This window comes from Sinohyriopsis cumingii, chromosome 7 (assembly GCF_028554795.1).
Source record: "Sinohyriopsis cumingii isolate HCF-2022 chromosome 7, ASM2855479v2, whole genome shotgun sequence".
In the NCBI taxonomy this organism is placed as follows: domain Eukaryota; kingdom Metazoa; phylum Mollusca; class Bivalvia; order Unionida; family Unionidae; genus Sinohyriopsis; species Sinohyriopsis cumingii.
Window position 1 is genome coordinate 78,594,021 of NC_142967.1, and position 144,179 is coordinate 78,738,199.

Sequence of the window (144,179 nt, forward strand, 5' to 3'; positions counted from 1 at the left end):
TTTGATCGAACATAAACATCATTTTATCGATCGTCCACCTCAACGCATCGTGTGGTGTTACAAAGAGTGGCAATCGGCGTACAGCCTCTTGCGAGAAAGTCAAGGCGTTTCCATCGTGTTTGTGGAAGGCATTCCTAAAGAAGACGACGGCATCGTCTCTGACTCCCGTCAAACCCATTTGGTCATTTTCGACGACATGTTAGGAGAAGACGAAGAATAAATTAAACTGTGGTTAACGCGCAAAGGACATCACCGTAATGCCAGTGTCGTTTACATCACCCAAAATTTGTTTCAACAAAGTAAAGCCCATCGCAGCATCAGTCTCAATGCGCATTACGTGGTCTTGTTTAAAAGCCCTCGAGATAAATCGCAAGTGCAAGTCTTAGCCAAACAGTTAGGAAACGCTTTTTTGATCGAAACAAAGTCGCTTTGACCCAACTGGCCGATCCCCGCATCGACACTCAAACCAAAAAACAAATCATTTTGAAACCTGGAGGGAGCGGTACTCTAGGAGGGGTCATCATTCGCTCTCTCTTAAGATGGGATCCTAATGCCTCCAAACTTCTCCCCAAGAAAAAAGTCCAACGAAGCCCCAAGAAGAAGAAAAAGACCAGGTCCCCAAGGAGAACTTCTCCAGTGGCGGGACCCTCCTCTTACCAGACACCACCCCGGAAAAAGAAAAGAAGCCCCCAGAAAAAGAAACAGAGAAAAAGTCCCCAGAAAAAGAAAAGCCCACAGAAGAAAACTAGTTGCAAGAGAGGCACTTCGGCCAGGAACGCAACCTTACACTCGCAAACCACGACCTGCCACGGCGGTGACCGCGTCTCCGGCAGCCTCACGTTCATCCACTTCTCCGTTGATGACACCAAGAACTGAAGAGTACTTGGAGACGTTGATCACACCAAGAACTTCTCCGTTGATGACCCCAAGAACTTCCCCAGTAGCAGGACCCTCCAATTTAGTGGCAGTGGCTGCTGCTCACAAAGTACCTGCCCCCAAAATCAAAGTTCAAGAGAGATCGGGCATGTTACAAAGTTTACTGGATTTGTCCAAGCAAGAACTGGCTCGATTTAGTCCGTTGCCTACCCCTGCACGACGTGTCATGCCTGTCCTGAAGTTGATACGACGTAAAGACAATCAGTAGCGACGCGTTCCAGTATAAAAAAGGCCTGTGACCAAGTCGGGGGTTTCAGTGTTTTTGGTGCTGAAGACTCAAAGATGTCACCCTCCAGAAAACATCCCTCTTCTAAACAACCCCAAGGAAAGAAAAGGAAAGGACTGCCTCCTCGTTTAGTCAAACATGGGGACATGTTATCTGTCCTGTCCAAAGCTTCTCCACCTCTACGAAAAAAAACTCATTCAATCAGCCTCCAAAGAGGTCATCGATGCCGTGTGCGAATGCTGTTTGAACGTCTTGAAAGGCACGATCCCTTTGTCCAAACACCAGAAACAATGCTTAGGCAAACATCGTCACGTTCTTCGCCAAATGGTTCAAAAGAAAATTCCCATTCGTTAAAAGAAGAAGATGTTGGTCCAACGTGGAGGCATTTTACCCCTCTTGTTAGGTCCATTGCTGAAAGGAGTCTTGGGAACCATGTTGGGAGGACTGGTGGGAGCAAGATAAAAAGGCCCTCTGAAGTCCCAAGATCTCAGAATCGACCCCTGACAACCCCATGGAAGGACGGAAACTAGCTTTAGTGCCTTACAAACGATGGATGGAATACCATCGTTGGCAAGAACAACGCACCCCGCATTTACCTCCCAATCCCCATTTGAGCGAGATATTCCAGTTACAACACGAATTGCAGTCCTTGATGGATCGCCAAGATTTGTCCGAACCAGAAAAATCGCAAAAGTACGGTCAACTCTTGCAACGACTACAACTCTTTCACCGGAAAGCTTTAGACGAAACAGCTCTACCCACTCTGAAAGATTTTAAGACCTTGATGAAAAGTCCAGCACCATCATCACTACCACCACCACCACTACTACCATCCCCAGGGGTCACCAGAGATGCTACCCCACGAAGACCTGAGGAAGAAGAGATGCGAGAAGTGTTTCAAACACCGTCAGCAGCTCCCATGCCAAGTAAGATTGCAACATCCTTGTTGACCCCGTCCCCCACACCCCAACGAGAAGAAATGAAAGCTTGGGTTAAAAAGATGATGTCCACTCCTCCTTCGACAGAAGTGAAAAAGAAAGAAGGGAAACCAGAAGTGAAAAAAGAAAAGAAGACCAAAGCCATTCCATTGTCACCTCCACCACCACTACCTTCGACTTCTACTCCCGTAGCCCATCGGATACGTAAATCCGTTTCTAAACCACCCTTGCGTCCCACCCAAAGTAGCATCACCGAAGAGTGGGTGACTTATTAACACACCAAAAAAAATGGAGAAGGTGTTAGCCAGCATTTACTACAATCCCTCCCATCCTGCAGGTTACGCAGGAGTTCAAAAATTGTATCGTGCTGCCAAAACTCGACTGAAAAGTCTCCGTTTACCTCAAGTGCAACAATGGTTACAAGAACAAGCTACCTACACTTTACACAAACCCATTCGACGCAAGTTTTCCAGCAGTCGCACCCGAGTGGAAGGCATCGATTATCAATGGCAAGCCGATTTAGCCGATGTCTCTCATTTGACCAGCTACATTCGTGGCTACAAATATTTGTTTTGTGTCATCGACGTCTTTTCCAAATTTGCCTGGGTCGTACCCTTGACTTCCAAATCGAGCGGCGAGTTAGTGCGAGCCCTGCAACGGGTTTTGAAACAAAGCGGTCGTCACCCTCTTCGATGGCAAACGGACAAAGGTACCGAATTTCTGAACCAAGCGTTCCAAAAAGAATTAAAGAAACGTGACATTCATTTTTTTTTCCCACCGAGAATCCCGAAACCAAAGTCAGCATCGTGGAACGTTTTCTACGCACTTTGAAAGAACGCATGTGGAAATAATTTACGCATCACCACACTCTGAAGTACATCGACATCTTACCGCACCTGGTGCAAGCGTACAACCAAGCTTACCATCGAAGCATCGGACGTGCCCCGCAGGAAGTGACTCCCGAGAACGAAGTGCTGGTGTTTGAGCGCCTGTTTGGTACGTCCCCGACGAGGGCTGTCCCCAAGAAAAGTGGAGTGTTGACCGTAGGAGACTGGGTACGCATTGGCAAAACCAAACGCACTTTCGACAAAGGTTACTTACCTAACTGGACGACCGAATTGTTTCGTGTCACTGGACGAGTGCATGGCCGTCATCCTGCCGTCTATAAATTGGAAGACATGAACGGAGAAGTGCTCAAAGGAACGTTTTATTTGCCCGAGTTACAACGTGTCACCAAAAAAGAAGACGACGTGTACGACATCGAAAGCATTCTCGAACGCAGAACCCGTAAAGTGGGCAAACGACGTGTCAAAGAAGTCAAAGTACGTTGGAAAGGATATCCACCCAGTTTTGATTCTTGGATCGACGCTTCGCAAGTCATCGACTATAAAAAGAAGTGACCATCATGCCCTTTCACACAGACGCAGCTACTACTGCTACCACTCCTTCACCCAGTTCTTCTCTGCAAGATTTACAAAAACAACCCTTGTGGGTGTGGTGTGGAGAACGTGTGCCTAAAACGCAAATCGTCTTTTTCTGCCAAATCTTCGTGGTGTAATGTGTCATTTAGGCAGCCATTGCCAATTTGAGTTTGCAACAAGGAGACAAACAATTGTGGACCATTTTATTGAGCAGTTGCATCGGTTACCTGCTTCCCAATCCCTCCCTGAAATTCTCTTCGAACGGGAACCTTGTGTCCAGTGCCGGTGTCAGTCACCACTCCAACAACAACAACAACCCTATTTTGGGCGGAGACACACCTCTGACGTCCAGTAACCCCTCGGACAGCCACAGAACTCTGGAATTATGAGTCACCAAAGCCAATTTTACTTAACCTTACCCAGTGACAGTTCCATGGAGGTGTTTCCCAACAACACGTTGTGCTGTTACACGGCCAAATTACCTCAGGCCATCCCATTAGATCACGAAGCCCATTGGGAAGTGGCTTTAGTAGAAATCATTCACCCGACCCAAGTCCTCAATGTCCTTCCCAATCAAAACTTTTTTGATGTGGAAGTTCATGACGAGCAAATACAACAGTACTTGGATACCCATGGCAAATATGACAAGAAAACCCATGGCACAAAAAATCAGAAGTACACCACCTATCACTTGTCCATTCCCCCAGGCTATTATTTTAGTGGTCAACATTTGGTGAGCGCCATAACCTCCAGGTTTAATGTCGTGTTTCTGAAAGCTTTGGAAAGTGTCAAAAAAAGTGTCACCATGGAATACCACAAAGCAGCTCGTCGCTTCTTGATGAAATTTTCTGACAGTAAAATCATGGGTTTCATATTTTGTCCTGAATTGTTTGACATGTTGGGCGGAGACATGGACATGAGAATGGCCATGATGAAGAAAAACGAATTGCCAGTCATTTCCGACAACGATTCTTTTAGCAAGTTTTTTCGTACCCCGGTAGAACGGAACCGAGGACTGAATTTGATGTTTGTGTACTCCAATGTGGTGGAGTACAACGTAGTGGGACACACCTCTGTGCCGTTACTGCGTGTCATTCCTTTCAAAGTGGATTCTGCCACGACCGCTGACGAGGAAGGTGGAAACACGTACCACGTCCACCGTGAATATGTACATCCTCACTATTTGCCGGGCAGCAAGTCGTATTTGGACACGGTCAACATTGCTATAAAAGGAGATCTGGGACAAAATATTCCATTCACCAAAGGAAAAGTCACGGTGAAACTCCATTTTCGAAAACGGTTCTCTCACGACTCGTAAGTCATGTATCCAGTGTACCGAGGGGTTGCTCGACAGCGAGGACACGGTTTAGGAGATATGTTAAAATCGGCCTTTCGTTCGGTGGCCCCGGTGTTGAAACCGATGGTGACACGCTTATTGCACGCCTTGAAAGATGCGGCACTAACGCAAGGCAAAGAATTTCTCCAAAATGTCATCATCGACAAACAAAACCCCAAAGAAGCTTTCTTGAGGGCAGGCAAAAATGTCTTGTTGCAAAGGGGTAAAGACCTTTTGGGCCGACGAGACACACCTACAGATGCCCTGTACGCTACTGAGTCAGGCATTCAGCAAGGACAAGGCAGAAAGAGACGACGAAGAAAACACCCTTTGACCAGACTTCACACGTCTAAAGCTAGAAAGGCAAAGAAAAGAAGAATCGTCCGAGACTTAGTTGTTTTCGATTATTGAGAAAGAGAAAAAAACGATGCACCGAGAGTCTTGCGCTTGTTCCAAGTCGGAACTGGATCTGTTTGCCATGCCCCCCACCATGATGACGATGCAAGAATCCCAATTGGTGGAATTTCACCCCGTCTCCTCTTTGACGGATTCCGCTCCCATCGAGTTTGAAATCAAAGGTCAGCCCGAAGATTACATCGATCTGAATAGCAGTTACCTGTACTTGAAAGTGAAAGTGATCGAACCACCCAACGCTAACATAGACGCTGATGAAGCAGTAGCTCCCGTCAATAATTTCATGCATTCCTTGTTTAGCGAAGTGGACTTGTACTTGAATAACAAACTGGTCAGCAGCAGCATGGATACTTACCCTTATCGGGCCTACCTGGAAAATCTCTTGACGTACGGAAAAGAAGCCAAGAACACTCATCTGGATGCTTGCGTGGTATGGAAACCTGACAAAGCGACTAAGTTTGGCACCATTGCAATTGCTGAGAATGATTCAAATTCAACGGGATTTGTAGAACGAAGAACGAAAATTGCACAAAGTCGTAGTTTAGAACTGATGGATCGCTTGCATCTAGACATGTGGTTACAAGAAAAATATTTGTTGAACGGGGTGGATATCAGCCTGAGACTGAATCGTAGCAGTGCCTCTTTCCATTTAATGGCTGCTGCTGATGCCACTTACAAAACTATCATTCAAGAATCCAGACTCTACGTGCGTCGTGTGGAAGTGTTACCTAAAGTGGGAAACGACGTCAGTCAGACGTTGAGCAGAACGACCGCCAAGTATCCGATACGAAGAGTGGAAGTGAAAACGTTCACCATTCCTGCTGGACAGCGATCCATGATCGAAGATCATCTGTTCCAAGGACAGTTACCCAAACGTTTAATCCTTGGTATCGTGAAGAATTCAGCCTTCAACGGAGCCTACCATGAAAATCCGTATGAGTTTCAACATTACAATGTGTCCAAGATTGGAGTCAGTCGCGATGGCAAGACCTTGTGTACCCGACCCTTTGAGCCTAACTTTGGTGCCGCGAAGAATTATTTGAAGTCGTACTTGTCCCTGTACGAAGCTACCGGACAGTTAGGAACCAACACCAGTCATGGCATTACGTACGACGATTACGCAGGAGGCTATGCTTTGTGGGCTTTCGATTTCACTCCAGACCAAGGCAGCGACGAGGGACATTTCCACCCTATAAAATCCGGCCAGATGCCGCGAAGAATTATTTGAGGTCGTACTTGTCCCTGTACGAAGCTACCGGACAGTTAGGAACCAACACCAGTCACGGCATTACGTACGAAGATTACGCAGGAGGCTATGCTTTGTGGGCTTTCGATTTCACCCCAGACCAAGGCAGCGACGAGGGATATTTCTACGCTATAAAATCCGGCCAGATGCGTGTGGAAATTCAGTTTGCGAGTGCACTACCCCCCAGAGAACACAGTGAACGTCCTCCTGTATGCAGAATTTGACAATACCATAGAAATCAACAGTTTGAGAGAAGTCATTCTAGATTATTAGAAGCTATCTAAGACTGTTATCCCTCTTTACCTAGTGGAGAAACTTTGAAGATGGAATGTGAGGAGACTTTGGAAGAAGAAGAATCCCAAGACAAAGACGAAGAAGTTATCATGACGAAGTCAAGATGGCCAGAACAAGAAGCCCATTTAGTCTCCTGTTTTACCAAACACTTGGTCGAAAAAATGACGGAATTGATCAAGAAAGATTGTTGTGGATGTCACAACGATCATCCCAGTCAAATTCAACACCATAAATGCCTGATGCTGAATCAAGAAGAAAAATTGAACGAGTTTCTGGACGAAGCTTGGAGTCTCATCTCGGACGAAGTCGTGTTGCATCAGTGGTATAAAGACTTGCGTGAACATTCTTGTCCACCATTAACCAATCAAGAGATCGAAAAGATCGAAGCTCTTCTGAATCAGAGTGGGGAGACGAAGCTAAACGCCTTTTACTTGTCAGACATTTTCAAGCAAAAAGTCAGGATAGAACTGATCACTTATCATTACCTGTGAAGAAGAAGAAGAAGAAGAAAAAAATACACAAATCAATGGATACCTGGGAACTTTATTACCTTTTGAACCACAGCTCGTACACGGCTTCTTGGAATCCTGTCGTCTGTGCTAAAGATGAACTCCCTCATCGCAAACCTCAAGACCATCTAGCTTATGTGATCAACACGGACGACAGTCATCTTCCAGGAACCCACTGGGTAGCCGTCTACTTTCCTCAAGAAGGATGTGTGGAACATTTCGATTCGTATGGATTGCCTCCTTTGGAAACGATATCATTGACTTTATGAGAAGAAATGCTCAGACCACCCGATTCAATAATGTGAAATCACAAGGCACAGATTCCTTGGTGTGTGGACAATATTGTGTGTATTTTCTGCATCATCGCAGCCTGTGTTATTCCTTAGAACATTTAGTGACTCATTTTGATCCTCGTTCTTCTTCTAGAAATGATGTGAAAGTAGATCAATGGTTTTGTGACCATTATGCTTATCTTTTGTCTCAAGCTAGGAAACGTAGTGTCCATCAATGGCCTAATGACTTCCAACAGTGGAAATCACAATTTCATTCACAACGTTGTCAGCCTTGTCCAAAATAATGTGTTAGTTGGAAAAAAAATGTTTGTGTTTTGAAAACAATGTTTGAAGTTATATTGTTAAAAATGTTAGAGTTGTTTGTTAGTGTTAAGTGATTTTTTAATAAAAAATGTTGTGTTTTGAAAAAAATGCCTTTATGGTTTGTTTGGCTATAGGAATCTTGATTCATGCTCTTTGACTTCTTACTATTCCTCTCATGACACTCATTGAACGTTGCGGCTCGAAAACCGTAGAGGGATGTTTTCCTTCACGTCCGCGCTTTGACTTTAAAAGCCGGGGTAGCCTCCGGTCTAACCTTTCATTGTCGACTCATCCTCCTACGAAGATGTGCTCCAAACTAGCTAAGCTAAACGAAGCCTACGTGAATTTGCATAGGGTCAGACACAGTCTGATACCGAAGCCAGAAGAGATAGAGAATGTGAGAATCTTAAAAGTCACTGAAGACCTGATAGAAGAGCTCTTCAGAGAAGAAGTGAACAGGGAGGAAGAAGAATGGACAGAGAAGTACAGACTTCAGAAACAGCAGAGAGAGCAGCAACAGCAGCAGCAACCCAAACCTGACAGAGGCTTTGTCGATTGTCGTATCGACACCAAAGAGTTCTTCTTCTCTTTCCGAAGAAGCAGACCTATCGTCAGAAAGTCTATCGTCAGAGGACATCGCATTCTTAGAAACTAAAAGATTGCCATAGCAAACAAAAAAAAACAAAACAGCCCTTTTCAGGGCTACCCATACCTCTAGAAAAGAAATAGTAATCCATTTGCCAATGTGTGAAAGTAGAGTAGTGTGAATATAAACACTGACTCTTTTGTGGTGTGAGTGTATGTGTTTGTGTATATGATTGTGTGTTTGTAAGTGCTCACGTACGTTTGTGTGGATAGTAGATTATGATCATGTTTTTTTTGCTGTTTGACGTGTGGGGAGAGTAGATTTGGGTTTGATTGGAATGTTTTGCGTATGTGACTAGTATATTATTGGTTTAATGAAAAGTTTTAAATTAGTAATGGGTAGTATAAAAAAGTGAGTGAGTGTTTCTTTTAGGTCCGCGTTGTTTGGTCATGATCTAGGTAATATCAATTTTGTTTTAGGGGATGTTTTCCTTCACGTCCGCGCTTTTAGTATAAATTAAAAATCGCTCGGCAGTCTAGATACCCTTGTTGATTGATCAACACCAGCATGAACACCAGACTAGCAAAACTTCTAGAACTCCAGATGCACCTGGAATATGCCAGGCGCATACTAAATGAACTGGCCGCGGAGGCCCTCGTCGAAGAGGGAAGGATGAAAGAGGAGGAAAGAAGAAAAAAAGAAGAGGAGGAAAAGGAGAGAGAAAATTTCAGAATCCCAGAGACAGAAGATTGGGGTTCTGAAGCCACTTATCCCGCCTCTGCTCTCCCCCCAAAAAGAGTGAAAGGAGACTGGGGAAGAAGATGTGTGTGTGGTGCCAGACCTGGAAGGTGTCATCGTTAACCAGGTGCACTGGAGTTTAAAACAAACAGCCCTTTTCAGGGCTACCCAATACTCTAGAAAAGAAATAGTAATAGATTTGCCAATGTGTGTATGTAGAGTAGTGTGAATATAAACACTGACTCGTTTTTTCTTGTGTGTGTGTGTGTGTGTTTGTTTGTAAGCGCTCACGTACGTTTGTGTGGATAGTAGATTTGGGTTTAATTTTAATGCTTTGCGTGTGTGAATAGTAATTAGGGGTTTGTTTATTGATGCTTCACGTATGTGGATAGTAGATCATATGAAATGAGAAAAGTAGGGGATGTTTTCCTTCACGTCCGCGCTTTAACTATAAAACTAACAGTGTTTGCCATTGGAGCCCATTCCACGGAATAAGCAAACAAGAAGATGCCAGCAGCTTCAGCTTTGTATAACAACCTTATGGGAAGTTGGTACTGGATGGTGGATGGATTGAATGTAGCAGAAAGGCTTGAACAGGAATGGAGGCATGCAGTGACAAAAGACTTCGTCTCAAGACAAATAACCAGCCTCCACTTAGCAATCGATATTGTAAAAGAAATGATAGAGGATGAGGAGAAGAGAATCAGAGGTTTCATTAACCCACCGTATGTGAAAGTGGGCAAGTTGAAAGAAGCCATAGTTTATGTGACGAGTGTAAGGTGTTTTTTAGAAGACATTGTAGAATGGACAGATTGGTCTTTTGTGAAGTGGGGCTTAGACAAGCTTAAGAAGCGGAAGAAGTAATGAGGAAAGTGCTGACCGAAGAGGTCAAGAACATCAAAGAAAAGTGGTCAAAGGAAAGAAAAGAAGAAGAAAATAGAAAGAAAAAGGAAGAACTAGAGAAACTAAACGCTAACTGGATGAAAATCCAACAGAAGTTCCGAGCCATGGGTCACCCGGACTGGATACCGGAAACAGAAAAGAAGAAGAAGAAGAAAGGAATGATGGAAAAAATAAGAGGATGGATAAAGAAGTTAAGGAGTTAGAAGAAGAAGAAGAAACCCAAAAGCCCTTTTCAGGGCCACTCCAATTTCTCGAAAAGAGATCTACGTTTAATTGCCAACCCCCTTTTTTTATTTTTTTATTTTTTTTTAAAAAAAAAATCCCATGTTAAATTTCCCTTGACGCTATACAGTCCCACCCTGTTTAACTTCCCTTGACGCTATACAGTCCCATATTCCCATGTTCAATTCCCCTTGACGCTCAACAGTCCCAAAATCTATTTCCCATGTTAATTTCCCTTGACGCTAAACAGTCCCACGATTTTTCTCCATGTTAAATTTCCATTGACGCTAAACAGTCCCAGGGGTGTCTGTAATGCTAATTCCCATTGACGCTGAATCGTCCCCATTCACTACTGACAGTCATGTGCGGTAACTCATAGTGTCACCCACGGACCACCTTCCTGCACAATTTTTTTTTTTTTTTTTTTTTTTTTTTTTTATAGACAGTCATTTTGGTGTCACTCCCTCTGATGGTGTCACCAGACGCGGTCCGCACCCCCGCACCCCCATAGTCACGCCACTGAAGGGCGAACTGGGGTGTTGTGGAAAAAAAAAAGGGGGGGGGGGCAAATTTCTTAACAAACTTTTTGATTAATATCTTGGGGGGGGGGGGCATAATTTCTTGTTACGATATTGTGCACGAAAAACGTTTCTTTAAATTGAATTACATACTGGATGGTCATAAAAATCAGTTCCTTTAATTTAGAAGCAAATTTACTGCTAGTTATGTTGTAAATAAGCAGATTTTGGAATATTTTGCATGCTTTTTGAAACTCTTTTGGGGATTTCATTAATACATAAGAAAGCAAAAACCTTTAAGCTTATTTTTAAAAGAAAGGATTACACCAGTTTACCTTTGTGAAAAGCTAGTCATAAACAGCATTGAACAACGACCATTCTGTTAGTGTCAGTATTAGTTTTCCAATCCAATAAATAGTTCAATCTATCTTCTGGTATCGATCTGCTTTATTTCATATTGTTATCGAACTTCCTTTTTAAATACTCGCACCAATCCCACCCACCCTTCATAAATTAATTTTAATATTATTGGACAGCTAGGTGCATAATGTATTCTAGGCAGCCAGTATCAAACAAGGCCTGTATCATGTTCAATTCGTTTGCGTAATTTATTTTAATGCTGCGACTTGTGAACAAAATGTTTATTTTCTAGTCTATCAATTTTACATGTAGTTATGAGAGGCTCCAAAAATAGCAATTGATTTTAATTGAATTTTTTATTAATATTAAATAATATATTATCACTTAACAGGTACTTGATGCTGTTACTATGGTGATAATAAATGCCAATCAATTCGGTCTTTAAAAATGAGGTCATTGAATCAGTAACGGGTCTCAAAGAGTATCATTAATATTATTGACGGTCTTTTTACTCATAAAATTATACCAATGAGCATATAATGGCTTTATATTTCTTTACTTAAATTTATTTATCATCAATTAGGTTATTATTCCTTTTATTTAAGTTAATATTACTTGAAAGGAAATATATAACCAAGTGTACATCTATTTCGTTTCGTTTATATTTTTGAATGACTCTATCAAATATTTTGACGGTATTGAAAGTGCATCAGTTGTTCTGCTGGAATTGATGTTGTTATTACCCGCAAATGATGTGACACCACACCGCCTTAATGTCAGCGTCCCTACTTAAAGCTGCAAGAACATCTGAGGGTGTGGCAACGACAGTGACATGCCCGACGTGCGATTACACTGTAGTACAGGGAGAGGGAAACAGGCGAACGATTTGCCCGAACTGTGGACACTTCTACAACCCAGAAGCAGCTGAGAGAAGGGAACCAAGAAGACGACCACAGGAAAATGTATTAAATATTTTTTTATTGTATAAGTAGGTCTATATACTAAACCAAATAACCTTTCTGGCTTCAAACACTTGAGATTTTGAGATATCTTGCATAACTATTCATTTGGAAGAATTCAGAATAACTATTGGCCAACTTGCAAATAAAGATTTAGATGTGTTCAGTACAGTAGAGCTTGTTATAAAACAAGTCACAGCTCATGTACGCGGTCTGAGTCACCTTTTGCAGCTTCAGGTGTCATTTTGGAGAATTTGATTAAACATACTTTTAAGTGGCATTAATTCACGTGCCTTTTCCATCCAAATTCCATTGAAGAGTATTGTATAAATTCCTCGAAAAATGCTTAATGGCAAATTCAATGATAATGTACTTCAACTTTTTTATAGTACAAGTCACATGGGTCATGTATGCACATTTACTCATTTTAGAGTAGATAAAAATTGTCCTTTTAAAATTGAACACTAATTTTCTTTAACCAATTTAGTCTATTCAATCCTGATTATTGAAATGCTCTGCACCTTAACTGTCACCAAGAAACTTCCAGACGAAAATTATCACTTTGGATTTGAATGTAAATTAATGAGCTTTCAGTATGAAACTGAATGTAATTAATTACTGTTAGTGTGTACAATTTGCTTTGAAATGGAGTGTCTGTTCAGTTAGTAGAGAGTGAGAAAAATGGTCACTTAATATTCCAAAACCAATGTTTCGTTTGAGAAAGAAGGAACAAATCCACTTGCCTGTGACTGCAGATTAAATCCATGCAACATTTAAAAAAATTCAGAGCTAAGGAATACATCCTTATCTGCAATGCAGATAGGTCAATGGTGCAACCACACAGTATGTATCTAGGCCTAGCCCTGGTTACGTACATGAGGGATCTTTCATAAAATGCCAGATGCCTAATTCTTTCTTTTTTAATATGTATATTTAAATAATTTAAGAGAATGTGTGAATAAAAAGGGGATATGTAGTAAATACAAAGCCACATAAATGTTTTGTTCAGAGACTGGAGAAAGAACTTGTTTAATATTGCACAGGAAAATACATCTCTTGGCATGACAGCCTTGACATTCCTATGCTGTATGAAACTTGTTCTTTCCACCTGTTCAGGACAAAACACATGTAATTTTGTCTGTTTATCAGTTAGCTTTGGTTAATTGACCAGTTATGTGTTGTTTAAATTGTGACATAGACCACTTTTTGACATTGTGCACAACATGATTTTATGAATGAAAATATTTTAAAAAAAGAGATTGGCAATGGATGTGGTATGAATGGGATTTGATAATTTACTTAAAGTGTGTACTGTACTTGTAAGGAAATTGCTAGATTTTCTAAACCATAAGTAGTTATTTATTAAATTATAAGTCACCATGGCTACGTGTGTGTGTGTGTGTGATTTGGATTTTTAATGTAGCTTTCAAAAAATTTCAGTCATATCGCTATGATGTCTGCAGTGTGGCAGTTTAAAGTGATGTCTAGCACTGGGGCATCATGCCACAGACATGTAGCATGATGTCCCACCCAGTCACATTATTCTGACACCAGGCTGATCAGTCCTAACACAAAACTCTTAATGCATGGCTATGTGAATTTCCTGAAAATCTTTTTACATACCAATTATTTCGATGTAACACATAACAGCAGAAAATGGAAACATTCTATTCCAAACGCTGACTTGCAATTAGGGTAATGAAGAAATCTGTCGATTTTGGGGTCTAATAATGGTCAGCTGTCATGATCTTGATAATCTAATGAGAACAGTAAATTTGTTCAAGACTGCTTACCATGGCCATGGCCATGACCATAAATTTGTTTTATTTTATTTCCTGATTGGGGATATTTCAGTATGATATAGTACTTTGTGAATATTGTATCACATTCAGTCTTTAGATTGTTAATGAAATCTTACTGGCTTGTGGGCAAACTTTCGAATTTTCAGTTGCGCCAGCAAATTTTCACATAACATGCATATTGCCTGAAACATTGTAATGAAGCAACAAAAACAAAACAACTTTTAAAGTTATTGTTTTCATTTCATCTCTTCATCATGTAGAAACACATCTCACAAAATACAGTGCCAGAGATGATAAGTTACCTTGTTGCTACTATACTAACAGATTTGATCTTTCCTGATAGGCCAGCTGCATTTGAATATTTACTGACCGAAGTGGAAATCTATTTAACTTGCCCCAGGCAATGGGCATTGATAATGTAAAACACTTGGGCACAACTTTGTGTACCACACTTAGCCTTCGTCATCAATTAATCATACTATATTTCAAACAGTTTAGCAACCAAGGCATTCTCAGGGTGCATTTGATTGTGTGGCTCTAATTGCTGAGTGTTTTCAATCTAATTGAGCTCAAAACATCCAGAACTTGTTTCAGTGGCATGCCATGGTTTCAATTGATCAGTTATAGATAAATAAAAACATTGACTTTTTTACTGCAAGAGAAATATACTGTCAGATTTGGGCCTAGTGTTTGAAATAAAATGGTAGGCTATACATGGTGGTCAGTTTTTCTGGTGGATGAAGAATCCAGGAAAACCCTTATAAGAATCACTCACCCACTAGAAGCAGCTGGCAAGCTTTCTCTCACAACCCTCATTGGCCAAGCCTGAGACTCGAATCCATGCAGACATGTTGTTTTGTCACTAGATTTTCAGTTCAGCTTTACTCAGAAAAGGGAGATCTGTTGTTGGCATCAAAATATATGATTAATCCTGGCTGCATAAAATTTTGTTGTACTTGCTCCATTACTTTTACATGTACTTTCATTTCAGTGTACATGTATAAAGTGTCGAGAATATATATCCTTGTGTTACGTGTTTAGTGTACATAGTGTAGCAGTGACTTTGGCCATTGTGGTGACTGCAGTGGCAACAACAGTTTGTTAAAGTTTTTCATTTGAAATATTTACTAAACCCTTTTAGATTCTCATCATACTTCAATAATCACTTTGAAGCTAGGACAATTAATTCCATGGCATGCTCACTAGCCCATATTACCCTGAGGTCATGGTCACAGTAAGAGAAAATTTGCATTCAGATTTTGGGTCTGGCTTTTTAATTTTCTTAGATTTCCTGAATCATAAACCTCTTGGTGCATTTCCTTTATACTTTGAATGAATCATTATGAAGCCAGCATTTCAGTATTGAAAGGTCTAAAGCCATTTCAACTGTGGCTCAGATAGGAGAAATGGTTTCTGCTCAGTATTTAGAGTTTTTCACCAGTTGTAGTTAAAATCTTTGCTGATGGCTTGCACATGAGGTTACGTAAGAAGCCTTTCACTGTTGGGGTAAATAGGTGAATCATGTCAAGGTCACTGTAACTGAAAGAAGAAAGATGTTTTCTGCACAAATGTTTAGTTTTTAACCATATACCTTGTAGATAACCTACATAACAAAACAAGTGTTTGATTTTCTTGTCTAAAAGGTCACTGATTGAAAAAAGAAATGATTTAACAAAACAGGTGTTTGATTTTCTGGTCAAAGGTCACTGATTGAAAGAAGAAATGATTTTATTACACATCAATTCTAGCTTTAGACCAAGGTTTGTAAAGGGTTTGCACTCACAGTTCTATTGAATTTTTGTTTAATATATCAAAGATCAAGGTCAAGACATTATGGTTTTGCAGAATAAGTTTTCTTTTTCTTAAGTAACTGTACCAAATTTTGGATTTGATGTACTTAATGCCATGAAGTGACTTGTTGATTCTAAAAGTCAAGTTCATGGTAAGTCTATAAGAAAATAACGGTTCCTGTACTTTTATTTCACGTTAAAACTGAATCAGAGGCTGAGGTTGTTTAGGCCCAGTGGTTAATAATCTTCATAGTCAGCCATACACTAGGAAAATTAAACACATGGTGGACATATGACATAATACATGCCCTTCATGGTGCTCTTCTTAACTATTTGGATGTGCATGTGACCCCAACTACATAATTGAGTGGGAAGGCTGGAATTTGACCAATTCTGAAATAAAGCATCATGCATAAACGTGTTTCAGTATTGGACAGATGATTCAGTCAAGTATGTATGAAGGTATAAATTATAGAGAAACCATGAAACAATTGTTTTTGTAACATGCAGTTAACAGCACTGGAAGAAACTTCCTTGAAAACTGGCATAGATTTCTTTGTCAGCTGCTCTTGTATTTAACTTTTCTTTAAAAATTCGGGTAGGTAATCTCAGCCTCTCTTTGGCCTGTTGTTAATGCAGTACTTGTTATTTTTATCATGTTCGTTAAACAACCATATCCAAGATGCAAATAAACTGTAAGGTAGGAGATAGTTTTCTGACATATTGACTTCTGTAACAGTTTTGGAGCATGTTTTGTTTTTAAAGCAAATACTTGTGTTTGCACAGTTTGTCATGTATTGTTAACAGTAAACAGGCAAAACATTGAGAAAACTGGTGTGGACTTGCATTTCCATGAGCAACCTATAATAAAGCCTAAAAAAATCAATATGGGTTGTAGTTCATGCTTCATTGACTTGGGTTAATTTTTACATTTTGGTTACATTTTCAAGTACTTCATGGTAGGGTCATGAAACTTGATTAAGGAATCATGTTTACCATATATATTTGCTTGGAAGTCAAGTCAAACTGCAACCAATGAAGATCCTGATTTGCAGTAACATAATGCACCAGCAGGTCATGGTGCGTGTTGTTCAACTGATTACTCCTTTCAAACTGCACAGACCCAGATCTGCTGGCACATTATGTGATGGCAGATCTAGACCTGTACAGTTTGCAGTTGGATTCAACTTATAAGCAAGTATATACAGTACATGTTTGAAATTCAATTTTCACTTCACATTTCAGGTAGTGAGTGATACTGTAATAAGTACTTTTCCATGGCATATTTCCCATGAACAGACACTTTTAAACTGACAAACTACCTACTGATGAGATTGATAACTCTTCTAATGTGAAATGTCAGCTTTGTGTAATAAAACAACATGACAAGGAAATATTGAACGAGTTTGTTTTTGGTTTTTAACTCGCCAGGTGATAAGTCCAAGTGAGCTTATGGTATGGCCTTTCATCTGCTATGTGTCTACTATCCAACAATATTTGCTTGTTACTATTCTGGCATCCACATTTTTTTTACCAGATTTTAATAAAACTTGTAATGTGTGCTAGCCAATCAAATGCAAGATTAATTCATTAATATGACCAAACCTATCAGAAAAATAATGTTTTTTTTCAGGTCAGATGGTCTCTCATGATATGTGACATCACCATATAATCAATCAATTTGTGCATGGAAAACTCTGTATCTCAAGATACAGAATGGGGGTTAATATCTTGATTGAATCTATTTTATGCATTTTTTCATTTTCCACTATCAAGTCATATTTAGAATCATTTAAAAACTCAATAACTTTTTTGTTAACTGCACAAGCTTCAATGAAACTAATTTGAAAGGCCATGTGCAGGGCCTAAACGTGAACATAAAAGTCAGTATTTTTGATCTTCCATTAAATCAAATCAAATTTGGTGTAATTTAAAAAAAAAAAAAATTCTGTAAACTACACAATTATTTATAAAGTTAATTTTAGTTTTAAAGGTTATAATGAGTCTCAACATGGCAACCAAAACTCCATTGCAGCTTTCAAATACATAGCAGAGTTGCTCCACTTTATGAATTTATTCATCACTCTTTAAATCAAGTCATATTTTGGTACCATTTAAAAATTTAATAAATGTTTGGTGCAAATCACTTAATTAACAAATCTTAATATTCCTTTTAGACATTTTTGAATGGTATAATATATTCATGCATAAAATTGTATGAACACATTCAAAAACACTTTCTTTAAAATCCCAGTTGTATTTCTTTTCAAAGGTGTGAGTGTTCCTTGATTATGTTTTTGACTCGTAGGTGGAAGCATTAATTTATAGGCATATATTTTTCAGTAGACCAAAATTGAAGAAACGAAAATAGGAGCAGAGAAATACTTTACCAAGATGTCTGAAGGTTTGCATGGTATACACTACCTTATGTATGCACTTATAAGTCAAGTGAAACAGAAAACAGCAAACATCCTTTACGGATGTAGCTTAGTGCACATACAGCTCAGGGTCTATCTTGTTTGTTCTTCTGATTACTCCTAACAAACCACATAGACCCAGATCTGATGGCACATTATGTGATGGTAGATCTGGGTCTGTGCGGTTTTGCAGTTGGCCATGGAAGCAAGTATATATGGTAACCAGAATGAAGCCATTTAATCGCACTGATTTAAAACTCAACCTATCTGCACATTAGACTTACAGCTGATGGCTATTCAATTGTTGGCCATTAAAAATGTGCATTCGTACCTTATTTAACTTGCAGTTAATTCATTTAACTTGCAATCAGTTCATTTGTTGTACATCTTTTCACTTGTATTATGACAGTTGTTTATCTTTAAAATAGCACCCAACTCCACAAAAATTTAATTTGTTTTTGTACCTAATCAAGAGTTGATAGTGTTGAGTTATCAGGTCTGGAAATCTGATCTATTTGTAATAATAATTACATCAAATGTGTGTTATTTGAACTGATTGTGTTGCTTAATTGTCTTCATGATTTGGTAAAGTACAAAATTCTCTGATCCAATTAAAACGTTTGAAGCACATCCTCTTTAACAAGTGTTTGATGTATATCCACCGACATAAGATTGTCTGGTCTTTCTCAGATACAGTTGCCAGTTCACATGTTGATTGTTGCTATGCGAAGTTTGTGGGACCCTCGGTGGCTGAGTGGACTTTTTAGGGCACTCACCTCTGTAGATCACTGATCTCACCTATATGTGAGTCCAGGTCTCAGCTTGACAATGTGGGTATGTGAGAAAGCTTGCTAATTTATCACCTGAATTGTCAGGAACGGTTTCAGTCGTTGCCACCACCAAACAACAAAAAAACCCATCATGATAATTGTACCATGAGCATGATCTATCCTTTATAGCTAAGTGGGATGGAACTCAAACATAAAAAGTTATTTTCCATTGTGAAGTATTTAAACTTTTTTTATTTTTTGTGCAGAGTATTAATTTTATATTTATATAGTTCTTTTTCTAAACTCTGACAATCAGTTGCAAAATCTGTTGAGAAATGGTAAGTTATAACAAATTCTCTGTGTGACTCACCAAATTGATGAAGAAAATTACTGCATTTAGTTAAAGACCAGTAAATGTTTGTTTTGCAGAGAAATAATGGAGAAAAAAAACCTGGTGGTAGAATCCAGTCAATAACAAAATTCTTCAGTAGGATAACACCCGGTGGTAGAAATGATACTGAATTAAGTGCCTTACCATCAGACCCAAGTCCTGGCCACTCACAGTCAGATAATTCCAGCAGTAACCACAGTACAGAGTTACCTCCTATTAGGACAGGCAGTTTAACTGTCCAAACCAATCTAAGGGCCACAACTCCATCATATGCCCAAAATCAGCGACCTGTTAGCCAAAATTGTCTTTCAGAATATACTGATAGGACTAATCAGCGAGTTTCTTCTAATTATTCTGTGAGGAGTGATGTTGGACAAGCGAGAAAGGCCAATAGCCCATCAAGAAAGCCATTTGCGGTAAACACGGAAGAAAATCTTACCAATGGAAATAAAGGCAACGTTAAAACATTTATGGTAAACTCAGAAGAAAGTCTTACTAATCGGAACAAAGTCAAAGTTCAGAAACCAATTTTGATAAAATCGGAAGAAAATCGTACCAATGGGAACAAAGTGAAAGTTCAGAAACCATTTGAGGTAAACTCGGACGAAAATCTTACCAATGGGAACAAAGATGAAGTTCAGGATCCTATACAGATAAAAACTTCTGATCAATTGAGGTGAGTTGAATGTACATACATGCAGGACCAGATGGTTATCACTGAATGTATTAGTATTAAGTAGATCTATATTAAAGAATAGTGTAATTTTTATTTAGCTTCATGGAAAAGAATAACAATAGAGAAACTAATTTAAATCCAGACTGTCCCTTTTAATTCCATCTTTCTCTGTAGACTGGTCGCATATTTTAGTCCTAATAAGACAGTTTTAAAGCTACTGTATATACTCATTTATTAGTCGAGTCCAAATGCAAACAACATAGATCCTGATATGCCACTGCATAAAGCACCAGTAAATCAGAGTCTGTATTCTACTGATTACTCCAAACAGTATGCATGATGATGAACTCAGATCTTTTGGCTCATTATGTGATAACAAATCTGGGTCTATGCAGTTTGCAGTTGGACACAGCTTCTAAATGAGTTTATATGGTAAACAAACCTTTTTATAATGGACATCTCCATAACATGGACACAAATTTGGACCCAAGCAGTGATCCATACAGGGAAGATTTACTGTAACAAACAATTCCGAATATACTCACTTATAAGATATGTCCAACTGGAAACTGCACAGATCCAGATTTGCTGTCACATAATGTGCCATTGGATCTGGGTCTGTGTAGTTTGTCAGGAGTAAATAATTGCGCATACAACATAATCTGCTGGTGCATTTTGCAATAATGTTAGATCAGGGTCTGTTGTTTGCAGCTAGACTTGTCTTACAAGCAAGTATATATATTGTAATTTGAGCTCGTGGACACAAGTTCATGTACATTGGGGCATACCAATGTTTGCTCTTCACATTTGATCAAAAGTGTTAAAAGTGAGAATTGTTTTTGCCATAAAATGATTTTTGAAAGACCCACCTCTCCCATTAACATAATTTTTATAGCTGTATTAAAAAACTATCACAGTTGTGTAGATTACTGATGTTTCATGCTGAAAAACCTTGTCCATCTGAAGTGAATACATCCTCCCACAGAGTGGAGGATTGTAATTATTACATAGTCCACTTGTGCACCTTGCATGACTGTGAACAGAAGTTATCTTTATCAACAGTACCACAGTAATAGACTTGTGTGAATTTGTGAGCAGAGAAAAATATCTTCTTGTTGTATAGTGATTTACCAAATTGGGGTCTTCCTTCAACAAATATTATTTCTCAGAGTTACTTTTACAAGCTGACTCCCCCCTCCACTTAAGGTACACTCATATATTAAGGAAGAATTACAACTGTTTACCATTAATTCTTTTGTGTTAAGGAAAATAATGCAGCAGATGTCCTACCCTAACATGGCAGGAATTATGTATTCATTTTTGGTCCAGATACCCAATGAAGTTTTTTCTCATCTTTGTATTTGTTCTTATGACTCATGTCATATTGTTATTGTGTGTGTTTGCAATTGCTTCTTAATAAAGGGTTAACAATTGAACATCTTTCTTTACTGTAGTGAAATGATGGGTAGGTTTCCATTCTTTTCTTTGTGTATATATCACACATACCATATAAACAAGTTGTGACATATTATAACAATACTGTCACTATGCATTGTTTTTTCTTTCTTTCCTGAAATGTTTATTTCAGAAAACATTGTTGGGACAGTCTGTGGGGAAATATGACCACATGATGGGCACTTGGAACATAAACCCAGACTGCCTCACACATTCAAAGTGCATAAAAAGTTTAGTTCTGCATTTTGTAAATTATGCTCAACTGGAACCTGGAATCTAGCAAATGCCTGACACACATACAAAGAAGTTTAGTTCTGCATTTTGTAAATTATGCTCAACTGGAACCTGGAATCTAGCAAATGCCTGACACACATACAAAGGGCAGAGGAAATATAACTTCCCATCCTCTTGAAAATTCCAGTTCTCTCTTAAAGAGCCTTAGGGTCTCACTGCAAGATAATTAGCTCTTCAGGTTGGAGGAACACTCCCTGGTCCCAGGCAGTTATGGGACCAGTCTCTTTGGAGAGAGCTGGGACCCTTCCAGAAGAAGGGACTAGACTTGAAGAGTGCATAGCTTGCCTGTCAAAGAGAAAAAAGCTGAACATATCTCAGGTTCAGATTAGCATACTGCACTCTCCTGCAAGGAAGAAGCACCACATGCATCACATCTTTTACTGTGTGTTGCACCCTCCCATGAGGGAGTAGCTGCACTGTACCCAGCACTTACAGGTAACATGTTATGCCCTCCCGAGTGGGAGGAGCAGCTCTGCACCCTTTATACTGATAAATTGGATGAACAAGGTTCTGACATTTGTCACCTGATTGCAGACCAGTGACCAATCTGGTCAGTGTCTGGAGATCACTCTGTGGACACCAGTACCAGTCACTGGTCAGTTCATTCAGGTGGCCAGTCAATGTCTTGTGACTGGTCACTGACCACTAATCGGTTTATCCAGGTGACTGATCAGATTGTATCAGTGACCAGTCATACTTAGAGATCTTGGGTATAGCATCAACTAAATCATTCAGGAAAGACAAGTGGCTTCATCTTCCCTCCGTATCTTCTAGTTTCGTACAGAACTCAAACTCAGCATGATGGCAGTGGTGCTGATTGCTTCTTTGTCACCTAAGCCTCCGACATAGTGATGCCCAACCACTCTCCTACTGACAGTGTACTAGATGATGATGATGTCCTCTCTATCCTTGTCTACTCCAGTGAGTTTGATGTGGAAGTAGTTTCAATGACACTTCCTATCAGTCCCTCTAGTTCTTCTCAGTTGGATGAGAATTATCTGTTCCTTTGTTCAGGCAGTATTGAAGTTTACCTCCTGTTGCCTATGGACTTGTGCCCAGAACCATCTGGATCAGTTGAACAAATGAATCAACCCATATTATTCAATCAGTTGAACAACCAAATCTACCTGCATTATTCCTTCTGGATCAGTTGAACAAATAAATCAGCCTATATTATTTACTTTGGATCAGCTGAACAAATGAATCAACCCATATCGTTCGCTTTGGATCAGATGAACAAACGAATCAAGTGTATTATTCCCTGTGATGAGTTATGATAGTAACAAAATCGGTCAGGAACAGGGGGTGATTTTGACACCCCAGCAGATGGGAGGGTTCGCTTCCACATCCAAACAGTCATTATCTTTATTAAGTTTATATTCTGTAGGACTTGGAGATGACTCTCTGTGGGAATCCAATCTACAAAATCCCAAAACCATTGAGAGCCCAATGAGTCTATTCAAGAGTGCATCACTATACTCTTGTCCAGCTCTTCTATACATACAGTTGTCAGAAGTGACACTTCGAACAAAGAAAGAAAACTGGAAGAATCAGTTAAAGAATGCCCAGAAGCAAAGTGTTCTGCTTAAATTAAGTGAGAAAACTTTTTCCAAATATGTCAAATTAAAAAAAGTGTTTGACTACCTCCAAGAGTGGTGCAGTAAGGGGGAAATTGCTTGAAGATTAGAAATTAATCTACTCCCGAGATTCACAAATTATTCCGATTTTGTTAGTGCATGGAACACCATCCTCCAAGAATACTGTACCACACATCTATTTACACACAGTACAAAATGTGGTAAAGAACATGTAAGTGAGACTAAAGGGGAATTCCAAGTGAGAATAAAAGAACACCTGGGGGACATCCATAATCATTCCCCAATGTCTAAACTTTTTAATTTACCTGACCACAGCATATATTGTGTTAAATATCAGATAATAGAAATTATTAAATCTGATCCATAGCTCTCCAATAGCACACTTTTTAGGGAAGATAGAGAACTTTATTGGATATACCAATTACATCCCCTACAGCCGGTAGGGATTGACATCTTGGTTAAAATGAGAGTACAGGCATATTTAACTTAATTTCTTATTATTTTCTCTCCCATGTGAACCAGGATGTTTCAGCTCCGTAGTCATTAAGCTGGAATATTCCATCTTCTGAGAAAATCACTGTGCCTCAAAATGCAGCCCCAGCTTTGGACTGCACTACAAATTATGATGTAATTGCCCTGCTATGCAACTGCTACACAGCAAAATGAAGTACCAATGTGTGTACTGAAATGCCAAATTTAAAACATTGCCGATCTTTAGAGATACATGTCAAGATTACACATATTGGTATCAGAATATCTTGAGGTGACTGCGGAAAAATCATAAAATAAAAGAAGTTTGATCTCATCGTAAACTGAAGTGCTCTTCGTCTAATACAACAGCATGGCAGTATTTTGTTTTGCATTACAGAAATTAACTTTATAGAACTAAGTTTCTGTAAAAATAAAATTTCATACGAATTTGCTAGTCGTTTCTTTATTGATGCCCCTCTTTGAATCATATTTCTCTACGTATCCAATACCTGGCTACGAGACAATCGTTTATTTTGGAACCCAGATGCTTCAACAGTAAGTCGTGACAATACTAGTCACATGACCTTAAAAGTAGCTATACCAGCATTGCTGGCGACAAAGGGGTATATAAACCTGACACTGACATAACAAAGAACAAAGTGGTTAATTGAACAAATGAATCAACTTGTGATTATTCCCTCTGATGAATTACAATAGTAATGAAACAGGTTAGGGACAGGGGGTGAATAGGACACCCCAACAGATGGGAGGGTTTGCTTCCAAACAGTCATTATCTTGCCTAAGTTTTATTCTGTTGGAAGTGAAGGCAACCCTCTGCTGGAATCCAGTCTACAAGATCCCAGAACCAGTGAGTCCATATGAGAGTGCATCAGTACTCTTATCCAGCTCTTCCATACAGTTGTCAGGAGAAATGAGACTTTGAACAAAGAAAGAAAGCTGGAAGAACTAGTTACATAATGCCCAGAAGCGAAGCGTTTGCTACTACCTTCATTGCAAATATTGGATGCAGATGACAGTTTTTACTGAAATAGACTATTCTAGAAACCAGAAATTGAGAGCACTGAGGCAGTCAGTTTGCTTGTTTACATCAGTAGCGTCTGTTTGCACTTAAATGGCAATAATTGAACAGTGTTAGGGACCCCTTGATGACATTAAGGTTAGAAATTATAAATCAGTGAATGAAATGATAATATTAAGTTTTGTGCATTTTTTTATATAGATCCTTGATGTTTTCATTGTTGAAATCACTAGGGGGCACAAACAAACAGGAGGGTATGCAAAACTATAGTCATCGTAATTTTGTCTGACTCCCTTTCCTTGGCCTCACTGTCATATGTGGATGTTTATTTCGTGACTGAGCTAGATTTTTGTTAGTAACACTTTGATCATATACTTGATGAAATCTATTAAAGGTTGCAAATGAACACTTCATTTGTGCAGCAAGAACAAATAACCACCTACTGTTACTTGCCACTGAACTGCACTTGTGGTGCAATCACAGGGTTGTCACATGGGGAAAAAGGCTATGGGATTGAGGTCAGTTATTTACTGCAAGAGTCACACCTCTGCTTGGCACTGATAAAGTATTCACATTCAAGGCTCAGTCAAAAGTATTGTCTACTTGAAAATATTCTGCTGCCTTAGGATGTACTGGCAGAAAAATTGTATATACCTATGGCTCATTTCATTACCCAGGTAACATGTGGGTATCTGAGTACTTGGGTACCCATTCACAATTTTAATGACATATTACCTTCTCATCCTTCTACCTCCGCTGTTTAGTTGAACAGAGTGCAAGCATTTTTTTCTTTATGATGCATATACGTTCAGCACAACATGTGGCCCAGGGACACCAACATTTACATGTACTCTCTCTCAAAAGGGGAGTACGCTTTTGATCAGTGTTACACATCTGCCTACCCTCCTAACTGACAAATTTACCTACGCATTGCAATGGGCTGTGCATTACTGCTGATAAAATGCAGTTGGGGTAAGCTAATTTTACCTGTCGCTACTGCCAGATGCTCCTCCTCCTCCCACTACACTCTGATATCCTGACATAATAGTCAGTATAATTTAAAAGATGACTGCTCTGCACATGGGACAATTCTTGACAATTCTCTACTCTGTAGGAGGATGTATTCTTATAAAAAATGGACAGGTTTTTAAGGATGAAAAAAGAGTAAGCTATGCAATAGCTATGGGTAAGTATTTCATAATTAAAATTTAAAATCAGTTATCCCCCCCACTACATTTTATGTCAAGTAACCTGAAAATTGCATTAATGATGCAGTGTTGGTGAGATTATTTCTTGGCTGCTGTGTATGTGGAACATTTGAGCCTATTGTGGGTAATTTTCTGCAGGGTATTATGGGTGTGACTTGTATTGGATTATTGTGGTCATTGCTATGGAGATGAACTACTAATAGTACAACATCTTGCCAGTCTTACCTGAAATGCCTTGCAGAAACTTGCCCAACGTGACATGCACAAATTGATGATTTTATACAGTTTATCTATTGCAAGTTTATCAATTTTCATTTGGTAAAGTATTTTTCAGAAAACGGTGTACTTAAAATCTAGTACAGTAAAATTAAAATTATCCATATCGTCACTGGAGATATGGATTCTAGTCAGATTATTACTATTCTGGATTGGAGCCCTGAGTGGCCGAGTGGTCTAAAGTGCTCTCCATTACGGATCACTGCCATCTCACCTCTGTCTGCATGGGTTCGAGTCTAAGATTCAGCCAATGTGCGTGTGTGAGAAAGCTCACCAGTAGCTTCTCGTGAGTCGGTGTTCTTTCTTGGGTTTTCCCGGGTTCTTCTTCCACCATTATTACTGGCCACCATACATAGCCTATCGTGTGCTGAAAAATGGTGTTAAACCTCACAACAACAACAACTATTCTGGATCACTTCAATTTATTGTGTGTTAGGGTGGTGACAGTCTTCTGGTCCATTTATTCACAAGAATCAGAGGTGGTGTCCATGTAAGTCTTAATCTGACTATACAAAAATGACCAAATAGTAAGCAGTGATTTCAGAAATCTCAGTGCTAGTACGAATGCACGTTCTTGATATTTTTTAATGTTTTAAAATGAAAGAGCAGAAGGTTGAATTGTCCTGATGATGACATGTGTAACAGGACCTCTTGTCATGAAATGGAGTCCATTAATTTACATAATGATTATACAATAACAGGACCTATTGTCACAAAGTGGAGTGCAAACATTAACCTAATGTTGATGCATGTGACAGGATCTGTAGTTACAATATGGAGCACAAAAATTGATATGATGTTACATGTAACAGGACAAGAATTCACCAAATGGAGTACTAAAAATATGACTTGATGATGATACATATAACAGGATCTGTAGTCACAATATGGAGCAAAAAAAATTGATGTTACATATGACAGGACCTATAGTAATGAAATGAGCACAAATATGACCTAATGATACATGTAACAGAACCAGGAGTCACCAAATGTAGTACAAAAATTAAACTGATGATTATTCATGTTAGAAGACCTAATCATAATCTTATGTTATGTGTTTAGGCTCAGATATACAGTAACACAAGAAAGAGTGAAAACAACAAGCTTTGAAAAATATAATAATTTATTTCTCTGGAAAATTCTGTAAAAATGAAAATATGAACTTACGGTTTTAAGAATCAGATCTAAAATTAATCAAAGAATAATCCACAAATAAAATTTTTGAAGTCCTAATAACAAAATCTTCTAATGATTTCAAGTTTGAGTCCCGACAAAGAATCCCAGATGGAAGACAATGATGTATGCTGTAACCTGTAGTGTTGAAGTCTACAGTTCCTTGTAGAAACAAGAATTATCACACCAGTTTTGGAAAGCTGAATAAACTTTTATAAAAGCTGTCCTTATTCAACAATTTCACATGAGCATACACATTTTCCAGGAGAAAAGAATTAATCCTTTTGAATCCAAGTAGTTTGAAATAACTCCAAACAGCACAACATACAACTTCCAGTGTAAGAAAAAGCCCAGCTTCTACTGAGAATATCAATCCAAAACAAAGGTTATATCATATTCTAAAATGCAGAAAGAGGGTCATGTGATCATGTTCCAGAACCTTGTAGAAATTATTTACTTGTTAAAAATCACGTTCACCCAGTGTGGCCTTAATGAAAACCAATCATTTTACTCTAAGAAATAAAAATTGTTTACATCTTAAACACATAGTTCCATCATGACCTCGACAATAACTAATCATTTTAAAATAAAAATATAACTTATTTATGTGGTTGCTACTAATTTTGAATCAAGGTCAGGATCTAGATCAACACCTGGTGTTTATAAAACGAACTGTCAAGGTCAAACTATTTTCTGAAAAAGGTATGATCACTAGTGAATAAATTTACATTACAGTAGCATGTGATGAAAAATATTCTTTTTTACAACTGACAAACAATATACATAACACTTCCCTCATAAAGAAAAAGAAAGATTTATACGATAAAGCTTTCTTTTTACCACAGACTAATTATACATTAGTTTAAAAAGAACTCATAAATTACACACTGTGTACATGAAATAATACATTATTATACACGGGAAAGTGCTTCTGCTATTAAATTATCTTTTCCCTTGATGTGCCTGATGTCAGATTATATTCCTATAACAACAAAATCCTAATCAGAGGAGCTGAACTAAGGTAAACTTCAAAATGATGTAATGCCAGTATCAAAGCCAAACATTCCTTCTTGATTGTTGAATAATTTCTTTGGTGCTTATTTAATTTCTTAGGAAAATAGCACACTGGATGATCAATACCATTTTCATCTTCTTGAATCAAAACTGCGCCAACCCCAACATCACCTGCATCAACAGACAATTTAAATGATTGGCTGAAATTTGAAGCTGTAAGAACTGGCACTCTTTTAACATATTAACCCCTGGAGGTTTTTATCATTTTTGCCTGAAAATCGAGTAGGAAACACATTTTGAAAGCTATTTCTGAATAGATCTGGAATAAAAATCCCCAGTGGTCTTTCAATAACATACTGCATAGTTGTGTTAGAAACATTGTTTTTCATTGGCTATTTGACTCACGCATGAGCAGAAGGGTAAAAGTTGGAGTTCTTTTTTTTAAATTTTTTTGTGCTAAATGGAGCCATTATTTTTACATTGAGACCACTCTTTATTCCAAATGCCCATCTTATCCTACTTTTTGCAAAGGCTCATCTGTCTGTTTGCAGTTCATACCGGTTTGCCTTAAATCTCAGACCAAAAAGTCTAAAATCCGGACACAAAATCAGATTCCGACCAAGGGCAAATTTTTAATAGAAAAAATCAGGTCCAAAAAATGAGTTTTTTTAATCTGTATTTTGTAGTGCAACTAGATATTCCGGATTATTTGGTATCATTGTAGAGCTACGTCTGTCTACCTTTCTATAATACCACCCACTTTAGTGCATCATGCATGACCATGACGCTACAGAGCTCGGCAGTAGGCTACTACCTCCTGCCCCGTTAAGTCGTCGCTTGGGGTTAATGTGTTAAGTATGGCTTTCAACTTGTCAAAAAGCCTCCTGACATTTTTCAATCCAAAAAACTTGTTATTCTTACTCAATAAATTTGTCAGGGGTTCAGCAATTACAGAAAAATTGGAACAAAATCTTTGATAGTATATGGCCATTAAATCAAATATAATTAAATCAAATATAATTAAATCAGTAATACATAACAATAAACTGGGGCACAAAAATGAACCTGATTATGATACTTGTAACAGGACCGGTAGTTAAAAAAATTGCATCATAAAAGTTGAGATGATGATAAATGGAACTAGACATAGAGTCACAAAATGGAGCACAAAACTTGAATTGATAATCATGGAACATGTAACAAGACCAGTAGTTGCCAATTGAAGTGAAGAAATTGAGTATGGCACATGTATCAGGACCTGTTGTCATGAAATGGAGCACAAAAACTGACATAATACATACATGCATAACAGGACCTGTAGTCACAAAAAGAGCACACAAATCAATCTGATGATGATAATGTAACATGACCAGTATTCGTGAAATGGTGCACAAAAATTGAACTCATAAAATTCCAGTTTTGGAAATCATGCTTAATAAATGTGACCTTATACTTAGAATCTTTGAATGTTGTTGAAATTTGGCTTGTATACAGAAATATGACAATATGATTTAACATTTCTTTTAACCTTCGGTAAGTGGTCAACAGTTAAACTTATATAAATCTGCTTTATAATACTGTGGCAACAACAAAGTATATGCTTGGTTGTAAGTTGGGTTCAACTCCAAACAACATAGACCCAGATCTGCTGTCACATCATGTGCCAGCAGATCAGGGTCTGTGATGTTTGTTCTACTGAATACTCCTAACAAACTGCATAGATCAATTTCTGCTAGCATTATGCAATGGCAGATCAGGATTTATACTCTAAAATTGTTTGCTTGCTGAAATTTCTGATTCATGGTAACCTTGTTTCTAGAAATTCTTCTTACATTGACTTACCATAATTTGTTGCTATATCATTTTTAAACTTTGTTTCACAGGCAGGATGTAAGGAAAGCAAGAGAAACTGGTGACTGGAAATGGGTACAAGATTTCTATGCAAAAACTTTCGACTCCTTTGCAGATGTTAATACTACATTTAAGGTAGAGAATTGTGAAGACAATTTTAAGCTCACTGTAGAAGATTAGTTATTAGTTAATATTTTAAAGTACTGTGCATCTAAATTTGCAGAGGGACAAAATGATGCCTAAACCTTAATGTTATTTGACTATAATCTTGAAATAATTTTGTTGTTGAAATTATGAGAATTTCTAGTTTTAGCTGTTGGCTTCAGATTTTTTTATTCCAAAATGATCAAGTTTAATCTGTTTCAAAATGATTAGCCTGCTTTACTGATCCCTATCCTAATCACCTTTGAAAAATCCTAAGCAACTTACGCATGAGGAAAGTTTGTTTAGCCTTTGATGTTTGCACATAATGAACTTAATTTGAGGAAATATAACATCAGAGCATTATTTAGTTATTATTAATGGAAATTGACTAAGCTTTATGTGTGTTGGATACATGACACTCTCATTTACTGTAAAACAAATCATTATGCCATATTATAAATATCCCCTGCAGGTCACTGGGTCTGTTTTAGGATATACCATTTTGTCATATGATAAATATGCCCCTGCAAGCCTAATGGTCTATTTTAGGACACGCCAATGTTCTGTATAATAATTATCCTGCAGCAGGCCCAATGGTCTATTTTAGGACATAACAGTGTTTCATATAATAAATATCACCCTGCAGAGGCCACAGGGTCTGTTTCAGGACATGCCAATATGCTATATGATAAATATAACACATTAGGCCCAATGGCCTATTTTAGGACATGCCAGTGTTTCATATAATAAATATCCCCCCTGCAGGCCTCAGGGTCTATTTTAGGACTTGCCAATATTCCATATGATAATTATCCCACAGCAGGCCCAATGGTCTGTTTTAGGACATGCCAATGTTCCATATAATAATACCCCTCAGGCCTCAGGATCTGTTTTAGGACATGCCAGTCTGCTGTATAATAAATATCCCACAGCAGACCACAATGCCTGTTGTAGGATATGTCACTGTACTATATGCTAAATATCCCACAGCAGGCCTCAGGATCTATTTTAGGATATGCGTTTTCACACAAGAAATCAGCATCTTCATAAGGCCATTATTTATCTCTTCATTAAATCCCTTTTGTGATTAGAAAACTGCGGGAAACAACACCCAAACTTTTCAGCTCAATTATAGAAGTTTGGGTAAGTGGTCTGATTTGCTCTTCTTTATGTTGTAAGAGGTGAAGAGGTAACTTTTTTGTCGTGGCATGCATCTGATGATGATGTTCACTCTGGGAAGGTCTTAGACTTTTCTTAAAGACCTTGGTTTAGGTAACCAATAAAATATGTGTTTCTGGTCAGCACACCATCCCTGTTTCTCCTTGCCAACTGTGGCACCTTTTTCCCCCTGTTAATTTTTTTTTTAAAATTTAATTTTTAAAAAAAAAATCACATTAAATATTTATAATGTTTAAAAAAAAGACCTGCCTACCCTAATTTAAAAATCAGCACAGTAGGTAACATATATTGGTGGTGGGAACCATATATTAAATGGTTGCCATTTATTTGAATGGATTTTACTGTCTTTCTGACTTTATCTTGGTTTTGTATGCTTCTTTTGCAATACCTAAACTTTCTTAGCATTATATAGCAAGGACTGTGTTGGTCTGCCATTCAATTTAAGATAACAAATCCTTCAGACTCTATTTACTTTGTGAGTGATTACGGTAGGTAAAATTTACATGTCGATAAATACCCAACCATGTTCATTTAATTCTTTATTAGAAGTTTTTCCAAATTATGCTAGAAGTTTAAATAGATATTTGGTAAAGAACTTCTAAGTATTGATACAGTGGTTTATATCTGCATCTTTTATTTAATGTAGAGAAACCCAAACAAAGATTACAAAACGATTGAGGATCCAGGGCTCAAATTTGACCTCGTTGATACAGTGTATGATCTCCTTTTAGGACTGGTAAGTGTCTTAATTTTTTATCAATTGAAATTTGTGTTCTAGCTCTGTCTTTTAGTTTCTTTTAAGTGTTATCATCATAAATGCAATGTGTCCTCTTGTAATTAAAACATAAAATGCGTCAATCTACTGTAACAGCTATGTCCGTGAGCGTTTCTCTGAGAACCTAATTAAGTGCCGACTGTGTTTTGATAACTGACTTCTGGAAGTATTTGTTGTATTGTAGCACTGAATCAAAAGCTGGCCTCCTTTGTATTACTATGTTAATTATGTCTTTTGAATCAAATAAAGGAGGTGGAATAAAAGAAAAGTTAAAAGGCACGAAAATCCTACAAGCTTAAAATCTAGCAAATCTGGTCGTATGTCGGGTGAACTCACTTCACTTGATTAATCGAACACTTATAAATGTTCTTGCATTATGTAACAGAAACTACCTTAAATTAACCAACTCTTTCATAACTGAAGCGAAATGAATACTCCATAAAATAAAGAGATTGATTTCACAGATATGGATCATTGTGGCCAAGCAAGTTTCAGAGAATTCTTGAACTGGCACTTAGAGATATCCTCAAGGATGATGAGAAGTTTCATTATTACTTCCAATGAAATCATGACATCAATATTGTACTAATTGAACAATACAAAAATTGAGTTTTGATGTAGACGATAGTCTCGTGAAATAAATGGTGCATGTTTTGAGAAAAAGGAATCTTGTTTGGTGGTGTATCAACAGTTAGTCTAGTTCCCTGCTCCATCGACTCCCAATTTGGCAGTCCTGTTGTACAGATTACAAAAGTGGTATCAGCCTAGTTTAAATTACCAGCTTATAAAGATCATATTAAACAAGAAAGTACTCTAGGGTACTTTTACTGTACGATACCATTACAAGTACACGAAAATTGGCTGCATTTTTGCATACATGATTCTCAAATGAGATCTAATTCATGTTAGTCTTGTGTGCATTTTAACATGCAAATTAGGTAGACTCGCATGAACAATAGAACAAAATCTGAAAATCACATGAGCCGAATCATATCCAATGTATCAAGGGAACAATCCAGAAATTCTGACTGCTACACAGAAAGGCAAGCTCTTCAGTCTGACGAATCTCGCACGGCCATTTTCTTGAATATGTGGCAAAATCTTCACATTTTTGAATGCATGGCTTCAGAAACATTTTACTTCAAATCCATATAGAAATCCAGTCGGGGAAGAAATGCTGTCAGATGGTTATAATTCCCTCCCTTCTGTTAAAACTGTATGCTGTTAGGTGAAAAACAAGAGTGTTAGCCATATGAATACACTGAACCACTTCTTCTAAACAAATAATCTCAGAATAAAAGCCTTCATCCTCCCCAGCTTCTTGAAGAGTCTGGCACCATCCACTGAAATAGATTACAGCAATATGTAATATGTAACGTAGTAAAAATATTTGACTGTTCACCTGTTTGGCAGAGACATTTCATTTAAGTTCAACATTAGAGAAATATTTCACAGGTTATAGAAAATTTTATAAGTGTTACCCATATACACAAATTAGCCATCCTTTAAAGAGATCCTAAATATTAGTTTTACCATCCATTTTGAAAGGAATATGACATCTGCCAAATGACTGGTATTTTACATCTTTAAACAATTCCAGAATGCAATGAAATTACTCAGTTGATATTTTGAGATCTTTGAAATAGACTCTCTACCATCCTTTTTGAAAATTAAAAAAAAGAAATAGATCAATACAGCGACCTGAACTTGTCTCAGTTTAAGTTAATTGCAAGTGGGTAATTGCTAAATTTGATATGTGAGAAGAAAAAAGGCCCTAAGAAAAATGAGATTAATTTGCTTGCATGTAATTTCAAAAGTCATCAACCTGTTTTCGTTAACTGATGACAGTGCATCCAAATCTGCAGTTTGACAGATGCAGCAGTAAATAATAATAATCTACGAAGTTCTCATCACGATGATTATGTGGAGGAAGATTACAAAGCCACTTTCTGATATTTGATGTACTGTAAGCAAACACTGCACAGCAAGAAAAATATAATACAGTATAATCAGCCGCCAAGCTGCAGTCCAGTAAATGGGCAAATTGCAAATAATCTTTGATTTTACTCACCAACATGATAACTCCGTGATTTTAAATATGTCTGTGGGATTACATATCAGTTGCTGCACATGTATTGCTACTGATTGCAATGAAATTTCCTGAATTAACGAGCTAAATTGTGATTGTTCAATTTTGGAAATGGACCTGCTTTGAAACTGAGACTGGCTTTTGTTTTCCTGACTCGGATATATTGTATGTAGATTCTGATTTGTAAACCAGTCTCAAGACTGAATGCAAGGGAAGTAAATGCCATTCATGTCTTGATGCCGCATTAGGTCTCTGTTGCGGAAAACCACATTTTATCTTGCATGATTTTATTATTGGATTTTTTAAATTTTTATAAAAGCAAAATTCATGAACCTTAATTCTTTACAGAATGTTGGCAGATAGGGATGGGTCTCTCTCTCTCTCTCTCTCTCTCTCTCAGAAAACAACAACTATATACATTTTAAGCTTTTATTTAGTATAAAAAGAAATGCCATTGATTTGTTTCTTCTGGCAGCAGATAATAATAATAATACACAACAACACTTACAGTAATAACAACAGGGACACATAATATACATCATGATAAGCAAAAGCTTCAGAACAATAGAATTGTATCAATAATGGCAATTTTTTAACTCCTCGCATTGTTAAAAAAATTATCATTATTGGAGCTTTGATATTGTTTGGAAATGTATAATAACAGAAAATAAAATCATAATCATTTACTTGTCTTGCATCTGTAAATAATGGAATTATTATTATTATTATTAGTATAAATTTTTACGTTGTGATATTTACCACATTAAAAATTATATAAATTTGGTAATATTAAATATCACAAAATGCAAATGCTGGAAATTTAATAATTAACATTATTAAAATTAACTGAGGGCACCTTTAGCATAAAATTATTTCTTGTACATTTTCATTCTGAAATTGTTTAAAAGTTATTTGCAGTTTATATGCATATAGCAGACAATGAACAAACATTTTCTAAGAAATTGAGTCTGGAAGTATGTGGAAGCTTGTGCTTTTTATAAGCCTGTAAATTGTGCAAGCTTGCAGATGCTTATAAGAAAATGACTATAAATTGTGCCATGCTTGCACAAGCTTGCACAAGCTAACAAATATTTATTTGCAAGTGTGATACAAGCTTGCTGCAACCTTGTGGCAAGCTTGGAGCAAAGCTAACTGCAAGGATGCATTTTGGTTTGGGAGCCCAGGTTGGCTGCCTCAGTGAATCCTTAGGAAGTACACATAGCTTACATTTCCTTAGGAAGTACACATAGCTTACATTTCCTTAGGAAGTACTCTTAGCTTACATTTCCTTAGGAAGTACTCTTAGCTTACATTTCCTTAGGAAGTACACATAGCTTACATTTCCTTAGGAAGTACATACATTTCCTTAGGAAGTACACTTAGCTTACATTTCCTTAGGAAGTACTCTTAGCTTACATTTCCTTAGGAAGTACACTTAGCTTACATTTCCTTAGGAAGTACACTTAGCTTACATTTTCTTAGGAAGTACTCTTATCTTACATTTCCTTAGGAAGTACACATAGCTTACATTTCCTTAGGAAGTACTCTTATCTTACATTTCCTTAGGAAGTACACTTAGCTTACATTTCTGCTGCTTGATATAATCAGTAATGTGTTAAAAGTGCTATTAAAACAACAACACCCACCCCCTAAACAAAACAAGCACCCACAGGTAACTGAGTGTCAGACTTTACTGGGAAATCCACAGGTAACTGAATGTCAGACTCTACTCCAGGGAAATTGAACATATGTCAGAGCTGTGGCTTAATCAAACGCATTATTAGTTCTGAAAACAAAGCAGGTGCTGCATTTACAAGCAAGGTTTTTATGTCCAACACTGTCACATTAATCAGAAAATGCTGCTTGTGAAATAGGTCTGATTTTGGAAAGAGGCTAATACAAATCAAAACTTCAGTTGCACAAAACACAATCACTGTTGCCAGGACACAAAATATAATGCAAACATGGGTAGTTCAGACATGCAGAAATGGAAGTGGCTTACTAATCAACATCCTTGTTTATTTTTTTGTCTTTGTTTTTAAAGTTTATCTGTTATAATGCCAACAATGATAAATTATAATGCCAACAAGGATAATTTATAATGCCAACTGTCATACAGTAAAATACCAACAAGGATAATTTATAATACCAACAGTGATACAGTATTTAACACAATAATGTCTGTATGGAAATATTCCTGACATCATTGTACATTCATAATCATACGTGTTTTATCCCCATGCCAGGCCTCAGTTTTAAACAAAAGTACTTTCATGTGGTAATCTGCACAAAATGGTGACCACATTAAAAAACAAAACAAAAAACCAAAAAAAACAATGGGACAATTCTTTTATGACAAGTGACACAGAGGATTTAAATTATTTTTGTTATTGGTGATTTAATTACCATATTAAATCTATTTTGCTACGTTCATGCAAGTAATAAATATTTGCAAATAGTTTTTGGTGTTCAACAGCAAACAGCATACATACAGAAAATAGTGAATGAGAATAAATTAGCAGCACTGTGGAATTTTTCATTCTGAATCTAGTTCCTCAGGTTAATACCTATTATCAACTTCTAATATTTTATTTTTCCATCTATCTGAAATTTTTCTGCTTAGATCAATAACATTTTTACTTAAATTATGCATTCTCGCATATGTGCCTATATTCTCACTTATAAATTCAGACCAAATGCAAACAACATAGACCAGGGCTCCCATTGCATTGTGTGTTGGCATTGTGTGTTGGCATAGTGTGTTGGCATCAGCATCTGTGTTGCTTGTTCTTCTGATTACATGAGACAAATCATGTGAACCCAGATCTGCTGGGACATTATGTAGTGGCAGATCTGGGTCTGTGCAGTTTGCAGTTGGACTTGGTTTTTAAGTGAGCATACATTGTACTTTTTTTAGTCCCATAAAAACAGAAATTCATATTTGTTATTTAATACAAGTGCAGGTGTCACAGAACAGGTTTCCCTTAATGCATCTACATTATCACAAACTGAATAATTTCTATTTAGTCTTTTTTACACCCACTATGTTTTATTTGTATTTTGTTCTCAAAGAAATATTCTTTATTTACCTTTGACAGCCAAGATAAGTTCAGTTACTGACATTTCAGTAGGTCGTCTTTTCTGCATGTATTCATACCAGTAGCTCTTTGTAGATGGGCCAAATGTGAAGAAAAAAAATCTTTGAAAACCTAGCTTTAGCAATAACTGAGAGTGATTCCCATATTAGATAATTAAGAACTACTTGTACTTAAGGTCACGTAAGTGAATTCCATCAAGACGTTGAAAGAATCCATTGAAAAATTATGAAGTGCATCAATCAGTACATATTTTAATTGATATCAGAAATGTGATTCTGATGTATGTTATTGATTTGACATTTTAATAATGTGAGACCATTATGTCAGTAATAGTCAGTTATAAGGAAATAATTTCCCATGAGATGGATATCTACTATAAACCATGTGGAGTGTGTTGCCCTATGACATCCATCTGGTTGCCAGTCCATATGTTCCCTGTTTCATTTCCACACTGTGACTTATCTAAACTGTGTTCTTTGACCTTTTGACCCCCAAGTATATAGGTTCCTTTACCACTCCAAGTACAAGCCATCCACAAAGTTTGATCATGGAACTTGTTCTACAAAAAAAAGTTATCGTACAAAATCCTTACAGTTCACAAAGTTTGAGAACAATAAGTGATGAATTTCAAGATCACATACCCTGACCAAAGGTCAGTACCACTGATATGTATTGGTCAGTAATCTCCAAAGTCAAAATAGGATTTCCATTGCTCAAATTTATTGTATGCCTTTATATTGATGAGACTTTAACTTAGTTGGATTTCCAATATTCCAAGTCTTTTACGTAGTTATGGCCTCAGACAACGTGTTCTCATAATTTTGGATTCTCTACACAGGTATCTTTTTGCAAAGCCCTGTCATGCAGGTTATTGGTAGTCATTGGCCCTTGTGATGGACCCATTGACACTTTTGAGTTTTACTCTCAAGTTTTACTTCCTGCAAGTTTTAAAAAATTTGTCAAAACCCAGGTTGCAAAAATCACAAAAAACTAAATTCACAAAATTTAAAATGAAAATTAAATATTGCAGAAATTTGTTCCAGTGGAGGATATTTTTGGTGGCAGCATACAATTTTTCACGATATTGCTTATTGTTTCTTCTTTTTTCAGCCTCAGGACATACAGAAAACAGTATTAAAGAGTATTATAAACTGTCTGTTGAAGGATAAAAGGTAAATTATGAATTTCATCATTAATGCTGAGTTCTGGAAGAGAATTTAATAAATTTTGTATTTTGGATATTAGAACAGCTCTTGGTTTTTGTTCTTTTTTAAAAAAAACTTGATGTGTTATTTTGTGAATACTACAGAACTTATGCTATGGGACCGAATCTTAGGCATCAGGATGTTTATAGTCTGTTTGAAAATGTCAAGTAGCTTAGTGACCAAGATTAGTTCATTTTTCATTGTGCTCCCATTGATGCTAAAATCCTGTCCATATTGAACGGTTGGGATAAAAAATCATGTCCCAAATTATGAGATTACTCTAAGAAAAGTATACCCAGTTATAGGACTGTGCTTGACTTAAAATAAATCTCCTACATAAACAGTTTGATAAAATGTTTCACCATTGTTAGGTTTAGCAATTGGCTTGAACCATTGATTGTAGAAATTTGTTTAAAAATTGAAAAAGTATTGATTACCCTTATCATGACAAAGAATGCCATGCCAGTTATATTTATTATTGATTTTAAATATTATCATATTTACATTTCTCATCGACTTGGTTGTTAGATAGTTTTTAAATAAGCTGGACAAATGTGATCCATATCAACGAATTTGTATTATTTTCTCTTCCTTTATTTCAGCATGAATTATTGATTAGATCTGGTATGAGTTTACAGCTTCTTATTGATCAGTGCCTTGTGCTGGCACGTATCTACATTGACATGATAATGAAAAGATACTGAATTGAAACATTAGATTTTTATACTGTATTTTAAAAAACCAATTTTGTAGTGAACCCCATAGATGTACATGTATACAATATACAAACAATATAGTATTAGGTATATGTTTTATATTTGCGGTTCAGCATGATCTGTACCATATGTACTAGTATATCAGTCGGATCCAACTGTTGACTGCATAGATGCAGGTCTACTGTTGCTTGATGTACCAGCATATATGGTTGTGCAGTTTGTTTGGATTAGTAGGTAGAACAAACAACATACACCCCGATATGCTGGTACATTGTGCAGCGGCAAATCAGGTGTATGTTGCTTGCAGTTGGACCCAACTTACAGGTGAGTATATATGGTATATATTTTTTCGTATTGTCCCAGATGATACATATTTTGGTTAATAAACCCTAGACCTTTTGGCCATTTTGTGGGCTTGATCAAACCACCCAAATCTGTAAACCTTTATTTACACGTTTGACCATGCTCTAGTCCAAAATTTGAAGCATTCAGATTTCAGAAGTTCATTATACTTAGTAGATCCAAAAGATTAGGGGCCCCAAACTTGTAGTGAGGTGTCTTGATTGCAGGTCAGTTTTAAATATTACAATTTTGAGAGCAAATGTTAATTCAAGACTGGACATAGGGTAGTGCAAGTTAATGATCAGGGCATTCATTTGCAGTACCTGACCTGTTACAATGAGCCATCTGGAGGCAATTTGTGGACACTGTTACAATGAGCCATCTGGAGGCAATTTGTGGACACTGTTACAATGAGCCATCTGGAGGCAATTTGTGGACACTGTTACAGCAAGGGAAGAAAGAAAAAGGAAAGAAATGAAAGAAAAATGTAGTTGCATTTTATTGATAAATACTGTAGTGTAGACCAATTAGGAATAAAAGATGTTTTATGACTATCAGGTGCCCCTCTTAACTGTAACAACCATCAATAAATAGAACATTAGCATTGATTTGGTTTCATGCACCAGTAGGCAGGAGTAATTTATTATTGAATGCTTGATTATTTTATGCCATCATTAGAAACACCAAAAGACTTGAGTGGAGCAGGCAGCTTTTGTTTAACTTAAAATCAATGGAAGCAGCACATCGTTGTTGATGTACTTGAATATGATCATTAAAGTACTGGTCTTGTTTAATGATGATTGGGTACAAGCAGATTATATATGAACTGTAACAACTTTCACATATTGGAGTTAGTATACAGTGTCAGTCATGTGGAAATTTTAATTTCTTTTTCAGGTGCAAATATAGTGCATTTTTGATGCATGGCCAGTTTAAATTTCAGATAATATTTAGTTGTCAAAGCAAACCTTTAACCCAACAAATTGCCCACGAATCTTCTGTCAGAGAGATTTTTTCTTTTCAAAGGCTGGATTCCACATCATTGTTGTTTGGCCCCAAAAATAATTGAAAATAAACGGGGAACTAGTCACGTTATCAAGGATTTTTGTCCATGTAATTGTTTTTGTTAAAATGTATACATGTATGTAGCATATCTGTAAAAGAGATAATGTACAAGTATTTAGATAAATTTGCAGATAAATACATTAACTCTGAGTGGGTCGGTGGTTCTTTCCGGGGTTTTCCCGGGTTCTTCCTCCACCAGTAATACTGGCCGCCATGTATGGCCTATCGTGTGCTGAAAAATGGTGTTAAGCCCTACAACAACAACAACAACATTAACTCTGACCAATTTATAGCTGGTATTCTGATGTACATGCCCCGTACTCTCCTCACTTTTTCCTAAATCCCAATGCCTCAGTTTAACCTTGAGACAGAGACCTTGACCTTGAGACAGAGATGACCTTCAGTGCTTGTGATCACAGCAGGAATATCCTTCTCAGCATCCTAGAAACACAGGCTGCTTGCTAGCATTAATTGGATGTGCCAGCCTCATATTACACAGCTGGGATATGGTTGCCATGGACAAAATATTGTGTATCATATGGCTGATATCAAGGAGGCACCCATGCTCCTTTACTTTGCTTGGAAGTTTGGAACCATCTCAGATCTTTGGAGGGGATCATTGTCCAAGTGCACCACATTCCAGACAAGAGTAGTATCCAGGAAGATAGCTCATTGTCTGTCTGTTACAGACTTTACTTCTGTACAATAACTCAAACTGACCACCAGCTATATAGTTACCAGACTTTGTACATGGTTTGCACTTGGGATAAGGAAGAACACAATTAAATATAGGCTGCCAAGGCCATGGTCAAAGACTGAAAGAAGAAAGACGGTTTCTGCACAATAACAGTAACTAAGTTTCCACCATCTGCAGTTATCAAACTTTATGGATAGCTTGCACTTTGGGTAAGGAAGAAGAACCCTATAGATTTGAGGCTCAAAGGTTAAGGTAACTATAGTTGAAAGTTTCTGCACAATAACTCAAATTCTCAGCCATTTAAAATTACAAAAGTTTGGGGATAGCTTGCACTGGGAAGAATCCTATTGATTCTAGGATCCAGTGGTCAGTGTTACTGTGACTGAAAGAAGAGAAATGGTTTCCACAAAATAAAGTTTTTCACCATCTGTCTTAACCAGGCTTTGTGAATGTCTTGCACTTATGGTAAGAAAGCATCCTTTGAAAAGGTCAGAAGTCAAGATCACTTGAACTTAAAGCATAAAAATGGTTTTCACACAATAACAGTAGTTCTACAGCACTTACTTGGATCAGACTTTGTGGATGGCATGCTATGCAGTTGGAATTAGGAATAACCCTATCAAATTTGACATAAAAATACTGAAAGATCAGGGTCACTGTGACTTAAAGAAAAAATTAGTTTCTGCACAATAACATTAGTTCTGCATCACAATCTTAAACCAAACTTTGTGAGATGGCTTATTTAGGGTTACAGGGAAGAAGTAAATCATCTTTAAGGTTAAAAGGTCAAAAGTCAATGTTACTCTGAAAAACTTTAAGTGTTTTCTGCAAATATTCAGTTATCCACATTGAGAAGAACTATTAAACAGTGGTGTGTATATAGTTTACTGTATGTATTACTCTTGTTAAGTACTGTAGGAGGCCAATGGTATTTTTAGTTTGCAACATGGTTGAACAACAAGCTTCCACTCCATGTCTCACCGTTTCCAGATAAGTGTACATGGGTGCCAGATGACTCCAGTCTGAGTGGGGTTGACTGTATGCTTGTGCCTTCTCTTATTTTAGAATAGATCCTCAAGTTCTGCAGAGTTGGGACTTCTTTATAATGATTCATCTAGAGAGCACCCATGTTGCCTCAACAGACATGGTTCATTGAATTGATCAGGTGAAAGGGATTTGCTGATGAGAAGGGATCTGCTGCCAAAGCAGAGAGGATCGCTCCTCCACAACACTCTGCAGATTCTCCAACTTCTTGCCTGACTCATATCAAGCAATCTATCTGCCAAGATCAGTTTTCTAGCAGAGTAGCAGATTACATTGCTAAGGCTAGAAGGCAGTCAGCCTCTTAGGTTTATGAAGCCAAGTGGAGAAGTTTCTGTTATTGGTGATGAAGACAACATATTAATCCAATCTGCTCCTCTTTGACTGCTGTTTCTTTTCTCTCTTTTTGAAGAAAATTATTACTCAGTTTCCACAATTTAAGAATTATAGAACAGCCATCTCCAATAAATGACTCAGACAATCATCTCTCAGAACTGATTAATAGGTACATTGACCCACAGAGACCAGTCTCTCGCTAATCAATGTTGCTGGAATTTTTAATGTGTTCTTTATATTTTATCTAAACTCCCATATGAGCTTTTAAGTGAGGTTTCCTTCAAAGAACGTTACCTTAAAGACAATATACCTTCTCTGTTTAGAATCAGCATGGAGAAGGATTTATACCTTACAAGAAGAAGAGGGTTGCCTACAGTTCAGTAGCAACTATGACTCCCCTTCTTTGTCAGCCCAGATTTCTTGTCATGAATCAGCTACCTTAGTTGGCTTGTGAACCAGATGAAATCCTAGTCTCAGCCACATCTGAGCTACTGATGATTAAACTTCTTTGCCCAGTTAGAACACCACTTTTTATTTGGCTCAATCAAAATGGAAAAGAAGTTATCCAAAATGTCTTATTTTCTCCGTCCCCAAAGTACTTTTGATATATTTGCAGCCTCCATCTTGAAGTAGATTATTCTTTGAAAGAGCTTATCAATTGCTCATTGAAAGAGATCTTTCTTTCATGAGAATCAGAGCTCTTGACTTTATTGCTGCATCTTGGGCCTTTTCTAGTCATTCTTATGATAAATTTATGAAAGTCACCTTCTGGTATCTTGTGTCACCAGTCTTCATAAATGAATCTGCCTTCATTTAGAGTGAAGGCATTGATACTTTAGCCCCAATTGCATATCAGTCCAGCATGTTGTCAGAAAATCATCTTCCTATCTGCAGTAGAGCACCCTACTGGCAGTACATAGTTTGTTCACTCTAACAGCCAGTTATGGGGCCATAAGCCTTTCTCCAGACCGGAAAGTCAGCAATAGCAGGTAATGTATTAATTTTGTTGTGGGATTAAAACTCAGAAACTGATTTTAATTACCCAATGTTTACCTGTTATTTTCACTCAATTCCTTTAAGTCTTGGAGCAAGGCAAACAAAGAATGATATTCTCAGTGATGGAATTTAACTGAGTTATCAGACTGGGATTATGTTTGTTTTGTTCAAGGCTCTCTGAGGTCATGGTAAGTCAGCTAAGAAAGTAAGTTTCTACCCATAAAATTTAGTTGAAGACCACATACCTTGAAAATTGGTTGAATTCATTCATACCCATTAGTCAGTATTCTCCAGTCAACCATGATATACCAGTATCTGCATTGATGAACATCAAATCTGGGTGCTGTTCATTGTACTCTTGTTTTGTTTGCTTCTATTTCTTTATACTTTTTGAGAGATAATGTTGTTGGATGAATCAATGTCAAATGAAGCCAAGACATTTCATTCTGCAGAATTCTCACTCGACCTTTTAACCTGGGGGTCAAGGTTACATGTTTTATGGCACCATGTGCATGACATGCAGGCCCTGGCCTTGTAGTTGTAAAATTTTACACATACACCCAGATCCATGACACATCCCTCCCCATCCCAATGATTATCCCATGCCAACTTCCCATATACACTGTCCCAAGGGTCATACATTCCCCAGAATGCATTGCACTTAACGTGTATGCTATGTATCTTATGCTGTAATTGTATAATTATAAAGTTTTGTCAAAGTATGGTACACTTAGTATTCCATATATACCCACTTAAAAATTGTGTCCAACTACAAACAACACGACCCTGATCTGGCATTCTATCATGCACTGGCAGATATTACTGCACAGTATCCAACAAGCTGATATGGGTCTATGCAGTTTGCAGTTGGATATGACTTATATGTGAGTATATACAGTAAACTTATTATGAGATAAAGATGTTCTTGGTAAGTATTTTCCTGTTTTAATGGCAGAGTGGGTGTGTTTTATATCAAGCTTGTGATCATATGAACATGTTTTTAAAAAAATGTAGGAGTGATATAATTGCAAATGAGTCACAGTAAAGCCCTTCACTTCACTCGTATGTGCTAGGTTGACGTGTCAGGCTTTCCTCTCCATGTTTTCCAAGCACTGCAAAAGACATTGCTTTATTCTCCATGCTTGAGAATTGTATTACAAGAAGTTGGTAGTTGTTGTCAATTTCATGTATATTTCATTGTAGTTGTAACTATTCATGATCATTTTTATCCTGGTTTTCAAGGAATACAGACGGACGTATTCGGTGAGAATTAGAACATTTTTATATGTAGCAGAAGATCATCACAAATCATGTTTTCCCATTTTTATTGATGTTGTCATGCACTAATTGAAACAATTTTCATGTTATTTAGTACTCTGAATTTCAATTTATGGTACTAGATAAAGGAAAAAGAAATAAATACCTTAACCGCATGATTAAAATAGACTATAGAGTTGTCGTGTTGGCTGATTTTTAGAGCCCCACTAAGAAGCTGATTCATAGGGAACTATATTAGGGTCTATCCTTGAACATATTGGGGGTTTTGTGAACATTGAAGAGATTTAACGAAGATAGTATGAGGCATGATTGTAGTATATTTGATTTTTCAGAGTAATGTTTTTAAAATTAGCATTAACTTCACAATTATGCATTTGAAAATAGGTCCCTCTATGTAAAGAATTTTTTTAGGTCCATGGGATATGTAGAAACGGCTCTTTAGATAAATCTTAATATCCACAACGTTTAAGACCTGTGAAGGAAATTTAAGAAAAATATTCTGATATTTTTGGCTCAACTGGTCATAGATAAGAAGAGCTTATAAAAAGGCTTCATCTCTATCAGTGCAGTAGTTATTCCATCAGCACTGGTTTTGCGACTTTTAAGCTACATCAAGGATTGCAACAAAGGTTTTCACTGGAAGACAACGTTTGGTACATGGATCTAGTCACTGAAATTGTCTTGTTTGTCCTGAATTAAAATTGTTCCAAGACTGATTTTCAAAATCAATTTATTGCTATTTCTCCCAGATGGAAGGTGATACTAACATTGGATTTTCACCAGAAGACTTCTTTTTCTTATCTCTAGTTGGTTCTAAATGAAAGTGGTGCTGTTCCGATATCTAATATGGCTGCAGTGGAAACCATCCTCCAGTATTTAGTACTAAAAAGAAAGCCATATAGGGGGTGCTTACCAGTTATTATGTACTTTTGAGAGAGTGATGTATGTAAGGTGAAGTTGTTTGCATTTAAAACATGCACAGTGGCAAGAATGTTGGCATACCTCTATGCTACATTAATGTAATATGGCTGATATTTCTTTGGATATTGTACTTTTGGAATTCGTAAATGATCTAAGCACACTGTTACCTAAAATTACTGCTCCCTTGTGCTGCAAAAATCAGCCTGGATTTGTCTAAAGTACACTATCCTTAGCAGCTATTAAAATAGGGAAAATTAACTTTTGCCAGACTAGACAATACCAGGTTCTGAAAGTGCAATGAATGAATTACCAAATCTATAAAATGTGAAAATAGTTAATGTTTTTTTTTAATACAATTTGCCTCTGAAGTTCAGGAAGTGAAAATGACAAAGTGCAGCTAGCACTTTTTTGAAAGTTGCACATCTGGAGTAAGGCCAAGCTGTATACAATATAACCCATATTACACCCATCAGTCATACACCAAAATAAAGGGAATTAAAGGTTCTTTGAACAATACCAAGGTCTTTTTTAAATAGCCAGTATAACCAGTGAGGAAACCCGGGAAAATTCTTTTCCTTTAAAATTCTAACCCAATGCAAAATATGAAACTGTAGAGTGCCACCATAAACATGGAATTTTCACCAGAAAACTTGTTATGGTATCTAGTTGGTCCTTACTGAAAATTATACCAATCTGAATTCAGTATGGTCATTATGGTGTTCGTCTTGAAAATCTTGTTAGAGCCACTCCTTCTGAATGAATGATTATATCAGTATGGGTGACCATACTCGCACAAAGTTTTCACCAAAAGACTACTTATGTTTTATTGGTCCTAACAGATATCTTATCAAGTATATGACAAAAAGGACCTCTCGTTGGTTCTTGGCTTTTTGTTTCTAGCAAGTTAAGCATCAGTTCCTTTGAGGGACTCTTGTTTTTAGTGTTGTATACAGAGATAATGATGTACTTTTATTGTCAAATAAATGTTGTAGTTGGTTTAATGTTTTTGTTGACCCCACACTCGGAAAACAACCCATTTTTCCAGCAGAAAATCATCATCATTATCCGTTCAAGGTTGTTTTTTTTTATAGTGTTCCAGCAATTCTTTGATCACAGGCATGACTTGCAGGTCCTGGCTTTTTGTATACATTTTCTGTATCTCTTTCCTTTTATCATGCAAACGTTTAACAAAGGAAAGCTAGAATCTCATAGACTGTATTATGCTTTGAAAGGCTAGAAATTTCAGTGATGAATGGTGTTTGAACTTCAATGATTAAAGAAGGAATTATTTGATTATTCAGAGTATAATTCTGCTTTGCTCTATTTGCACATTTTGTTTTAACCTAGTGTGGTCATAACCCTATTTAACACATAAAGTCATTGATGTAAAATTGTAGGAGCAGTAGTGAATGGAAACGTTTTTTTCTATTGAAGATTTTGAGAAATGATTGAATGTTGTGAATTTTGACAATTTGTATGATAATGATACAGATGGAAAAGATATACATGGAAAAGAAATAAAGAAATATAACTGCAGGTTACATCTAAAATGTTCCTTGTTGAAAAGAATTAAAAATATAGACTTTAGATAATATATCAGGGTTCTATCCTGCATTTGTATATGTAAAACTTGACAAATTACATCTAGTGATCGATTTAGTAGTAATCATCTAGCTATACAACTATGGGATTGCTGTCACAAACATACTGCTTAAATTTTTAAAGAAGATGCAATTTGTTGAGAGAATTGTTTTTTTTATACATTTTTATAACAAGATATTTGTTTTGTGCATTTGCATTCCAGCACATTTTAAAGTTTATTTACCATTGCACCATTTTGCAAATTATTTACCATCGCCACAGGCTGATAATTATTTACCATTGCCAGTTTGATAATTATTTACCATTGCCACAGGCTGATAATAATTTACCATTGCCACAGGCTGATAATAATTTACCATTGCCAGTTTGATAATTATTTACCATTGCCACAGGCTGATAATAATTTACCATTGCCACAGTTTTATAAATTTTTACCATTGCCACAGGCTGATAATTATTTACCATTGCCAGTTTGGTAATGATTTACCATTGCTTCAGTTTGATAACTGTTTACTATTGGCTTAGGCTAATAACTTTTTACTATCACCAGTTTGATAATGATTTATCATTGCCACAGATTGATAATGATTTAACATCGCCACAGTTTAAATTTTTTACCATTGCCACAGGCTGATAATTATTTACTATCACCAGTTTGATAATGATTTACATTGCCACAGTTTGATAATGATTTACCATCACCAGTTTGAGTTTGATAATCATATACCATTGCCACAGTTTGATAATTATTTACCATCATCATGGCTGATTACTTATCATCACCAGTTTGATAATGATTTACCATTACCACAGTTTGCTAATTATTAACCATTGCCACATTTTCATAACTGTTTACCATTGTTGCAACCGCTCTGGTGGCCTAGTGGTTAGAGCATCCGCCTCGGAAGCAGGAGGTCATGGGTTCGAAACCCCAGCAGTGTCATACTAAAGACTTACAAAAATGGTACTAACAGCTGCCTCGCTAGGTGCTCAGCATTAAGAGGTTAGTGTTAGGACTAGTTGACCCAGTGTCAGGATAATGTGACTCGGTGGGACATCAAAGCTATGTGTCTGCAGGATGATGCCCTATCACTATAAAACTGCCACACTGTAGACATCATAGCGATATGACTGAAAAATTGTTAAAGCTATGTTACAAATCCTATTCACATACACACACCATTGTTACAGGTTGATAATTATATACCATCACCAGTTTGGTAATTATTTATCATTGCCAGAGTTTGATAATGATCTACCACTGCCACAGGTTGATAATTATTTACTATTGCCACAGTTTGATAATGATTTACCATTGCCACAGTTTGATAATTATTTACCATCACCAGTTCGATATTGATTTACCATTATCACAGTTTACTCATGAATTACCATTACCTAGGTTTGGTAATTATTTACCATTGCCAGTATGATAATGATTTACCATTGCCACATTTTGATATTTTAATTTACCATTGCCATAGTTTGATAATGATTTACCATTGCCACAGTTTGATAATTATTTACCATCACCAGTTTGATATTGATTTACCATTACCACAGTTTGCTCATGATTTACTATTACCACAGTTTGGTAATTATTAACCATTGCAACAGTTTGATAATGATTTACGATTGCTACAGGTTGGTAATTATTTACCATTGCCACAGTTTGATAATGATTTACCATTGCCACATTTTTGTAATTATTTACCATTGCTGCAGGTTTTTGGTATAAAAATTAAACATTGCCAAAGTTGGATAATTATTTACTATTGCCACAATTTAATAATTATTTACCATTGCCACAGTTTTGTGTTTATTTACCATTGTATTTTTTTACCATTGCCACAGTTTGATAATTATTTACCATTGCCACAGTTTGATAATTATTTACCATTGCCACAGTTTGATAATGATTTACCATAGCCAAAGTTTGATAATTTTTTACCATTGCCAAAGTTTGATATTTATTTACCATTGCCACAGTTTGATAATGATTAACAGTTGCCACAGTTTGATATTTATTTATGATTTCCACAATTTGATAATGATTTACCATTGCCACAGTTTGATAATTATTTACCATTGCCAAAGTTTTATATTTATTTACCATTGCCACAGTTTGATAATTATTTACCAGAGTTCATTTATTTTTCAGGCCCCACTCAAAAGATGCCTTGAGGGCATATCTTATAATTCTACAGGTAAATACTTGCATGAATAATTTATCAGTTGACTAACAGTGGTAGAAGAATACATTTTGTGTCTGTCATTAACTGTTGGATAATATAATGTATGTAAGGAAGAACCAAACTCAAGCCAACCCAAATTGTTGTTGGCTTTGTATTGGCACAGTGCTAATTCATTGCAACTGGACAGAACATTATGATTCTCATAGAAGTTGCAGACCTACATATATAAGTGTATAAATATATTGAAGGGGAGATGCACTATTTTGTCAAAAATATTCAGGTATATGTGTTTATTTTACAAAAATAGAAACAATACCTGACAAACTAGAACTGGTAATTAGTTCTAAATTCAGATCTGTCATATATATTCACAGGTTTATGTTACATTATTAAATTATCATGTAGCAAGTACCCATACTATTCTTCTACAGGTTAACATGGTACATGATCCTTTAATTAGTGCCAGTGATATTTGTCTACAGGTTTATGTAGCATGTGATCCTATAACCACTGCCCATACATTGTCTCTACAGGTTAATAGGGTAGGAGATCCTGTAGCCAGTGCCTGTACAAGCCATCAACTGGTTAAATGATATTTGATGTTATAACCATTGTCTGCACTATCCCCCATACAAGTTGATGTGGTTAATGATCAAGAAAAAGTACCTGTAACCAGTACCAGTGCTATCCCTCAACAGGTTTATATGGCACATGACCATGTAGTCAGTCATTGCAAGTGTTATTCCCCTACAGGTTGATTTTCTATGTGATCCTGCAGCTAGTGTTTACTGTCCTTCCATATGGACCTGTGACTAGTGCTTACTATCCTTCCTTAAGGACCTGTTCCTAAGTGCTTACTATCCTTCCATATGGACCTGTGACTAGTGTTTACTATCCTTCCATAAGGAGATGTGCCTAGTGCTTACTATCCTTCCATAAGGACCTGTGCCTAAGTGCTTACTATCCTTTCATATGGACCTGTGCCAAGTGCTTACTATCCATCCATATGGACATGTGCCTAGTGCTTGCTATCCTTGCATAAGGACCTGTGCATAGTGCTTACTATCCTTCCATATGGACCTGTTCCTAGTGCTTACTATCCTTACATAAGGACCTGTGCCTAGTGCTTACAACCCTTCCATATGGACCTGTGACTAGTGCTTACCCTGTGACTAGTGCTTACTATCCATCCATATGGACCTGTGCCTAGTGCTTGCTATCCTTGCATAAGGACCTGTGCCTAGTGCTTACTATCCTTCCATATGGATCTGTTCCTAGTGCTTACTATCCTTGCATAAGGACCTGTGCCTAGTGCTTACTATCCTTCCATATGGACCTGTGACTAGTGCTTACCCTGTGACTAGTGTTTACTATCCTTGCATAAGGACCTGTGCCTAGTGCTTACTATCCTTCCATATGGATCTGTTCCTAGTGCTTACTATCCTTGCATAAGGACCTGTGCCTAGTGCTTACTATCCTTCCATATGGACATGTGACTAGTGCTTACCCTGTGACTAGTGTTTACTATCCTTGCATAAGGACCTGTGCCTAGTACTTACTATCCTTCCATATTGACATGTGACTAGTGCTTACTATCCTTCCATAAGGACCTGTGACTGGTGCTTACCCTGTGCCTAGTGCTTACTATCCATCCATAAGGACCTGTGCCTAGTGCTTGCTATCCTTCCATATGAACCTGTTCCTAGTGCTTACTATCTTTCCATAAGGACCTATGACTAGTGCTTACCCTGTGACTAGTATTTGCTATCCATCCATAAGGACCTGTGACTAGTGCTTGCTATCCATCCATATGGACCTGTTCCTAATGCTTACTATCCTTCCATATGGACCTGTGACTAGTGCTTACTATCCTTCCATAAGGACCTGTGCCTAATGCTTGCTATCCTTCCATATGGACCTGTTCCTGATGCTTACTATCCTTCCATAAGGACCTGTGCCTAGTGCTTACTATACTTCCATATGGACCTGTGCCTAGTGCTTACTATCCTTCCATAAGGACCTGTGACTAGTGCTTACCCTGTGACTAGTGCTTACTATCTATCCATAAGGACCTGTGCCTAGTGCTTGCTATCCTTCCATATGGACCTGTTCCTAATGCTTACTATCCTTCCATAAGGACCTGTGCCTAGTGCTTACTATACTTCCATATGGACCTGTGCCTAGTGCTTACTATCCTTCCATAAGGACCTGTGACTAGTGCTTACCCTGTGACTAGTGCTTGCTATCCATCCATAAGGACCCGTGCCTAGTGCTTGCTATCCTTCCATATGGACCTGTTCCTAATGCTTACTATCCTTCCATAAGGACCTGTGCCTAGTGCTTACTATGCTTCCATATGGACCTGTGTCTAGTGCTTACTATCCTTCAGTATGGACCTGTTCCTAGTGCTTGCTATCCTTCCATAAGGACCTGTTCTTAGTGCTTACTATACTTCCATATGGACCTGTTCCTAGTGCTTACTATCCTTCCATATGGACCTGTTCCTAGTGCTTACTATCCTTCCATAAGGACCTGTTCCTAGTGCTTACTATCCTTCCATATGGACCTGTGCCTAGTGCCTATTATCCTTCGATATGAACCTGTGTTTAATGACTATTATCCTTCCATATTGGACCTGTGCCTAGTGCCTATTATCCTTCCATATGGACCTATGTCTAATGACTATTATCCTTCCATATGGACCTGTGTCTAATGACTATTATCCTAACATATTGGACCTGTGCCTAGTGCCTATTATCCTTCCATATGGACCTGTGTCTAATGACTATTATCCTTCCATATGGACCTGTGCCTAGTGCCTATTATCCTTCCATATAGCCTGAGTTTTCTCTGACCCTTGTCACCCCATTTTTGATAAAAGGATATTCATATTGGGGTGTAGGGTCAGAGTCCATTCCCTATCGAAAAGTTGAAATTCGCTGACACCATTTGGTGTTGGCATGGGGTAGCCACTTACTAGCCTGCCTAGCAAACTTGAACAACCTTTCATCAAGATATACCTGCACGAAATCGATAGGAATATGATTTCTTTTCTCAAAAATCGCAAGCATAGCATTTGTCATAATTTTGATCCGCTGACAGACAAGACGAAAGTATGTCGTTGCTGAAAATTGACCTGAATCTGGCCATTTCATCCCAAGTCACATGATTATATAAATCTCGCAACTAACATATCAGTGACATCAGAGGTCATATAGTCATGTGATATCAACAATAAACAAATTTCCAAAGTTGTACATAGAATTTGGATATATTATATAGAAGTCACTTAATGTTTGTAAATAAATATAATGCACACTTAATTCTCAACATATTTATTCTGTAAACAATGACCAGAAACCTGTCAGCATCACAGATGGGTGGAGAAAACCATTTTCAAGAAGTATCGAGCATGCGTCAGCAATGTTTTTGTTGGTGTCATGTGACTACCACATTGACATGTGTGTAGTGAATCAGGTTTTCTTCAAATTGCTGCAACATTTACAGATTTTTGGTCATTGTTTTCACAAAAAATATTTTGAGAAGTTTATGTTTTTTCATTTTTCTATAAAAATTATGTTGCTTTCACTTACGTGTTTGTTTTCCTACAGCAACACTAGAAATTGTTTATTGTTGATATCACGTGACTGTATGACCTCTGAGGTCATTGAGATGTAGGTTGTGAGAGTTGTGTAGTCATGTGACTAGGAATGCAAATGGCCAGATCCAAGTCAAATTTCAGCAATGACATACTTTTGGCTTGTCTGTCAGCGGATTAATCATCCTTCCATATTGACCTGTGCCTTGTGCCCATGATCCTTCCATATGGACGTGTACCTGGTGCCTATCATCCTTCCATATGGACCTGTGCCTGGGGCCTATCATCCATCCATATGGACCTGTGCCTGGTGCCTATCATCCTTCCATATGGACCTGTGCCTTGTGCCTATTATCATTCCACATGGACCTTTACCTAGTGCCTATTATCCTTCCATATGGACCTGTGCCTAGTGCCTATTATCCTTCCTTATGGACCTGTGCCTAGTGCCTATCATCCTTCCATATGGACCTGTACCTAGTGCCTCTTATCCTTCCACATGGACCTGTGTCTAGTGCCTATTATCCTTCCATATGGACCAGTGCCTGGTGCCTATCATCCATCCATATGGACCTGTGCCTGGTGCCTATCATCCTTCCATATGGACCTGTATCTAGTGCCTATTATCCATCCATATGGACTTGAACCTAGTGCCTATTATCCATCCATATGGACCTGTGCCTAGTGCCTATTATCCTTCCATATGGACCTGTGCCTAGTGCCTATTCTACATGATCCTTTGTAGCTAGCATGATTGCTATCTATCTGAAGGTTAATACACCTGTGCTATATGATCTATGTTGACCTATTGCTTTGCATCATCTGAAATTGACCTGGGCACTAACAGAATAAATAGCATCGTCCTTTTGTCCAGATCAAAATAACTTTCGTACCAGGCAAGGCATAATGGAAATGAGTTGACATCAGTTCAATGTTTGTTTCTGGTGAAGGATTTTTTCTTTAGGTGGCAAGGCAATTCCAGCTTTTGATTTGATGATTTCTGACCATTTTTCCTTTTTTGCAGTAGCACTAGATTAAAGTTTGTGTTTAGGCCATTTTCTCCAACAATATTTCTTGCAGTGTCGTCTAGCTTGGAATAAAGATGCATCATGAGGAGTTTGTAATCAATCAAATTTGGTCACTGTGACCTATATTTTATAGTTCAATAATGTTTGCTTGCCTTTTGGTGTTCCAGCCACAATCTGATTGGGACGTGCAGCTACTTTTAATTACCTTTATAAAGTTGAAAAGAATGATTTATTTATAAAATAATTTTGTTTAATTTTCTGCCTCAGGAGATACAAATATTTGTTTATTGCATCAGAAGTCAGTAATGGTTAACATCCTCTCCAGGTTTTGATGATCCCAAAACTCTGAAAGTGCTTGATATAAGTATTTTTAAATATGTCGTGACTTCCCAATAATTGAGTCCAAGTCAGACTTTAAAGATTTTTCAGGATTGAGTCACATACCACTTTTCCATTAGCTATTATAATGTTGCCTCATCTGATGTGTGGATTGGTTCAGGCTCTAGGGGCCCCGATTGGCCAAGTGGTCTGAAGTGCTTTCCGTTACGGATCACTGCCATCTCACCTCTGTCTGCGTCGGTTCGAGTCTCGAATTCAGCCAATGTGGGTATGTGAGAAAGCTTGCCAGTAGCTTCTCGTGGGTCAGTGGTTCTTTCTGGGGTTTTCCCTGGTTCATCTTCCACCATTAATACTGGCTGCCATGTATAGCCTATCGTGTGCTGAAAAATGGCGTTAAACCCCACAACAGCAACAAGCTCTGAAGCAATCCTTTAGTTGTCAATGGAATATCAAAATTAAGTTTAAATCACCAAGCAGGTTGTGTCTCTTTTGAAACATGAGCGTCTGTATGACACAGACCTTTTTGATGATCCAGTCAGATCCCATGTTCAAAATGTCTGTCTTTTGTTTGTTATGCTTCTACAGTTTAGAGGATTGTTGTTGTTGTTGTTGTTTTGGGGCTTAACGCCATTTTTCAGCACATGATAGGCTATACATGGCGGCCAGTATTAATGGTGGAGGAAGAACCCGGGAAAACCCCGGAAAGAACCACCGACCCACGAGAAAGTTTAGAGGATATTTATATAGATCTTACATTTATCTTTAGCTGTAATAAAGTAAGGCTAAATCAGTCTGTAATAAAGTATGGCTGCATCAGTCTGTAATAAAGTATGGCTACATCAGACTGTAATAAAGTATGGCTACATCAGACTGTAATAAAGTAAGGCTACATCAGTCTGTAATAAAGTAAGGCTACATCAGTCTGTAATAAAGTAAGGCCACATCAGACTGTAATAAAGTAAGGCTACATCAGACTGTAATAAAGTATGGCTACATCAGCCTGTAATAAAGTATGGCTACATCAGACTGTAATAAAGTAAGGCTACATCAGAATAATAAAGTAAGGCTACATCAGTTTATAATAAAGTAAGACTACAGTCTAATAAAGTAAGGCCACATCAGTCTGTAATAAAGCAAGACTACATCAGACTAATAAAGTAAGGCTATATCAGACTAATAAAGTAAGGCTACATCAGACTAATATAGTAAGGCTACATCAGTCTGTAATAAAGTAAGGCTACATCAGACTAATAAAATATGGCTGCATCAGTCTGTAATAAAGTAAGGCTACATCAGTCTAATAAAGTAAGGCTACATCAGGCTAATAAAGTAAGGCTACATCAGACTGTAATAAAGTAAGGCTACATCAGTCTGTAATGAAGCAAGCCACATCAGTCTGTAATAAAGTAAGGCTATATCAGACTTAATAAAGTAAGGCTACATCAGTCTGTAATAACGTAAGGCTACATCAGTCTGTAATAAATTAAGGCCTCATCAGTCTGTAATAAAGTAAGGCTACATCAGTCTGTAATAAAGTAAGGCTACATCAGTCTAATAAAGTAAGGCTACATCAGACTAATAAAATAAGGCTTCATCAGACTGTAATAAAATAAGGCTACATCAGTCTGTAATGAAGCAAGGCTAAATCAGACTGTAATAAAGTAAGGCTCCATCAGACTGTAATAAAGTAAGGCTACACCAGTCTGTAATAAAGTAAGGCTACATCAGTCTAATAAAGTAAAGCTACATGAGACTGTAATAAAGTAAGGCTACATCAGACTGTAATAAAATAAGGCTACATCAGACTAATAAAGTATGGCTACATCAGCCTGTAATAAAGTAAGTCTACTTCAGTCTGTAATAAAGTAAGGCCACATCAGTCTAATAAAATAAGGCTACATCAGTCTGTAATAAAGTATGGCTAAGTAAGGCTACATCAGACTGTAATAAAGTAAGGTTACATTAGACTGTAATAAAGTATGGCTACATCAGGCTGTAATAAAGTAAGGCTACATCTGACTAATAAAGTAAGGCTACATCTGACTGTAATAAAGTAAGGCTGCATCAGTCTAATAAAGTATGGCTACATCAGACTGTAATAAAGTAAGGCTACATCAGTCTGTAATAAAGTAAGGCTATATCAGGCTGTAATAAAGTAAGGCTACATCTGACTTATAAAGTAAGACTACATCAGACTGATAAAGTAAGGCTACATCAGTCTGTAATAAAGTAAGGCTACATCAGTCTGTAATAAAGTAAGGCTACATCAGGCTAATAAAGTTAAGGATACATCAGACTGTAATAACGTAAGGCTACATCAGACTAATAAAGTATGGCTACATCAGACTGTAATAAAGTAAGGCTACATCAGACTGTAATAAGGTCAGGCTACATCAGACTAATAAAGTCAGGCTACATCAGACTGTAATAAAGTAAGGCTACATCAGACTGTAATAAGGTCAGGCTACATTAGACTGTAATAAAGTATGGCTACATCAGGCTGTAATAAAGTAAGGCTACATCAGACTGTAATAAAGTAAGGCTACATCTGACTAATAAAGTAAGGCTACATCAGACTGTAATAAAGTAAGGTTACATTAGACTAATAAAGTATGGCTACATCAGGCTGTAATAAAGTAAGGCTACTTCAGACTGTAATAAAGTAAGGCCACATCAGTCTAATAAAATAAGGCTACGTCAGTCTGTAATAAAGTATGGCTAAGTAAGGCTACATCAGACTATAATAAAGTAAGGTTATATTAGACTAATAAAGTATGGCTACATCAGGCTGTAATAAAATAAGGCTACATCTGTCTAATAAAGTAAGGCTACATCAGGCTGTAATAAAGTAAGGCTACTTCAGTCTGTAATAAAGTAAGGCCACATCAGTCTAATAAAATAAGACTACATCAGTCTGTAATAAAGTATGGCTAAGTAAGGCTACATCAGACTGTAATAAAGTAAGGTTACATCAGTCTAATAAGGTATAGCTACATCAGACTGTAATAAAGTACGGCTACATCAGTCTGTAATAAAGTAAGGCTACATCTGACTAATAAAGTAAGGCTACATCAGTCAGTAATAAAGTACAGCTACATCAGTCTGTAATAAAGTAAGACTACATCAGGCTGTAATAAAGTAAGGCTACATCAGTCTGTAATAAAGTAAGGCTACATCTGACTAATAAAGTAAGGCTACATCAGACTAATAAAGTAAGGCTACATCAGGCTGTAATAAAGTAAGGCTGCATCAGGCTGTAATAAAGTAAGGCTACATCAGTCTGTAATAAAGTAAGGCTGCATCAGTCTAATAAAGTATGGCTACATCAGTCTGTAATAAAGTAAGACTACATCAGGCTGTAATAAAGTAAGGCTACATCAGACTGTAATAAAGTAAGGCTACATCAGCCTGTAGTAAAGTAAGGCTACATCAGCCTGTAATAAAGTAAGGCTACATCAGTCTGTAATAAAGTAAGGATACATCAGGCTGTAATAAATTAAGGCTACATCAGCCTGTAATAAAGTATGGCTACATCAGTCTGTAATAAAGTAAGGCTACATCAGTCTGTAATAAAGCAAGGCTACATCAGGCTGTAATAAGGTAAGGCTACATCAGGCTGTAATAAAGTAAGGCTACATCTGTCTAATAAAGTAAGGCTACATTAGACTGTAATAAGGTAAGGCTACATCAGGCTGTAATAAAGTAAGGCTACATCAGCCTGTAGTAAAGTAAGGCTACATCAGCCTGTAATAAAGTATGGCTACATCAGTCTATAATAAAGTAAGGATACATCAGGCTGTAATAAATTAAGGCTACATCAGCCTGTAATAAAGTATGGCTACATCAGTCTGTAATAAAGTAAGGCTACATCAGGCTGTAATAAAGTAAGGCTACATCTGACTAATAAAGTAAGGCTACATCAGTCTGTAATAAAGTAAGGCTACATCAGTCTGTAATAAAGTATGGCTACATCAGTCTGTAATAAAGTATGGCTACATCAGACTAATAACGTAAGGCTACATCAGACTAATAAAGTAAGACTACATCAGACTAATAAAGTAAGGCTACAACAGTCTGTAATAAAGTAAGGCTACATCAGTCTGTAATAAAGTAAGGCTACATCAGCCTGTAATAAAGTATGGCTACATCAGTCTGTAATAAAGTAAGGCTACATCAGTCTGTAATAAAGCAGGACTACATCAGTCTGTAATAGTTGGATTGAATTCTTATGAACATTGGCAAATGTGTTTTTAAATAAAATACCACCTCAGTATGAATCGCACCCAAGTGTTCTTTTGATAAATATAGGATCTCATTAGCACTCTGCTAAGCTAATGAAGGAGGTAGGAGCACTGATATCATATATGAAATAGGTTGGGGTCCTAATATGATATATTAGATACCAGGTAGGTAAGCATACTAATATAATATTAGTACTACTTTGATATTGGCATAAAAGCAATGGATTGTCAGTCTCATATACAATTAACTGCTTTGAAAACACTCTGACCAATCATCACTTTTTAATCAGATTGCTTTAATTTTTAATAGCTTATTCTTTTAAATCCAGTCCTGATTAATAAAGGTATTGTCTGCCAATGATGTTTCTTTTTGTCATTGTGTGGTCAGTCGGGGATTTAACATGCCATATTGGTACAGACTTAAATCTGATTCTGGATGGCATAATGTGAGTATTATGGTACATATACAATATGCCAATGCAGAAGGGGAAATGGTAGTTTAAAAAAATTTAGCAAAGTCTGAGAAATGAATTAGTGTCTGTGATTTGGATTTTTTAAAACATAACTTTAAAAAGAATTCAGTCATATTGCCATGACGCCTGCAGTGTGGCAGTTTATAGTGATGTCTACCACGGGGGCATCATGCCGCAGACATGTAGCATCATGTCCCATCCAGCCACATTATCTTGACACCAGGCTGACCAGTCCTAACACTAACCTCTTAATGCAAGCGCATAGTTAGGCAGCTGTTAGTACCATTTTTATAAGTCTTTGGTATGACTTGGCTGGGGTTTGAACCCATGACCTCCTGCATCCAAGGCACATGCTCTGACTACTAGACCACCAGCTTGGTCAAGAAATGAATTAGAGACATCTTGCAGATAAAAGACCAGAAATGGAAGTGCAGTGTACCCAGTTGGAGCAGAGAACCAGTCCTTTCTGTAGAGCCTAGTTGGAACACTGACCCTGTCTATCTGACACTGCTGCTTGCAGAGTCTGAGAAGTACTACACCTGCCACTATGGCCTGTATTTCCTGCCACTGTGACCTGCATTAACCTTTGCAGAGCTTAGTTTCTCAGACATTGCTGCCTGTAGTCCTGTAGCCAGATATGTAGATTCATAATGAAGACTACAGTACCTTTAAGTAAAAACTATGTCATTGTGACTTATATTTTACACTTTTGTGATGTGTATTAATCTTTACGCTAGCTCAGTTTTACAAACATGACTGCCTGAAGAATCATATAACTTGGTATGTAGATGCTTCATAAGATGTATTCACTCTTCATCGTTTACTTCAAGCTCCAGTGATCTGTGTTAACATTTGCATTAGCTTAGTTTCATATATACACCATTATGGCAGAGTGATGGCACTTCATACACAGAAGGCGTCATAAGATGTACTATACCATTTAGGTAAAACAAAGCTTTTCAATCAGGTCATACCCCCATTGGTGATTTTCAACTCGCGTGTCATAGAAAATTCAAGACACAATTTCTTTCACGTTTTAAATGTACTTAACATATTTTCTGTTCAGTCCCATTCTAGATACTTTTTCCACACCTGTAATTTACTTGATTCATAACAAAGTTCAGTCATGATACAGAGATTGATTTTTATCTCAAATTGACAGAAGTATTATTATTCATAACATTGCAGTTAAAATTTTGAAAGCATCAAGCTCAATTCTAGGTCCATTACTATTTATTTTACTTATTAATGACCTACCACTTTTACTAAGAGACTCAATATAATCTACAGATCTCTATGCAGATGAGACATCATTGTCAGACATCCAAAACACGAAGCGTGAACTCGAAATTTCTTTTCAGAATGCCCTAATCAAACTGGAAAACTGGTGCACATGCAATAGCATGGTGGTAAATACTGGTAAAACTAAAATATTACTTATCTCAACACAGCAAAAAAGGACAAATCTTGATAGTGATGAACTATGTCTGACATGGAAGGATAAAATTTGCAGATGGTCTATCATGATAGACTACTTGGTCTTCTGGTAGATAATAACCTATCATGGACTGAACATATCAAACATATCAGTAAAAAAGTCAATTCAGGTTTATGGCTTCTCAGTAGGATAAGACATTTTCTCCCTGAAAGGCACAGAAAACTATTTTATAACAGTTACATACAACCCTATTTAGACTACTGTAAAACACTATGGGGTAATTCAAATGATAATAACATAGCAAAGCTGGCACATCTTCAAAAAAGAACATTTTGGACTAATATCAATCCGGAAAGAAAGCAAGGAAAATTTAGCTGGTAAATTAAAAATATTACCTATTAAAGACTGAATCTGTTTGAGAAAAGCCAAATTAATGTACAGGATATCCAATAATAGTGCTCTTGAATATTTACAATCTCTATTCCAGTATAGGCTACCTGGTAATACTCCCCACCTGCAATCCATGTCTACCAAACAATATAAAATTCCCAAACCAAATAAGGAATTATTTAAAAAAGTTTCCAATACTCTGGAACTTTGCTCAGGAATAGTATTCCAGTTGAGATTAGAAATGCCCACTCTGTTTCCTTCTTCCAAACCCAATATATCCAGGGCTTTAGAGATGCAGCTAAAATAAATAAATTCCTTTATACGAGGGCCTCAAGGTAGATTAGGTCTTAGCTAATTGTGTTACCCTCTTTAAATAAGGTCATTATTATTATCAGCTTCCTTGAACAGTTGTGACTGTTTACTTTGAAAGAAACAGTAGGGCTCCTAATACGTATGAAAAATTGAGATGAAGTACGTTAGGTGTCAGCTTTTGTACATTGCTTTGTGAAACCAAGGGGTTATTGAGCACACAGAGGTTTAGCTGCCCTTTGGTTCAGATACTACTTTCATCTTGCAAAATGTGTTTATCTGGGGCATTCAAGGTATGATGGGTATGATTTATTTATTAAATGCTTCTACCCAGGAGTAATAGGATACATCTTTTAACAAAAGATAATTTCTTCACTTAAGCAGACACATTTAGTGAACTTTGTTGTGCAACGTGCTGATTTAAATGCTGTCACCATGGCAGAAATTTCTTATTCCAGAAAATGGATCAGTGTAAGTTTATGTGGAAATTCTTTAATGCCTAAATAGTTTGATCAGAAATACTTGCATATAGTCATTATTATAATGCCCTACATTATAATGTGCTCTCTCAGATCTAAAAAAGTACCCCTGTTGACCCAAACCTTTGTGCTTGAATTGGCCTATCAAATTTACAACAGTTTGCTTTGAAAGCAACTTCATATTATATCTTTATTTCCTTTTTAAAATATTATTTGTCAAAATTAAGTGTGCAGATATCATTAACTGTAAAAAAAATGTTTACATGTACACAAACTAAAATCAAATGGTCAAGTTATGTAAGCCCTGATGAGTGTTATCAGGTCTACTGGGACCTCATGATTGTCTTGTTTTGTCTTTTGAAACGGACATTTTGTTCTTTTTTAATGTGCATAATGAATTGTTTTAATGGACCTCAACATGTATATAATTTTACTAGAAAACTCTGTAGAGTTGTAGTAATCATTGAATCGGAAGCTCCAAGTCAAGGTCATTTGGGGCAAAATGTCAAATGTCAGAAGGTTAGTACTTTTCTTTACTTACAGCAGTTTATGAGACTCTGTACAAATGTATGATACATCAACTATTTGATACAAAACATTGATATAATACATTTCCTTTCCCAGAATCCCCAGTTTGGATCTTCCTCTACATATGTGATCTTTGCTCATCTCCTACGACAGATAGCTGCACTGACTGATCATGACCATCATTACATGGTGTTCTGGCTCCGGAAGTAAGTGTAAAACTCATAATGACTGTCATTACATGGTGATGACTGATTTTTTTAAAAAACTACATTAAAAATCCAAGTCTGACACACAAACACACACAAACACACACACACACACACACACATACACACACACACACACACACACACACATTCCTGTACTGGCTCAGGAAGTAGGTGTTGTACTCATCATGACTGTTATTATACCGTGTACTGGTTCAGGAGGGGGCCCTGAGTGGCCAAGTGGTCTAAAGCACTAACTGTTATCGATCATTGCCATATCTCCTCTGTCTGTGTGGGTTCAAGTCTCTGGTTCGGCCAATGTGGGTATGTGAGAAAGCTTTCCTGTAGCTTCTTGTGGGTCGGTGGTTCTTTCTGGGGCTTTTCCCAGGTTCTTCCTCCACAGTTTATACTGGCTGCCATGTATAGCCTATCTTGTACTAAAAAATGGCATTAAACCCTAGAACAACAACATCAAGAACTGGTTCAGGAAGTAGGTGTCATGCTCGTAGATGTCATGCTCATCATAGTTATCATTACATGAAATGATTCATTGATATATTAGTGTATTGATACTTTTCCATACCAATACACAAATTGATAAAAGAGCTGGAGAACAAACACAAAACATACTCATCCTGTACAAGTTACTTTAATAATCAGCAGTGATAAGTAATTATTAGTCATTTACTTTTTTATTCTGTAAATTGAGAATTCATCTGAGACAGATGTTGCAGGCAGTGGTAGTTTTTGTCAGTAAAAAAACAAAAACTTATTGACAATGCTCACTCACCTTCTACAAATGAAGACAAGGTTCAATAATAACTATCATAAAAGAGACAGTTATTTGTGTTCGTGTATAAAGAAGTACTTCATTCATCAGGTAATAAACACTTTTATGTGAAGTTCTTCTGTTGATTTGTATCTTGTGTGATTGGGTCTACAGATTTGATGGGTACATATATGGTGTCCCACAGTAAAATATGTTGCAATTCTGTTGCTATTTATTGTTTGTTCCAGCTTAGGGTAAACATTAACCACCAATCAGAACTTAATAGTTGCTTTTTCATTACGCAACTAACAGGAAATATTGGCAAAGCAGCAAGAAAACTTCATGCAAAAGTGGTTATTAATTGATCTGTAAAGTACTTAAATTGTACATGGGAGCAATTTTGGAATGTCTCTGTTTGTGTAGAGATATTTAATCAATGACTGAACATGATAACAGGATACATAAAATCAGCACAGAATCACTGGAGGGGGGGGGGGCAGATTTTAAACCTCACAAGTTTTTCACCTTGTGTTCGTTTAAAAACATTTTGTATGAATGTGGATTGCGTGTTGTCAACAGTTCTTCTTCCCTGGCAAAAACAAGTGCCAATGGCTCATCAGTTGTTGCATCTCCAAAATGTATTAGAATTTTTTGGTATTAATCCCCACTGGGCTTGTTCTAGATGATATTTTCCTTGCACCAGGAAATTGCACTGTTTCTTCCATTTTGAAGATAACACTATAATGTCTTCCAAGTTTAGGTGAAGAGATGAAATTGATGATGTTTTTAAAGCATTTATGCAGTAGAAAGCAAATAGTGCTGGTCGATATGAGACTTTTTATAATTTTTAAAAGATTATACATATAGCATTTTGTTTGGCACTAAATAGCCTAACAGTGCTGATGTTCCATTAAAACACAATCAATCAACCAATCAATCAATCAATCAAATAGTGTTGGGACCAAGATGGGTCATGCATCTGGAAGAAAGAAAAAAAAAGGGGGTGGTCAGCCTGAAATGACCCAAAAGGTTGAATTACAATCACTGACAGCCACTAGGTAATCTGTTTGAAAGTATTTTGTTATTTTGTCACAGATGAGAATGGCGTATAAAAAGATGCCAGACTGTAGCTGTCTCTAATAGGAATTTCGACACCCATGAAACTGCACCATCTACAACTGACTGACCTACTAAAGATGGAAACACCCATGAAGCTGCACCACCTACCACTGACTGACCTACTAAAGATGGAAACACCATCAAGTTGATGTGCATCAATAATGTACTATGTCTGCATCTTGAATTGTATCAATACATGTTACAGGTGTATTGTTTCACCCCTTTTGCATGGTGTATTGGCTCAGGAAGTAGGTGTAATACTTGTCATAACCTTCATTACATGGTGTACTGGTGGGTTCGAGTCTAGGAGTCGGCTAATGTGGGTATGTGAGAAAGCTTACCATTAGCTTCTCATGGGTCAGTCGTTCTATCTGGGGTTTTCCCGGGTTCTTCCTCCACCATAAATACTGGCTGCCATGCATCGCCTATCGTGTGCTGAAAAATGGCGTTAAACCCCACAACAACAACAACAACAACATGGTGTACTGCCATAGGAAGTATGTTTCTTTTTATCATCATAACTGGAACAGTTCTGATACACTGACAACATTGGACTCAAATAAAAAACTGTTCCCTTCCAACTAATTGTAACAAACTTTGAATAATTCATCGCATTCATTTGGTTATTTATCAGAATTACTCAGTCCAACCCACCACAGTCTGACATATGCAGTTAACCTATTCTAATTGGCTTTAAATAATAAATTTGAAGAAACACAGCATGTGTGTTTCAAAGGGTTATTGCAGCCTGTGCATTTGACATCATGTGTTGTGTGTTGCCATATCAGGGGTACAAAATTTCATCAGAAATTAATACCATCTCAAAAGAGTTAAATGAGACCTGTTGAATTCAAAGAAACACAGCTAGAGAGATACAAGGTATTATTGAAACCCAGGTATCTAACATCTTAAGTATGAAGTAAAAATTTCCAACACAAGGTGGTATTGTGCCAGTCTTGTATCAGACACAAGGTGGTACTGTGCCAGTCTTGTATCAGACACAAGGTGGTATTGTGCCAGTCTTACAAGGTGATATTGTGCCAGTCTTGTATCAGACACAAGGTGATATTGTGCCAATCTTGTATCAGACACAAGGTGGTATTGTGCCAGTCTTGTATCAGACACAAGGTGTTATTATGCCAGTCTTGTATCAGACACAAGGTTGTATTGTGCCAGTCTTGTATCAGTCACAAGGTTGTATTGTGCCATTCTTGTATCAGACACACAAAGCTGACTTGTGCATACCTCCAGAAGGGTGAACCCAAGCCTGAGTGTATATCCTGCCAGTATCGACTAGTATTGGAACACATTTTTGTTGAGTGTTTTGATTTCCACCTTGTGGGACAGAAGTATTTTGATGTGCAATCAATAAAGAAACTTGATGATGATGTACATACCACCTGAAAAAAATCTTGGACGTTTTGAAGGAATGCAATTTATATTTTAAAATATTGACCAAATGTTTATAGGATTTTATTTGTTTTACCTTTCTCCTAATGGTGGTTTATTTGTTTTACCTTTCTCCTGATGGTGGTTTATTTGTTTTACCTTTCTCCTAATGGTGGTTTATTTGTTTTACCTTTCTCCTAATGGTGGTTTATTTGTTTTACCTTTCTTCTAATGGTGGTTTATTTGTTTTACCTTTCTCCTAATGGGGGTTTCTTTGTTTTACCTTTCTGCTAATGGTGGTTTATTTGTTTTACCTTTCTCCTAATGGTGGTTTATTTGTTTTACCTTTCTCCTAATGGTGGTTTATTTGTTTTACCTTTCTTCTAATGGTGGTTTATTTGTTTTACCTTTCTCCTAATGGTGGTTTTTTTGTTTTACCTTTCTCCTAATGGTGGTTGATTTGTTTTACCTTTCTTCTAATGGTGGTTTATTTGTTTTGCCTTTCTTCTAATGTAGGTTTATTTGTTTTACCTTTCTTCTAATGGTGTTTTTGTTTATTTTCATGGATACCTAAATTTGTGGATTTGTTTGTCAAAGTTTGCATATTTGTGGAGTTTTAATTTTGTGGATAAACCTCCATAAATACCCAAAATAAATAATACAAAAAAAACAAAGCTATGCCAACAACAAACAGGTGTCACTTGAATAGTTACAACAATACTACCACTTGTGTAAGCACAGCTCCAGAACCTTACTGTTGAACCAGTAAGTGACTTAAGAGTGGTAAAATTAAACTTAAATCCCTATTGGTTGGGATATTGTCATCATTCCAAGTGTGAACCGAAGATGGGACAGGTGCCCCTTGCTCAATGCAGTTAGCAGACAGTGGCAATATGTTATGTTCAGAGCTCATCAAAGTGCAAAGATGCTGACTAAATTAAAAGACAATGGAATCACTCGCTTGTGTGTGCTTCATATACAGACCAAGACTGACCAATAGACTTGACATTGAAATAAAGACTACAAAGAAGAATTAAAATCACACTTCCACAGATGGTACACTAAATAGGTCATGGAGACCACATGGGAAATGAAAAATATCACTTGTAAACATTAGTGTGCTGTGTTAGTTCACCTAATATCCTTGTCAATCAAACTGATTCATACAGAATGGATAATTGTGGCTCACCTGAAAATGTGTGAAAGATCAGACCTAATTACCTGTGGTTTTGAGAGAGGTAGATTTGTTTATTCAACAAGATGTAATGGTTATTTACCTGATAGATAGTTGTGCGTACCAGCAGGCTTGATTGACACAATGTTGATTCAGTTGTTTTCTTCTAAAAATAGCACTACTACATACATACATGCATACATATATACATATTAAAATGGCACGTACCAATCTGACCACTATATGACGATTTATCCAATATTTAAAGAAATTATGGGGAAAATAACCCTTGTATGTTGGAAATCAGTGTTTGAATTTTAGAATATCAATTAGTATGACAGGCCTAGCCATCACATCATATGCATTTGGAGCAGAGATTTCCATAAGACAGTATCTGGGAACTGTGAAAATTTCTACATAGCAACCATAAAGAAGAGTTTCCCATCTTGTTAAAGATGGCTAAGCTAGCTATGCATATGCCCCTTCCAACATCAGACTGAAAGGGAGTTCTCAGCATAAAACACTATCCATACACGGATAAGAAAAAGGTTAAGCTCAGAAACAGTTGACATATCTATGCCCATGCAGTTGACAGATCTATGCCCATGCAGTTGACATATCTATGCCCATGCAGTTGACAGATCTATGCCCATGCAGTTGACAGATCTATGCCCATGCAGTTGACAGATCTCTGCCCATGCAGTTGACAGATCTATGCCCATGCAGTTGACAGATCTATGCCCATGCAGTTGACAGACCTATGCCCATGCAGTTGACAGATCTATGCCCATGCAGTTGACAGATCTATGCCCATGCAGTTGACAGATCTATGCCCATGCAGTTGACAGATCTATGCCCATGCAACCTGACGGGAATCTCATGAGGATTTTTGTTTCAGTAGAGGCAAAATAGAGCGAAGCATTTCCAACGTTTTAGTGGTGAATTACCCTTCAGATAATATCTTGGCAGCATTTCTGTTTTCCTCCAGAACAGATGGTCACATTGACATTGAATGAATTTTCACCAGAAGACTTATAATGGTCTTATTTATCCTAAATGACAGGCTCAGATCTGACATCCAATAAGGCCACTGCAGCAACCAAGAAGACTTACAATGGTCTTATTTATCCTAAATGACAGGCTCAGATCTGACATCCAATAAGGCCACTACAGCAACCAAGAAGACTTATGATGGTCTTATTTATCCTAAATGACAGGCTCAGATCTGACATCCAATAAGGCCACTACAGCAACCAAGAAGACTTATAATGGTCTTTTTGGTCCTAACTGACAGGTGCAGATCGGACATCCAATAAGGCCACTACAGCAACCAAGAAGACTTATAATGGTCTTTTTGGTCCTAAATGACAGGTGCAGATCTGACAGCCAATAAGGCCACTACAGCAACCAAGAAGACTTATAATGGTCTTTTTGGTCTTAAATGACAGGTGCAGATCTGACATCCAATAACGCCACTACAGCAACCAAGAAGACTTATAATGGTCTTTTTGGTCCTAAATGACAGGTGCAGATCTGACATCCAATAAGGCCACTACAGCAACCAAGAAGGCTTATAATCTAATATGGTCACACAGAAGCCAATTTGAAAATGTAGTGATCATGCAGGAATATCAGACATGGTTTCAATGCTTTGCAGTTAAAAAGAGGAAACAGTCTTATCTTTTATTCCTTGATATTCATTTTGCAATGTAATTGCACTCAGTAATTATAATCTTTCACCAAAATTTATTCCAGGTTAATCCTAAAACATATCAAATTCTGTTTTCTTTGAAATAAGATTCCATGACACAATATATGACAAATTTACATTTGTGCTTTGCAGGCTTCGAGTTGACAGATTTCAGACCATCTTGGAACGTCTTCAAAGCTTTATTTCCATACGGCTGTTTCCCACCAAACCGCATGATTTACCCTCCATGGAGAAAAGTGGCTGGTGGATCCCCAGTGCTACCAAAGTTCTGGCTTTGCTTAGTAAAAATAATTTTCTTCTAAACTTTATTGATTACATGACAGCATCAACATGACAACATCAACATGACAACATCAGCATGACAACACCAACATGACAGCATCAACATGACAACATCAACATGACAACATCAGCGCACATCATATACTTTTGTAATTTTATAATAGATTAAATATGTCGTTGTGTCAGAGATGGTGTAATTACAAATTAAGATCATATGTCATATTAGTCAGAATGTTTGTTAAAAGTCATTTAACTAAATTCATCCATACTATTTGGAGATTTATAGTTATTTTCTGTAATAATGTTCATGTGATAAATAGAATTACACGTTTGTGCTCATTTCCTAAAAAGTGTATGAAACTTGATGAATAAAAGTTGATAGAATTTATTCTACTGGTTTAAAAATGAAATTTATCATGTGCATAGCCTTACTTTATCAACCTCTATCATAGTTTAATGATGGGATGCCCTATACATCAGTTTTCTAATTAATTTTCCATTATGAATTCGAAAGAATGTAATATAACCTTATAACATATCTCATTTTACACACCTGCCATAAGGTGGAACGTATTATGTTATAGTGTTGTCTGTCCTTCAGTCTGTCTGTTACCAACTTTTTTATTGACAATAACTTGAGTTTTCCACAATTTGTAAATAGCAGACGTGCGAATGGCTTGCACTTTGGGTAATGAGAAGCCTGTTAATTTTGGGGTCAAAGTTTGAGGTCACTTGGACTGAAAAGCACAAAAAGGGTTTCAACACAGTGACAATGTTTCTATATCATCTATTTGTCAGTCCTCTGTGGATGACATCTATTTAGGGTAAGGAAGACGGCTGTTGATTTTGGTGTCCAAAGATCAAGGTTGCTGTGACTGAAAGAAGAAAATAGGTTCTGCATAAATATTCAGTTATTGACCATGTACCTCAAAAATTTTACCTTTTTTGTATAACTTTGTTTCTAGACCACTTACCTTGACCAAAGTGTGTGGAGGACTTGCATTTTAAGGTATGGAAGAGGCATATTGAATTTGTCTTCATAGGTCAAGGTTATAGTAGATTATATTTAAAAAATGTTTTGTGGAATTATTTTTGTTCTAGAATAAGTTCCTTAACTCATTCAGCCCCAGCACTGTTATCAGTATCTCTGCTGTTATTCCCCAGAAGCACTAAGCTGTGTCTAGCTGCTTGTGCCCCAGAGAGTTTTTACCTGTTTGAAAGTTTTTGAAAACACATTGTACACATGCATTCACACTTACCTTAATTTCTCTTATTATATCCAATTAAAATCCACAAAATTTTCACCAATTATTCCCTGATGATTCATTCTCAGAAACTTCTATGTCCGAATCTAAATATCACAAAATATCCAATTGCCGAACATATCTTTCCTCAGCTTGCTTAATATTTTCAAGATCAAACCCAAGAAACTCCTCATTTTGCTCTCATCAAAAATCACTCTTACGTCCACCATCATTTATGATTTTTCATGAACAAAACACCTGTAGTGAAACTGCTTTCAAATAGCAACCCTTGGCTTCTGAACAATTCAAATTTCCACAAATGAAAGTAAAATCATTTCTGATTGGTTTAATAGTTGTTTAGTTCTTGGAGAAAAATTTTTGTAACCAATCAGATATGTCTAGCACACATTAATCAGGACTACAGGCAGGATCAGCCATTCAATACAGTAAACAAACCATGACTACAGGCGGGATCGGCTATTGAATGCAGAAACCAGATCTTGCCTACAGACGGGATTGGGGCCAAATGAGTTAACCAAACTATGCAGATGGCTTGAACATATGATAATAAACCAGTAAATTCCAGGGTCCTAAGGTCAGAGGTCATGGTCATGGTAAATCTAGTAATACTAATTTCTGCACATTTAAGTTCAGTTCAGGACCACATATCTTGACCAAAGGTCAAGGTGATTATGAACCATTGGCTAATAATCTCCAGAGTCAGCCATATTGAGCTAGGGTCTGCCTAGAGGACTATTAACCATTGCCTTGTTGTATAATGTGTAGTTCAAGGTACACTTATTCAGTAGCACTCGTGTTTCATTTTGTGTTACAGATGCTGCAAACAACCTTGCATCCCCACCACTGGCATCATACACAGAGTTCTACAATAACACTCTGGATAACCTTGACCTGATGGCTGAGTATAATGCATGGCAGAACCCAAACTCGTATGGAGGGTGAGTATCAAGCTGGATAAATATAGTTATAAAAGGTGACAAAATTCTTAACCTCAGATGGGACAGCTTTCTGACATGTATCAAATACTTATGCCTAACATTACATGCCATGATGTAGATTATTGATATTGATATCAGAGTTAAAAAATGTAAAGTCCCACAGCTTGTATTTTCATAGGGCTTAATCTCTGCATCTTGATTAAACACATTGTAAAGATTGATTTTGCCCTATTCTGCCTAACATGTAGAAAAATGGTGGGGATGCTGGCATTGTCAGTGTTAAATTGTTATGTAATAGGTTTCACAAGATCTAATATGTCGGGTGGGCATTTAAACCCAGATGCAAATCAGACATTAGTTTCTGCAAAACACTGCTCACTATGTACATTAATTTGGGTATCCACCTTTTTATACAGTACCCAGTATATATGAACAAGTGTGTAAATAAATCTATTAAAGGACACTACTTACCTCTGAAATATAGAATTATTTAGCACTTAAAATACGATCAGAGACATGTTTATCCTTTGAATAAATTCCCGAATCACATCATGTTAGGAATATTAGCCTGTTACCTTGCGAATCCAGCTCTACTGAAAGAGGAAAATCATCCTATCCTGACTATTTCAAATTGACAAAGGGCAGTAATTCTTGCCCACTTCCTCCCCTTGGCACCACCAAATGTTGCTAGTTTTTAGTACTTCTGCTGTACAGAGCTGATGTCATACAGTTCACCCTCCAACAATCCAGACATTTTGCTTTTCTTTGGGCCCATCCAACATTCCTTTTGAATTTATTGTGTCGATTTATTGATCTACTACTGGTTGTATGCATTATTTTACAATTTCTGTCAATTTTGAGTGATTCTGTCAATTTTTTTTTGCAAATCACTTGCTCCTGGTGAGAGCTGGGAAACACGATATTACCCCTCAAACTCTTGCTTCATGGCTTAAAATGGCTTATACACTCCTCATACTCTGAGGTCTCAGAAGACCAGAGCTGCCACAAAAATATTACAGCTCTTGAGGTTCGAGCCATCTCTGTGAACCTCACATTTGAACATAACATACACGATATAGTGGAAGCTGTTGGATGTCATACAGATTCAGCCTTCTTGAGTGACCATCAGAGATTTAGTGCCGCAGAGGCAAACTTTGGATATGGTGAGGCTGATGAAGCAGCACAGATGGCTACCATATCCAACTAAATCAATCAGCTCAAACTCCTAGCGTTGCTAGATCCACCAGTGAAAATTTGTTGGTAAGAAGGTTTCAACATCATCAGGATAATATGACTGGGTGGGACATCATGCTACATGTCTGTGGCGTGATGCCCCGGTGCTACACATCACTATAAACTGCTTCACTGCAGACATCGTCATGATATGACTGAAACATTGTTAAAGCTATGTTAAAAATTCTAATCACACACACACACACATACGCACACACGTATATCTGGTACTTTTTTTGGCAGAATGATGAAAATTCGCCCTCCCATCAGAGTGAACTAGAAGATTCTAGAACATGTAATCTCCCTTTGTCAACCCCACAGATATGTTGTCAATACACACTGTCCTTCATTCTTTTCCCAGTGGCAGCCATTACATGCTGCTGAAATTTTGTCATAGAAATATTGCCTTTACTTCATGTTTTTCATCGTATTTTGAGTTTTCTCTTTATGTGCATCATTATATAGTGTGGAATTATCCTTGATCAAGAATTTTGTTTCTGTTGAGCTCTCAAGAGAGAGCTATTCCCATTGCTATGGCTGCATTTGGTATAACTTTGTATTTGGTATAACTTAGCATTTAGGTATAACCTTTCATTTGGTATAACCTTGTATTTGGTATAACCTTGTTTTTGGTATAACTTTGCATTTAGGTATAACCTTTCATTTGGTAAAACCTTGCATTTAGGTATAACTTTGCATTTAGGTATAACCTTTCATTTGGTATAACCTTGCATATTTATAGCCTTTCATTTAGGTTCATAGCTCGCAGGGTTCTTAGTGTAATTGTTATTGCTGAGGTTTTATTTCCAGCTTCGGTAGGTATTTAGTAAATACCCATATTCTTACCATCGCATCCATACCTCTGGTCTATAATATGTGTACCAAATTCACATCTACACCTCTAGTCTATAATATGTGTACCAAATTCACATCTACACCTCTAGTTTATTATGTGTACCAAATTCATATCTACACCTCTAGTCTGTTGTGTGTACCAAATTCACAACTACACCTCATGTCTATTATGTGTACCAAATTCATATCTACACCTCTAGTCTGTTATGTGTACCAAATTCACATCTACACCTCATGTATATTATGTGTACCAAATTCATATCTACACCTCTAGTCTATTATGTGTACCAAATTCACATATGTACCTCTAATTTATTATGTGTACCAAATTCACATCTACACCTCTTGTTTATTATGTGTACAGTGGAATCCTGCTATAACATGATATTTGGGGTAAAAAAAATTGGATCTTGTTATTAGCGGGGTCGTGTTAATGCAGGGTTTTACAGTATTTTCCTTTTTTCAGAGAACAACTCATTGGCACATATACATGTATTCATGTCTAATGTATATGATGAATAGGGTATTAACACCGTTTACTATCATGGCATGCAGTTCATCTATAATGCATGTAATTCCATTGAAAAATTGCACACAGATTTACAGTATTCAATAATTTTGTCCCAGATCATTGTGTCTGAATTCAATGTCTAATATATAGCATGAGCAGAGTATTAACACCATTTACTTCCTGTCTGATATCATACAATTGGGGCTTGCAATTAATCCATAATGCATTGCATACATATTTAAACTATTCAGTAATTTTGTCACAGATCATTATGTGTCTGAATTCAATGGGAAAAAGTAACAGCAAAATTAGGTTAAGAAAGATGAAGCACGTGTACGGTTCATTATGTTCCAGGGTCTCTGAACAGTGTCTGTACAAATTTTATGCTGCTAAAATTTTCTCATATGCGTTTCCTTATCCTTTGTAAATTTCCAATAATTAATGCTTGTATGCCTATTTGTTTGAACAACTACAGCAAGAATAATTAACAATCAACACATGCTTTCAGCGTGCATGTAACTTTTACTTCAGATTTTGGGAATATTGAAAGAAACATGTGAAAATTACTATACTAATCATTGCGCAAAGTGTAGAGAATGACTTGCATTTGTGAAATTGCTTTTCCATAAGGGTAAAATATTTTTATAAAAATTTAGGAAATTAATAATGAGTTCATAAGCAAACACCATACACATGTAAAATCCGAGAAATATGTGCAGTACGCCTGCAGTGGTCACAAATCACTTTTATACGGACAGAATTATTGCTTCATGTCCCAAGATTAACAGCCATTACAGTAGTCAACAACAAAAACTAACAATTGTAAAGTTTAGACACTGGCACGTGGATAAGCCGACCCCCCTTCTTCCAGGCCTTTATTTTTTCCTAAATTATTTGGCCTATACGCGAGTATATACAGTACATGTATTTAAAATTTCAGGAACCATGCCACAATTTTATTATATTTGAATTTATACACGATCTCTTCTCCAAAATGATAATAAATTTTTTTCACACTATTTCACATACTTTGAACAAAAAATGTTTTCTTGTGTGAATGAATATACAAAATTTCAGGAGCTACGCACCAACTGCATTATATCCAAATTTGCGTTATCGTGGGGCACATTATGGCACGGTCACACTGTACCCAATTCACATCTACACCTCAAGTCTATTATGTGTACCAAATTCACATCTACACCTCAAGTCTATTATGTGTACCCAATTCACATCTACACCTCAAGTCTATTATGTGTACCCAATTCACATCTACACCTCAAGTCTATTATGTGTACCAAATTCACATCTACACCTCAAGTCTATTATGTGTAGGTCATGGATTCGATCCCCGGCCGAGTCATACCAAAGACTTATAAAAATGGTACTAACAGCTGCCTCGCTTGGTGCTCAGCATTAAGAGGTTAGTGTTAGGACTGGTCATCTTCGTGTCAGGATAATGTGACTGGGTGGGACATCATGCTAAATTAAAAATCCAAATCAAACACACATAATTGGTACTCATGTCATTTTATCAAGCCAAATTACTCGTTGAAAGTTCAGCAATTGAAACAGTAAGTTGCAAACTTTGCGAGAAATATGTTCACCGAAGTAAATGTTTACTGTATATTTCAGGTTTTCCTTCTGTCAGTATCCATTTATTCTGAGCATTGCAGCCAAGCGCAGAATCCTTCAGGAGGACTCTGAACAGCAGATGATCTTAATGGCCAGGGTGAGTGAAAACATGGCATCTAGTTCTCAGCCGACACAGCTGGAAGCTTTCAAATATAATTCAGATTGATAATGATGAGAATTCCATGGATGTGACATAATTCAATTTGATAATGATGAGAATTCCATGGGGGTGACATGATTCAATTTGATAATGATGAGAATTCCATGAGGGTGACATAATTCAATTTGATAATGATGAGAATTCCATGAGGGTGACATAATTCAATTTGATAATGGTGAGAATTCCATATGCATGACATAATTGATTTTGATAATGATGAGAATTCTATGTGTGTGTCATGATTAAATTTCATAATTATGAGAATTCCATGTGTGTTATATAATTCAAGTTGATAATGATAAGAATTCCATGTGTGTTATATAATTCAAGTTGATAATGATAAGAATTCCATGTGTGTTATTTAATTCAAGTTGATAATGATAAGAATTCCATGTGTGTTATATAATTCAAGTTTGATAATGATAAGAATTCCATGTATATAACATAATTTTGATGTTTTCATCTAGTGTCTGTAATTTTTATATTTCTCTGCATGAGCCGCAAACATGCATAGCACTATATCATAATTATTTTGTGCAAAGGTCAGACTGGTGGATGTTAGTATATCATTATCTTAAAACATTGATGGAGGCAAATTGCGCATGCATATATATATATATATATATATATATATATATATATATATATATATATATATATATATATATATATATATTGTAGCTTGGCCTGTGACAGTGTTTCTTATCTGTTGTAAAGTTACATTTTCATGACATTTACCATTATGATGTCATTAACAGAGGAGTCTGGTAGCAAAGGTTCAGAGACATCAACTTCCAGATGCAGGGATGCTATTCCTTAACCTGACTGTGCGTAGAAATCATCTAGTCTCAGACTCTTTGACTGAGGTAATATAGCAGAGTTATGTAGAACATTTTATCACCATTCAATTTTGCTATTATTACATCTGAATTATGTCATAAAAATTGGTATCTTACAGTTTTAGCAATATTACATAACACAGAAAGATCATTTGAGGAATGCACAATTTTTGCAGTTACATATCCTTAAATAGATCATTTTACAAGTCTACATTTTGTTTTCCTTCTGCATTTGATTTGCTTTTCATCAACATTTCCATTTGAACTATCATCTCATAATTTTTCAGTCTAAAAATTGCATTCAGATTTTGCAGTACATTTTATTGCTGTTGTCACACAGATACTACTGGATGTAACTTGGTGATCTCACTGGACCAGATTTTGCAGCACATTTTATTGCTGTTGTCACACAGATACTACTGGATGTAACTTGGTGATCTCACTGGACCAGATTTTTATAGTGGACACTAGCAAGAGAATAGTTCTTCAAAACAAGCTGCATGATATTTAATTTTCATTGTTTTAAATGTTTTCTCTTGAATAGATCATTCATAGACTGTAACCATGATTTTATGGTCTTGTAACGAAAGTATATAGTAATTGGGACAAACATTGACATTGGATGTATTGTTATTGGTAGCCAGCTGCTTTTACATCTAATAAGTCAATAGGAATATGCCAGAGTATGCAGAATATCGAAAACAATTTTGCTTGAAAAAGGGACAGTAAAAGAGAATCTCCTTTTGAAATGGATTCAGATGATTCTGCACAGCAAGTGCAGCAACAAAGCAAAACGTTTTGCACAACTTCCAATAAACTAGCATGGGAAATGGTTATGATTTCAAATGTCAGAGAAGAGGATGCTGTGTAAACTGTGCGAAAAACAGAAAAATAACCATTTTACTGTAGGTTCCACAAACTATAGCGCTAGTACAATAGATAGGCACATAAATTCAGTTGATCATGTGGCAGCCATGAAAAAGGATTAAATTTTGAGAAGGTAATTACTGGCCTAACTAAACCTTGTTTCCTTTACGTTTTCATTCTTCAGTGGTATTGTTGAAAGTTCACACCAGACTGAATCACTTACAAAGTTCTTTCAGAAGGTTTTTTCTTTTTCTTTCTAGTTTTCCCATTTTTTAAAATTTTATTTATTTTAAAAATTTAGTCATTTTACCTTTATAACTTTTTTTACCAGACATTTTTACATGTACACTTTACTACAATTGAACACCATAAAAAGGAACACATTTGTAGTTGGAAAATACCTTTTGAAATGGTGAATCCTGTATACAAGTTAATAAACATTTCTTAGGTACAATAAATACACAATAACCTTTATCTTGCCTGTTTTGAAGCTGCTGCAATCACATGAAATGTGATTTTCAGTGGGACTCTATTTCTAAAGGAATAGGGCCAAATTTGTCCTATTAAATTTAAAATTGGTCCACATTTGGAATGGGGATGGGGTAGTTTGCCCTCTTTTGAAAAGTCAGTTCAAACAGCACTGATGGTACATTTTGTAACCAGTGCTTGTACTATATCTCCATAGACTAATGTGGCACATCCTGCAGGCAGTACCTGTGCACTATCAACCTGAAGGATGATATGGTACATCTGGCAGGCAGTACCTGTATACTGTTTACCTGAAGATTAGTATGGTACATCTGGCAGACAGTACCTGTACACCATTTACCTGAAGGTTAATATGGTACATTGGGCAGACTACCTGTACACCATTTACCTTTACCTGAAGGTTAATATGGTACATCTGGCATGCAGTACGTGTACACTGTTTACCTGAAGGTTAATGCGATTCATCTGGCAGGCAATACCAGTGTACACTGTTTATCTGAAGGTTAATTTGGTACATCTGGCAGGGAGTACCTGTGCACTATTTATCAGATGGTTAATATGGTACATCTGGCAGGCAGTACCTGTGCACTATTTACCTGAAGGTTAATATGATACATCTTGAAGGCAGTACCTGTGCACTGTTTACCTGAAGGTTAATATGGTACATCTGGCAGGCAAAACCTGTGCACTATTTACCTGAAGGTTAATATGATACATCTTGAAGGCAGTACCTGTACACCATTTACTTGAAGGTTAATATGGTACATCTGGCAGGCAAAACCTGTGCACTATTTACCTGAAGGTTAATATGATACATCTTGAAGGCAGTACCTGTGCACTGTTTACCTGAAGGTTAATATGGTATATCTGGCAGGCAGTACCTTTACACCATTTACTTGAAGGTTAATATGGTACATCTGGCAGGCAAAACCTGTGTACTATTTATCTGAAGGCTAATATGGTACCTCTGGTGGACAGTACCTTTACACCATTTACCTGAAGGTTAATATGATACATCTTGAAGGCAGTACCTGTGCACTATTTACCTGAAGGTTAATATGGTATATCTGGAAGGCAGTACCTTTGTACTGTTTACTTGAAGGTTAATAGGGTATATCTGGAAGGCAGTACCTGTACACTATTTACCTGAAGGTTAATAGGGTACATCTGGCATGCAGTACCTGTACACTGTTTACCTGAAGGTTAATGTGGTACATCTGGCAGGCAGTACCTGTACACCATTTACTTGAAGGTTAGTATGGTGCATCTGGCAGGCAATACATGTGCACTATTTATCTGACAGCTAGTATGGTACCTCTGGTGGACAGTATATTTACACCATTTACTTGAAAGTTAATATGATACATCTTGAAGGCAGTACCTGTGCACTATTTACCTGAAGGTTAATATGGTACATCTGGAAGGCAGTACCTGTACACTATTTACCTGAAGGTTAATATGGTACATCTGGAAGGGAGTACATGGACACTGTTTACCTGAAGGTTAATGTGGTACATCTGGCATGCAGTACCTGTACACTGTTTACCTGAAGGTTAACATGGTACATCTGGCATGCAGTACGTGTACACTGTTTACATGAAGGTTAATGTGATTCATCTGGCAGGCAATACCAGTGTACACTGTTTGCCTGAAGGTTAATTTGGTACATCTGGCAGGGAGTACCTGTGCACTATTTATCAGATGGTTAATATGGTACATCTGGCAGGCAGTACCTGTACACCATTTACTTGAAGGTTAATGTGGTACATCTGGCAGGCAGTACCTGTACACCATTTACTTGAAGGTTAATGTGGTACATCTGGCATGCAATACACGTGCACTATTTATCTGACAGCTAGTATGGTACCTCTGGTGGACAGTACATTTACACCATTTACTTGAAAGTTAATATGATACATCTTGAAGGCAGTACCTGTGCACTATTTACCTGAAGGTTAATGTGGTACATCTGGCAGGCAGTACCTGTACGCCATTTACTTGAAGGTTAATATGGTACATCTGGCGGGCAATACACGTGCACTATTTATCTGACAGCTAGTATGGTACCTCTGGTGGACAGTACATTTACACCATTTACTTGAAAGTTAATATGATACATCTTGAAGGCAGTACCTGTACACAGTTTACTTGAAGGTTGATATGATACATCTGGCAGTCAGTACCTGTACACTGTTTACCTGAAGGTTAATGTGGTACAACTGGCAGTCAGTACCTGTACACTGTTTACCTGAAGGTTAATGTGGTACATCTGGCAGTCAGTACCTGTACACAGTCTACCTGAAGGTTAATATGGTATATCTGGAATGTGTGTTCAATTTCAAACTCATAGTAAGAATATGCTTCTTCTCAAAGTCTTAGATAATGAGTAAGGATGTTGCTTGTCTTACTGTATGCATTAATTTGTTCATGTTGCTATTTTTTCTCCTTTTGATATATATACTAAGGTTGGGTCAATGACAATCCTCCAGATTTAAAATTAACTCTGACAAAATTTTGTAAGTCTCCAGATTTGACCTTTTGGGGCTGACACATCTATGATATTCTTCAGGTTCTACATCTTTTGCATTATATAGCAGCATGGAATTTTCTGGATCTTTATTTTACTTTACATATGTTGTCTGTTTATATTTTCTCTCTCTCTCTCTCTCCATCTCTCTCTCTCTCTTTCTTGTGTATCTTATTTCTACGACATTCTTATTTCTCCCCAGATTTCCAGAAAACAGCATGACCTGAAGAAGAAACTTAAGGTTACTTTTGCTGGGGAACCTGGTCTGGACATGGGAGGATTAACCAAAGAGTGGTTTCTTTTGCTGATCAGGCAGATTTTTAGACAAAACTATGGTGAGAAAAGCTATGATATATTAAAGATAATGGTTTACCTGATTTGATTATATTTTATTTTGTTTGTTTTGTTATGTACTTTTAATTGTGTGCTGAACTTTTGTCCAGGATTGTAACTTGTAAACAGAATGTCTCCATAGTTAACTTTTGTCCATGATTGGCGGTTATAAATATAAATGTTACATAGTATTTGAGTTCAAAACATTCTAGGCCCAGTCTTGTTTATAAATAAATTGGAATATTCCACTGGAATGATTCACATATAGGTCAAGTGAAAATATGTATAAATAGAGATTTGAGAAACAAATAATTCCTGTTCATTATAAGTCTATGGGAATATCAGTTTGCAGTTGTGTTGTTGACATCAGATATAATTCTAGAGGAATTATTTATTTAAAATATTCATTGGAATTACTAAAGTAAACATTGACTTTTGAACTACTTTGGATTATTTTAAACTCATTCAGAGACATTCTGCATTGCATCATTGTGTTATATCAGGACATTCAAGACTATTGGAATTCATTTGGAATATTCTTTATTTTTGGATTTGTGATATCACATTAAGGATTATTTGGAATTTAATTCACAATACAGTGTCTCATGAATTTTAACTTTGTATGGGAAATAAATTGCTTGTAAATTTTACTTAAATTGTTGGTTTCACTTTCTGTTACATAGTTTAAAACCATGAGTTTTAACAGTTTAACATATACTGCAATTGCAGTATTTCATTATCAACATAATATATCTGAAAATTAAGTTTTATATATTTATATACTATTTCATTCTCTATTAGAAATAAGTTGGTTGATGTATTTTGATTAGTATCTTTTTTTTTTTGTTACAGGTATGTTCACATACTGCAGAATACCTGGAGTGTACTGGTTCATTAATGCACCTGATGATAACTACCAGGAGTTTAATCTAGTTGGTGTTGTATCCTTTCATGCTTTATCCTATGAATGCTTTAGTCACAGGTTGACAGAAAGATTTGAGCATCTACCTTGGGTGTGGGAAAACACAGGTTCAAACCCTGGTCGAGTTATACCAAAGACTTGGTACTAGGCCTCACTTGGCACTCAGCATCAAGAGGTTAGTGTTAGGACTGGTTGGCCTGGTGTCAGTAAAATGCAGCTGGGTGGGACATGATGCTTAATGTCTCCATCATAATGCCCCAGTAATAGACATCTCTATAAGATGCCACACTGAAGACAATATAGTGATATTACTGAAAATTATTAAAAGCTACGTTAATATCCAAGTCACAAACACTCACACACAAATTATTTTTAAATTGGACTTATTCTTTGACTGGTAAGTCACATATATTGGCTTTGTTAACCTGTGTGATTTCATCAATGAACTCATTGACACTAGTTTTTTATTCATTCAGTGGCATTGGTCTTGGTGGGGTAACCCACTGAGAGTCATAGGCTTGATGCTTTCATTGGAGAAGGGTGATCTCAGACGTTTAACCAAATGCTACTTCCTGTTGAGATTGATTACCAGTCGGACATAGAACACAATTAATTTTACTATATGTTCTCTACATTTGTTTCTCAATACTGACCTTCCCACTGTGTGACAATCAATACAAATTATATGTTAATCTAAAATACCTTCAAAGATGACTTCACAGTGATGTTCTTGTCAAAGGTTGACCTGCATTTTTTTTGAGAGGCTGGACTGTCAACAGAGCAGCATGTAAACAGAACACAGATTTCACTTCTGGATCATCACCAAACCCTTATTACTTACTGTGCACTGTTGCCAAAATACACTTGGAAAACCACACCCTGAGCTCATATTCTCAAGAATAAACAGTTACCTTTAAACCCTACCAAAAATGTGTAAATATAACTCTTCTATTACCATCAAAAAGAGAGAGGAAAAAAATGTTCTAAAAATAGACTAGAACTACATTCTGAACTGGAAGTACTAATTGTGACCTGATTCCAGTTATTGCTTGAAATTATATGGAACGAATCTAACTTCCTGATATACAAAACATGTATCAAGTTATTTGCATGGAAAATGACTAATACGAAATAATATTTAAGTATCAATTAGTGTTTTGGCCATAAATGTAAACCTAAATAAAAGAGAGCTGATTTAACTCAATTCAGATGATTAAAACATACACAAATAATTTTACAGCACAGCAGTAGTGGCAGCAGGTACAAGTTCTATGACCACTACTACTAGTACTACTAATACTACTAATCTTATTAATTTTTTTAAATTATTATTCAAAACTACAATGCATTGCTTTGGTATAATGTTCAAATTTCATTAAGATTTTCCGGTCATCTCTCACTTCTTTACTTCACCATGAGGGGTTAGTGATTTCTCCCTGTATTAGAAGCCTACGATAGTCTCTTATGGAATGGTATTCTTGTGCATAAAGTCCTTGTATGGAGAAGAGAAGATAGTACCTTTGATTAAATTTGCCTTCTAGTCCCTTATGTTATAGCTCTTACGTCACCACTGCTTCTGTTTCCCCTGCTGTAATATGTATAATGGTAAGGAATGTGGGTATGTGATAAAGCTTGCCAGTAGCTTCTCGTGGGTCGGTTTTTCTTTCCGGGGTTTTCCCAGGTTCTTCCTCCACCATTAATACTGGCCACCATGTATAGCCTATCGTGTGCTGAAAAATGGCGTTAAACCCTACAACAACAACAACAATATAATGGTAAGGCTTCATTTGTTGATGAAACTAATACCCAGCTCTCCAAGGAGATTATTGAATGATCAAGTTTTTGTATGTTTACCATTTGTACTTGCCTTTAAGTTGGATCCTACTGCAAACTGCATAGATCCAGATCTGCTTTTGCATAATGCATTGGCAAGATCTGGGTCTGTAAGGTTTAGGATTAATAAATAGAACAAACAACTTACACCTTCATCTGCCAGCACATTATGTGATGGCAAATCAGGGTGTGTGTTGTTTTCTTCTAGACCTGACTGACTCATAGATGTGTATGTATGGAACTTTATCATGTTGCTCCTTAACCTTGCTGTAGCTGATGGGTTTGGCAGTATATAACAGTATTATCCTAGACATTAGGTTTCCAGCATTCTGCTACAAGAAACTTTTGAGTCCAGCTGTGGTGCCATACAACAACCCACGAGCTACAGTGGGCACCACCCACCTCACTCTTGAGGACTTAAAACAAGTACAGCCAGTAAGTACACCAAATTTACTGTGTATAAAACATACACAACTGAGCACAGCAAAGACCAAGATCTGCAGTCACTTTATACATAACAGATATGGGTTTACACTGTTCAGTTCAGAAGAGAAATAAATTTAACAGTAAGGTCGCAGATCTGCCATCGCATTATGTATTCACAAATACAGGTTGACAAATAATATTTACATTAGAACAGCGTTTACCAGGTGTGTCCAACCCATGGCCTATGGACTACATGAAATATGCATTGAAAATATGCATTTTAATTAATCTACATATCTAGTGATGAGGAACTGTTCTTAAGCATTTTATGTCTTTTGGCCCCAAGCCAAAAAAGGTTGGACATACCTCATATAGAATCAGGTCTGCAATCATGTTATACATTATTAGATACAGATTTACACCTTTTTACTTCCAATATTAAGTATATACTCGCGTATAAGCCGAAACATTTAGGAAAAAATAAAGGCCTGGAAGAAGGGGGGGGGGTCAGCTTATCCGCGGGCAAATGTGTAAACTTGACAGTTTTTAGGTTTTTTTGTTGACTACTGTAATGGCTGTAAATCTTGGGACATGAAACAATATTTTTTCTGTGTCCTAAGACATAGGCATGTAAAAAAGTAACTTTCGGTGACCCAACAATTATTAAACTTTATAAAGTACTATGACTGATTTTGTTATTATTTTGCATGTGCATATTTTCTGATTTCTCCAACATGAAGTTAAATAAAGGTAAATACAGACTTCATAATTCGCAGGCCAGTTGAGTTTACCAGGGAGACCATGCTGAACTATAATGTACAGCACTTACAAAGTGCAAAGCCTGCATAGCGTCACTTAAATCCTTACTTATTCCCAAACATAGATGCAGATTTTGCTTTATTCATTGTTTCTACCAAATTGCATTGTTCCAGATAACATTTCAGCTAGTCCTTAATAGCTGTTTCATTTACTTTGAATCACACGCTCACAAGTTACTCATTTTCAGTGATATAAGCGATCCTACAAATTGAGGTAATATTTTTAAAAAGGTACGCACGTTTATTTGTACAAGGCACATAACCATCATAATTTACATGTTCACAGAGAGTGGTAATAATAAAGGCTAAAATTCTCATAGAGATCAACTAAGATCAACATCAATCAATTTTAGTTTTGTGTTTCAGCTGAACAAACATAACTTTCTACACAATGGAAAGATTGTTGTTTCGGGGTCTCCTATGTTGATAGTCAGCGAATTTGTCTTTCGTTTTGCGACAGCATTACAGGCCAGTTAATCATTAAAGCCCTGAAACTGACTTGTGATAAGAGTGAATTTTGACTGGTAATTATACCAGTTTAACATTGGTATATACGGTTCAAAAATGCCAGGTGTTCACTCGTGTAAGTTTCTTTTGTGGGAATGGAGCTATAGCATATGGAGTTAAAGCATTCGTAGTGATCATTATTGGGATTGAAATTAATTGTGGATGATTTTATTGTTGTGGTTTATTTATTTTTTGTTCTTTTTTTTTATATAATTTTTGTATTATTGTAGAGGTTAAAAAATCATTAATTTTGGTGAATAATGTTTAAACTTAACATTCTATTTAGTGAACAAACGAATTCTTTATACTAAAATAATTCTTTCGTCACAACAATAATTCACAGGTGATACAACAGAACATGTAGGACTTTTCTTGTTTAAAAGAAATGAAAATCGAAGACCTAATTTAATAATCAGGAGTTCTCTGTACAAATCGGAAGATATGAAATCGGGAGGTAGGCGTGGAGAGACCCCAAAAATCAGGAGTTTTTTTTTCTCCTCCCAGCATGAAAGTTGACAGGTATGGTGTAAGGTTGCTTACATCAAAGCAAACAACAACTCAGCTTTTATGGTATTAGCATAATTATCGAAGTATTATTTGAGAAACTTTATTATTGTATTTTGGAGATATCATAAAAGTTGGGCGCAATAGTGCCCATTATTCGACTCCAAAGGATGTAATTAATTCAGTGCGTAATCAAACCTACAATGTACATGTGGTAACCCCATTATGAAAATACGATCAGTAACCTAATTGCGAGTGTTGAATCGAACCATATTCTTTGTTCGTTGTGCTGTCATACTGGCATTACATTTTAATGAGTTTAGGTATTTACAATTTCAAAGCAAAGTCAAAACATAATTACCAGTGCACTGATATAAAATGTCCAATGCAATAAGGCATAAACAAACAATAATTGAGTCAAAAGGGAGAGGTAGTGTTACAGGAACTCATGATTGCTACATTCTTGTCATCGTTCAATCATATTATACACAAATCTAAATTAGGCAGAAACAATAAGAAAACAAAATTAAGTATATTACTTTTCAAACAAGTTTATACCATTTCTTTGTAATAATCCTGCACACCAACCTCAAGATAAGTATACATGTAATTTTTTTAAATACAGGTTTGCCTAAATGAATGCATTTAGAACTTACCTCGTGCATCTTGAGATGCCTCAGAGTTGTAAGTTGGCTTATATGCAGGTCATGCACTTTTTAATGTTTATACCTGTTCAGTTTAGGGGTCGGCTTATACGCGAATGGGCTTATACGCGAATGGGCTTATACGCGAGTATATACAGTAAATGGCTTAGACCCATATCTACCATCACATAAATTAGCAAATACAAGGTGATGCATTTTACTTCAAATAATATGCATATTGAATAGCTTAGACTCGTATCTGTAATCACGTTATACATAATTAGATGCAGGGTGATGCTTTTTACTTCAAATAATAGACGTAATGAATAGCTTAAACTCATATCTGTAATCACGTTATACATAATTAGATATAGGGTGATGCTTTTTACTTCAAATAATAGGCGTATTGAATAGTTTAGACTCATATCTGTAATCACGTTATACATTATTAGATACAGGGTGACACATTTTACTTCAAATAATAGGCGTATTGAATAGTTTAGACTCATATCTGTAATCACGTTATATATTATTAGATACAGGGTGATGCATTTTACTTCAAATAATAGGTGTATTGAATAGTTTAGACTCATATCTGTAATCACGTTATTATTAGATACAGGGTGACACATTTTACTTCAAATAATAGGCGTATTGAATAGTTTAGACTCATAACTGTAATCACGTTATATATTATTAGATACAGGGTGATGCTTTTTACTTCAAATAATAGGCGTATTGAATAGTTTAGACTCATATCTGTAATCACGTTATACATTATTAGATACAGGGTGACACATTTTACTTCAAATAATAGGCATATTGAATAGTTTAGACTCATATCTGTAATCACGTTATATATTATTAGATACAGGGTGATGCTTTTTACTTCAAATAATAGGCATATTGAATAGTTTAGACTGATATCTGTAATCACGTTATACATTATTAGATACAGGGTGACACATTTTACTTCAAATAATAGGCGTATTGAATAGTTTAGACTCATAACTGTAATCATGTTATACATTATTAGATACAGGGTGACACATTTTACTTCAAATAATATGCGTATTGAATAGTTTAGACTCATAACTGTAATCACGTTATATATTATTAGATACAGGGTGATGCTTTTTACTTCAAATAATAGGCATATTGAATAGTTTAGACTCATATCTGTAATCACGTTATACATTATTAGATACAGGGTGACACATTTTACTTCAAATAATAGGCATATTGAATAGCTTAGACTGATATCTGTAATCACGTTATATATTATTAGATACAGGGTGATGCTTTTTACTTCAAATAATAGGCATATTGAATAGCTTAGACTGATATCTGTAATCACGTTATATATTATTAGATACAGGGTGACACATTTTACTTCAAATAATAGGCATATTGAATAGCTTAGACTCATAACTGTAATCACGTTATATATTATTAGATACAGGGTGATGCTTTTTACTTCAAATAATAGGCGTATTGAATAGTTTAGACTGATATCTGTAATCACGTTATACATTATTAGATACAGGGTGACACATTTTACTTCAAATAATAGGCGTATTGAATAGTTTAGACTCATAACTGTAATCACGTTATATATTATTAGATATAGGGTGATGCTTTTTACTTCAAATAATAGGCGTATTGAATAGTTTAGACTCATATCTGTAATCACGTTATATATTATTAGATACAGGGTGATGCTTTTTACTTCAAATAATATGCGTATTGAATAGTTTAGACTCATAACTGTAATCACGTTATATATTATTAGATACAGGGTGATGCTTTTTACTTCAAATAATAGGCGTATTGAATAGTTTAGACTCATATCTGTAATCACGTTATACATTATTAGATACAGGGTGACACATTTTACTTCAAATAATAGGCATATTGAATAGCTTAGACTGATATCTGTAATCACGTTATATATTATTAGATACAGGGTGATGCTTTTTACTTCAAATAATAGGCATATTGAATAGCTTAGACTGATATCTGTAATCACGTTATACATTATTAGATACAGGGTGACACATTTTACTTCAAATAATAGGCGTATTGAATAGCTTAGACTCATAACTGTAATCACGTTATATATTATTAGATACAGGGTGATGCTTTTTACTTCAAATAATAGGCGCATTGAATAGTTTAGACTCATAACTGTAATCACGTTATATATTATTAGATACAGGGTGATGCTTTTTACTTCAAATAATAGGCGTATTGAATAGTTTAGATTGATATCTGTAATCACGTTATATATTATTAGATACAGGGTGATGCTTTTTACTTCAAATAATAGGCGTATTGAATAGTTTAGACTGATATCTGTAATCACATTATACATTATTAGATACATGGTGACACATTTTACTTCAAATAATAGACGTATTGAATAGTTTAGACTCATAACTGTAATCACGTTATACATAATTAGATACAGGGTGATGCTTTTTACTTAAAATAATAGGCGTATTGAATAGTTTAGACTCATAACTGTAATCACGTTATACATAATTAGATACAGGGTGACACATTTTACTTCAAATAATAGGCGTATGGAATAGTTTAGACTCATAACTGTAATCACGTTATACATAATTAGATACAGGGTGACACATTTTACTTAAAATAATAGGCATAGTTAATAGCTTAAACTCATATCTGTAATCACATTATATATTATTAGATACAGGGTGATGCTTTTTACTTCAAATAATAGGCATATTGAATAGCTTAGACTCATATCTGTAATCACGTTATACATAATTAGATACAGGGTGACACATTTTACTTCAAATAATAGGCGTATTGAATAGTTTAGACTCATAACTGTAATCACGTTATACATAATTAGATACAGGGTGACACATTTTACTTCAAATAATAGGCGTATTGAATAGTTTAGACTCATATCTGTAATCACGTTATACATTATTAGATACAGGGTGACACATTTTACTTCAAATAATAGGCATATTGAATAGTTTAGACTCATATCTGTAATCACGTTATACATAATTAGATAACAGGGTGACACATTTTACTTCAAATAATAGGCGTATTGAATAGTTTAGACTCATAACTGTAATCACGTTATATATTATTAGATACAGGGTGATGCTTTTTACTTCAAATAATAGGCGTATTGAATAGTTTAGACTCATATCTGTAATCACGTTATATATTATTAGATACAGGGTGATGCTTTTTACTTCAAATAATAGGCGTATTGAATAGCTTAAACTCAAATCTGTAATCACGTTATACATTATTAGATACAGGGTGACACATTTTATTTCAAATAATAGGCGTATTGAATAGTTTAAACTCAGATCTGTAATCACGTTAAATATCAACTAAATCAGGTTTGAACTTTTCTCCTCTTGTAATAACTAGAATTACCACAATAGACCCAGATCTGCCAGGATATTTATTTTACAGATACAGGTTTTCATTATTCATCTCAAATAATAGGTGAAAAAAACAAGATAGACCCAGATCTGCCATGATACTATACATTTACAGATACCAGTTTACACTATTCAAATCAAATGATAGAACAGCAAGGATCCATTTCTGCCATGGTACTGTACATTTACAGATACCAGTTTACACTATTCGTATCAAATGATAGAACAGCAAGGGTTTGCCATCACAGTAACATTAACAGATTCAATTAAACCTTTACTGAGAGACCACTCATTTGGCCAAAACCTTTCTTGAGAGACCACCCATTTGGCCAACAAAAAGCAGTTGCTAAAAGCATATAATTGCTCATAACAGATTTGTGCAATATGGCCTGTTTTCAAGGTTGAAGTTCAGGATGGAAAACAAATCTTAATTATTGTACAAAGTCATGTATTCTTTATTTTTAGTAAAATATTCTTCATTTTAAAAACATTATATGGCACTAAAATACTTAGATTAAAAACATAATTTTTATTTGAAGTTTTGTAAAGTGTATATTGGCATTATAGTGAATGAATTGCAAAGTTTTGGAACTATAAGGTAGCACTTACTTACCTTATCCATAAAGTGTAAGGTAGTCTATGATAACAGTTATTAAATAATTTATTTATGACTGTCAGAAGCAAAAATCAAAGTCGCCTGTTGTATAAATAATAAATGTATCCACTCAATAAACAAAAGAATGTAACAGATGAGCTAAGGAGAACATATGATGAGATATTTGATTATGGCATGTATGGCCTTGCATGTGGATTTTAATGACTTAACATCAGTTAAGCAATAGATTTCACAGTAACTGCAGAATTAATTTATCTGTAAAAAGCAAAAGTTTAATAAGAGAGAATAGCATTATGTTATTCATCCTATTATTCATTTATCTACTGTAACTCCACAGTCAGACGATTTAAGGTAGCACACAGTCAGACGAATTAAGGTAGCACCCGCTGCAGTGAAAGCAGGGTGAGAATATCTCTCACTATGACATTAATGGCATTGTGTGGGTTTTCACAACAGATCAAATGCTGCAAACCTTATAATGATCTGTCTTCATGATTGCTAATCTTTCAATGACAGAATGGTTAATCGTAATAGGATCACTAGGGAACCACAGTTGTTGTTTACAACAAGTACATAAGTGTGGCATATGGTCTTTGTCATACCACTTGTACCTGTAAATCTATCAAAAATGGTCGCCAGTCTCAGCTTTTCCCCTCTATTTTTTATGTATCAATGGGTTAAAACATTCAGCGTTTCGCATGCAGACATTACTTAGCAGTTGTAGTTACGACAAAAGATTACATAAAGTCAGTAATTTTTATATCTGTTTTTGCGATGCATTTATTCACAGTAGTGTTGAAATGCATATTTTGCCTAAGAATCACATACAATCAAGTGGTCACTCATGACAGTGCATTAATATAAGAAAATCAGTCTGTGCATAATGATTGTGGTTGTAAATGACCATTGATCACTCATAGGTTGCTTAAATCAGATTTGACTGTACAGGTTTACACTACTCAAGTCAAATGATAACTCATAAACACCATAGTCCAAAATCTACCATCACAATATACATTACCAGATATAGGGTTCACACCTTTCAAGTCCAGTAAAAGAAAAAGCGAACAGGGCAGTCCCACATTTGTCATCACATTATACAGTACCAGATACAGGGTTTACACCATTCAAGTCCAGTAAAAGGACAAGTGAATAGGGCAGTCCCACATTTGCCATCACAATATACAGTACCAGATACAGGGTTTACACCATTCAAGTCCAGTAAAAGAAAAAGCGAACAGGGCAGTCCCACATTTGTCATCACATTATACAGTACCAGATACAGGGTTCACACCTTTCAAGTCCAGTAAAAGAAAAAGCAAACAGGGCAGTCCCACATTTGTCATCACATTATACAGTACCAGATACAGGGTTCACACCTTTCAAGTCCAGTAAAAGAAAAAGCGAACAGGGCAGTCCCACATTTGTCATCACATTATACAGTACCAGATACAGGGTTTACACCATTCAAGTCCAGTAAAAGGACAAGTGAACAGGGCAGTCCCACATTTGCCATCACAATATACAGTACCATATACAGGGTTTATTCTATTCAACTCAAATAGTAAGAACAATGAACAGCATTGAGCCAATACAGCATAGTCAGTGCACAATGCAATGTCTGATCTGGGATATAGTTAGCAGCTATAAACAAAAATCACAGTCGTTTTGCTACTTGAGGTCATTGAAAACACAAATCATATACAATACAACCTGTTTTGAAAGACCATCCATTCTGCCAAAAAAGTATGGTCTATCATGGCAGGTCCCAATATTATATAATAAGTAAATATGTGCATGGAGACCACAGTCTCTTATATACTGTCCCTTAATTTCAATACCTTTTCATCTGTCTTCATTAGCATCTGCCATTTACATCCCCCGTTGATCGGGAAGCTTTATTTTTTACCGTTGCTTATCATTTTTCATTCAGCTATTTGGTTTTTGATATCGCTGGTCGATATAAAACTTTTTATCATTTTTACATAATCATACATATAACCTTTTGTATGGCACTAAATAGCCTAACAGTGCTGGTGTGCCGTAAAAATAACAATCAATCAACCACAGTCTCTTGAGAGGTTTTGCTGTATTTCATTCACATCGTGAGCAAAATTTAGAAGAATTGAGGTATATGCATATTCGAGGTGGAATTGGATAGACTATTGTTGTATTAAAAATCCTGTTCTTGAGCTCAGTGTGATGCACAATTTTCTAGCTTTTATTAACAAATTATTAGTTTATTGAACTATGACTTTATTTTAGCCTGTCTTGGTGGAAACTCGACACAGCAATCATGCTTGTGCTTGTCTGTCCATCTGTATGTCCATCCATGTCCTTGATTATCTTGAGTGTTTTGGATGACACGAAGAACATTCAACATATTGATGAAAGCTTTTCCGTAGAATTAAGGTGTCTTGAAGTTTCCTATGATTTTCTTTGCAGTGGTAGTTGGTGGTTAATCTGTTTACGAAAAGGAACCCTACTAATTTTTATTTGTAAATCCATGAGATACCGAAGTGATGGTTGCTACTATTTTTTGATTTACTTATAAAAATCCCATTTGATTTAGACAAATTTTGTTTAGCTCCAGATGCTTTGCAATACATTTGCAACCAGTATAGGTATTTTTCAATAGATTTGTCAATGCAACAAAAATCAGTACTATTGTTTGCAAACAAGGAGATTTTTATCAAGTCCAAAAGATTTTAGGGCTTTAAACATGAAATTTTAGTTGACTCTGTAGAAAGCTTGTTCCTGAACTAAGCATATTAAAGCACATGATAGGGTCTTCTGTTCACACACACACAGATACAGACACACACACAAGGTGAGCTATTTGACAGAGCTACAGACATGGGCAGTACACATCACTGGCCACACAAAACCAAGTTCTACTGCAAGCTGGCAAAACCAGAAATGTGTTATGTCTCACTGGTTTTTTCTAACTTTGTCAAACACCCACAATCCGCCCAAATTCAATCAAATATAACAATGTAATTGCAAATGAAAACTATTGCAGTTACCAACCAGAGTTGTTCATTCATTAGTCCATATGCTACTCCACAAAATGATTTCCATGTAGTATATCATTGCACTAGTGATAGCAGCACTTGCCATATTTCCAGGACAGAAAATATAAATTTCAAGAAAGTCATGAATTAGAAATTTCCTGATGTCACTACCCACTTCATTAGAACTGTACCAATAGCCTAGCCCTGTTGTACTGAACAGCATTGTACCATTGCCTACCATATTATGTATTCCAAATTAGAACTGATGAAATTTAAAACTTAACCGTATAAAATATATTAACTATTTATTGTCAATTTCATATGGCATCCATTGATTAAATGTGATAATAAAGTAATAACATCAAATGAGTTTATGTTTCTATTTTCTCATGCATAAAACTTATGCACTTAGGGTCAACAGGTCACCTCATTGCCCTCTTTATCATAATTCCTAATGTACAGTATAAAGAAAAGCACGCAGCTCAAGACACTCATTGCACAATTATTCCAACACGTAAAAATTGTATATTTTTTCTTGATTATTTTCCATTCTAAGAGCGGCATATATAGCTAGATTCTGCTTAGATAATTATTAAGATTTTCATAAAAGAGTACAAAACCTTATGACCTTTATATAGAGTGAGAAGCAGTAATAGTAGTTGATGAATTGTTGTTGTTGTTGTAGCGTTTAACGCCATTTTTCAGCACATGATAGGCTATACATGGCGGCCAGTATTAATGGTGGAGGAAGAACCCAGGAAAACCCCAGAAAGAACCACCGACCCACGAGAAGCTACTGGCAAGCTTTCTCACATACCCACATTGGCTGAATCCGAGATTCGAGCCCACACAGACAGAGGTGAGATGGCAGTGATCCATAACGGAGAGCGCTTTAGACCACTTGGTCACTACGGGGCCCCCAGTAGTTGATGAATACTGTCTTTTGAATCTGCTGAATAAATTACAAGGTTGCAGGGTTATTTTAATTTAATTGGAAAAAATGGGTGAGAAAGATATTCTGTATTGGTACCAAGACAAGGAAATCCCAGTCTCGGGGTTACATTATCAGTCTCCCCACTTGACAGTTGATATGATCCAGTTTTACGTATTTTTATATATGCCAGTGTCATTGATCCATATGGCATATGCATTTTCCATGCCAATTATTCATTTAAGATTATAACAAGAAATTATAACAATTTGAAGCTATGACATCATCTTGTTTATGTCATGTTGTTTATATCATTGTATTTAATGACATAAACAATAATGTTGAATTAAGTTTGAATTCAGTCTGAAGAAGCAATAAAGCGAAACCAGTCATATTCTATGTGTTGGAATTGTTTTACACACACACACACACACACACACACACAAGTAATGAGTAGATAGATTGGTAGACTGAGTGTTTGGCAAATTTATTTATATAAAAAAAGGAAAGTACATGTGATAAATGGAGGTAAGGTACATTCAGCTCCAGAAGTTACTGGTCACTATATGCAATAATTGATAGTTCATGTCCGGTCACAGTTAGCTGCAGGGAAAATATCTAGAAATTTTCAAAGGGACTGAAAGATCATGGTCTTTTGGGGCATGTGGTCTCTAGACTAGGTTTCAGTGTAATTCAGTTGCATTTATGAATATTTATCCTGTTTCTCACAACAATACCTTTTTAGATCACAGTTAATAAATAATATCTGTGCTTATTCAGGATGTTGATCACAGTTAATGAATAATATGATCTGTGCTTATTCAGGATGTTGCTAAAGGGCTGCAGGATCTACTGGACTATGACGGCAATGTGGAGGAGGATTTTGGAATCACCTTTCAGGTATGTAACAATGAAGCCCTGTTACAAAGACAATACGTATTCAGAGGACATGTGTTAAGGAGCAGTACAGAGTTGCTTAGAGTCAACAAAATCTGATGGTTAGGGATATATGTCTCTTTCAGGTATCCATAGGTGAAATTGACTGTAGGCGTTGTCAGGGGACACTACAAAGCTATCTAGGGTTTCTCCTTAAATCGATGTGGTCATATCAGAGCTGATCAGGGGAAGAAATGCCTCTGAAAGTTTTTCTGATTTTCTTTTTTTTCTTTTTGTCCTACAACACATTTCAAAAGTGATCAGTGCATCAGGCAGTGTTTTAAGGACAATGCCAACTAATTTCATTATGTTCCTAATATTTCTGACTGATGTATACAGACCCAGAAATGGATAATTTCCACCACATCTGCATTTCATTTACATTCTGCTTGCATTCCATTCATGTTTTAATTTCAGCTATTACCTAAACATTTTTCATCTTTGGTCTCAGAATTGCATTCCGATTTTGTAAATTATTGTTTCCTTTCCTTTTTTCTTTCATTTTGCTTAATCTGAATGAATTGGAAATGAATTTATCGAAGTCAAGTTTAAATTCTCATTTTGCTTTTGTAGCTTGTCTTATTAAAAATGTACTCCACCTTGTCAGATGCTTGACTTTGCAATTTCTTGGGCGGTGTCTGTAACCCATGTTGGTACCTCAGTTCATCTGTCTCATCATCTATCTGTATGTCCGTTCACTCTTGATTGTCCTCAATATTAGAGTTTCTTTTTACTTTCATTTTATCTCTTTATTCGCTATAATATACAGGCTCAGTAAAGAGGGTATTTTGTATATCAAATAAAAGCTTGTATTAGGACCTCTATATTCTTTATGATAATAGCATATACCTATTGTATATCAAATAAAAACTTGTATTAGGTTCTCTATATTCTGTACACTAATAGCACATACTTATTGTATATATATTAGGTCCTCTATATTCTGTACGCTAACAGCACATACTTATTTTATATCAAATAAAACTTGTATTAGGTCCTCTATATTCTGTACACTAATAGCACATACTTATGGTATATCAAATAAAAACTTGTATTGGGTCCTCTATATTCTTTATGATAATAGCACATACTTACCGGTACTGTATATCAAATAAAAACTTGTATTAGGTCCTCTGTATTCTGTACGCTAATAGCACATACTTATTGTATATTAAAAAAAACTTGTATTAGGTCCTCTATATTCTGTATGCTAATAGCACATCCCTATTGTATATCAAATAAAAACTTGTATTGGGTCCTCTATATTCTGTGTATTAATAGCACATACCTATTGTATATCAAATGAAAACTTGTATTAGGTCCTCTATATTCTGTATGCTAATAGCATATACCTATTGTATATCAAAGGAAAACTTGTATTGGGTCCTCTATATTCTGTATGCTAATAGCACATCCCTATTGTATATCAAATAAAAACTTGTATTGGGTCCTCTATATTCTGTATGCTAATAGCACATACCTATTGTTTATCAAATGAAAACTTGTATTAGGTCCTCTATATTCTGTATGCTAATAGCACATGCCTATTGTATATCAAAGGAAAACTTGTATTAGGTCCTCTATATTATGTGTGCGTAATACATACTTATTGTATTTCAAATAGAAACTTGTATTGGGTCCTCTATATTCTTTATGATAATAGCACATACTTGTATTTCAAATGGAAACTTGTATTAGGTCCTCTTTATTCTGTATAATAATAGCACATACTTATTGTATTTCAAATGGAAACTTGTATTAGGTCCTCTATATTCTGTATGATAATAGCACATACTTATTGTATTTCAAATGGAAACTTGTATTAGGTCCTCTATATTCTGTATGAATAACACTATTGTATTTAAAATGGAAACTCGTATTAGGTCCTCAAAAGTTTGTATGCATAGCACATATTGTATTTCAAATGAAAATTCGTATTAGGACCTCTAATTTCTGTATGCTAATTTATTGTTTCTAATTACAGATATCAACCAGTGAGTTTGATACAGTGAAAACACATGATTTGAAGCCTAATGGTGCTAACATTCCTGTAACAAATGAAAATAGAAAAGGTAAGCCTCACTCTGGAAATTATGCTCTAATAATACAGTACTTAATTCTGTATTAAATCATTGCAAATTAGGCACCCATTGTGTTTGAAATAATACAGTTTTGAAAATAGTTTTATGAAAAATGTACTCTGTGATATTAATTTGGATTTATTACAGGGATAAAATAAATTAGATTATTTTGCATGCAGGTATATTTTCCCCAGTTAATTTATTTCAGATCCATCTATTTGCAAAACATGAAGTTGGTCTACCTAAAAAGAAATTTGAAATTTTACCCAACTATATTGATTAAAAAAAATTCAAGCAAATGTAATTATTTTTGTTAAATTTGTTTTTCATTCAAATGCCCCCTCGTCATTTTCCATGTAATCAGTATGAGGAGAAATATAACTGTTACAGATGTAATTTGTATACCATTTTCTGGATTGCGTTTACTGTGCTAACTTAATTCTTCATTAGTAACGATCTTTCTCAGTCACAACTGATAATCTAGCTATTTATGATAATAGTTGGATGAAATTAATGAAATTATCATTTGACCTCTCAGCACAGCGTATTTACATTGATTTGTTAGGTACCACTTTTTAGTTGTTGGGTACCAGTTTTGTTTGTTGACTAATTGTTTGTTGGGGACTGCTTTAATTTGTTCAGTAACACTTTCAGTTATTGGTTACAATTTCTGTTTGTCGGGTACTACTATTGGTATTACTTTTATATGTTTTGTACCTTTTATTTGTTGTGTACTATTTCTGTAATGTTACATTTATTTGGTGGGTATAATTTTTATTTGTTGAGTACTGCTTTCATTTGTTGGAAATTACTTTTATTTGTTGGGTACTTCTTTTCATGTTTTCATTTTAGCCACATACAGATTTTCCCCTTATAACATGTCTCATGATAACATGATTCTGTTTATGACTTGTTAATATTATGCACCCCATCACCAAATTCCACCAATGTATCAGTGTATGGGTTGAGAGAAAACAAGGTGAAACATAGTTATTTATCATTTTTTTTCAAAACACCATTATGTAACATTTTTATATAGCCCACTATAACATTGGCTTATTACATTATTCTCAGTATATAATGACTTGTTATGGTTCTCAGTATAATGCAGCTTAGCATCAAACATGGTCAGCAGTTAGGGACCCTGACTACTGCAAGGGAGAGCTGTACCATAAATTTATAGAACTACAAAAAATAATCCATCTGTGGAAATCAATAGGACCATTGAGCAATCAGAGAGGTATCCGTGAATTGAATAGTTTACTATATTTGGTTTCAGATGTCATCATGAATGTTATCCGGTGCTACAGCTGAAAGTATTTTAATGCAATCAGCCTGAAAGCTGAATAAAGAGAGTTCATTTTACGTGGGCTTTAGTTATTTTATGCTTTTCTTTTCTAGGGCAGTAGACTTTTGTAATGTACATTTTTTTTGTTGTTGCTAAGTTGGTATAACCCTGGAGGGATGGCTGCCTATGACAATCATGTGATACTGTCATCTGTATTGTAATTTTCAATCATCATTTTTTTTCCCAAAAATAATAAAAGATCTTTTAGAAAACATTAAATTTCTTTAAAGCCAGCAAAAAATGTTTAAAACAAATTGCTGAAATAGCAGGTGCCCAGAGATAGCAGGCATGTTGAAACCTGCATTTAAACCATCTTTCAGAAAACATTCTGCAAAAGATGAAAAAAGGTACCCATGAAAATAAATGAACTAACAGAATTGTGCTTACATTTGTAATGGTTCATCCAGGTAGTGCCTGGTTTAATAAGCAAAATGTTACTCATTGACCTATATGTGAATGCAGGAATGTTCTCTAGATTTCAGAAATTACTGATTGGTCAGCTTGTAGATGAATACTTTCAATTCTATGTTCTTGATTTTCAGAATATGTGGATCGGTATGTGAACTGGATTCTGAATGAATCCATATACCCACATTTCCAAGCTTTCTATCATGGGTTCCACACAGTGTGTGCTTCAAATGCTCTCATTGTAAGTTTTACAGTTTATTTTGTTTTATGAATATATTTGTTTTTACTTTATCTCCTTCTCTACATTCAATAATATTTAAAATGGAATTCCCAAGATTGGCAAAGTAAGAAAAGGAAAGGGAACAATGAAAGAAAATAGTAAAGACAAAATCAGAATTCTTTTTTGAGACTTTAAATTAACAACAATAATACGATGTTAGCTGAAGTGCAGATGTCAGTGGAATGCAAATACAGTGCAGATAAATATATATGAAGTGCAAATGAAAGACAGATTTAAAAAAATTGCCACCTTCAGGTTCTATATACTTAGCCCAGCTTTTCTCATCTCAGTTAATTAGCACTTGCTCTTCATTAATTTGGCTGCATTGTATTCCATTGTCAAAACTAATCATAATCTGGCACAGCTTGATTTAAAAATACAAAATGGAAGAGAACTTAATTCAGTCAGTAAAATAAATTCACTTACTTTTGACTGCATGCATTCAAGTACTTTTTATATTATATGCATTATGTACACTGTGATATGGGTGGCAATACAGCACATCCTTTTGCCAAAAAACTATCAATATTTCCCATACTGTTTATACTTACTAATAAGTCAAATCCAACTGCAAACAAGATAGACCCTGATATTTCATTATATATTGCACTGGCAGATCAGGATCCATGTTGTTTGTTCTTCTGATTACACCAAACCAAATGCATAAACCCAGATTTGCCAGTACATTAATTGACATCAGAAATGGGTCTTTGCAGTTTGCAGTTAAACTAAAAGTGAGAAATATGGAATGTATTTTGTTTTCATTTTTTATTGTTCAACTTCTCAAAAAGTATGCATTGATGCACATGAACAGTAATGCAGATGAACAGTAATGCAGATGAACAGTAATGCACATGAACAGTAATGCACAGTAATGCACATGAACAGTAATGCAGATGAACAGTAATGTAGATCTACGTTTGTTGGGAAGAGCTTAAAGTCACTACTTTACTCTGAAAAGCAATGATGCAGAAATCTTTTCTTAAATGCCAGTAATGTCTTGAGTAAATATCTTTTAGTTTGGGCTTTGAGAAATAAAGGACTATTTAGAATCAAGAAAAACCTTCAGTTATACATCATGTAAAATACTCAAGTATAGTGTGATAATTGATATTTGTATGAATTAACAAGTAATGGTCATTGTAATGAATTAACAGACATGTATCTTTATTTTATGACTTGAAACTGGTCATAGCTACTTCAGTATGAGTTTCTTAAACATATCAGTGAGTGACCTCTGTTTCGAAGTGAACAGGAAGTGCATCACATGCAATAAAATATGTGTACATTTAAGATGCAGTATATCATAAAAAGAAAGACTTGATAAATGTTTTCAGATGCTGCGACCTGAAGAAGTGGAAATGCTGGTATGTGGTTGCCCCAAGCTGGATATGACAGAGTTAAAAAAGATAACTGTTTATGATGGTTATCATCCACAGGATCCCATCATCAGGTAAATCAAAAGCCATTAATCATTAGTTCGATACAGTTCCCTCATTTGGGCATTGGTTGTAAACAAGATCTAATAACTTCTTTGAAAAATCTTGATGGCTGAGTTAGTTGAATGTGGTCTTTGTGATAATAGAAATTGGAAACCCAATACTGTGAAGTTGGGAGGACAAGTTCATACATGAAAACAATGTACCAGAATAGACACAGATGCAGTTTGTTTATGTAAAAGAAAACAACATTCAGAGACATAAAATGTGGTCCTCTGATAAATCTTCTTACTCGAATCTAGTGATACACTCATTATGGATTAATTTATTTTGTTCAGATTCTGACATTTTTCTGCTTGCCATCTTTTTCTGTAATAAAGTTCATTTCAGTATTACAAATACTTGTATTAAAATTCATTTCAGTATTACAAATACTTGTATTAAAATTCATTTCAGAATTACAAATACTTGTATTAAGGTTCATTTCAGTATTAAATGTGTATATGATATAAAATACATATGAAACCCTTTTCAAACTTTCTAACTAGAAATTTCTGGGATGTGGTGCTGAACATGTCAACAGAGCTGCAGAAAAAGCTGCTGATGTTTACGACAGGAAGTGATAGAATCCCAATAACTGGGATGAGTGACTTGAATTTTAAAATTACCAGAGCTGAGGGAAGTGAGCTGTAAGTTCATTGTTCATCTGTCCTTTTCCTAGGGCTTTTTTCTCATCAGATTGTGACCTCTAATTTATAGAAATCTCAACTGTGTAATCATAGATTTTGTCAATTATTATTGGAAGTTTTACTATCTGTAAATGTTAACCTATATGTCATCATATGAACAGGAATAATTTCCATCCTGGAAAGGATAGTTATACAATAGCAACAGGTAAGTATTGCATCAATAAATTTAGTTTTACAAGTCACACCCTCCCTCCCAGTACAAGGTTAGTGTTAGGACTGGTTGGCTTGGTGTCAGGATAAGGCGTTTGGGTGGGACATCATGCTACACGTCTGTTGCATGATGTCTCAGTGCTAGACATCCTGTAAACGGTTTGGTCTAACTAGAGCACATCCCATTTGAGCGCCGCTCAGTGAGGCGCTGAAATTTTTTTCTCTCATTAGGGCTAATCCCATTAGGGAGCAAAAAAGCCTCACTAGAGTGCATTCACAGTAGAGAGCGGAGAAAAAAATTAAGTTCAACAAGATTGAATTACCATCATGTTTGATGTTATATATATATATATATAATATATACAAAAACGGCAGTCTTGTCACTATTAGAAAATAATTACTAGACAGAAACCAGAGAACCATCAATACACATAATTTTATACAACTATTATACCTTACACCGGTTTATTCTTTTTTGTACACAAATAAACAAGTAGATAAAAAATTTAATGCAAATTAAAATATATAAAGTGGTCATTCCTAGCACAAACATGATATTACATGAATAAAACAATATAGATACATATATATAACACAAACACAATACTGTAATGGATTGATCCTTGGTCAAGATCACTATAATTTAGAAACCATGATATAGAAACCAGTCGCAATACCTAGTGTCTGAAGAAGGAAGTATATGTCATAGAGAAATATACAGGTCAACCTACGAACGAACAATCATTGTGAGGGATGGCATAACCGCTTTAATCGTCTGGTCAACAAACATCATCCGAACATCTGGCGTCTACTTACAGCAATTCGTGATGAGCAGGCAAGTTCTGCCATTACACGACTGCAAATCACTGCAGGACAAGAAGTGGTACGTCCAAACAAGAAATATTTGGACAGTGAAAAACACATTCATAGTCTGATGGTAATGTACAACGAGGGGAGCATTGATGCTATTGAACTGATAACTGGTATTAGCCATATTCTGAATCAACCCATTTAAAATAAATATAAAGTTATAGTTAACAAATGTGTTTTTCATTGTTCGTGCTCTAGTGATACTAGTTCTTTGCGCTGTAATGTGATGCGCCCTAATAAGATTAGCTCTAGTAGGACAAAAATATTTTTGCGCTCTAGTGTGATAAGCTCTAATGGTTTGCGCTCTAATGAGACATTACCCTGTAAACTGCCACACTGGAGACATCATAGCGCTATGACTGAAAAATTGTTAAAGTTGCATTAAAAATCCAAACACATACACACACACACACACACACACACACAAAACTACATAAAATAAAGCAAAATCATTTAGTTAGAAAAAAGGTCAGCACTTGGTTGTCAGGGTCACTTTTGGTCTAAATTTATTTTGTGCATAACTGTTAATGTTTACAGTGACTACTGGAAAGTAAAAGAAGCTTTTTTTAGAGCAAAGCTATGTAATTGTTGATTACATTCAGCTCCTTTTTTTTCAGATTGCCAACTTCACATACCTGTTTCAACCAGCTTGTTTTGCCATCATACAAGAGCAAAAGGGTTCTACGACATAAGCTGTTGACAGCCATACAAAATACAGAAGGATTTGGGCTGGAATAGATGTATCAGAAGAGGAGACATTTTGCTTCCCTGGAAAATTCATTTGACAGCTAACTGTAATACATGAAGAGAAGAGAAGAAGGCTTTTAAAGGAAAAAGTACTTTTGTGAAGTCAGAATTGTAACTTAACTGCGGGATGTGATTCAGTATTTCTTTCAGTATTCAATGTCATTTCCATGGACAGATAAAAATCTAATTTTGTTTTCAGCTTACAGTAGTGGAAAATGAGATATAGCAGTCAATTTGCTGCCAGTATATTTTCAGCAAATTTTTGACTTTATGTATGTACTGGTATTGTCTTTATTTTATGATATTCTTGCATATTTTAAACATTCTTAGGGATTGTTTTGACTCAAAACAAAGACCTGCTGTTGTCATAACTAGTCAGATTTCATGTGTATTAATACGGATGTCACGACTGCATACAATTGCAAATCAAGCATTTTATAAAAAGGTCAAGTAATATGTATCGACTTTATTTGCATGTTATAATAGAGGAAAACATTTGAAATCTATAATATTACCATTGCTGTATGCTATCTTATTTATGCCATTCTCATAAGTGTAATGTGTGACTCAATTATTGTTTCATTAGTTTATAGATAAAAAATAAGATTTTGATGGAAATTAAATTCTGGTAAAATGCTGCTGGCACAGCTGTTGATTTTTAAAATATATAAAATGTGGCTTTTAAATTAATATTCCACCCTTGCCCTGTCATTGCTAGATCTGAGGACAGTCTATCATATATGTTGCGTATAAGTCGAGTAAAAGTGCAAAAAAACCAAAGATCCTGTAATACTTTAAAACTAATTGGATGTCGCTTACAACTGTAATCAATGCAAGTCATGGGACACCCAAAAAGTCTACATCTTTTATTTTTTTCAAAATTTAGTCTTAATGGTCTTTAAAAATTGTGAGACCCAAATTATAATAATTTTCTAAGGTATTATAAATGTGTAAATGAAGAAGCCCAAGCATGACTTGCTTTGAACTTAACATCTGGCTGTTTATTTCCAATGGGTTCTTTAGCATGTGCTCAGATAACCTCAGTTGTCACAGGGATGTGTAATTCCCAAGAAACGACGATTTGACGATTTTATGTTCCAGGTCTTCTCCAGACGTAATAGGCCTTCCAGTTATTGGCAAGTGTCTCCATTGTGCTTGCCGTCTGCTGTAAAAAGTTGTACTTTGTCCAGTTGCCTAATAACAGTATAGGCCCAGCATGTGCAGACTATGGCCCATGGCCAGGTTTTATCCAGTTAATTACATCATAGGATGTGGTCTTAAAATATTGCTTATCCACTTCATGCCATGGAGGAAGTTGCATGCTTGTTTTTGGTGCTTTAAAATGCCTTGCTGTTCCTCTGATTCCATCAACATCAAGTTTGGGTTTTACTGTAATTGTTCTGTAATGTCCATGTGACCCTGGTCTACATTTTGAAATTAAAAGCACCTCTTCTGTCTCTGCACTCAATGTACTCCTGAACTCTGTTTGATTTTTTTCTCACCAGGGAGAAAACTCGCTCACAGTGTGCAAATGAATGAAATATTGTCATTAATGAAAGTATTATATTTGGCAATATTTTGAAGACCTCTGTTCCATCTTCCTTCATCTGGCTGATAGCAACCCAGATTTCATCGATTCTGTATCTCAGACATGACTGAATATCTGTGGACTGATATTGTGCCGTTTCCCATTTCACATCTGCAGTCAGTTTCTGGTAATAATACTGAAAAATAATAAAATCTTTCAAAGAAATGATCCAAAGATGCCAGTTTAACTTGTAGTTGCAATGCTGGATCCAAAATTTTAGAATGCTTTAATAAATCATCTTTATGGGGAAGCTTGTCTTTAATGTATTTTACTGATATTTTAGAAAACTTTCTTGCCCCATTATATAAATCTTGCAGCCTCTGTTCTTTCAGATGGACCTCATCTTTTCTAGCAAAAAAGTCTTTTGCGGGCTGTCCAATCAAAATAGCTTTATCCTCTTTCTGATGGTGCTTAACTTCAAACAGAACTTATGTTACAGACTGATAGCTGAAGGCTTCATAAACTTCAAAATAATGGTTTTAATAACCTTTTTAAGACATCTTTTTAGCACTTGCATTAATGGTGTGTCGCACTGTACCTCTTTATTCACATCATCAAATGGTTTTAGAACATCTACCAAGAAAAGACACATGAAGGCAATTTTGTTGGAGAAGAGAAGGTGTGTCTCAGCTTACTTACTCTTTTAAAGATCTGGATGATGCAGACTTCTCCTGCTCTTTGAAAAATTCATGAAGAGGATCCCAGTTGCCCAGACATCTTTGTAAGCACCTGTTTATGCTTATCTAGTTGAAACATGTTTTAGAATTTTATTTGCTTTTGTATCATGTAGAATCTGCCTAACTTTGAACACTGATTGCCATTTACTGTTTTTGCCCAAATAATAATAATATACATCAGTCAAAAGCTGGTCAACATTAAGTGGCAGACATGCAGTACCCTTTTCTGCCGCTATATGTATCAGGTGACACACAGCCTGAAAGATATAAATTGGGTTGCTCTTTAATCATAAACCCATAGACTCCTCTGTCCTTCCCAACCATCTCTGGGGCATTGTCAGACTCAAGAGCCAAACAATTCTTCCAAGGAATGTCATGAACTTGTAATTCATTCTGGATCAGATTGTATATTTCTTTACCTATTGCAGAGCCTTCACACAGGGATTGAGAGAATTATGTTACAAATGATGATACCGGATCAACAGTTCTAATAACAAGAGGAAAGGTCTTGAAGTTTCCTTGATCACTGCTTCCATCTGTAGAAACAGTGAATGGGCAATTCCACATTCTTTCAGCTAATTTTACTGTAGTATTGGCCTCTATTTCTTTCACAGAAGCAGCTTCTTTTGATCATTCATACTGAAATTGTTTAGCAGTGTCAGAGTCACTAAATATAATTTTAAAAGCCTTTGAAAATTTTATCAAGTGTACTCATAGGCAGATTGAATTCAATAATAATATCTACTAACTTCAGCTCTAATTACATCAGACATAGGCACAGAAGATTTAGTCACACTAGATCCTGCCGACAATGAAAAAATCCAACAGTTTTCTTATAGCATTTAACTTCTTTTTCAAGGTTGGAATGCCTTTTCCTGAAACATATCTGCATATATCGAACATTCCTCCAGACTTTATTGAAAATTCACAATTACAGATGTTGCAGAAAGCATTTGTGTCTGCATTTTTGCCTGGCTTTATGAATTGCTAGTTACCCTTTCATTAACACAAAATACAAGATTCAACCAGCCTTCAGGAAGAAGTGTGGTCTCAACATTATGGATACAGATCACATTCTGAAGGAATGAAGATAATGGCAATTTTGGTAATGTAGAGATAAATGGTTGGTTTGGAATTTGTAGGTTTTCAAAATAATAAATCCGATCCCAACATAGCAATGATGTGTATATACTTGTAGATAAAAAATGATAGGTGGCCAGGATGAGTCTATAAATATATTTTGTGTGTTATTAAGTATATATAGTATCTTTTATTTGTAGTAAAATGTGCTCGAAACTTCAGATCTGTTATCATAGAGTTACACTTCTGTACCATTGGGTTTTTTTTATTGTGACGGTGTCAGATAGTACTGGTGTGTGTTGTTTCAGTGTCAGATGTGGGCTTTTTTTTTATGTACCTTAGATTTGGCTTACTTTGGGAAGCTCTTGATAATAATTCGTACTTTATGCCTCTGGTGCAGTAGCAGAAACGGGTTATCCATCCATATGTCCATAACCAAAAGTCTCTGTCCATCATCCAAAATCCATTTCAGTGGAAGAACATGAAAGCTAATACATTTGTAAGCATTAAATTAAATACTTTATTATTGGGGACATAACTACAATTTTTTAACTTTTTGGAGGTTTAACTTTTGAACAAAAACAGTGTTAGCCCAGTTCTACAAAAAGCACTTGAGGTTGGGTTGTCATATTTGTATACATATGTAGACAACTGTTTGATATTATCATGTCATTAAAGCAATTATTTAAATTTTTGGACTTGAACAAAAGCCTTTTTAACAGAATTTATCAAAATCCATGAGTTAAATAATGGAAATTATTATGCATGTTAGTATGCAGACCTGACAAGATTTTCACGCAATTTTAGTTTTCAGGCTTTTATAGATTTGAATTTGTTTTACTTTGACTGTTTTGGTCTGCATTGGGGCCATGCCTGATTTACAATCACACATCTACTTAAAAAAGAATTCTAATAAACATTGTGAAACTTTTCTTCCTTATTTCATCAAAATCCTTATTATTTGACAAGTTGTATATTAATTTTGTACTATATACCTTACAAGCTTTGAGTTCTTGTTATGCATTGTATAAAGCTTGCAGTTATCAAGAGAATAATCCTTGCGTTACTTAAAAGTAATACCCAGTGATGTTGTGAGTTCTATCCCCTTCATCATAATACTTTGCCATGCTTTGTAAAACCATAAAAATGGGTATGTAGCCATGAAAACTCATAATTTTGAAAAAGTGGTTTGTCCATAAAAATTTGGTTTTGGGGTTTAAGAAATCTTTGAATTTTTCCCAAATTTATCTAAGAGGAAACAAAAACATTAAAACCTAATAAAATATATCACCTTTCAAGTTAAGAAATTTTATTTATGCATTTTTCCAAAAACTTATTAAGTATTTTAAAAAATGGGGTAAAATTGGATGGATCAAATGACATACATCATGGGTAGTTACTAGAAATTTTAGTTTCCATAAGAAGAAAAAAACTGTCAACAACTATTGGATGACCTTGAAAAGTCCTTGAACAACAACTCTTTGGGGCTGTACTATTGGAGCAGTAATTTGTTTCCATACTTGTTACTTGTGCTTGAAATTAGAGCTAGATACCACAGAAAAATGTTGTACACATCATGGTACTCTGTGGTATTTCTGAACGTACCACAATTTGTAACATGATATACCACAATTATAGTAGGGACAAATAATTGAATGTTCTGGGACAGGTACTGACACTTTTTTGTTTCATTTTCATCTGTTGATAGCTGAAAAAATATCTTGCTTTAATTTATGTCAGAGTAATACCATATTGTTTCTACGATATAATCAAGAAAAAAAATCTAAATTGAGATTAAAGAAAAGTAAATATCTGAACTCAAAAGAAAATCACAACGCCTCATCCCCCAACCTAGTGAAATGGCCAGTATCTTATATTTGACTTTTAAGGTGTAATCTAAAAGCTGTATCGAAAGTGGGATGATTAAGTGTACACTATAACTGATACCTTGAATGACATCATACTGACATTAGAGAGCCTGTTAATAAAAAAAGCATTCATGCTGAAGCCAGCACTTTCCTAGCTGTAGTAGGCAAGGAAACTTTGAGTAGGAAACCAACATCGGGGCAAGATAGGCTGGTAAACATAATAGACACTTACTCAACAAAAGGAAAGAATATTTAGCAGACTTGAGAACTTGTGTAAAGTTCAGACAGAGAACAAACGCACTCCTGTAAATTGTCGGATGATTTGCAGTCTCATAAAGGTGTGCTAGTGAATAACTAAAACATGACATGTTTTTTGTGTGTGCCTGTTTTCTTTGATCGGAATGTTTTCTGATGGGTTTGGCCAGTATATGTTTCACAACATTCCATTTGGCCACTGAATGGCATACAAATGTGATTAAAGAATCATAAATATAATTATTTTTTAATATTCATCATTAATTTGTAACCAATTCATCCATTTGGTAAATAACAGGGAAATTTTTGAACTAGTGTGTCATGAATAATGAAAACATGCTGTTAATTTCATCAAACTCATATCAAGATTCCTTGGGTATTTTTATACATTACTTACTGACAGAAACCACAGATGTACTCATACAGTGAAAAAGTACCATGATGGTTCATAGCACTGGAACAATATACCACAGTAAACCAGTATACCAGTAATAATGCGCACCTCTACTTGAAATATATGAATGCAGTTGTTTGATTTATTTTTTTGGGGGTACAGTTTTTTTAGCTGAGTAAATATTTATTTATAAATGATGTGACAATGTTGAGTTACAGTTTAATTTTCTTGTTTATATTGAAACTAGTTTGGAACAATACTCCATGTCCAAACTATCCTTTGATGCTTTGTCATATATTAAATATAGCCATTGCTTACTTTGGTTTTGTAATAGATTTGGTATATGCTTTATGATATAATATTAATTTGTTTTATTAGAAGCTAATTAATATCCACTAAGAATTTCTTGTTGCACATTTGTTTATTCTTAAAACAGCTTCATTGTTATTCACAATGTTTTCTTGCTGTTATTTTCCTCAGGAATTTTACACTGATATATGAATTTTTATTAACATATATTTGTATAGCATGTTGAGGAATTAGAAAAAATTGCAGTGTCTGTAGAGAAAGTGAATAATTGATGATTACAAAAGCGATCGTTTGTTGAGAAAGGTATTTTCACATTTTAAATGCACGGAAAAAGGTATGAAAATATTCTTGCTAATATTGAAAACACTTTGTTCAGTACTGTATGTATTCACTCATAAGTTGAGTCAAACTGCAAAAAAAACAAAGATTCTGATCTCCTGTAGCATAATGTGCCTGCACATAAGGGTCTATATTGTTTGGTCTGCTGATTAATTCAAACAAGCTGCACAGACCTAGATCTGTCAGCACATTAGGCAACTGCAGATCTGGGTCTGTTTTATTTACAGTCATACTCTTATAAGCAAATATATACTGTACCTTTTTTTTGCACCTCAGCTGGTCTGAAACTACTGTAAGTAGATAACATTAGTAAAACTTTGCATTTTGGACTCAGAAGATGAATTTTTGGTGTCAATAAATATATTATTACATCATTAACTATCTTTAGTTTATTGCTAGACATATCCCACTATATTATGAAAAGTTTTAAAGGCATTAGAACTTGGCATTTCATTTAGTAAAATTTAATATTTTTCTTTGAATAGACAATTTCACATAATATAATTAAATGACTTGATTAACATATATCCTCACTTATCAGTCAAGTCAAATGCAAAAAACAAAGATTCTGATCTGCCATTACTAAATGTGCCTACCGATGTTGTTGTTCTACTGATTATTCATAACAAACTGCACAAAACCAGATCTGCTGGACATGTGTATTATGTAATGGCAGTTTGTAGGTGTACTCATAAACGAGAATATTGAGTATTCACTTATAAAATTAGACCAGCTGCAAATAGCATGGATCCAGATCTGACATTGTACCAGCAGATAGAGGTCTATGTTGTTTGTTCTACTGGTCACTCTTAAACTGCACTGACCCAGACTGGTCAGCACATTATGCAGTAGCAGATCTGGGTCTGTGCAGATTTCTTTGAATCTAAGGATGCTTGTGAGTATATATGGTAAGTATGAGATATGGCATATCATATGAAAGCTTTATCTTGTATCATTCTTATTAAATACATAACAATGCTTATCAGTAAAGACGACTGGTTTAAAACATTAAAAATTACAAATTTTCATAACATGACTGTTAGCTCTTATCACTAACTAAAGAAATATCTGATTTGTGTAAATGGCACAAAGTACTATAGTGTTTTGTTATTTTTTGTTTTGGATGGTATTGTTTCATAGAAAACCATGTACATTCTTGTCTCATTTGGTCATTTTTGTTTTACTATTCATTCTTATTTGGTCATTATTTTTCTTATGTACACATTTCAAATGAAATGGCATCAGTGAATGTTCATAAACATCTGTCATTTGTATGGTGTACCAGTCTGCATTTTTGAGCATTAATAATATGGCTGTGTCAGCTGTAGCTATTACCAAGAGTGCCAAGATGATCCAAATGTTCAGATGGTGTTTCATTTCAACAAGTTACATATTTGGGGAATGAATATTTAGGAGCTTTGTGTTGTTCCCTACAAATGTTTGCTTTGGAGTCATTGATGTCCAATTGAGTAACATAGTTTCAGGGTTGTATAGCTAGTGTAAATGACTAGATTAGATTTCTTGACAAAGGAACACATAGTAATGCATTATTTTTTGCAGTAAATCAAACTTGTTTTTGTTCAGAAAGAAATAATTCAGACAACAGGTACCAAAGAAAATACATAGCAATGGGAAATGACTAAAACTGAATAGGAACCAGATCAGGAACACAAAATTTCACAGTGCAGCACTAGACAATCAGGGAAAATGTATGTTTTGACAACTTAATAAATTCTGGTGCCATCCATGATATAGGCCAAAATGATATTACTGTATTTGATCTTGCCTAAATGAGAACATCGTATAATTAATTTTTGATTGAAAAATAAAATCATAAAAGGCCATCAGCATATTAGATTCATTCAAGACCTGGGATAAATTACTTTTAAATGTAATGCATCAAATTACAGTAATTACTTTGGAATATTTTAATCATGGTAATGAATAAAAAAATGCTATATTTAGCTACAAGAATTTATTAATTAGTAATGCATTACTTTTGATACAGGTGTTCTGCATTTTAAGAGTGACAGATTAATGTCTAAATTATCATTAACAAAAATGTTTTACATTTTGAAGAAATATAAATGTTAGAAAGCTATCAGTTTTTTTTATAGCTAATTCACAAGTCTTGCAGCATGAATTATGGAAAGAGTTCTCTTTGTCAGCAGTACAAAAGCTTGGTTTGTTCAGCCATTTACTTTTTTTTCTTTTTTCTTTTGGCATTAAACAATCCATGAGTGTGACCTATTTTGCCAATTACCAAAAATGAAGTCACTATACCAGTTGTCATGATTAAGAATTAACTTTGTCTTTGGGTGGAAATTGCTTTTAAATTTCAAATTTTGTTGGTTATTTCAGTGAATGACTTTTGTTGAAATTAACAACCATAAAAATACCAAGAAAATGAAAATAAACTACATGGTTACTTTGAACCAGAAATGATCTTTTCTTCAATTCATGAAAATTCCTTTGGGTCAGTAGGGCAACAATCTCTTCAAAGGACTCTTGTTGCTTTTACGTTTTAAATTTTATCCAGGAAATTTATTTTGAAACACTGAACTGCCCTGAAAAAGTACATGAATTTAATTTTAGTGGAAGTGCTCAAACCCTGTGAGAATTGTTTTAGCGTAGGGGTTGCTTTGTAGATATGAACAAATAGTTTTTAATTAATGATGTTTTAATAGTCTGTGATATAAACAGTGTGCTTTTGAATATGGTTCTTCATGTATAAAAGGTACTAAATTAGAATTTATAATTTTAAATTTGTTAAGTTTCTTTTGGAATCATACTTCAAAGCTTATCCCATTCTTTGTGATATTAATTCTGCTAACTCATTTCTTTCATAGATCCATGAACATTTTACCTTGACATGTACAGTCACACCCACTTATCTTGACCTCGGTTTTCTCGAGAACCCATGTATGTCAAGCCTTTTGGTCCTGTCCCAAAAAAAATCCTTCTTTGTTAATGCTAATTTTTCACCGCTTATCTCTACCCCAGTTAAGTTGATAACACTTTTATGTTGGGCATAAATTTCGAGTAAGGAAATTGAATTAATGTGTTTCTGACCTTTACGAAAGCTGTGTTCAAAATGGACATTATCACATATCAACAACACAACAATATAGTTCATTCCACACAGCATCGCAAATTTGATCTTATCTATAACTCAGAAAATTATCAGGTTAACATCATTAAATGTTGCTAAAAATACCTAATTTGTTTTACACAATATATTTAAAACAAATTCTGTAATAGTTAAAGTGTTTCCATGCTTGGTGCAAGTGCAAGTCATCACCTGCAGTATGACTGAATCACAAGACTCGCAATAATCTTTAAATAAAAACCCACAAAGAGCCAAACCAAGCTGGTCATCCCACCCCACCCCCAAGTCCCCAAAACCCCAAACACTTGGCTGTTAATTTGTTTTGAATAAGAGTAAATACAAGCACCAATAAAAATTCATTGTGCCCAATATTTTTTTTAATGAAGTTATTGATCGTTGTGCCATGATTACATAGTCTTCGACACAAATGGAACAAAGTAGAAAGTGACTGATAGGAGTAACATCTATGAAACAGAAAGTGACTGATAGGAGTAACATCTATGAAACAGAAAGTGACTGATAGGAGTAACATCTATGAAACAAAGTGACTGATAGGAGTAACATCTATGAAACAGAAAGTGACTGATAGGAGTAACATCTATGAAACAGAAAGTGACTGATAGGAGTAACATCTTTGAAACAGAAAGTGACTGATAGGAGTAACATCTTTGAAACAGAAAGTGACTGATAGGAGTAACATCTTTGAAACAGAAAGTGACTGATAGGAGTAACATCTTTGAAACAGAAAGTGACTGATAGGAGTAACATCTATGAAACAGAAAGTGACTGATAGGAGTAACATCTATGAAACAGAAAGTGACTGATAGGAGTAACATCTATGAAACAGAAAGTGACTGATAGGAGTAACATCTATGAAACAGAAAGTGACTGATAGGAGTAACATCTTTGAAACAGAAAGTGACTGATAGGAGTAACATCTATGAAACAGAAATAGGAGTGCTTTCATTTGTATTGTTTTTATCTTGAATATCGAAGTCTTGCAATCCATCAAAGAGATTAATCGACTCTCCTTCTGTTGCTGTGTTCCTGCCAGCTGTCACTGATCAAAGTCGAGAGGGATATAGGACTACAACTGTATGAATAGAATAAGTCAGCATTCTACAAAACCTGATGTTTTGACAGTTAACTTTGAAGACTTGAAACACATGTTACAGTTTCTCAGTACATGAATACCGACAGCCTCGTCTTTTTCAATTACAGAGGCAAATTTTATCAGTAAAAACAGGATATACCAGTGTAAAGTATCCTCCGAGGATCAACAAAAACAATTGGTTTTCATGCACGATATTGGTCAGTTTTTTTTGTGCTACTAAGTACAAGTAATCACTAACAAAAGAAAATACTGTACTTATATTGGCCTAGATTTTGGACAGCGTGAGAAAATCATTGTCTTGTCTTGAGCCTATTCACAGGGAAATAAAAACAATTTTAAACCACTGACTTTGTTGCAGTAACTTAATTGTTACTTAATCTCATTTAAAAGATCTTCAATCTTTTTTTTCTGCAACCAGGTATGACTGAATTATTATATTGTACATTAGAAATGCCAATTGATTTTAGAAACAACTCATTTTTGTTACTTCAGATGCATAATCATTGTTCAGCAGTAGATTTGTCAACTAAACCCTGATATCTTGGGACCCAGTTATGTTGATTTTTTGACACCGCAGACATAATCAAGATAACCAGGTGTGACTGTATTAGCAGCAGAGTGTTTGTCAAAACAATTAGCCATGTAACCCACCAGTTTTAACTTGTACTGGTGTGAGACAAGTGAGTTTGTCAAGCAGTTAAGCAGGAGGGTGACCAATATACCATAGTATATGCACAAATAAATTGGATCCAATTGCAAAATGCAGAGACACAGATCCGTGTCTATGAATTTTGTTAGGACTAATCAGTAGAACAAACAATGTAGTTTTTGATCTGCAGTTGCATTATTACAGTGGCAGATTAGGGTATGTGTTTGCAGTTGGACCCAACTTACAAGTGTATAAGGTATTTTTGGACTGTTTACTGCTGTAGCAAGAGAGAAAATAATACAGCTATCTGTTTATCCTCACTGTATTTATAGGTTACTGCATTTGTATGGGAAAATATGAACGAGTTTTTCGGATGGAAATACTGCACAACCTAATGGGAGTGCAGTATATCTATCAGACAAAAAGAGTTCATATTTTCCCGTACAAATGCAGTAACCTTTTTATTATGTGCTCATTTTTGTTCAACTACCTAAGGCTTAATAATAAATTCCAATCCTGTCTTTTAGAGCATGAACTATGCATTTTACTTATTAATATCCTAAACATAATTAAGTATCAAAGCTTTTTTGTTTATATAGCATGTATGTACTGGTACCTAGTAATGAAATTAACAACTACTAGCTATTAGTTCTTGTTACCTAATAGAATATATTACCAGGCATATAAGGTTTTTTAATGTCTACTTTACTAATTAATGTGGGGCCCCGAGTGGTCTAAAGCACTCTCCGTTACGGATCATTGCCATCTCACCTCTATCTGCGTGGGTTTGAGTCTCCGATTCGGCCAATGTGGGTATGTGAGTAAGCTTGCCAGTAGCTTCTCGTGGGTCGGTGGTTCTTTATGGGGTTTTCCCGGGTTCTTCCTCCACCATTAATACTGGCCGCCATGAATAGCCTATCGTGTGCTGAAAAATGGCATTAAACCCTACAACAACAACAACTAATTAATGTCTTCTAAATGTTCATTCAGGTGTTACTGATTGCTTTTAATGTTATGTGTTCTTATCCAGATAATATTTTTGTGATCATGTGGTAAATGTCCCAGTTAAAGTACGTTCCATCCATTTAAAATATTTTCTTTAATCATAAGCATAAATTTGTGTATTTATCATTGATGTCTGTCCTCAGAAAGAATGGATTTTTTTTAAAAGTGTATTAATTTGAAAAATTTCTTGTTCCGATATCAATTTCATATATTTTAACAGTATATATAAGTGGACATAGAAAGGCATGACTGAGGAAAGCATTTGTTTTTGGATTGAATGGATATAGAAAGGCATAACTGGGAATCTGGAAGACTCATAACAGTACAAATAATTGATGCTACTTTTCAGTAAGTGAAGTAAATATAAACAGGCATTGAAATACAAAAGCTGTTAAACACATTTTTTATGTAGAACTTTGTAATTTTTTGTGACTTCAACATATTTCATGCTATAAACATTTTATGGTTGCAAAAATTACTAATTTAAGAACCGAATGAACAATGATGCATTTGTGGAAACAATATGGCCCTCTTCACTCCCACCTCAATACACGAATTTAAGTACTGACAGAAATGTCATTTTTTGGCAAAACCACCAGAGGTTTGTACCCATGGAAAAAAAGGATTGATGATACTGTATGTTCTCTCTTATCAGTTGAGTTCAACTGCATAATGCACTGGCACATCAGGGTCTGTGTTGTTTTGGTCTATTGAATATTCCTAACAAACTTTTTGGTCCATTGAATACTCCTAACAAACTTTTTGGTCCATTGAATACTCCTAACAAACGTTTTGATCCATTGAATACTCTAACAAACTTGTTGGTCAATTGAATACCCCATACAAACTTTTTGGTCCATTCAATACTCCTAACAAACGTTTTGGTCCATTGAATTCCCCTAACACACGTTTTGGTGCATTGAATACCCCTAACACACTTTTTGGCCCATTGGATACCCCTAACACACTTTTTAGTCCATTGAATACCCCTAACAAACGTTTTGGTCCATTGAATACCCCAAACACACTTTTTGGTCCATTGAGGACCCCTAACACACGTTTTGGTCCATTGAATACCCCATACACACTTTTTGGTCCATTGAATACCCCTAACACACTGGTCCATTGAATACCCCTAACACACTTTTGGTCCATTGAAAAACCGTTACACACTTTTTGGTCCATTGAATACCCCTAACACACTGCAAAGACTCGGATCATTTGTTGCATTATGCAACAGCCTATATGGGTCTGTGCAATTTGCAGTAGAAATTGACTTATAAGTGAGTATATATGGTATGTCATATATTATTTAGATTTAAAAAATAAAACCTACAACCAGAACATTTTGTATGCATACATTTATAGACATTGAGATATTTAAGAATTCATGACAATACACAGCTGGTTTCCTCATTCATGTTTTCTAATGATTAAGACAAGTGCAAATGATAGTAATGTTCCAGGTGAAAAATGGAGACCCTGATCAAGTACCATCTTGTGACGTGACATATCTAAATCTCTACTGTTTGCGGTTGGCTACAGTATATACTCACTCATAAGTCAAGTCATACTGATAACAATATGAACACAGATCTACTGGCATATAAAAAACTTCAAACTGATAACAATTATTAACCCTGATCTACTGGCATATAAGAAAGGTCAAACTGATAACGAAAGAAACCCTGATTTACTGGCATATAGAAAAGGTCAAACTGATACCAAAAGAAACCCTGATTTACTGGCATATAGAAAAGGTCAAACTGATACCAAAAGAAACCCTGATTTACTGGCATGTAAAAAAGGTAAAACTGATAACGAAAGAAACCCTGATTTACTGGCATATAGAAAAGGTCAAACTGATTATGATATAAACTCTAATCCACTGGCTCATAATATTTCAGTAGATTAAGGTGTGTTGTTTATTCTACTGGCTACTCCTAACAAACTGTCTAGACCCAGGTATATCAGCATGTTACACAACTGCATACCTGGCTCTAGGCAGGTGTATCAGCATGTTACACAACTGCATACCTGGCTCTAGGCAGGTGTATCAGCATGTTACACAACTGCATACCTGGCTCTAGGCAGGTGTATCAGCATGTTACACAGCTGCATACCTGGCTCTAGGCAGGTGTATCAGCATGTTACACGACTGCATACCTGGCTTTAGGCAGGTGTATCAGCATGTTACACAACTGCATACCTGGCTCTAGGCAGGTGTATCAGCATGTTACACAACTGCATACCTGGCTCTAGGCAGGTGTATCAGCATGTTACACAACTGCATACCTGGCTCTAGGCAGGTGGATCTGTCTGACTTGTACATGAGTATATATGGTACCCACTGGAAATGAATTTTGATTCAGTTTGTTTAAGTTTTTGATTTGTATAATTAATAGTTATAATTTATGTTGATGTCTTGCGATGAAATCAATCATATGCTTGCAGTTGATCTGCTTAAGCGATATTATTTTTAATGAATAGTGATCTCGTCATTATCATATGTTTGCGGAGCTGTTTTTCATGTCATGCATTATTAGAACATTTGGAATTTTTGTTCCTAGATTCTACTTCAGTAATATATTTAAAGGTAATTTATTTAGTTTGGACAAAGTTTGCATTTTATAATTTCTCTTTTGTTTTTCTTCTTTATTTTGAATGATATCAAATTGAAGAGTGAGGTTATACTGACCAGCATGATAATCCATGGATCAAACGTTTCAGAAGATTGCTTTGTTCAGACAGCACTTCTCTCTCTTTCGTTTCTTCATTCATATTTCTCTTGTATGTATTTTTAGGGCATATAGCTATCACTATGTCCATCATTCGGTAATCCATAAGTCTGTGTTTATGTTCTCAGAACATAACTCTTGAAACATGAGATCTGGCACACATGTCAGTAATACTGCATAGAGTTATCATAATTTAATCCTGGAATTTTCAGAATTTGATATTCTTTATGTTGTCCTGTATCCACAGTGCATTTCAAGTAGAACATATATCGAAGGCAACTGACCATCAGGCATTAGCATAAGTAGAATGACAATCGAGTACTGGCCCATGAGAGAATATGTGAATTCTATATGACTTTTGTTTATTTTATATTTTATGTCAAAAGGTAAAGTTTGGGTGTTGTACACATGTTTGGTAGACTGGACCCCAGCCATAAATGTAAACTTGATGCAGTGAAATTATTTTACTTTAGTGTAAAGTTTTTCTTGTCATACTTTGTGTGTTCAAAGTGGAATTTAAGTAGACTGTGGTAGTTACATTTTCATTTAATACACCATATGTAATTTTTCCTCAGGTACGTCCATCACCTGTAATTATGTCCAAAGGTAACTAGATAGCCAATTCCTGAGAATAGGAAATAAATGATTCACTGCAAATAAAATAACAGTTGGGTAATAATGATACATATTGCAACTTACTCCCTTTTAAAAAAAATTAATTTCATTTATCATATACCAAACATAATTATTTCATACTTGTTAAAGAAGCTATGGTATCTGGCACAGAACTGAATTCCATGATTGATCTCACGCATTATTTTTATCCATTTTACCAGTCTTTTGTTTTCTTTTGTCAGTTATTTTTGTTCTGACTATTGGAAATTTCTTCTCATTGGACACCTCATTTAGTTAAACTATGTCAATATTGAAAAGACTCTTATTTTAATTGGCAAAATACAAGAAATCTATGTTGTCTTTTAAATGTATTAACTGCAAACTTCAGATGTCATGGTTATGAAATGGTCTTATTGTTATGAAATGTGCTTCTTTGAATCCATCCACATTCATATTTTTTGCTTCGAGAAAGAAGTATCAATGAATTTGTTGTTAAAAGATTGATAATTTAAAAGGGTATTAAGGTTTGTTGTGTAAGCTTGCATCTTTGTTGTCAGTGATATCAGCTTGTTGCATATTAAGTAGATAAAATAACAATGTTTGCGAGTTCTGTAGTCATGTTTACAAATAGAAGTTTTCTTTGTTGTTTTGTTATGTCTGTACTTTGCAGAATGCATTTAAATTTATTTTGCAATCACTCTCTTTAAGAACATATTTAATAAAGTAACAGCATGTCATTGAAGAATTAGGTTTTAGTTTTTGAATAACCACAACATATATTTCTAGCTCGCTAGGCCTTATTGGCATTATCCTTTGCTTCTATTTACAATGACTATGTACCACTATTCAAAGCCCATATGACTATTTTGCATGTAATTTACAGGGAGTATTCTAGCATCATGGTCAGTCAGATTTGTTAATTAGATGCCTATTAGTCATCCAATAAGATCACACTTACTCAAAACAAAACTTTAATAAGAATTTGTGAAAAACCACTCAACAGAATTTGACCATATGCACAGAAAGCAGCCTAGCATAAAGGGTTATACATTTTATATAACAGTGTGTGTATTGGATTTTTAATGTAGCTTTACTTATGTTACGTGATTAGGCTCGAATAAACAGTAACACAAGAAAGAGTGAAACAACAAGCGTTGAAAAAAATAACAAATAATTTATTCCCATGGAAAAATACTGCAAAAATGAAAAAATATTAGAACTTACGGTTTCCATAATCAAATCCAAAAATAATGCAAGTATAATCCACGAATAAAGTTATCGAAGTCCTCATATTGAAATGTTTTAATGATTTCAAGTTCAAGTCCCGACGAAGAGTCCAGGATGGAAGGCGATGACGTATGTTGTATCCTTTTACTGTTTTGACATCTACAGTTCCTTGTAAAAACATAATAATTAATCCTCCAGTCTTGGAAATTCAAATAAAATTTTAAAGAAATGTCCTTGTTCAGGAGTTCTGTATGAATACAATAATATTTCCACAGAAACTAATTAATCTTCTAGAGTCCAAGTAATCAGAAAAAGAATTAACATATAACTTAAAATCTTTAATACTTCAATTCTGGACACAACAGAAGTTAACTTGACTTCAAAGTCTTTAAAAGCCCCGGACTCTGATCTCTCTCTCTCTCTCTCCACAGCACTATTAATACTACGTATTTCGCAATTTCGGAAATGCCTAATTGCGAAATAGAGGATGACGTGATCATGTTTACATGTAAATATCACATAGCTCCATATGTCCTAGATTAGAACCAATCATTTCACTCCTCGAAAAAGTCGTTTACCTGACCCTCGATCAAGGGCAGGAACTATGTCAAAAATAGAAACAAGTGTTTATATTATTATTAGGTATTTATGTAAACATTCAGATCAAACTGAATTTTCAGGAAAATATCAAATTCCTAGTAAACAAAATTACACTACATTGACATGTAAAAAAAAAAAAAAAAAAAGATTCAAAAACCCACAAACAATCAAGCCAAATCAAACACAAATGAAATCAAATATGCGTAACACTTTATAAAAAAAGTTCAGTCACATCGCTACGATGTCTGCGTTGTGACAGTTTATAGTGATGCCTAACACTGGGGCATCATGCTGCAGACATGTTTCATCATGTTCCACCCAGTCACAATATCCTAACACCAGGCCGGCCAGGTCTAACACTAAGCCCTTAATGCCGAGCGCCAAGAGATGCAGCTGCTAGCACCATTTTTTTTTAATAAGCCGTGCACAATCCAGACAGTGGACGAAGCCATCGCGACCGTGATCAGAAACAACGTTCCTGTGACTTTAGAACTCACAGCCACAAGAGCCATAGGAGTGGCACTCAGGGAATTCTTTCTCACGCGAGAACAGCGGAAAGAGCTCTCCGAAAATGATGTCATCAGGGTCATCTATGACAAAGACTTCGTCCGGAAGCACTGCTTGGCATGCATGGGAACCATGACCGATAACACCCGATACCTCACCATGTTATCGTCGAAAATCGTAAAGATCTGGAGGATGCCATCGTGAACACGTACCATCAGCGTAACATCGACATCATTGGACAGCTCACGCCCACCAAAATGGTCGGCAGAGGAACAGATCTCTTGCTGCTCACGGCGGAGCAGCAAAAGGAACTCTACGATAATGGAACTCTCAACCATCTTCTACGACAGAGATCTCGTGAAAAACAGTATCGCCAGCAGGCATCGAGAAGAACACATCAAGCTCGTACATAGGGCTGTTGTTTCCTGATCGCGGTATCTTTAATCTGTAATAATATTTGGTCGCCCTGAAGTTTCGGTAGCCACAGTTCTGACATGTATGTAAGCGTCCACGAACACCAACTCCACGTCCTAGGCATGGCTGAGATCCTGGGCTTCCTTTTTTGATGATCGTGTTGTGCTGCGGGTTCGATTGGATCTCTCCATCGTGCTCTGAAAAAAAACACTTACATTAGTTACTTCCTCATGATGTTATTTTCCTTAAGCTATATTATTACTAACATAATTTTTTATCTCGAATTCGAAAAAAATACAAATAAAAAAATCGAAAAATGACAAACAATTAGAGAGATATCTTAAAAGTATATACAAGATAAATAAGTTTATCTGAATAATTGCCACAATGATGGCAAGAAGGAAACGCAGAGTGAACGTTATACTCAACCCCGGACAAAATTTCATTCTACGAAATGAACTGATCCGTCGTGCGAGAGAGATTTACTTTGGGTTCACCAAGCGACACGCACGCTGCGTTGGATAAAGTCATCTGCATTTACTTGAACTGCTGCAGATGTTCCCTGGAGTCGTTTGTGACGATAGTCGTTCGCGACTAGTGACAGATTCTAAACATCTCATCGACCGAGAGGTCTATGCCCCACAGCGGTATGATCAATAACTACGCGACGAGTACAAGGTGCTCACGGGAAACCATGGCGTACCCCAAAACCAGGAAGGCAATGCTCGAACTTCAAAATGAGATCGTGATTCGATGGAGGTGAGCTGAAATTTAAAAGCTTCCCTGGATCGACCTTCAACAAACCCCGATCACTGACACCACGATAAACCGAAAAGGCGTACGGACGTGTCGACAAAGGTTTTGTTTAATAAAGAAAATAATAAAAATTTCCTTGCAATTTTCTGTTTAGAACGGGCACTCGGTTCCATTCTGATAAAAACGTATCGCATGTATATAGGAATATAGTCCTAAATATGATTGGTTCAATCGAAATCGAGGCTAGTAGTTATCTTAAGCGGGGTATCTAAGCCAAACCACTACTTTTTATTATCACGACATCGTCATTATCCCCCTCCCCGACCCCTCATATTTGTCTAAACAAAATACGAAAACAACTTGTTGAGGCAACAGCTTCGATAGGCCCATTTAAGCTAACTATTGCGGTCTTTTACTTGAAATCACTAGCGATTTATATTTATATTTTACGCAAAATTAGTATACCTAACAGGCACACAAAGTTACCGCACTATTCCTAACATTCAAACAAAATTTCAATCCGCTATTAATAACTCGCAGAGATTTGCTGGTCGAACCTCTGATTGCTAAAATGAATGAGCTATTAATAATTCGCTGAGATAAAAAAAAATTAAAAAATAAATCAATAATTACATATATCACAACAGATGCTCTAAAGAGACCAGTGTCTGTTTCGTATAGTTATATATCTAAATTTCATCTGTATACCTGTAAGAGCTGAGTGGACGAAGCGGTAAGGAAGGCGTACAGACAAACGTTGGATCGACGAGTGGAAACGACTTTGTGAGTAGACATATTGTCTGAGTTCCGCGACAGACGCTATTATAATGAGGAAAGCATCCTGCGATGCATTGAAAAAGACGAGATATATTTAAATGGGTAATTTAATTGTAAAAAAAAATAATGAAAAAATAATCAAGGTGCAACTTGCCTGGCACCCCCGAACCTCAAAGCACCCGGGGTTTTCTTAGGGTGTGTGCTTGATTGCAAGCTCTTTCCAGCTTAGCTATCCAACAATTGCATCGGAAAAACAAAAAATGGAAAAAGAAAACTATAACAATTTAAGAGATATCTAACGTCATTCAACCTGGTCGTCAGGTACTCCGTTTTGCTTTTTTTTTTTTACATCATGGTGGCTCAGACTGTGCTTTATATTTCACACAAAATTGTATTATACCTAACATTGTCATAAAATTTACACGAATCGCTAATGATTTACTGTAATAACAAATGTAAAAAAAGTCCACTTTGCTAAAGTCAATACTATTAGACTTTCTGTAACCTAACGCAAATGTATTGATCCCATCAGAGCAGTATCTTTTATCATCAAAATTAAAAGACCATATTTTATGATAACATCTGTTTTAATTTTATGACAATTTGGTCTTACTGCCATCATCTCAACATAACTAGATAATCCGCCTAACGAATCTTATCACCTTGCCATGAATTGTATGGATACGCGGCACAAGTGTATCGTTTCACCCTTAATTATTATAGTCCAAATAATGAGCACTTTCTATTTTCACTGGACAGTCCAAACAAATGTTTTTCTTCTCGAGTAATATCTAAGTACAACATAAATCAAGTCTGCAGACTTACGACAGGAACACATTAATCGTGAATTGCTACAAAAATCGGAATGAATCTGATTGTTTAATTTTATCCTTGTATGCAATGTATATTGCGACTGTATCTCGCAATAGACCCTATTTATATAGATCTATTTATAGATCCTATGCAATTTTCGTTCTTAACAGAGACAGGTCACGTACACATATTTATAACAAAATATATTCTATACAGTTTACAACTATATTTGGATATATATTTGTATGGTAGGGTCCTTGGAAAAAATATTTCCCGGTCACAGTTTTGAACAGCTTATCCCCGGACAATTTTTTTATGGAGGAGTATCCGTGCTTTTGTTAATCAGACCGCACAGTATCTCTTTTTGAGGTGGGCTCCCTCCTTTACCGCCTTTTTGAATATCATTTTATATTAATTGAGATATGATATTCCCACACTACATGCAGGCAAGTGATTCTCAAAGCCTTTCCTATAGGCGGGTTATAAGCACAAATAAATAAATCCAAACATAAACTCCTCAAAGGGTAGAACCAAAACAGGAAACATGAAAAAGGATACAATTTGACATTTATGATGAAATTGATGAGAAAATTAAAATGTAAGTGTAATTTACAATGTTATGAGCCTATGAAATTGGCCACACAGGTATGTGGAAATCTTATTTCGCTGCATACTATTTTTACTTACTATTTTAATAGTTTTGCTTGTATCATGTGTTACGTGTTTAGGCTCTTGCAAAACGTAACAAGAAAAGAGTGAAGACAACAAGCTTCGTAAAATTTCACAGATAATTTATTTCCCTAGAAAAACAAGGTAAAAATGAAGAAAAAAAACTTACAGCTTTTCGAATCATATCTAAAGATAATCCAAAAATTAAAAAATAGAAGTCCTAGTAAAAAAAAGTCCTAATGACACTGTGTCCGATTCCCGATGAAATCAAAAATGGAAGGCGATGATGTATGCTGTGGTCAGCTTCGTACTGATGTGTCAACAGTTCTTTGTTGAATCACAGAAAATAATATTCCAGTGTTTGAATTCTGTGTATATTTCTATAACTGTCTTTGTCCAAGAATTAATTAAGAGCACTAGTATTTCCAGGGAATATAATCACTTTTCTTTAAAATAAAATAAAATAATTAGCCCGAAAACTGGTCACAACATAGAGCACTTTAATTTCTCAAATCTTATGGCAGGAATGACAATTATTTCTCGAAACGTCAACAATAAATATAGATACAACGCAAAACAGATACCCGGATGTGGGTCAATCCTCTGGAAAAACCTAATTGATACATGTTATTTGTCACGTACTCCTAGTATGTCCTCGATTCCGCTTTATGAATCTTAATCTGAGAAAGATTTTTTTTTACAAAGTTGTTTACTGCAACTCTTACTGGTTTCTGAATCAAGGTCAGGAACTAGGTGAGCAATAGATGCAAAGTTTATATTATTAGTTGTTTACGTCATAAACAGTCAGAACTGAACAATATAAAATCCAGTAAATAAAATTACATTACAATAGCATGTACTGGGATATGAAAAAATTAAAACTAACAAACAAACAATTAAATTAAATTAAATATACATAACACATAGGAATGATTTCTTTTGGGGGGATACACTTACCAATTTATTTATCTCCTACTGAATTAATTAATTCATTCTTTACTTCATCAGCTCTGTGATTAATCCACTGATCCATTTTGTTCTCTCCTCATTCACTGTGTCATAGTGTTTATATATATATATATATATATATATATATATATATATATATATATATATATATATATATATATATATATATATATATATATATATATATATATATATATATATATTATATATCATCTTTTTTTTTAAAAAAAAAAATATATATATATACGTTCACAATCAAATGTCAAGGGCCGTCTTACGGCTCATTCCTTCTCCCTCCAACTACATCCAAATCTACGTATACACTAATTCATTTTTGCTTTTTTTGCCTTTTTTCGTCTTTCATTTATTTTGTCTATTTGTATTTTCTGTGTTTATTGGTGCGCAGAACTGATTTCGCTCCATCCTAAAGTTCTCATGGAGGCGCATGAGAATATGTACATGTAAAATTTCTGCTGTTTTATGAATAATAACATATAACTTTTATCTATAAATGTTAGAGGCCTGCAAGGTTCAGTACCCAAACGTAGGGTAATTTTCAAATGGGGAAAACAGAAGAGTATCTATTGTTTGAATACAAGAAAAACCGATGCAATCTATTGGGATACAAATGAGACTACAAATGTATATTTATCCACTGTACTATCAATAGTGCTGGATTCCAGTACCCAAACGAAGGGGCATTTTCTAATGGGTAAAACAGAAGAATGTGTATATTGTTTCAATACAAGACAGACCGATGCAATTTATTGGGATACAAATGAGGATACAAATGTATTTTTAGCCACTGTACTATCAATAGTGCTGGGTTCTCAATATTCTTTCGAAATAATTTTGAATTTGTGATCCATAGAAAAAGATGTGACAGTCAAGGGAAATTTATTATGTTATATATTACAATTAATCGAAATAAAATAACTCCCGTAAATTTGTATGGGTATAACGATGATAACCCTAGCTTTTGTAGAAATCTAAGGAAAGAAATTTTAGTATTTCAGAACTCATCATGTATAATGGGTGGAGATTGGAATACTTATCAAGACCTAGATTTGGATACTGATACTATTTTACATGATAAACATTATCAATCCAAGACCTATAAAACGAACTAGAATTAATTGATCCGTGATGAAGTTCCAAATCAAGGCTTTAGAGATATATGCATGGAATAAAACTCTCTTTTGAAATAAAGGTAGTTAGAAGGCATTGTCGGATTACATGGATGGGGACGCTCTTGAAAATTTAAAAAAAAGGAGGCAAAATTAAAGGAATCTGGGACAAAAGATGTGGATGGTTGTATATTAAGATCCAAGGCTCGATGTTATGAGATGGGAGAGAAAAGCATCACCTACTTTTTTAAATCTTGAGAGAGAAGCATCAGCTACTTTTTTAAATCTTTAAACAGAGTTTATGTCAAAAAGACAAGAAAGGAAATAATTTTAGACGATGGGACAAATATATCAGACCAAATAGATATCTTAGAAGCCACAAAACAGTTCTACTTGTAATTATACCAAAGTAAAACTGATCAGCTTGATGTTAATGATATTCAAGAAAGTCAAAACATTATTTTAATCGAAATACTAAACTTAGTCAAGAGGAAAGAGAATCATGCGAGGGTCTACTTACAAATTAATGAATATTGCATGTCCCTAAACGGATAGAAAATTGGAAAAGTCCTGGCACATATAGATTTACGGCAGAGTTCTATACATTATTTTCGAAGACTCTTGGGGAATTTCTATGCAGATAAATAAATTATGAATATATTATAGGCAAACTTTAAGATTTTCAGATTTAAGGAGTCATCACATGTCTACCAAAAGAAGACAAAGAAGATTTTTAAAACAATTGGAGACCTATTTCACTTCTACATTTTGACTATAAGATAGATTTGGGATCCATTGCAGCTAGGATTAAAAAAGTTCTTCCATCAATAATCAGTGGTACTCAGAAAGGATGTATGAAAGGAAGATTCATTGGAGAAAACACCAGGCTACTCTATGATATCATGGATCAACCAGAGAATGAAAATAGATACGGTTTGTTATTGTTAATAGACTTTGAAAAGCCATTGACTCAATTAACTGGAGCTTCGTGGGAAAAGCTTTACAATCTTTTAACTTTGGTGATTCTGTTTATAACTGTTTTAAGCTGTTTTCTAATAACTCTAAACATTGTGTTATAAATATTGGAAATAGGTGATCATTTTTTATACTTAAAAGAGGATGTCGTCAAAGGGATCTTCTTGCACCTTATCTCTTTATTATCGGTGTTGCTATTTGACCTATAAATTTAAAGCAAAATGCAGATGTAAGAGGACTCGTCTTTGATATCAGTGAGTATAAACGTTGCTACTGACCTATAAATTTAAAGCAAAACGCGGATGTACGAGGACCCGTCTTTGATGTCAGTGAGTATAAATTAGGTCAGTATGCTAATTTCATTCTTATTGATGGATCTCATCCTTCTCTTAGAGCAACTATGAATATTTTGCCAGACTTTTTTCTATTATCTGGACATAAATTTAACATAACAAAGAAATAAATTTTCCAATGAAAAAATAAGTCCCGATAAGGAATTAAACTGATCTTCTTCCAATTTTATACTCATTCGCATCTCTCGACGTACAACAAATGGTGGACTTTAAATATAGGAAGACACTAATAAAGCCAAAAAGAATACTGGCTAGCTGGAGTCAGAGACATCTTTCATTAGTAGCACCTCCAATTTCATCAGCTAAAATGAAGCAGAACTAAATCGTACCTTAATTAAGTTTGTATGGGGCGAAAAAGTAGAGAGATTTAAACGTGGTATACTAGTAGCCCCGGAGAATGAGGGAGGATTTAATATGATATACATTTATTAATTCATTAGGTATATTAAGATGAGTTAAAAGATTACTGGAAAACGAAGATGGAGAGTGGCAGAACATAGTCAATACAACTGTATTTAGAATATGAATGATTTTTTGAATTTATGAAGGAGAAAAGTAGAAGAAATTGATAAGCTCATTAAAAACACTTTTTGCAGAGATGTAATTTTGGCTGTATCGAATTGGAAAGAGGATGCTCAAAATCCTAATGAGCATTTATCCCTGAGTTTTTTTTAAATTTTATTCCACCTAGAAAGTTCCATCAATACAAATCCTGGAAAGATGCCGGCATTGAAATTCTTCTCGATTTAGTTGATGATCGCTGTAATTTAATACCTATTGAATTTTTTTTTTTAAACGGATGCGACAATTTTTGGAAATACTTTTCATTAATATCCAAAATTCCAAAAATTTTGAAAAGATACACTCAAACACCATTTGGTTCACAACGTGTTTGTTGATAATAGCGGGAGGTTAAAATAATGAACTTGCAGAAACAAAACTCATTGAAGTTTGATTACCTAGATTTTTTAAAAAGGTAACGTGGATGCAATTGTTAAATAAATAAATATAGGAGTGGACTAAGGTTTATAGCCGGTCGAAACTTTTTACTAAGGATACAAAGTAAATCTCTCTTAATTTTAAATTAATTCTCAGAATAATTGTTGCTAATAACTTTTCAAGAAGAATTAACATATTAGAATACGAGAAATGTTCTTTCTGTAAGAGCGAGAACGAAAGTATTGAAAATCTATTCTACGACTTCAAAGTTTCGGTAGTCTTTTACTAAACATTTTGTTGTCCAAATATTGTACAATTGGCCAAAAAAGAAATATATTTAGGAAGTGAAAAATTTGGCATTTTGTGTAATCTCTTGCTTATTTGGGCTACATATTAGATTTACACTTGCAGATTCAATATGCAAAATCCTTCCATTTATCTTTTCAAGCAAATAGTTGAAGCGCATAAGAACATTGAAAAATATATCGCTAAGTTACACAAAAAGAGGACCAATTTCTTAAATAATGGGCATCAGCCATGAATATGTAACTTGTGCAGTGCGGTAAACATGAACTAATGCTGTAATACTGCGAAGTCTAACCCATCTAATTTGTGTCAAAAGAGATTGCGTGCAATATGAATGTGTGCATGCGCGCGAGTGTTTGTCTTTTCTTTTTTGTGCATTATATGCATTGTCCCTACATTAAGTGAAAACCAGAAATGTTTTAATTGTAACATAACCTTGGGTTGTTGTTCCTCTTCCCATTGGTCAACCTCTTACGGGGAAAATTAAAAAAAAAAAATAAACAGAAAAAGATCGATAAAAATGGAGGAAAAAAAGCTTCTCCAAGGAGGCAAATAAAATCTAAGTCTCAACATTATCTTTGATTCAAGATGCAATACAATAAAAATGTTCAGTACAAATGTATAGACTAATTTATCTACTGTTGTAATATAACGAGACAGTAATTGCGTACCTACATAGTCATATATATATATATATATATATATATATATATATATATATATATATATATATATATATATATATATATCACTTCTAATCCAGCTGGGTTTATGCCGGTAAAGCGTGGGCAAAATGACCCCCGTAGGAAAATAACCTCCGGTCTTTTTTCTATGGAAAATAATGATCCCTGTGACTCGTGGGAAAACGAGCCTGTCCATAGAAAAGTGACCCTACCGGGGTAATTTTTCTACAGTTCACTTAGTTACAGGAAAGTACTTTAAACAAGGAATTAAAAGTACTGTGCATAGGGGTAGAGAGGTTAGTTAGATCCCTAGCCTCACGTTCTAATTAAAGTAGATCAAATACTACCGCGGCAACTACCGCAGCATCCATCAGAAGTCTGAAACATGTATGGCAGCGGCTTCCCTTTAGAAGTCCGAAACATCGTGTAAGGCTGATTATTATATGCTCTTTATTTTTTTTCTCCGTTAACTTTACATTGTCAGAATCGTTCAGTATTTTACGATATTGCACATCTTCATATTGCACTCACGTTCAGGAAACATTCCAGATCCAATGGAAAAGTTGTTGCAATGCACATTCGTTCACAATATTACTCCAAATTTCAATTTTAAGCAGACCAAAACGCCATTTTCTTTAGAAAGTTATGTCTAGCGCGCGACTAAGCTCAAATTTATCTTGGCGGAGTTATGTGCGCATTAATAATGTTGTTGTGTAATGATAAATCTGCCCTTGTGTATTTAGTTTGGAATACGGCATACATTCAGTTACTTTGTTTCGTGTAGTGTATTTTTGTTTATATAATTAAGCCTTAGGTAGAATAAGAAAATGAGCATATAATAAAAAGGTTACTGCATTTGTATGGAAAAATTATGAATTCGTTTTGTCGGATGGATATACTGTACTCCCAAGGTCGTGCAGTATTTCCATCCGAAAAAGTCGTTCATATTTTCCCATATAAATGCAGTAACCTATAATTATTATGTGCTCATTTTTTTTCTCTGTTAACTTTACATTGTCAGAATCGTTCAGTATTGTACCATACTGAGGGGCCCCGAAAGGCCGAGTGGTCTAAAGCGCTCTCCGTTACGGATCACTGCCATCTCACCTCTGTCTGCGTGGGTTCGAGTCCCGGATTCGGCCAATGTGGGTATGTGAGAAAGCTTGCCAGTAGCTTCTCGTGGGTCGGTGGTTCTTTTCAGGGTTTTCCCGGGTTCTTCCTCCGCCATTAATACTGGCCGCCATGTATAGCCTATCGTGTGCTGAAAATGGCGTTAAACACTACAACAACAACATTTTACGATATTGCACACCTTCATATTGCACTCACGTGCAGGACACGTGTACCCAATAGTGTATTATTATATGCTCATTTTTCTCCGTTAACTTTGCATTGTCAGAATCGTTCAATATTTTACGATACTGAACTCGCGAGCAACTTCATATTGCACTCATAAAGGAACTACTTTCTTTTTAAACAAACAATGGACGCAGACACTAGCACTTTTGATTTGTAAACAAATCATGTACACTCGTTTAGTTTTACAATCTGAATTTCCTCAAAATGGACTTTCTTAGTTCTGCAAATCCGAATTACATGAGCCATGTCAAAGCTTCTCAATTGTCACATATAAATCCAGTTCACGAAATTTCGTAGAATCGACATAAAATGGCGTGTCTAGTTAAAATTGAAATTTGGAGTCATATTGTGAATGAATGCGCATTGCAACAACTTTTCCATCTCATCTGGAATGAATAGATTTTAATATTTTTTCTTTACTCGATTCTACGAAATTTCGTGATTGTGGACTGGATTTATATGTGACAATTCCACATGAAAATACATCGAATTGAATAAGCGAGGAAGAAGCGTGTTTACATCTTCAAATGTGTTTCTGCTTCTGTCATTGAATGTTTGAAATCATATTGTGTGAAAATATTAAGTCTTTCAATTGCAATTATCAAAAAGACACTATGGAATTTAATACTTATTTCATTTTGAGTGCAGTAAGGAGGATGTAATTGCACTTATCTTCGAAATTACTTTACAATTTCGAAATGTGTAATCAAGATTGAGAACCTATGACATGGCTCATGTAATTCGGATTTGCAGATCTAAGAGAGCACGTTTGATGAAATTCAGGATGTAAAACTGTAAGTATATATTTTGACATTCGTATTACCAGCTAAAGAAGACAGTGTATGCCTTGTCACTTGTATGTTATTTGAAGGACCCTTTCTTGCACCTACTGCACAGCTAGCCTAAATCCGAAACATTGCATCAAAAAAGTTAACGCGGAATATGCCAAAGCAGCTGGTATGTGGCAGTCGACGAAACATCTGCTTTACTTCATTCAGAAACAAATTTAATCAGCCAAAACGAAAAGCGCCTACTACGCGAGTGTACATGATTTGTTTTCAATTCAAAAGTGCTGGCGTCTGCGCCCATTATTTGTTTACAATAGAAAGTAGTTCCTTTATGCACGTACATTCAATATGAAGGTGAGCAATATCGTAAAATACTGAATGGTTCTGACAATGTAAAGTTAACGGAGAAAAACATTAGCATATAATAATGTATTATTATTGGAGGGGTTGGGTTGAGGGTTTACCGTCATTCTTAACAATGAAATGGTCATATATGGCCGCCAGTATGAATGGTGGGGAAGAACCAGTGACCACCGCAACCTACAGACATGCTTTCTCACATATTGGATAAATATTGTTAGAATATTGTTAGAATAGACTATAAAGCATCCGTCACTAATTCCAGATTTTAGCTAAAAGATCCCAAGTTTAATCCTCGTTGGGGTAAAGTTTATTCTTAATTTAACTAAATTGTTTAAGCATGGAATTTATTTAGTTTATTTATATTTTTTTAAGGATTGAATGGTATTTTGCTGCCCTTCAGCAGCTCATTTCATAGCGATCAGTGGGATGGGCAATGGTAAATGAGCAAAACGTGACAATAATAAAGCTGATTACTGTAAATGAATATTCAGCTCTCATATTTACCTTTCTAGTGATTAATATGTATCCAATAGACTGCCACAATGCAACGATGAAACTTAGAAATTGAATAATTCAATGTAGAATGTTGACTTGTTTAAAGAAAATATGCACATGGAATTTGAAGATATAAAATGAGAGTATTCCAATATCAAGCGTATTAAATTTACAAAGAACTGTTGGTAGATGTAAAGATGCAATCTCGAATGTATATCTTGGATAAAGAAAATGCAGAATAGAAATATACAGCATATACTAAAATAAAATATATGCATAGGATTATGGCCGTAATCCCCTACCCTATTTCGTTGATTACTTGGCCAACAATAAATAGGCCTGCTAGGGTGATGTGTCAAGCCACAATTCTGTTGTGGGAGAGTTCATTTCGCTAATTTGCATAGGTACATGTGTATAGTAGAGCAACGTTTTAAGTACATCTACCAGATCGCTGAAGAAGCGAATTGTTCCACACATCACTGCATTGAATGAGGATGCTGACGCTAACTTAAATAAAGTTTTTGATCAGTAGCAACGTTTCTTTGAAGCTGGACTTTTTTTTTTTTACTCCAGATATAAATGGAAAACATGATTATTTCAGTTGTCGGAATGGTATTCAAGTGTGATTCATTTTTGAAGAGTACGATTCAGGAGACAAGCATATCTCGTGGTCAGATTGCATCAGATACATTTCAGACAGTGCTAACGTTATTTTTTCAAGTTATTTAAGAGCTGAGAATTGTTGTTTGAAAGGTCCTACCCACCCACCCCCATCCCCATATTAAAATGGTAGGTCTCTATGCAACACTTGGTCAATGGTTTGCCAACACTTAAGGCAGTAACGAAAGTTGCATTTGCACGTGCATGAGCAAATTGTGTTTTTGAAGACAACACTGAAATAATCAGCTCAGCAATGAAAATGAAGGCTTTGATTATAGATCACGTGGCCTAGGTGCAGATAAGTCCATTTCAAAAATATTTCCATTTGATTACATGTCCTGACTTGCGTAAGTACACCGTATTCCTTTATTTTATGAGTAGGCGAGTGGGGGATGGATTTTCTTTCTGATCAGGTTTAACTTTGATAGGGGGGATTGTTTTGCACATTGTTTAATAGTAAAACAATCAAATACAGTTTCAACTGTTTGCCATTCATATAGTAATTATGGTCAGCAATGTGTTATTTCCGTGTTGTGCTTTGAAACTTTGTGCTTCAGATGTTATCACTTTAGTCTATCACCGTACTTAATAATGATCCGTCATGACTTTGCATCCACTAATTTCATTCAGAAACCGAATATATTTTGTATTTTAAATGACTTGTGTACCTTACTTTTTTTTTTAAATTATACGTGTTCTGGGGGAATTTTAGTCAGTTCCTGTCATTTAAATCTTATTTGCTGTAGTAATATATGCACATATTGATGGTCACCGTGACCTTTTATTCATTATTGCATAATATGATTAGGAAGGTAATATATTTCTGTCGTAAATTAAAAAGAGATAAATGATGCTAGTAAAATTAGTCATTTTTTTATTAGCGTATGAATCTTAATTATAATACTTTTTCTTGATTTTTTTAAACGAAGCTCAAATACTTAAATGTTGCCTGAAATGTACCATTATTATTATAGGTGTACATGAACTTACAATAAAAAATTTAATATTCACTGATGCAATCTTTGACAAGCAGAACTCCCACGTTCTTTGCATGTGCATTGAACTACTGTTATTCCTAGACGTGTCAAGCAAACCAAGTGTGGATATAGGACTCGCTGTATTAATTACATTGATAAATGGGAACCGGTTAGAACGTAAACTAGAATATTATATGGGTTTGGCTGGCCGGGATTGGTTGATAATGAAAGTTAGATTTTATAACACACCTCTCCCAACCCCATCTCATTACTGATCATGAACACTCAGAAATTTAAAGTTATATATATATATATATATATATATATATATATATATATATATATAACTCAGGGTGAAATAACAAACTTACAGATAGTTTTAGGTAAGAATAGAGTGTTTGTGCCTAATATATTTATAAATTTGGGAGCCATGACAATGCAAGCCAAGAACCAATTTTTGTCATCAAAATCATACAAATTGTAACAGTGATGAGAATCGGTTAGAATTTCATATCAGTTGGCTCCACTTGACCAACTGGTAATTGATTATAATTGGTTACTAAGAACAAATGTTAACTTTTGTTATATAGCTTATCTTTGCTCAAGAGATCAAAATATTAATAAATGTACAGGAGCAGTCTCATTTAATGTTTACTTTTTTATTGTGTTATGTTATATTTGTTCTACAACTTTGTTAAATGAAAGCAAGTTTTTATTATGACTTGTCAGTCTTATGTAACTGAAATACTGTTGCAATTCCCCCCCCCCCATCATTTCATTCATATTTGATGTGTCTATAATTTCAAGTACATGTATAGTAGGACATGGTTTTCTTGTTAGTCATTATTTACAAATTCTACAAAGGATTTTGCATTTAAATTGAAGAAGAAAAAAAATCAATCAAAATGTGTTCAACTTTATTAACTCACTATTCAGCAGCTTAATCATGTAATAATTACTTTATGTTCTTAATTATGAAAGTTTGCACCTATGGAATATGGTATGGTTTTATATTTGTAAGTTGCGAAGGGAAAGGATAATTCAGATCAACTTTAGGGGATTGGAAGCCCTATTTAGCTTACCATTTACACCAGAGTTTTACTAACCTTTGTAGGGGCCCAGAGTGGTCTAAAGCACTCTCCGTCACGGATCACTGCCATCTCACCGCTGTCTACGTAGGTTCGAGTCTCGGGCTCGGCCAATGTGGATATGTGAGAAAGCTTGCCGGTAGCTTCTCATGGGTCAGTGGTTCTTTCCGGGGGTTTCCCAGGTTCTTCCTCCACCATTAATACTGGCTGCCATGTATAGCCTGTCTTGTGCTGAAAAATGGCGTTAAATCCTAAAACAACAACAACAACTAACCTTTGTGTTTTGCATGCAACTAAGAAGTAGTCTCCCTTTACACAATCAATTATGGAGTTTCACAATCAATTATCTTATTGAGTTGCTGAATCAACCAACGGTGAATTATAATTGCTAATCAGAACAACACTCAATAGAATGTTTGGTTTTTAAGCTTGTTTGTTTTTCATTAAAAGATTGGTTTATGTTTGTGTTGAACATGCAGTGTTTGTCACTAGTTGACTCAGGGTTTGAACCTGCAACATCCCAAGTCCAAGGTGAATGTACAGTGTACTAACCCTTTGGCCATTGCAGTGGTCAGTTTGATGTTGCAGGAATACAAATTTGACATTAGGCATGTTAAGGGTAAAGACGGATGCACTTCTACATGTATAGTAATATTATATTGTTCTATGTATATTTTATGTCATAAGATTTCATCTTGTGTAATTTATTTATCAGTATTGAAAAGAAAGTGTTATTGCATAAATCTGTTTCTTTATTAGGGGAAGTGTTATGTATACGTAATTTGCATAGATTTTTAGTTTTTTAGGTTAAAACATTTCATTATTATTGTAATGTAACATTTTTTTGTTGGACTTAACCTTTTCTTAAATCAAATTTATTTTCTATTTAACCTGATTTTTTTAAATATTCTGTAAACAATTATAATACATAGCTAAAATATTTCGTGTATGTATAAGTTTAATATCAGAATCATTATTAATAGAAGTAAACATGCTTATTTAGATCTTGGTTTAGGTTATTGGAATTCCTCTAGGATTTATCTGGTGTACCTTACATGGTCCATGTTATATATTATTACTGTAGTAATATACTTTATGACCAACATTTTAATTTATAAATATTAAGAAGTTTCTAGAAGGTTATTTTCCATTAGGTAATATTTTTTTATATAGAAAATGCTAATTGTGACCTGAGTTTTTTGTTGTTATAGGGTTTAACGCCATTTTTCAGCACAGGATAGGCTAAACATGGCGGCCAGTATAAATGGTGGAGGAAGAACCTGTGAAAACCCCAGAAAGAACCCCTGACCCACTGGAAGCTACCAGAAAGCTTTCAAACATATCCATATTGGCTGAGCCAGAGACTCGAACTCATGCAGACAAAGGTGAGATGGCAGTGATCCAGAACGGTGAGTGCTTTAGACCACTCGGCCACTCGGGGCCCTGTGACTTGAGGTAAAGTAGAGGGCTATATAATCTTGTCACTGGAAAGATTATTCATTCATGCTTTAATGTCTAAGCAGAAAGTACTGTTGTGTACAGTATTTGATTTGGAATTATTTCTGTTGTGTAAAGTATTTGATTTATAATTATTTCTTCACTGGAGATACAAAAGTGCTCTAATAACATTGGAAATAAAGACTTAAATTTATACTGAAATTTCAAATAAGGATTTCTTCCTGGATTGTATTAGTGTGATCCAAGAATAGACTGTTTTCACATGATCACTGGAAAAACTAAATCACATAATACATACTGGCCTTATATCTAAAGGACACCAGTCTACAGAGAAGGCTTTTGTCATGTCCTTTATATACAGGCTTTAGTGTTTTGTGAAAGCATGAAAGTAAAGCATACTTATGAAGTCTTAAGTCATAGACCAGAAGAGTTTATGGAATGGACTGTTGTCTGGCATCTGCTATTTGTCCGTCAATATACACAAGTATGAGATTGCTTCTTATTCTAAACTATATTATACACATTTGTCCAAAGGCATTTTCCTTAATGAAAACAGTGCGGCTTTGTCATCAAGTTTATCTACTCATATCTCCAATTGGTCTTAAATGTAGATTTTGCTGATCTGACATCTAGTATGGTCTCGACAGCAGTCATCTTGAAAATCTTGTTTCTATTCAGCTCCAGAATCTTTACCAGAATATTTGTGATGTCTAATAGGTCCAAACTTAAAACCTTGCTGATCTGACCTCCAATATGGCTGCCATGGTGGCCATCTTAAAGATCTTGTTATGACTACTTCTCCTCATTGCTTCATCAAATAAATATGGGGTTTTCACTTGTGATGTCAAGTGATCCTATATGACGATAGTGCCAATGTGAGATACGGTATAGCTACAGTAGCAGCCATCTTGAAAATCTTACTGTGCTAATCCTGAGAAACAGAAAAATCATAGCAATATAGTTTTCACGTCAGGCCTTCTTATGTGTCAATGGTTATAAATAAAAATTGTGCTATTGTGACCTCCAATCTGGCCATAATCTTGTTACTCTTTGATGGATACTCATAGCATAAGTTCTGCTAGTTTGACCTTTTTAACTTTTGGTATGGCTGTAAGGATAGCCATCTTGAAAATATTACTTCTTCTCCTAATTGGAAAGGCAAATCAATGAGGTCTTTTCATTAGAAGTTATTTTTATTTTTCTGGTTTGGCTTAACCCTTTACCTCATACAACCGTCTTTGGACGCCTTTACAAAAGTCGCATAGAAGCGACTATTGACGCTTCTACAAAAGTCCCATAGAAGCGCCTTTTTACGTCTGCTGTAAACAACGGCCATTTTAAGCCGGTTTTCGTAGCGCCACCTTCGGGGAAAACCCCTTATTAGATACTACATTCATTTCTGTGAATGACAATTACGTCAGATCACGTGGTCACTGTTTATGTACTGGTCGATATCTGCTATTTAAAGTAACTGGGTCGTAATCTCCACTCTCCAAAATGGCGGTCGCGGATTTCATTCAGTACTTACGAAGTTTTCATGATTAGAATCACAACTATGAAAGATTCAATAACCTAGGTAAAGGCTCTGATATTGATATAGGCTGCAATTAGTTTTTATAAATTATCAAATTTAGGTGACTTAGTGATGTAGACACAGATGAAAAACTTGTAAATTTCGAGTATGAGAAATGGCAGCTCTACGGTTGGTCACACGGCCTCACTGATATGACGGTGAACGAATTCTCTCCAGATTTTAAAGCACATAACAAATTCTTCCGTGATAAATAATTACACAGCTGTAACAATCGGACTTTACTCTTAAATTGTTCCACATGTAATAGATGTGTACCAAAAATGTAAAATGGTTAAAATTGCTGTTAAACGTAACATACACTACATTGCTTAATAGTTCACAGGCAAGCTATGCGTATGCAGTCGACTAGGTAACCTGTGTTCTATGTACAGCGAGCTGCACTTTGTCACTATGCTCTATGAGGTAAAGGGTTAACTGAAAATGATGCTAATTTGACATGCAGTATGGCTCTATTGAAAGCCTTGTGATCATTTGTACCCCAGAATATACTGACATGGATTTTCATCAAATACTTTTAATATTTAGTTGGTCTGGTGATGGTGCTCAGGCCTGAAATGACTTTCATTATGGGCGCAACAATGGCCAGTTTGAAATCTTGTTTTTGCTTTAAGAATATCAGAATTGTTTCAGCACTGAACAGTTAAAAAGAAGTCTTATCTTGGATTCTTTGTAATTCTTTTCAGACAGAGTATCGGTCATTTTGAAGGACTGTTCTTAGATGGAAATTACAAGAATGATCAGTGTTGCTTTTCAATAAGAATTTAGTGTTTTTATTAGACATGGCAATGGCATACCTGTCAACCAGTTGAGATGAAAACCTGTATGCCAGACCAATAAAAATCATACAAAGACCACACAAAAACATACATGAAAAAATGTATTCATACATTATATAAGATCAGCAGTTTTAAAACAACAAATGCCATAAATTAACTAATTTTACACACATTTACAAAATTATTTACATCTCTGAAACTTTATTTCATATTAAATTTTAGATTTTCAGTGTTGTAATACACACACAAATCTTATTATATGCAACACATGCACCCTTTGTAATCAGGGGTTTTAAAGTTTATGCAGCCTTTGTCAGTGCTTATTTTACACTGTAAAAAGTATGTTAGTGTGTCTGCATTCAAGGACTTAATATAATCTGTATGTATTTTTTATTATGAGAAAAGATAGCTTACAGTCTGCATTGTAGTCAGGCAAGGTAAGTAGTCACTGAATAACTAATTTCAGTTTGGGGAAGTGGATGCCTCCAGTACTAATTATCTGGCTGATAATAACCAGCCACTATTTACTAAAGCTCCTTTTCTGGTGATTGTCTGTTAATACAGGCACACACTCATCAGGCAGCATGCAATAATCCTCAAACTTGTCATAATGTACTTTATGGACCAGGTGTGAAGCAACTCAAAAACAAAAGTGTCGCTACTAGTAAAAAAAAAAATGTGTGCAAGGGAATTTAAAAAACGAATTTTCAAGGTGTGATAGTAACTTCTTTGGGTTTATCATGGTCTCATTATTACATATTTATATTTCTCCACCCCCCCCATAAATCCTTAGTCCTACAATATAAGACCTTGACCTGATATTTAGTTTTTGGACATCAAGGTCTTATTGCCCAATGACAGTGCTGATTAGCTTATTGCCCAATGACAGTGCTGATTAGCATATTGCCCAATGACAGTGCTGATTAGCTTATTGCCCAATGACAGTGCTGATTAGCTTGTTGCCCAATGACAGTGCTGATTAGCTTATTGCCCAGTGACAGTGCTGATTAGCTTGTTGCCCAATGACAGTGCTGATTAGCTTGTTCTGATATCCATTAACTTTGGAACGATTAGTCAAATTTTCAGGAATATCTCACACACTTGGCATCCCATACTGATGCTTTTCTACAAATTAAAGTTATAATATTTTAGTCTGATTTCACTTACACTGATGTCTTTTCCTAATAAATTCAAATTCCCACACAAGCAAATGGACATGTTTTCAAGTTCCATTGGCCTACATTTCAGTTGGCTGGAATGCAATGGAAGTTGGAAAAACCGAAATTGTTTAAAAGGGTCATAAGAATCTTGAACAAAACGAAGCTATCTAAACACTTTCTTCAATATTAATATATTTTTTATTCGTTTTGTTAAAGAAGGATAATTTCAGCTTAACCCGATTTCAGCATTCCTGGCATCCATTGCTTTCCAAAGCATATTAGAGTTATCCCCACTTTGCTTGAGCATAGCAAAAAAAAGATTATGGATCACACTTAATCTACAAAAAAAATTACATCCAGACTCCCAGGATTAACAAGAAATAATTGTACAATTTTTTGTAAAAACATGAATTTTTGAATTTTGTTAAGAAAAAAAAAACGTTCAAAATGGTTGTATGGCCATACACTGCCGAAAATGAAAAACAAACAAATTACAGGTAACCTGTACAGGTTGACAGCTATGCAATGGAGCAGTTGTCTTGTTAGCATGTGTTATGCATAAGCATAGAAAATATTTAAACATACTTGACAAGCCACTACATGTAATCTCAAGTAATTAGTGGATTTTGAGTCAATAAAACAGTCATTATATTTAATATACAAAGACATAGCTTTTATTTGCCAGTATGTTTATCTATGTTTCTTCTTTGTATTGCAATTTAAAACCATGGAAAAGCTTGAAGGTTGTGGATATGAGATGGTTATAAGTAGTTTGTTGTTAATACTTTTCCTCTGTGCGTGTGTTCATGCATGTGTGTTCATGCATGTGTGTATGTGTTCATGTGTGTGTGTGTTAATGCAAGTGTGTGTGTGTGTGCAATTGACCAGAATGTTGCTTAGAATGATCTCTTTTTTGCAATGAAAATGTTAGATCAGTATTCACAAAGTGTATAGAAATGAAAACTAATTAAAAAAATTAATAAACTAAATGGCTCCTTGGATTTAATTAATAAATACTTTCAATGGCAGTTTACTATAAAAAATTATAAAGTTTTACAAAACTTGTCCTGAAAATTTTGAGTATCAATTCATAATTTCACCATACAGAATTGATGAATAGAATCAGAGATATAGTTGTGCATAAGGAAACAATGCAGTCCTGGTTTTCTTTTGCTCCAATACTATCATTAGTAATTGACAGTTGAGTGGCCTTGCCTCTCCTTATGCTAACAAACTGTCCAATTCTGTTTTCAGATGCAGACTCCAGAACTTTCAAGGGGTGTGGAGACTTTGGTCAAAGACATGCCATTGTTTGACCTCCTTGACCCTCTGTCAAACCCCTCCCCTGTCTCATAAGTGAGCCTGGAGGATCCACTTATTGTGACTATAGAGCAGGAGGCAGATAGTGCATCTGATACATCAGGCTGTTTTCAACTGTCTGATCTAGCGACTTTAGGTACCAATCTGGACCGTGAAGTCCAGACCCTGGAACCATCGTTAGGGATGGTTGCTGATGTAGAGGGAGATTTCAGTGGGGAACCAGAGGTATGTCTGGTGCCATACCAGTGCTCTTTCTTTCAGGCTGTGGACCTTGGGTATGTATGTCTGTCTGCATAGAGAATGGTTCCTCTGCGTGTTCTTGTGTACCTGCATGTATTGGTGTGTTATGTTTGTCTCCTATGTCTTTTCTTGACCCTTCCTGTGCCATGCTGTCTTCTATGTGCAATGTTTTGTGTATGCTTGTCTGCTGTGTGTCATGTCTGCCTGTCTACTGTGTGTCATGTCTGTGGTGTGTTGTATCTGCCTTTGTCTGCTGTGTGCCACAAAAGATGCTTCAAGACAAGACAGCACAACATAACAAGGAACAGGACAAGACAAGACCTCATGGGATAGGAAGGGACAGGAAAGAACAAGACAAGACACGTGACTGTCTCGTGTGTGTGTGCATGTGTTGTGTGTGTAGACCCATTTTTGGACAGAAAATAAACCTTTATAAATTATATTGATAGGGTCTCGTCTAACACAAATCAAATCTCAATAAATGATATTGATAGTGCCCCTTTGGACACAAATCAAACCTTGATAAATGATTTTTATGTGGCACCATTGGACACTAATTTCAATCATGACAGTTGAATGGGACTCATTTAGACATGAATCAAGACCTCAGTGAATAAAACTGATAGGGCCCCATTTGGACACAACCAAATTTCAAACAACATTGATGGTGCCCCTTTTCAACACAAATCAAATCTCAGTGAGTGACATTGATAGGTACCTTTTTGGACACAAATGGCAGTGATCAGGCCCTGTTTGGACACAAAGCAAGACTCAGTGAATGAATTTGATAGGGAACCTTTTGGACACAAAATAAATATCAGTGACTGAGTGATAGGGCCTCTTTTGGAATGAATGAATCAGATAAGGACCCTTTACGATACAAAACTCAATGAATCAGTGATAGGGCCTCTTTTGGACACAAATATTCTTGATAGGACCCTTTTGAACACAATCAGATCTTGATGAATAACATTGAAAGTGCCCCTTTAAGACACAAATGAAATCTCATGACACTGATTGGGACCCATTAGGAAGCAAATTAAATCACAATCCCTCAGTAATAGAGGCTCTTTAGACATGAATCTGATTGATATTGATCCTTTTGGACAAAAAAATTCTTCATAAATGAATTTGATAGGGACCCTTTTGGAC

General features: G+C 35.6%; 1 protein-coding gene across 1 annotated transcript; it reads left to right on the top strand.

The window, feature by feature from the left end:
- Window positions 1–11,947: 11,947 nt before the first annotated feature.
- Window positions 11,948–120,924, top strand: LOC149795586 (putative E3 ubiquitin-protein ligase HECTD2). The gene is made up of 20 exons (XM_089965422.1): window positions 11,948–12,205; window positions 19,411–20,048; window positions 30,460–30,562; window positions 32,397–32,486; window positions 38,823–38,884; window positions 50,073–50,118; window positions 63,026–63,135; window positions 69,430–69,578; window positions 71,659–71,782; window positions 76,017–76,113; window positions 76,935–77,042; window positions 81,101–81,233; window positions 82,084–82,172; window positions 84,260–84,421; window positions 95,712–95,786; window positions 97,807–97,894; window positions 99,794–99,900; window positions 101,277–101,392; window positions 101,927–102,067; window positions 103,765–120,924. The coding sequence occupies exons 1-20, from the start codon at window positions 12,017–12,019 to the stop codon at window positions 103,883–103,885; spliced, it is 2,748 nt and encodes a 915-aa protein (XP_089821548.1). The 5' UTR covers window positions 11,948–12,016; the 3' UTR covers window positions 103,886–120,924.
- Window positions 120,925–144,179: the final 23,255 nt, after the last annotated feature.

Excerpts from the sequence above, each read along its gene's own strand:
- LOC149795586 (XM_089965422.1), top strand. The coding sequence starts at position 12,017 with ATGTCAGCGTCCCTACTTAAAGCTGCAAGAACATCTGAGGGTGTGGCA. Across the intron at positions 77,043-81,100 it reads TCTCAGACTCTTTGACTGAG|ATTTCCAGAAAACAGCATGA; the intron begins GTAATATAGCAG and ends ATTTCTCCCCAG. Across the intron at positions 101,393-101,926 it reads CCACAGGATCCCATCATCAG|AAATTTCTGGGATGTGGTGC; the intron begins GTAAATCAAAAG and ends CTTTCTAACTAG.